This window comes from Haliotis asinina, chromosome 5 (assembly GCF_037392515.1).
Source record: "Haliotis asinina isolate JCU_RB_2024 chromosome 5, JCU_Hal_asi_v2, whole genome shotgun sequence".
NCBI lineage: Eukaryota > Metazoa > Mollusca > Gastropoda > Lepetellida > Haliotidae > Haliotis > Haliotis asinina.
The window spans coordinates 4,223,709-4,356,902 of record NC_090284.1 but is presented as its reverse complement, the minus strand read 5'-3'; the positions used below and the strand labels follow the sequence as shown (position 1 = coordinate 4,356,902).

At 40.3% G+C, this 133,194-nt stretch overlaps 1 protein-coding gene across 1 annotated transcript; it reads left to right on the top strand.

Annotated features, from left to right (window-relative positions):
• Positions 1–39,393: 39,393 nt before the first annotated feature.
• LOC137284612 (neuronal acetylcholine receptor subunit alpha-2-like) lies at positions 39,394–109,198 on the top strand. Its single transcript, XM_067816493.1, has 8 exons — positions 39,394–40,159; positions 60,942–61,021; positions 78,982–79,181; positions 83,595–83,704; positions 86,127–86,581; positions 94,525–94,611; positions 102,684–102,799; positions 105,650–109,198. Exons 2-8 carry the CDS (start codon positions 60,970–60,972, stop codon positions 106,094–106,096), a joined length of 1,467 nt encoding a protein of 488 aa, XP_067672594.1. The 5' UTR covers positions 39,394–40,159; positions 60,942–60,969; the 3' UTR covers positions 106,097–109,198.
• Positions 109,199–133,194: the final 23,996 nt, after the last annotated feature.

Here is a 133,194-nt window from a genome sequence, read left to right as displayed (position 1 = left end):
TATCTGCTGTTTCGTACCACACTTCACTTTACCCTACATCTGCGGTACCTATCAGACTGCTTTATCTGATATTTGCAGTTTCCCACTCTTCACTTTACCCAATATCTGTGGGTTCATAAAGCATTTCGCTAAACATGATATCTGTGGGCCCATACCGGACTTCGCTAAACATGATATCTGTGGGTTCATAAAGCACTTCGCTAAACATGATATCTGTGGTCCCATACCGGACTTCGCTAAACGTGATATTTGTGGGTTCATACAACATTTTGCTTTACTTGATATCTGCCTGTTCCATTACATTTATCCGATTTCTCAGCCATTGGCACGTTTTCATTATCCGTCCCAATAAACACAACACAACTCATAACATACCCAGTGGAACATCACATATCCCACAATACAATATCACTCGTGTCACACCATGCCATAGAATATCACACATGTCAGCCTTTATACATGTTACTCATGTCGCACAATACAGTATCACTCATGTCACATACTACAATATCACTGATATCACACTAAACAACCTCACGCATGTCACAATACGATATCATTTATGTCACACAATACAATATCACTCAGTTCACGCAATTCTTGTTGCACAGTGCATAACACAGTGTGCACAGTACAATAGAACTCACAATGTCACATACTTACGGGACACCGCATCACATATAGTACACTTTATTATAACGCAATGAAAAACATAAAGTTAAAACTACATGTACACTATCACACAGTACAATAATGTACAATACAATTACACATATACAATGTTACGTATGGCATACGCTATCACTCAAGATCACACACATAACATTATACAATCGCAACGTCTTCTTAAGATTCATTGTAACACATTAAATGCAATACTTTAACAAATAAATATGCCTGTCTGTTCATGCAACAAACCACACACCCTACTAAACATGGTAACCCTACTGTTTCTCACTGTCGATGGTCTCACAAAACTCTCCACGAGCTCTTTCCACATCACATATCGCCCTTTGAGTGATTTCAGTATCACCGTATGACCCATCAGCTGTTTCGTTTCACACAGTGAGCCTATCAAAGGATTCCCCATCACACAGTACAGTAATCAGCATACCTTTGTCACACATGACACTCGTTTTAAATGTACAAATACATATGACGTACATCTCCCCAGTATAACAAGACTTCCCATGCCGATTCGTGACACCATTGGACACAGGTTGGGCGCCAATCTTCTCTAAACTAAACATGATGTCTTATACTGCACTGTAAAGCAAGATATCCCCTGTGCTATACTTCCATGTTCCTCAAGACATCTTACTCTACTTGCAATATTTTTAAATGTATTCAAAACAGTGTGCGTTACGCTATTATTTGCCTAAGCCACCTTCATTTTGACAGTAGACAGATTAGTGCATGCTGTCATACATCACAAGTCATCCTGTCACTAACATCACTCCCAATCAGATACTACGATGTGCCTCAAAACGCCCTGCTCTGTGCTTAACTGTATCATGATACACCTTTTGTGTACTGTCCGTACTGAAGACACCCTGCGCTATACTATCATGTGACGCAACTCACCCTGTTCTGGATGGACACAACTCACCCTGTTCTGGATGGACATGACTTACCCTGTCCTCAGGGGACACGACTCACCCTGTCCTGTTTGGACACGACTCACCCTGTCCTCCATGGACACGATTCACCATGTCCTGGATGGACATGTCCTATCCTATGTTCTTGTGCATGTCAGTAGGAACACTATACCACTGTCTTACACTTGCCAAAGGCCATGATATTGCTGAGTGTGTATAATACTTGCAAAACAGTTATTAAATGGTGCTACATGTCCTCCATGTATTTGTCATTTCTTCGTCCTGTATTACAGATGAAACCTGCTGAGTCAGACAGCTTACCCGACGTTGTTGAAGGGGTGGTTAGGATCATAGCTCGACGGTCTGGATCACTGCTCATTGGAAAGTCCACTGGATTGTCTGGTCCTTTCTTGAGCATTTAAAGACTGCCTTCATGTAACAGGAGCATTCGTGAGGGTTTTTACGAAAAAGCAACCAAACAAACAAAAAAAACCAAAATATATAAAACAAAAACACACACGTACATACACGCACACTGGTGTGTTGTCTTGTTATCACACAATATATCTGAGTGTAGTATACTGCCGTAGAATAGCAGTCGGACGTATCTGACCCTCTGAAGGATTTGGATACATAGTACAATCAACGTTGAACCGGGCCTAGATTTTCGAAGCTCTCTTAGCGTTAAAGTAGTCGTAAGTGGCATGCGTTAGTATTAACTTGAACTATCTTAACGCTAAGAGAGCTTCGAAAATCTAGGCCCAGGAAAATCCAATAGACCAAAGTGCAAGGTATTAAAACAAGTACGTCACAGGAAGAAATGAGAAAGGACCAGCTGTCCAACAAGTTACAGAGTGAACAGAGAAACAGTGTGCCAAAACATTAAATAGTGAAACCAGACACTACACGAACACGTTACAGAGTGAAACAAGTGCAGTATACCAAAGTATGATTATGTGAAACCAGACACGCCCACTATACCAACACGTCACAGAGTGAAAACGTGCACATTAGACAGACATTTCTTGAATAGCAGGACTTACACAGAACCTCTAAACGATCTAAACGAAACCATCATCCCTCTTCTTGATGGTTCGTACAATAGCATGAGCATGTGTTTGTCAATCAAACAATCAATTTAGAATCAAAATGATCAATTTATGTTCATAAATAGGCCTAGGTCAAATGTCCCTAACGCACCATTTATATAAATGATGGAGGTTAGGGACGTTTGACCTATTTTTGACAATAGTCGCTTGTCTTATGAGAAGTGTGAAACCGCTCACCCCATCTGTCTCGCGGCGGACGAGACTTCAGCACGACACTTCCACATGATCGAGCGCATGTTGGAAAGCCTGAGTCTCAAGCAGAGCCGAAGTGTCACGGTGGTATTGGTCAAGGTGTTTATGTGTTGGCCAGACCACGCAGACTGGGGATTCTGATACATATTAGCTTTGACACTAATGCCAATTACACGTGCTTTTCTATCAAAGGGGATGCGGAACTTTAGAGTCACTTACAGGGGACTTTCCAGCAAGTCAATACCATTCACTTAGTTGAACAAGAAAACCCACATGATCTGTATTCTTACACAGTCTTTGTTGTTCTACATAGTTCTTGGTTGTGCAACATAGAAATGATCAAAATCCATCCTTTCAGTTCTGCAGATATTAGCGTGGCATACGTTTTCTTGATCAAAGGTTTAATTAGGGTTATAACAATGATCAAGACTAAAGCATCCCACAGATTTTTGATAGACTTGTCGTGGATGTTTCCAAATATAATATCTGATGCAGTTCGATAAAGTATCATATATTCCTAATACATACTGTGCTGCAAATGATTGTTTAACTGTATTCTGTCACTATTTATTAAACGTTTTCCATGTAGTTATTTTTGATAGGCTTTCTACACACAGAAGAGTGAAGAAATATTGCAACATGAAAGTGAACTCTTTCGAAAATGTTGGTCTTTCATTCTAAAACAAATGAGTTGAAACAATCGCACTTGTATACTGTGCTCGATAAAGGTCGCTGTAAAAGATGTCACGGTTCGCTGCGGAAGGAACGCAATGGGTGATTCAGGGTTTAGGCGTTCGCTACTTTGGTGAATCCATCGCCACCGTGATAGTGTTGGCAAACCTACAGCCATGAACATGTCAAACCTGAGTTCGAAACCACAACATGTCACAGCGAATTCGGTCCCTTGTAAATATGTTTAAGGTCCTAGGGTAGAGTTCACATAAACTTGTATCTTACCAGGATGTGTGGAAGGAGGTGGCTGTGTATGTTATAATCACTAATCAAGAGAGGAGAAGGTTCGCCAGGAGGAAGGGATAGGCACGTGGCACATAAGGAACTAGGCGCGATGGGCGAGCTGGCCAGGCTAGTGATCCAGCGAGGTTGAGGTGTCGGGATTGAGCCCACCTGTGACCGGGCGTAAAAACCTTGGAGTCAATTTTACGTGTTGTCACAACCCCTAGTGTGCAGTACACAACACTGTGCACTTAAAAGAACACACTAATCCGTTGGTATATGACCAGATGGTGGCCACACGAATACGTGCAAACATCAAGTTGCGGGTACAGCAACGTGCAGTGAACTTGGACAAAGTACTGTGACCATATGTCCCAGTCCACCCAGCTGTGAATTGGGTACCTCGTTAGGATGAGAGAGCCACGATAAACTCGGTGCGCCTAGTGGCAGCATGAGTTGAATACTCCCCACGGAGTTGAGATTGATAATACGATGTGAGACGGACATCCAATGATCGAGGGAAACGAATACCAGCGCCTTGAGTCAGTAATAGTTGCATGGGTATGTGCGCTATGGGAATATCCAACAATGATAAAATAGGTAAGTCGTCCAATTTGCAGGACTACCAGAATCAGATGTTCCTAGGTTCAGTTCGCCTTGTCATGATTGCACATAACATGACACCAGTGATGTTACTAATATCCCTCCCAGAGTGGTATGAACCCAACTCCCTCACTCACTCACGCACCGTCGGCGATGATTTATAACATGTTGTAAAGTCAGTCAGCAGAGTTGGAGAAATCAATATGTTAACCCCAACCTCACACCACAGACGAATGCAGATGATGTTGAGTCTATGCGGCTGACTGTAGACATTATGTAAACACTATTGCAGTTTAAAGACAAATGGTTCAAGACGAGAGACACCTGTAAATGCCCAGTATCCAGAATTTGACTGTGTGTAATTCACAGGTGTTATGAAAGAGATGTGAAGGACGTAGATGCAGTTCATATGCCAAACATGAATAAATGTGTTAAGTACATAAGTCACTGATGTAGGGTGGTAGGATATGAATTAATGCTGTATACGTCACAGGTCTGAGGAGGTTGGGTACAGAACTTAATGCTGTACATACATCACAGATGTGAGGTGGTTGGATGTAGAGGTTAATATACATACCTAACACATATGAGAAGGTTGGATTTGGAGGTTAATGCTGTACATATATCACAGGTGTAAGGAGGTTGGATATGATATTTATTGTTGTACATACGTCACAGCTTTGCGAAGGTTGCATGTTGAGGTTAATATTCTACATACGTCACAGCTTTAAGGAGGTTGGGTGTGGAGATTAATGTTGTAGGTACGTCACAGTTGTGGGGAGGTGAGATATGCAGGTTAATGTACATACGTCACAGTTGTGGGGAGGTGAGATATGCAGGTTAATGTCCATACGTCACAGTTGTGGGGAGGTGAGATATGCAGGTTAATGTACATACGTCACAGTTGTGGGGAGGTGGGATATGCAGGTTAATGTACATACGTCACAGTTGTGGGGAGGTGAGATATGCAGGTTAATGTACATACGTCACAGGTGTGGGCAGGTGAGATATGCAGGTTAATGTACATACGTCACAGTTGTGGGGAGGTGAGATATGCAGGTTAATGTACATACGTCACAGTTGTGGGGAGGTGAGATACGCAGGTTAATGTCCATACGTCACAGTTGTGGGGAGGTGAGATATGCAGGTTAATGTACATACGTCACAGTTGTGGGGAGGTGGGATATGCAGGTTAATGTACATACGTCACAGTTGTGGGGAGGTGAGATATGCAGGTTAATGTACATACGTCACAGGTGTGGGCAGGTGAGATATGCAGGTTAATGTACATACGTCACAGTTGTGGGGAGGTGAGATATGCAGGTTAATGTACATACGTCACAGGTGTGGGCAGGTGAGATATGCAGGTTAATGTACATACGTCACAGTTGTGGGGAGGTGGGATATGCAGGTTAATGTACATACGTCACAGGTGTGGGGAGGTGAGATATGCAGGTTAATGTACATACGTCACAGTTGTGAGGAGGTGAGATATGCAGGTTAATGTACATACGTCACAGGTGTGAGGAAGTTGGATACATGGGTTGATGTACTAAAATCACAGGTGAATAGAGGTTCGATATGAAGGTCATTATCGTACATAAATCACAGATGTAATGAGGCTGGATATGAAGATTTGAGGATGGGAGGACTTGTACATGGTACTTGTAACTTGTGAATCACTGATATGAAGAAGTGGGTAATGGAAGATAATCACAGTTGCAAATATAAAATGTCAACTCCCGAGAACAAACGATCTCGATTTTCCCGAGGAATGTAACAGACTCCAATGGGCGTAAAAGACAAAATACAAAGCCGTGGAAAGTATATGAGTGGATCAGTGAAGATGAGTAATGACACCACGTGTTCACAGACGTGGAGAGAGGAAGCTATGGAAGTCAATATGCTACATACATCACTGTTATAGGAGGGCGACGATGGAGGTTAATGCAGTATAGACACCGCAGTTGTAAGGACGGGAGGATATGGAGGTCAATGTAGCATTTATATATGTTCTGAACAGGATCCTGCTAATTATGTCGATAAGTCGTTCTCGAGCGACCGGGAGGCTCATTTTGGCAGGTGGCTGGTGTCAGTAAAACGATTTAGTGTTCTGTATCGTAGTGCAGTTGGCCATTATAGCGGATACTTTATAAAGCAGGGAGCAAGCACTGCAGCTCATTCGTATATACAGAAGATCTTAAACATGACGATACATGCTTCATGCAGTGGGTAGTATTGGGTCAAGACACACGATGCCTGTCCATGAGATGTTAGTGCTTCTCGATGTGCGTGTGATGTAGACTCCACTGCAGTGTCATTGGTCATGAATGATGGATCTGTGACGTCACCCTCCTCGCCGGCCCATCCATATTCTAGTCTCGATGTGTGAGGAAGATGACAGCCAACGACAACGCAGCTCGTGTCCTTACCGACGCCTGCACTCTACTCTCTACACTCAGACAGCATGTGTTAATGTTTTATGATACGATATCATGGTAAATAGGTTGGATTGGTGTTGTTTCCGAGCGCCAGGTGTAACTGGGGAGGGGTTACGTAAGGAGCGTTCTTTGTACCTGTTTAGGTCACGTGACTCTGCGGCCGCTCCTTGTCTCCCGGCCAGAACCAAGCTGGACACCTTCCCTCCACGCCTCTCTGTGTAGCCCCAATCATCAGCAAACTAGATTAAGAGACAATTAAAGCACCTCCCATCCCGCCTGTGTCGGGTAGTCACGAATACATACGACCTTCTCAGCGTTAATAATTAACTAAAGTAGTCTGCACCCTGACTGACTCGTCTTTGCCACGTGCGGGCACGTTAATTACACATAGAAAGACCTTCAATTAAAGAAATACATATTAGTAATGAATTAATGATCTGCTTCAGTCACGGTTGGTATAGGTGAGAGAATACCATTCAGAGTTACCCCCCTTTGATAATTCTCCCGTGGATCAATTACTGTTTCCTAATGTCGGTTCTCAGACAAGCCATCTCTGTGACAACTCTCTGACATATGAAAACAGAGGTTCTGAATTGGCCAATGATCGTTTCGTGTGGATCCTCGTCACAGCTCATGCCACTCCTTATCCAGTTCACAACCCTTCTGTGACTGAACATGAGCCAACGCTGCCAATAGGTAATATGTAAGGTGGTATACGTATAAAGATCACCATGAAACAAAAACAAACCTAAAAAGGTTTGTATTGTCAGCTGAGAAAGCACATCATTGCATATTTCAGTTCACATGTAATAGAATTCTCACACAAACATCACACAAGCACAACTGAAGGTTCACCTGCTCTATATGTTCTGCACTAGATCTACTTCAATGTAGGATGAGGTTTTGCTCAAGCTTTCTCTCCGGCAATACCAAAATGTCAGCCTCCAGAAAAATACAAAAAAAAACAAGCTGTAGAACGACTTTGCCATCGGCTAATGTTTTCATTGTAGCGAAAAGAAATTGTTGTGCTTCAAATGTGCCACTGCGTAGTTTTACGAGATGCTTGTGCTCAAAAGAATCCTGTAATGCCCCTCAACACCAGTGCATATTGTGTGCAGGTTCCCTCATAAGTGCCTCGTCGGTGACTCTGGATGTGCCAACATCCCTATACATTTATCTGTCATTCTTGCCATTAGTTACATGTAACACAACGACCCAGATCATGTTTATCGTCATCTGTACAACCACGAGTCAGAGCTCTTTGATGCCCTTATAAACATCAATCGTCATCATGTCCACAGGTCTTCAACAGTCTGGTCAATGCGCATCGAAATCGCTACCATCAGGACATACTCGTGTATCGCGATCCCATCAATGATTGTCCTGACTGCCGCTAACACTGGACAATGCTGTACAGCCATCTCATCAATTCGTATCGCCATCGCCGCTAGCAGTAGACAGTAATGGACAACATCCACTGGCCAGTCAAATCATCTTTCCTTACACAAGAAGCTGTACTGGACCAAATCTGCGAATGCAATCCTGCAAAAGTCACGGCCCTTGCTTATCGATATTAACAGAATTTATGCAATATATCTGTCTTTTCGTATGATCACCACTGCTGCCGAAAGAAATATTTGTGCTAAAGGTGATCCCCATCACTGCCACATTTCAAGTTATTTGCACAAAGTGCAAGCCAATGTACATTGCCATTCCTCCCACTAGAAGATATTGCACAACGAACAAGCCAGTGCTTATAATGCTCACTGCCAACAGAAATAACATTTGTGGGCCGATCTAACTAATGTTTATTGTCATTACCGCCCTTAGAAGCAGGTGTTATACAAAGACCAAGCTACGCCACAAACCATTACACTCCTCCAATTTAAATAAATGGATTCCAAATGGCTGTTGGCGATAAACTGTCTCCACCTTCAATTCCAGTAGATAATTAATAATTGTCAAGTAGAGTTTCGAAGGCGAAACACAGAAAACGGCTATTTTGACTAGGCTATGCTCACGTCTTTGTACAAGACGGTATTTATAATATGTACACGCTATTATCACTTTATATGATACGAACTGTGATACTAAACGTTTGTACCTATCGGTCTAGAGGGTGCGGCTCATATCCATTTTCAAACAGGTATTCCACTGGAAGGTCATGCTGCACTGCATAGGTCATACCATTTGTGTGTGTGTGAAGGATACTTCCGGTAGAGGAGGGCACGCTCATCTATTTCGTGAACACCTGGTGTCATCACCGTTTTTAGTGATCCTTTCTGATGTTTTTAATCACAAGTCGGTATTGTATACAGAATGTGATCTGTTTATATTGGAACGCATAGGTGCAACGTTCCGAGGACACAGACTACATATATGATACGTTAATATACATAAGTTACAATATAATCGTGGGTATCGTGACTTGCTTAGTTTGTACTCTTGTTGGATATAGTTTATACAAACGTTATATTTACACTAAAATGATAAGTGTATTATTACGTTTGAATTTACATTTTTGGTAACATTGGTTTTATCTGGCCCTTTCATTACTTGCATGGCATATTGGGATTGTTCCAAATTGTCAAACTTAAAACACTACGTAAATTCGTTTTCAGCAAAACTGCAGAACTGTCCCCTCAGTGTTTCATATCATGGCGAGTAACTGTCTGGCGGTTTACAGCGAGGGAGAAATCGTTAGCATCAACAGAATCGAGTGATTTCTCAGATTTTAATCGTGATGGTTGACGTAAAGTTTCGCAATTTCGCTTCAAATTTACGTTAACTGTCTTTTCACAAAATACACTTTCAAATGGCCAGTGAAGTCCTGACTCAGAATCGAGAAGCAATAGTGTTGCGTCATTGTTATTCTTAGAATCACATTGCATACAATCGAAACCTAAGTTGACTTTTTGCTCTCTTATTTTGTGTTCTACACCTCTCACCGTCTGCAAACCTTCCCATCCCCTGTTTTGATATGCTGATTTAACCCTCAACAAATATTACTAGTTTTTAATTGAAGGTAGTTACATTAGAACCTCTTCAGTCATGGTGGAAAGCCAATAAGTAAAGATTTTGGCGCTACTTTCAGGCTTGTAAATTCACGTCAAAATATGAGTTGGTGGCTGAACGTCAAACAAATACGTCATTATTTATAAAGACACAGGCCATATAAAATGATATATGATAGTCTGCGAGGCCATTTCCTCCATTTGTGATTCTTTGCATATGTGTCACTATCTTGCAAACTAACTTTCCATATCGGAGGGAATATACTCCCAGATGCTGACGTTTTCATCTAATCTATAAAAGAGGCCGATTGCCACATGTGAAAGTTTACATTGTCTCTCATAACTCTCATCGTGTCATCCGTGAAGCCGACGTTTTCACATAATGCTGACGGAGAGACTGACTGTCATCGTTTATTTCTCTCGTCTGTGTATCCGAAAGTCGGTAAACCCAGGCTTAAAACCCCCAGGCTGAAATCTTCCATCCGAATGTCTCGATCAATCCACTGATAACGTGAGATCTGAAACTGTGTTTTTCTTTTAAGTAACTGCACTATGTTGCCACACACATGTCTGAACCATCTGTGAAACACTGTCGAATCTGTGAATGTCACATGCTGAGAAGTTTATACGTTATAATCGTACTGTGATTGCAACCTTAAACCATTAAGACCCAGCATATGGATTATGGCCTAATTAATTTGGAATGTTTTGGACGTTGGAACAAGACATTGGAAGCGACTCACAATGTGTAAAATTGGTCGACCAAGGCCCTTATTCTCGAAATATTCGTAGCTCTAAGAATTCTTAACTTTGATCGAAGCCAATGTGTTAAGAATGAGCTTAAGAAATTCGTGGGGCTACGAACGTCTCGAGCATAGCTAGCCACCTGTCAGTGAAGAGCTCGTTTAAAAACACTTCCTCAACTATGCCTAAGTGAGGTTCTCCAAGACATCGTTCACGTCATTCGTCCATGTCTACCATCCGTCAAACCCACCATCAAATCTCAGTTGTCAAAGATGTTATGGTTGTTGCAGTGGTGTTTACTGTGATTGTAGTTGTAATGGTGTAAAAAATGATGGTGTTGGCTTCGGAACGTCAGAACGCGGTCCACAGAGAATATCATTTTGTCTCGGTTATGTGTAAAGTTCGTTCCCTCTGAGTTGTTTCCCTTCCTTCAAAGACATGATTGAGGGAAGTTCATTACTGGGGCTTGACCTGTACTATGCGCAAACGCAGGCTGTAAATAAGCTTTTCATCTGCTGATCATGTGACATAAATCCACAACTGGCTTCCGCCTGGCGGCCAGCAATGAGCTCTGCTTATCTATAACACACCAGACAGATTCACCAATTACCCAGGGCAGTAAACACATGCCATTAATAACTCTCAAGACATGCGTCAGCATATGGCTGTCTTGGTTCATCATCCTTTTCATTATTTCACAACTGAGTCATATTAAACCTCTAAACAGCTCACTAACCGATCCTCTCTTGCATTAGATTGTACCATAACAAACAAACCCTACCATCACAAACATGTGCTATGACACATGAAAGATAAATTGATGAAGAATACTTGTTATACGTTTGCGAAATTGTAAGAGCTGTTAGACATGGTTTAGCAAGGTAGTTTATTTAGGTAACTGATGATAAACAGTAAAAAGTATTTTTATTTTACAAAATGAAAATTGAATATGTTTGCCCAAACTTTCCATACATGGCTTGTTACTACTTTGTAAGGTTCCGAATGAAGCTACAGCTGGCTTATGTTTAATCGTTATTGAAGACAAACCATACCGACTGGCATTTTCTTTCATCTGGAATGAATAATGATAATCGGAAATATGGATATTGATCTGTGATTTAGAAGGTCAGCCCTGAAAACATTAAATGAACGAACGTGGGAGTATCAAACATAATCCAAAGAAATACTATGTAGAGGATATTACACGAATGCTTGTTGGTGAAACCAATCTGAGCTGACGGATCACCAGGTAAACATGGAGGGGTTAACCAAACGAGCTCGATGGTCGTCAGTCGAATATATATCACTCAAAGTTTGCTGAGGCTAACAGCTTGGAGAGGTAATTGATCCACCTCTCTCTCTCTCTCCATCTATCTCTCTCTCCCTCCACCTACCTATCTCTCTCTCCATCTATCTCTCTCTCTCTGTCTCTCTCTCTCTGTGCTCGTGCGTGTCAACATTACGACTATTCCAATGAACAACAGTTGGTCGGCATGCGCTGCACATTGTCTACAAGCACCGTTGAACCAACAATCAATATCATGATGATGTCTCCGTATTCAATCTCAATAACGGGTACGTGATTATTGTGATGCGATCATAGTCTCTTACCGTTGTCTCCTACTCACTATCAGTGCATGGGTGGTTCAACTCTTCGGTAAGAACATTGCCGAGTTCGACAGTGTGAAATATAATTACGGGAAGGACAAAGCCGGTTAGCAACTCATTCCACGTGTGCCTATTCACAAAGGTTGACACTCTGTGCCGACATGTCTTTTGGCGGAGCACGATCAGCCCTGACACAATGATATGGTGCTTTTATTTCATTGAGAAGCCCAGTCCTGATTGCAGCAGCTCTTCGTGAACGTACACTTCCATAATGACATTCGTGTACCCGCCATCATGCCCCACTGTAGGCCATGGGTATTGTTCTTTCCGCCTTGCTGACGTCACTTGACAACAACTGAGGCGCCTCTATTGAACCACCTCCATGACGTTGGAATCCTGAAATCTTTTACGCCAAACGCGGGCACAACGGTCTGTAAAGCCGAGACATTATCTCTCTTCATCAGTGAAAAGTACGACCGCTTTGAGGCTGAGGAGGCATAAGTGCATTCAGTTGTTGCAATCGTCAGTAGCAAATGTTGTTGTACTCACTGATGATAATGTGCAACTATTCTGTCAGGATACATCTAAATACATGATTTCAAGCACTTCGTGCACATCGGAATGTGACTGCCTTTCTCTGTCCGTTCATCATGAAATTGAGGTCCTGTGAAGGTTACCCAATCGGGATATCTAAATTTTTATTTGATGGATTATTATTTGATATCATCAAGACTTGATCCTAAGCAAACTTTGAGATGTATAAAATAGTGTATTAAACTGGAGCTCATAAATAACTGGCAAAACAAATATTTGTGCATCATGCATGAGCGTTAAAGCATATAATGGTGCTCATAGTGCATGAGCTCAAAGGCACTAGATCAAAATATAGCGGTACATCAAACATGAACTCAAGAGTCACTAGGTCAAGAGATGTGGTGCTACAAATATAAAGAGGCACACCGAAAGTGGTGTTACAATTTGAGCTGAAAGGTCACTAGACCGGTGTAAAATGTTGTATCAATCATAAGCCCCAGTATCACTACACCTACCTAACATGTGGATCAAACGTTAGTTCATGGGTCAGCAGACGTACCTAATTGCGTGTATCAAACACGAGCTGCGAATCACCTCGGTTAGAAGTTCGTTACAGTTATGTCGAAGTATATACATTAATTCGCTCTTTATCGGAAGGGAAAAGACAGATTTGCCGTTCATGGCAGACGATGGGAGGAACCTAACTGCCCATATAACAATGGCAGTAAATGACGTCATTATACATTACGTGAACACTGAAGCCTGTTGAACGTCGCCCACGGTGTCTGCGTTACGTCAACATCGCCGAAGACCGCGGGAATAATTATTATCAACCACTTGCTTGGCTTGAACTTTTATTAACTGGCTTATCTGGAAAGCAAGGACGACTTTTTTACGAAGCATGTGATACAAATCATTACACCTACAGCTTTCGTTATTACATGGTGCAACATGCAATAATGTTATTAGTAACACGGTGGAGGTATTATAAGTCGTCATCAGTTCTAAAATGGTATACTAATGTAAATGAAGGTTAGCATAAACTATTCTTTTTAAGTTTTCTTTAGGAATGAATTTAACCATGATCCTCAATGTAAACCTTGCTTTTTTATTGTGGGTTTATTAAATAATATGCGATAGGTTAGGGCAAAGAATTAACCCTCCTGAATTTCCTATAACCGTTGAAAGTGTATTAAGTGCCAGTGACACCGCATGTACAAATGATGAACCATTGCTTTCCTTCCTAGGACGCCTGATTACCAGCAAAATGCGTGTTTATTTTCTGTGGGATTCAAGCATGACATGCAATCCTCACCAGATGTAATCGTAGTGTTGATCAAGGAGGATTCCCCAGACACAAGATGTTCATACTAGGCTGAATGAAACATAAGGCACAGAAACCCCAAACCCACACTGGTCTGTAACAAGCTGGATGCATCATTACCAGGCATATAGAAAGGGGGGAACCTCGACCAGAGGAAACCAATTAACCAACGCACACATGTCAGAAATGAAGGCATAAATTACTGGACGTGTAATATATATTACGAACTATAATCGACCTTGGAGCTCAGAAGTTGTCAATTACCTTAAAGGTCTAAAATTATTTGGAACTCATCCGATTAAACAAATAATATACAGTTGTGCAGGGCAGTTAAATCTGCACAGTATCTGTACAGAAGCGATCTGTAACTTCACCTGTAACCTTATCTCCCTCAAGAAAATATGCGTTCAAAAAGAAGCATACAATCTTTCGTCAAACTTGATATGTCGTAATGACTCAATCTTCTCTGTGATTGGTTGGAAATCGCGAGGGTAAGGTACAGGATGTTTATCAGGTGTAATATGTAAAAACCACATCCTCCCAGTGTTTGTGAGTGACTTTGACTTGAAGAATTTACCCTTTCAGGTAGTGAAGTGGTTCAGAGCCGTTTGGTGCAGAACGCTGTTGGGCGTGTTTCCCCTCTGTAATGAGGCGGGACGAAGGTGTGTAGGCATTGTTATTCTATTGTCTCGTTAAAGAGCAGGGCTCCGCAACCATGGAAATGATGTGACAGTTAATCGTATTCGTAATGAAAGAAAACAGGTAACGTTACCACAGCAATCTGTGGGTAAATATTCGGTTGCGTTTTACCTACATCGGCGAGTGTCCGGTATCCTTCCGGACCATTCGTTCTGATTGCGGAAGACTCAGATTTCTGCGTCGATCTCTTTACGCAGAGGGGCCGTAAATACCGCCACCTGTTGGCACATGTTGCTGTGATGAGGAGAAGAAATGTGTGTGATCTGGCTAAATGCCTCTAATTATCTGCCTTCATGCACGGGGTACAGGACTCGCCATCTGGGCTGCCTACTCGATCACTTCATGTACACGGCAATGAGCAGCCCTCAGTATGCGCTGGTTATAGTTGTGCAGATCAAGTCGAACTGGGGCAATAAGATGGAGCTAACTCATCCATATTACTTGCCAGACTGGCACTTGTGCATATCACAAGACCGAGTCTCAAATGAAGGATGGTGGTCCCGAGGATATACTGTTATTACCAGTTTTGTCACATATATCAGCGGCACGTTGGTAAATGGTATATTTACCATAGCAACAGGTAGATGATGTCTACGTTGTGGGTTTTACCTGCCAATCATCGTGAATTTCACCTGTCAGTCATACTCATACGTGCATATCATAATTGACAAATATATCACATGGAGAATTTATGCCATGAATATCAGCCGAATGCATATATATCACATCCAGAATGTATATACTTATTGGGTCAACTGAAAGAATTGCATAATGACATCAAAATTACTTGCTACATCCTTTTGTGATACATATGCGACCGTTCACAAATAGATGAACCGACTATATCTTGATATCTTTTAACCTCTAGATGTCATGTTTGCATATCACCTCAGTTTATATGATAAGAGGGATGGCTTTCATGCCTTTCATGGCTTTTCATATCTCAGCAGGTCCTATACCTTGAAGGTCCACATGCTACAACAATCAGATAAACTCGAACATGGTACTATTGTCTTTGCGTGTAGTTGCGTGTAACGATTGACACTGATGAATAAGTAGCCGCCTGAAATCATCACCAGTTGTTTGTGATTCCGACAGTCATGGTCATGATGTTACTAGTAGCTGGAGTCTTACAGTGGAATGCTTTGTGTTCTGGTTTCCTGTGATTATAGACAAGTTCGTGTCACATACATTTATATACAGTGCATGGTCTAGAAGGACCGTGTGCTATAATTAATGTGAACTATATAGTGACATACGCATGTATGAAATTACCATTGTATGGAATTACCAATACGGATAGCCACGGTTATGTCCTGGCCATCGTTAAGACAAGGACTTTAAGATCTATTTAGATAGTTAAACACAGTATTCACAACAATGGCCTTGCTTGTGTGTGGATACAGAAAGCACTTGATGTTTCCTATCCACAGACACGCATCTGTTCCATATAAGTTTGAGTGAGTGAGTATGGTTTACGCCGCTATTGGCAATATTCCAGCAATATCACAGCGGGGACACAAAAAATAGGCTTCACATATTATACCTATGTTGGGAGTCGATGTGACGAGGGAAAGAGGAGAGAGATGGAAAACATTTGACTGTAAATCCCACTTTCTATAGAACAATTTCACTTACCTATTCATTTCGATATATTGTTTTACACTGTGTTGTGTTGCTTTACTTATTAACATATTTCTTTGAAACATCATCAATACAGCATTTGGAAGTATTCCTATGTCATCTCTCGGTCTTGTAATAAATTGTCTTCTGTTTATTCATGGAGTCTTAAATAAGAGGTAGACGAGTTGTGTCAAGTATTGTACCCGCTGTATTGTGTGAGTTACAGTGTGCAAGAATAGCAAGAACAACCCTAATGTTCTCAACTAGCGGCCAAAATAACGCAACCAAAATAAAAACGGCAGTAAATTGTCAAAATAATAGTCAGACTGTTTGAAAAAAGCTCGAACACAATATGTCTATTCCCAGTGAACATTTGCACTTGCATTTCGTATTTTGTGAATAAAGCCGGGAATTGACACGAATAAAACGGAAACTGTGCACAAAGTTACCCGTATCAGATTAAGGTATAAAAGCTAACCAGGTTTATTCTCTTACATCATTTTAATCGATTGACAACCAGGAAAGTACCTCGTTTAACACAAGACCAGAGGGAGAGAACAATCGTTATGGAACAGATGAAACAGACACAAGAGCGGGATGCTGCAAATCAACCATCGGAAGACTTGTCACACGTCTACGACAGAACGTCAGTATTGCAGACAGGCTAAATAGTGATAGCCTGGAGACCTCTACCCAACACGAAGACCGGCATTTACGGGTGTTGCGCTTGAGGAACCGATGCCAACACCGACGTGCCAACATCGACGTGCCTGACTGAAACGAACCCGGACTCAGCCATACTGGCAGCAGCGAAACTGGCAAAGAGTGAACTTTGCTGACGAAAGCAAGTACCAGCTCTTCAAGATCTGTCCCCAAATGAGTACTGGTACGTCGTATTCGGAAACGTCAAAATCAGCCATTGACGACGAATGCTTTGGCAGCTGCTCAGCTCAAGGAATGGCGTCGGATCCCTAATCCCGACGTCAAAAGAAGCACCTACTCAGCTCGACGCGGGGTTTGGCCCATCAGTGATAGAGGTGGCCACATTGAACAATATGTGCTGCCCAGAAGCCCCTAGTCGATTCTGCATTGGTGATCGAATACTGGATAATGCACCCCAGTGTTACTTCGTGTGATCTTAGAGCACGAACTGCGTCGTTGTTTTCTTGTTATCCATTAAATACTGTTGCTGAATGATTGGCTTTTGTAATAAAACATTTCATGTTACTATAGTTACCTTTTTGTTTTAGACCAGAAGAATGTTTGGTGGCATTTCTTTTGGCGACTAGTTTAAATTTGTGTCACGTATATGTATATTGAATGCTTGTATGTTTGTACCTGGGTATGATACAACCTAGTTTGACATGGCTGGGGCACAAGATCAGTCATGCATAATCTGCCACGCCAGTATAAGTGCATATCACAAAGCTCATGCCCCTCTGGCTTTATGAGAATGTCACAGAGGCGAAGGCTGATGTGTTGGAATTACTTGTAAATATTTGTAGTGTATGCTTCACCTGGCAAGCCGTATTTCAAAAGAACTTAGCTTGTTGTACCATCTATATTACCTGCCATACAGATTATGGTGCTTTCAGAACTAAGCATGAAACATGAACCAGTTGTAGGAAAGCATGAATGCATTCAGAGTAGCATCTTAGGTTCAACATGATACCGAAATACATTGTATGTTTACATGTTCGCGATGCGTGTAGGAGTTCTGAGAAGGATCTGATGCAATCCGTGTGGAATGAAGGCAAAGAGGCCTATTTGATATACTCCACGAAGCATGTTTCCTGGATCTACGTCTTGCACGGGGCATATCCGAAGGACTGTACAGATACGAAAACATTCACAGATCAATCTGATACTGTCCATTAAGCGTGCTCGTATATACGGAAACGTATCTACTGCGCTCCAAATGTCAAGTTGCAAAGATAGATCACGTACTTTCTTAAAAGATAATATATAATAATATAATTACTTTCTTTAACAGGGTAGTGTAAGACGCTTCACTTGCGCGAATACACCTGTGTCATACTTTGTACGGAAATGCCTACAGGCATATGTTTATTTTATAATGAACATAAATGAATGCAAGCGGACCTAAATCAAAATGTCTGAATGTATATGTCTGAATTCACTCGTATGCCCATGCCATACATTGTACATTATAACAAACACATGCCTATGTCACACTTTATTGCTATGGATACATTGAAAACCAATAGTATGACATAAGTAGGTACAAATACATTCATAGATATTCATTTTTAAATGATTCATGTTTTTGCTGTGATGTCAAGACGATTATCCATAGCAACTGCGTTTCAGTGTTTTAACTCTTCAATCATATCACTTGCTCTCACGGCACTGAGTTGAATATATAATCTAAGTATATATTAGAACACAAATATACATGTCTCACAACTCTTTTAAGCTCCCATACTGTTCAGTGCTTAATGGTGATTGAGAAGTGACATCTTACATTTATATTGCTGCAATGTGAAGCTCCGACAAGATAAGGCTTTAACGCGGGTCCTGCTGGCGGTTAGGGAAATCTACGCCCATAAGCGTACAAGTGAAAAATGTGGACGTTCCTACATTTTTTTACGAGAGTGTATTCTAGAAATGACTTCTGTCTCATTCCTGAGAAAAACTCTTGAGAATATGCCTGAAGCATGAATAAGTACAAAATATTTTGTGACATATTTGATCGCGTCGAGACATGTGTCATGAAACAGGTGTTTTTCATTCAGAGCCAATGCTGTTTACGACATGTCAGCGTTAAAACATCTTGGCTACAACCCATCCAAGTTAACAAACCAAAGACATGCATACCAGAAACGATCGCCTCAGCGCCTAGACTGACAGTGACAGTGAAGAGCATTCTGCAGTGAATTGACTTCAGCCATGACGCGATACCCTTGTATAATCTCCTTCCAGAGGTAGGCAATTCCCTGGTGATTATAACCAGGCATAGGCCCCACTTTCAGTGACACAACACTTTGGAAACCTCTCCAATCGAGCTGATCGCGTCGGCTTTCTAAACGCCATGGTCTTGAAGTCAATATATTACCACACAATGCAACTTACTTTGTTAAGTTGCCCTCCAAGGAATTTAATGATGCTACAACTCAAATCGGCTGTCGAGGCTTAAACTCCTCACAGCGGCTCTACAGCATAACTGAGGTATGCCTTGAGAGTTGATAATCATTTTTGTTTTTTTGAAATCTGAGCGCGGTACAAGTGGGCTAAGCGTGTGCCATTAACACCAAGTTGTTATTTGGTTTGCCTAAACTAGTCCTCTTCACAGAGGTATGGCTGCTTGGAGCTCAGAATGCCAGCTCTCTGAAAGGCTTTGTGAATAGGTACACTATCTTTTTTCATTATTTCATTTGGAACTGGAGAAGGAATTAAGGAGAATGTTTTCATTAGCGCAACACCCAACACAGAACGTCATGGAGGGTCTTGATTGTTAATTATGGTACAGTTGTGTATCTAATACTGAACAATGATAATACAAAAGGAGATTAAAAACAAAGAAATGTTTAAAGTGGACTAGAATGCAACAGCTATTTGATACATCATAGGTGACATCTGAGTCATCCCTGAGTATCTCACAACTAGAGACGTGCACGTGTCCCAAGGAGGAGAATGAGGGTCGCATTTTCACACTCAGTAATAAGAGGCGTGACGACTGAATTGTGTGTAGTTCTGTTTGTCCGTCAGTGTGCAAAAGCGTATGAATACGAGTCATACAATTCATACCGCCGCATAACTATGAAGCAATGCTTGTTACCTATTCGTTTCAATGGTATTTGAAGTAATGTTATAAACCCTTTATAACCATTTACATGAAATAATGCGTGATATGCATCCTTCAGTTAATCCTTCAGTTAATCCATCAATTAATCCTTTATGCTGCTATCGAATGCACAATTGCTGATGCGGTGTACAGAAACTTTCATTCACTGTACAACAACATGAATCATCCCTTAAAGCACTGTGTGGAATGATGCGTGTTGTTCACTCCTTATAATAGTAGATGATGAAGGAATGCTTGTTGTACATACCTTACAACAGTGTGTGAAATAAATGAACGGAAAGAGACAACGTATATCTTCTGTGTACAACTACAATGTTTGAAGACAGGTGCTCTCCGCCCTACGTAAAACATTATAATTCCTTCCTGACCGACCCTGTGAATCATCCAACACTTACATGACTTTCTTAAAGATTAACGGTGCAATAACACGGGTATGGAATTAAGTTTGTTTGATATTTAATCTTTACAAACATTCCCTCAGGTGTTTTGGGGTTCAAATAGACATACTTCTTCCTTGATGCATACGATACAACGCCCTGAAAGGCGGAGGGTACGCAGATAACCATTTCTCTGTTTCATGCCACGCACATCCGAATCGAGGAAGTGCGAGTTGCCTCATAACGTTAACGTATCAAGTTAAAAGTTACAATAAAACGCCTTGTTGGTTTTAATGAAGGTAACAGGTAATAGTTTATCGGTGTGAATTGCCAAATAAGAACATTTATATATTTTTTAGAATAAAAAGAACGTTTCCTGTCTGTTGAAGGTAACAGACAAAACGTCAGTTATGCCTGAAGATACGGACAATGCTTCCTCTGTTACATAGCCTTGAGATAAGTCCAAAATGGTTAAAGCACCACTTTCTACAGACGATACTTTGTCTGTGATAAAAATCATACTTCATCTTTGCTGATGAACGCATGCGATAAGGTTTTTGGGGAAAACGCACTTTAAGTCGCTCAGCGTTTCTTCCCAACTCCGACTGCATCTGCAATCATCTGACCAATCGGTTGAGAAAAATACTGTACATCAACAAATGCGGTTATGTTGTTACACTCACTCATTATAGCTGAACTCTTATGGGCGATATTATGTGCATGCACTCTGTGCTGGACCGACAATTGTTATAGCTGAGCGGGAAGAGTTAATCATTACCAATGCGAAAATGCCGAAGACTTCCCATTATTGGCCATGCGTAGCTTTGTAAATCTTCATTAATAATAATATGATGACGAAAATGATCCTACCACAATGTGTAATAGATATCGTGAAATATTGCAATCACATTCCACAATGCAGTTGTGTTTGTTGATGACAAGTGCTTTGTGGTTATTTCGCAGGACCATTTAGAGTTTGTTCTGAAGAATCTGTGTTGTGCGTTACCAAAACCTGTGTAAGGTACCAAATCTTTAGTGACTATTGTCGTAGACGCTGAAGTCTGTGGAACCGAAGACTGTGAAATGACTGTTCCTGATGACAGTGACATGCGTGCGACTGGTGGCTGTGCAGTGTCAGCCATATGTGCAGTGCCTGTAGCCCAAGCTTGAGTAGTGAATGTGAACGGTTACTGAATATTGTATGCTGCTGAAAACTTTATATTGCTTTTTACCGAAGACTACTCCCATTCATCCACTCTATGCATTGGCTACACTCGATGGGTGCGGTCATTGTTCCATGCTCTTGCACTCCTACTAAATGTCTTCACATCTGTTTTTTCTGACATACCTCGGTTGCGACTGCACTTGTCACAATTTGTCATTGACTTTTGTACTTGCCTTATCATAACGAGACTGTTGAACCATAGAAGTGTCTTAATTGTTCCTTTGAGGTAAACTATTTGATCCAAGAATGGTTACTGTTTGTCTTCATGATATGGGCCAATGGACGATATCTTTCTGTTTCCTGCTCACCAGGGTGTAGACTACCTTTTCTCTGACCCACAGTCAGTCGAGATCAAGGCACAGCAATAAAGAAGAAAGGAGCCTTTCTGTTGTGAGATATGTCTACTGCTATCAAAAGTCAAGGCGATAAGGTGTGGTGAACCAACATAAGTTCTTTTAAACACGGTTGAGTCTTTTCTTGTATTCGCATTGGTAAAGAGGCATTCGGTAATTGAAGTTAGGACAGCGAATGTGACAGCATAGCATTGTACAGCGTGCATTGAGGAAGACCTTGTTTGGACAGTGGCCATAAAGATTGGTGTTGCATCTTCAAGTATTCCGACTGTAGAGTCTTTTCGACGGACACTCCGTGCAGGGAAAGAATGGCCGTGGTGTTTGGAAATACAAATCTTTGTGGCTATTAGACTATATAAAATGTGGTCTTTTGTTTCCCAGGAAGTCGATATTCTTCAAGATACAGATACTGTTTCATAAGCTGAAAGTGTATCACGGCACAACAGGAGACACTCTAAAACGGATTTGCCGCACAGGTAGGTGTAACAACGAATGTCAAGAGCAGTGAAATATCCTAAAACAGATATCTCATGGAATATGTATAAGTATTCTTTTGCGTTGATACAGTTCATATACACACTACAAATGAATACATTTCTCCCAACTTCGGGTAGGTATGTTTCGTGTGGGATCTGAAAATCTTTCAGTAAACTGAAGTAACAAAACCTTTTCCATATTTATATAAAATCCATAAAAACAGGACCATTGTATAGCTGCCACTGCATCATGGTCAGGGCGTTCTACGTACACGTTTTAAGTGAAATCCAAATGAGATGGAAGGTATTTCTCAGTTGTTTACAGATTTGTAACAGGGTTCACCAGACCGCTGAGATGACTCAGAACTGCCACTGTTACAAAACCAATATACCTACAAAGCAGAAAGCATTAATAGAATAGTAACGTCTGTCGTGCTATTCAATCTATGCACAATTCACGCCGTGAGAGGACCTTCAAATGTTTGGTGTCTGTGTTATAATAGCCGTATACAAAACCCCACAAAGAGCAAGTCAAATGACTAATCGGCCCACTGCTCGCCTGTAATGGTAACATTTCCAACCTGCCTTTCACGATACGCTTCACAGACAGATTATTGCCATTTTTCCATTCGATGTATTTCCAAGTGATATCATGTTTGCTTTCTATGACAGCGTGGAGAGGATGGGTCGATATATTGAACAAGTGCAAGGCTCATCGCCAGGTCGACAAACTAATATTAATGGTCTGCTCAAAGTTAAGATCGCACATATCACTTTGTGTGGTCATACGTTACTTCGGTCATACATACTTTAGAAAGAGGTCTAAGGATTAACCGTCCATCCACCCTCTCTGCCACTACCTCCATCGGTGTGTGTGTGTGTGTGTGTGTGTGTGTATCTCTATCTGTCACACACGAGAACAATTCCTGTAAAACGATTTTATGTATTTCCTTATATCTCTTTAAAAGACGCTGGAACAGACAGACAGACAGACAGACAAACAAACGGGTATACAGACATAGAGACTGAATTTCCATCGGCTAACACATGCTGCGTTCTTTTCATGGGTCTGTGAGTTTCAAACAGTTGTGGTTTGTTGGTACCTGTTCCTACAGCCTGTTAGTTCCAGACTACGAAACATTCAGTGTGTTTTCCAGGGGATTCTTAGTCAATAACATCGAAACCACTTCAGACACTCCGCGCTTGTTCAAACACAAACAATGAATGGAATCAAGTACTTTATGATATTAAACCGAATCAATCAGAATAATAATGGTTCGCAGAGACTGATCGGCCATCACATCCATATGTACCAACACATTTACTGAGCGTTGCACGAGCAAACTATACGATGTGTTTTGGCGATAGGTTCTACGGGCACAAACATTCCTCCGAAGCAGATTTGACTTGAGCTGTTATATATACTATCCAAAAACGAAACGTGTAGACGTGAAATCTGTTGCGAAAATGTGGTTTCAAACATATATACCTCGTCCATAAATAGATTGTAGTGCATAAAACTTTACACCAGTTTAGAAGAAGCTAATGCATATACAACCAAGTGGATACTTGTAGATAACGGAGACGCTGAGCGTGGTGGTGATGTCCGGTTTCCTGGCTCTCAGACCACGCTCTTTCACCATGTTCCATATAGTAAAATACTAAAAGCATCTGAAGAGCAGGCACCTTGGCTGCTGTGCTCACACCCGTGGCAACTTTATTCCCCGGTCTGCCTGTACGGTGACGGTCATTTGACATTCCTGTTTGTTTGCAACGAGCTGCAAGCCATTATATCTTCCTCAGCCTAACATTCAGATGCCTGGCAACAGAAGAATGTGTATCTCCAAGATGTATTCTTTCAATGGCGATGGTCCGTGTCGCAGAGTCAAGACGTGCTTTGACCTTGAAACGCCTTCAAAACCTTATGCCAGTTTCTGAATGTAATCTGGATTTTCATTAGACAGTGAATGATCTTTTTGCTGCATAATTTCAAATGGAAGGTGGTTTCTGTTGCGTTATGGTGATGCCTTTCTAATCCTTGTTAGAAATCTCATCAAAATCAACATTTTCGGGTAAAATCGATTTTTATATATGCAATTGTGCAAAATCATGTTATCAACACTTTTAATACATATTTTGAAGATGGTTTGAACATAATAGCCATTTAACAGATTTTTAAAAAAAATACCAATCGTATATGCGTTTCTTTTGGGGGATAGTATATATTGCGATCCTTGGTATTAGCTTCTATATTAATCTCATTTTGAAAAGTGTATCTGTTCACATGCAGAGATTTCAGCATTAACTTTACAAAACTCACGTATTTGTGCTTGTGCTTTCTCTGCCTAACCGCTTTTCAGTCTTCGTATGTAGTGTGCTATACAAATATGGGTGATACAAAGTAATATGAACATATACATACATTTCAAAAGGGTTTTGCAACAATACAAATCACACATACCTACACACATACATAAGCCGATGGACACACCCTCTTTAACGCACTTAAGGCAATATCGCTGGACAAGCACGACTATGGCTGTCTATACTGAGAGCTTACATATATAATATGTATCCGCTATAATATGTATTACTATCGTACTACGTTCACACGGATATGACATTCTGTCACTGTTGTACGTATGTACATAATGGGCGCTTATATACATATATTTACGTTGACAAACGGGTTCATCCAGGCATAACTGCAAGGGTGGAGGATGAAACGGGCCGACGATTGGGAATGCTCAACAGGTTATTTATATCCCAAACAGTATCCTTGCGCTGATTAGATTGTTTCAATAATTCCTGCCGGCCAATTACCTATCCCACCGTTAGCATCTGACATAGAATTCAAAGCCCAAGCCATTTGTTTCTTGTTCACAATGAATACAAACAAAGCCACTCCTATACAAGAGTTACATCTGAACGCATGGAACAAGACATCAAACCATGGATTCATCCATATTTCTTTCTCTCTTAGGAGTTTTAAGAAACATGTTTTAAACATGTTGTATACATGTCAAATATTTTCCAGTTGTGATTTGCTTTAAAATTCTCTGTCAGTTTATAGGGTGATAATGAATGCTTTGTTGTTGGAATATTGAACGCGTGAACCGCATGAATCAGTGAAGTGTTGTAGGAATGACCGGTTCATTCAGGTTGATCCAGTTTTGTGGGCGGCGGATGATCTAATGTTTTAGTAAGGTTCTCTCCAATCCATTTCGTAAACGGTCGTAAAACTTTGTACATTAAGCGGTTGTGTGTGTATCGGTAAGTAGCCAATTTGTCACCTCTCATAAAATGGACTGGACTAGATTGTAAAGATGTGTGAAGAGATTATTGTTTGCAATCACTCGTACAGTTGAATAACTTATTGACACATACATATGGCTTTATCATAGATCGTTGGTTTACCTGCAGCCTTATAAAGCTTGTAAGTCTCGCGAGGCGTTGCTTCCGGTACTAAGCTATTCAAGGTCCAGTCCCAGTTCCAAATTGCGCGACCGCCAAATTTGACTTTACGGACCAAGTGTACGAGCTGGATAACAATCGTAATAGTTGGATCATTGGTGAATAGTTAGATCAGAAATTTGATATTCCTGTATGATTATCTGCCTGCTCCTTGCTGTCAAATGACATTTCGAAAACGTATGAAGCGTTGTTTGTCAAGTACTGTGGTCTACCGAAGTAACATGACCTACTTACTGGCTCAATTGGGTTAAAATTTCAGTGTGATATTGACCACCGTGTTCAAGCACAGATGAGAAGGTGACCGACAATACTGATGAATTTGGGGGTTCGGTCTACAGGGGAGGTGATTGTCAAGTCGCATGATGCCTCTAATTTATACCTCAAACTTGAACCGTTGTTTTAAAGCTAATATATGAAACGTGTTCGTACAATGCACATCAAACACAATTCAACACCTCAGTACACTCTTTTCAAGCAACATATAATATGTTGTGAATAAATGTGTATCCTGGTAACATTTCGCGTTCAGTATCAGTGAGAGGGAATTGGGAGCTTGCCGAAATAGCCTGTAGTCTATTAAAACATCGAACTGTCGTAGCAATGACCGGCTCGGACATGATGACCAAGCCCTAGAAGAAGTGAAGAGTATCATGAAGTTGCCGTGCAAGATCCAACCATAGAGATTCATCTGCCTTCCCGGGGACCTGTAAAGTGTTACAGTGACTGAGTGAGTTTAGTTTTGCACCACACTCAATGGCGGTCTGTAAATAATCGAGTCTGAATCAGACAATCCAGTGATAAACAGACTCAACATCGATCTACCCAATTGCATGTACCAAGTCAGCGAGCCTAACCATCCCATTCCGTTAGTCGTTAGGACAAGCGTGTGTTATTGGAAATGAAATCTATCCACAAAGTGTTGTAGAGATGTCCAGTGTGTAAAGTGCTGTAGCGATGGCCATTCAGTTAAGTGTTAGAGCGATCACCAGTGAGTAGTGTTGTAGCGATGACCAGCGAGTAGCGTTGTAGCGATGACCAATGAGATACGTGTTGTAGCGATGGCCAGTGAGTAGTGTTGTAGCGATGACCAATGACATCAAGAAGTATGTGTTGCTGTGACGGTAACACAATTTATCATGTAGGCCGATATGAGAACATCTGGGTTGTAAACAGTGAACTGATGTTGCACTGCACTGCTCATATACGGCTTCTAAGTATACGTGGTGGGGATAAGAGAGTTCGGTGCTCTGCCCTATCACCCAAATTAATTTTGTTCAAGAATTAACGTGTTTTTTACCTTCCAAGTGATACACATCTGCAGTTCGAGCGAACATTACGGATTAAGAAGCTGTACGGTGTAAGTCAAAGTAGGCTTAACTTAGATACTAAATCGTACATTAATTAGCAAAAATAAATTACTGACTCATTCGTTATGTTTATGGGCGTCTTTAAGAACTGTATAAGATTTGATGGTTGATTAGACAGTCGGTATCAGATTTACTTTATATGAGACTCTTCATTTTACCGAATCCTCGAAGGTTTTGGTTCCTTTTGATTTTCTTCCACATTAACACTGAGCGTAGGGAAATACATTTTTCCAGCAATATGTTAAATTTTGAAATTATCGATGGGTGAGTCTTTATTAACTACACGGCTAAACTGCTTCACGAAACTATCAACAGGAAGGGTCTGATGATTGTATATCACAGCCATGTGCAATAAAAATCGGGTGCCTGTTAATGGAATTATTTTGTAAAAGGAGACCACTGTTCTGCACGTAAATTGATACTGTAACAGTCAGCGTGAATTGACATGTAACTACTCAAATACTATGTCTGGAAAATTTACTGCCTCGGGGACTGTTTTATTGAGGTTTTGATAATGTTTATGCATAACGTACAAACAATAGGTTTTCACCATAGTCTGGCAAAGCGTTATTCTCAAAGTAGCAAAACAGATTCATACTGACGTTCCTGCTGGTCGGGAGTTAAACATATTTTATGCATACGAGTAGGTATAGAATTCGCCAAATACAATCCACTGAACAGCTGGAATAATATAATCCAGACACATTTTAACTTGACGTTAAATCTCCGTAGGCTGGAGCAGGCCCTGAACATTCTCCCCACACAGGCCAGGAGAGACCAATTCTGACTTTAGAAGGAATGGCCAGAACAAAACCTTAAGCATATGTATACATCTCCCCTAGACGAATAGATTCGAACATAAGGCTTAACAATATGTGACTTCAGAAGTGTAACCAGGAAGCAGATGCGAGTGTGTGTACAGTCCTATAATTTCTAAATGTTACAACTTTTGAGGCACAATCAAACTTGATTTTTAAGAGACTCACACACCGAATGCCTAAATTTCGGGCATGGTTACAACATTCAAACTATGAGTAAATAATGTGGTGGACATATGGACTTCAGACTTCACACATAGGTGATATCTGATACTATTCTCAAATTCTACGTTTCCTACACGTGGCCGTGTTCTCTTTGTGATAATTGCCTTGGCTGTGAATGTGTTTGTGACGGTGTAACCGATGTTGCAGAATACACACACCTCAAATGCCTCAAGCCACCATATTTTATTCACGAATACATTCTCATTATATATTAGTAATCTTGCTACTGAAATAGCGTTTGTAAGAGAATTCTTTTGATCATTTTCCGTCATGTGTGTTCACACATAAGCTATCACCCTCAATCTTACGGTTTAACCCCAGGGAACCAGAAGCTTTTTCAATATAGCAATTATATTTATGTTATCTTGGGTTAAGAACTTATTTATATGGACTGCATGCTTGCATATCATATACATAGGTGCCTTACATCACCTTTACAATTCACCTTATGGGAAATTGCTCTTTTGGGCTGGATGTTGTGTGTGAGGATGGATTTCATGGCAAACAGACACTTTCACACTGAAAGGATAAATATGTGCTCTTTCCCTGGCTGTATTTAAGCATTACATCATTGTAGTAGCTCGATCTCCCTCCTTAGAAACGTAGTAGACGAGTGCGTTGTGTGCATGGCGCTGTTGTCGAGATCGCAGGTAATGTCCCACCATGGAGAAAGTGCCGCATTGCATGATCGCTATTATTCCCACATCCATGTTTCAGAAACTCAGTATTCCAATAATCTATTCAATGCCGGGTCAATGTCACTGTAGAAGGTAATGAAACGTAAGTGATCAATATACAACATCATAAAAAATCATTTCTGATTAAACTGAACATTGCACACACAGCTGACAGTATCGGGGTGCGCTGCACTATATCCGGGAAGCAGTGAGGGGTAGCTTAGTGGTGGGACCGCCGGTTTGACATTATAATGAACTCGGGGAGCTCATTTGCAGTGTTGCATGCCTTAAAATTGCTTTGTCGCTAACGTGGTTTTAAATCAAAATCTCCCAAGTGGGACAGTGCAGAATAACTCTTTTTAAATCTAAATATAAAGCATCAACGCTTGAGAATAATCACTTTCTAATATCTGCCGAGAAACATTCCATTGGGTTTGAATATTTAAATAGTAGTGTGAAATTGTATGAACGGATGACTTAAAATCAGTTGAGATATATGTGCACATTCTCGTTGATCATCTCATTTTGGTGCCGGATCACACTTAACTGCCCATGGATTTTGACCCGTTTTTGCTTGTGACTGAAAACGAAACCATTCGATGGTGACGATTTTTTAAAAGGTGTCATAATGGCGTGGACCTTAAGTTTTCATTTTCCGCTATTTATCCCTCTAACATATATAATATCTGTACATTTTTTGGTCAGATCCGTGTTTGCAGAGTACTTTCCTTTCTCAGTTTCTGAGGAGGGGAGACATGTTTGGGAGATGAATGGAACAGTTGTTTGACCCAGGACAGATAGAGGATACAATTCTTAATAGTTTAAGATTCAGGTTAAACACACTTTCCGATTAAACTCACGGAGGTGAATGCTGAGATCGAGAGCATATGGAAATTAGATCGGGAATACATGTCAGGTTAATTCTTGTGGACTGATCCACGGCGATGACGTCATCTGATCAGCATCAATATGTCGGCAGCGTATTCAGCAATATGGAAATTAATTAAAGCAGAATCGACTTATGGACTTCGGTTTATTTTATGCGTACAGTCTGACGTTTCAGTTGCAGTTTGATGAAAGTGTTGGCACATGTTCCAAACGCACCATTGAAAGAGCAAGAGGTTGAGATGCAGTTTAGGGTTAAGTCGTTACCCGAACGTGAATGCACTATTATGCCTGTGCTGGAACGGTGGTGTAAAGTGTAGGCATAAACACGCAGAACAGGTGGTGGGGTATATAACATTGGCCTTTGTCCCCGATGGCAAAACGTAAGTAATGCGATCTGAGCAGTGTCAGTTGTTACTCAATGGATTAGTTCAATGGATTGATTTCTCACAACGAACCATACATTGTGGTATACGAGAAAAATATCTTCACATGAGGATAATTTGTATTTAACAGGATGTTGGTTATGTACTGTACCCATTCTTGGCGACGCAGATAATTTGCATAAAAGCTTGAATAAACATATAACTAACAGATGATAAACAGAGACTCAGCACATACACACATACACAAACATACACATATACAGACACACATACAAATACACATATATGCATACATATACACGCATACGCACAAACACATACACCCATACACACGTGCACATACACCCATACACACGTGCACATACATACATACATACACACATACACATACACCCACATACACATACGCACACATACACACATAGACACACATATACACGCATACACACATACACACATATACATCCACACATCCACACATTCAGGCATACACGCATACACACATATGCAAACACATGCACATACATAGACATATACACATACAAACATGCACACATACACACACATACACATATACACATACAAGCATGCACACATAAACACATACACATGCACATTCATTCATTCATTTATAGTTTATAATGATAAAGGACCTTTGTATATTTTCATCAAACGTCTATTCCACCCCCGAGCACTAGAAGAATGACCTATTTTGGTGTGGATCGCATGACCTCATGTGCCCATTTTAGTTTGTGAAATCCCAGTGGATGAGGTGACATATTGAGCCATCTTCTCTATCACGTGCTGAATGACGTATGCAGTGAGGTATTTCGACAAACCTTGTTGATCTTCTGTCGTGGCCTTAAATAACAGAAAATAGTAACAGACGATATCTAGAGGTGACGTGACAGTAACCGCGGACCGCTTGCCCGTATTTGACATTTTTTTCTTGTTGGCCTTATTTTTCCTGGTGATGCAATAGATTGGGGGTGAGGGGGGTGAGGGGGAAGTGGGGGACATTTTTACATGTTAACACGGGTGCTGAGGAAAGATGGCAAAATAGGAAATACAAAAAGAAAATGTTTTTGGTACTTTGAAAGAGTGTTTATGACTATAAATAATTAATGATTTCTAGGTTTTTTTTGTTAAAATCACAATATTGTTTGAAATACCTTCGCAACACACATCAGTGGTTGCGGGTTGAGATGGAACTGTGTTCAATCTAAACACAATATTTACTCAGGTCTCTGTCCTGCCCATTGTGCTGTTTGATACGTTAATGTTTTATGACCCACTGGGAATCATCGGAATTTAGTTAATTCTTGGTAAATTAGATTCCACTAATAGGAGTGGATCTGGCAATGGTAAATTTGAATAATAAACGAAGCCCTCTGTAATTTGCCCCAGCGTTAGCCATTTCTGTCAATTTGCCAACAGAAATTTCACCACTTTTATTATTAGATACATACAGAAGCCATAGCGCCGCATTCCATTTTCATTGCTTGAACTTAATATGTCGTTGCTTTGCGGAGCCGCTAACGTTTGCGTTTCCATCCAATCCATGTTGTATTTCACTCTATCCTTTTTAAGTAAACACGCAAGTTAACTTTGCTCTTAGTATCATTTGTTGGGAGCATGTGAGATGGTCTGAATTGATTATATATAAATAATGTGACGTTAAGTGCATCTCGAGATTACTGGCTTTGCGATATTGTTAATACCATTTGATACAGGTTAACTATGAAGTACAAGCTCTACTGGTTCACTTGAAGGTGTATCTTAATACTGTGTTGTTACTGCCGTACGCATCTGGTCTGTATCATGTGAATGGTGTCATGTTGTTTATAACAGACACATTAATGTTCCCGCGTTCTGGCGAGGATGTAACTTGTACGTGGATGATACGCCATTTGAGTTTACTCATTATTCCTATGATTACTCCCTTACTGAACTTTCACGGGACATATGGTTTTAAGAATGAGGCCTGAGAATCCCAGAAGGTGATGATCATATCCTCCAGCTAGGCGTGGTGTTATGGGTCATGCAACACAGTAATAATATTCCTGCTGCCGCATTCAGGGCCAATTCTTAACAACCTTTCACCAAGAGTGTACCTGGCAAATTGAACCGTACGATATCATACGCAGAATATGTTATTTTGTAATGTTCTGTAAACATTCTGCATACATATTTGACCCTGATATCCAGTAATAATCTACGGTGACTATATATATATATATATATCTGTATATCGTTGGCACCGCCTTCAGCAGAAGTTCATTCCCATACACTAATAGTTGAATTTAGTTCAGAAAAGACATTTACATATGCCAGTATCATATTCTAATACTATAAATGCGGTATGTGTGTGTGTGTGTGGGGGGGGGGGGGTGTATGTATCGTGTAAGGACGTCAAGATGTTTGTGATCCTCAGCAGTAAAGAATGTCATGATCCTGGAGTCCTTGAGCTAACCGAGGATCTGTTAAAAGCTACCTATATACCATCTCACTAACACACGGCGCGACAAGGTACATAGTGGACGAGTATTTGGTGGAGTTAATAGGGCTTTGTACACATTCGCCAGATCTGTAGCATTAGCACACGGTATTGCCACATGGTACTGACATGCAGTACTGTCACAAGGCACTGGCATATGGTACTGACCCACAGTACTGGCACAGTAATGACAGACGGTTTGGTCGCACAGTACAGGTAAACGATGGTGACACAATGGTACTGGTACACAGTACAAAAGGTAATTTCACGCAGTACCGGTAAACGATAGTGACAATGTGCTGACACGGTACTTGTTCACCGTTAGAATGCAATACACGCACCTGCATTAAACTGCACATCAGGGAACATGCATAAAGCAACAGCCGATATACAGCACTACATATGTTGTCTGTTGTTTAAACGAAGTCATCAACAGAGCTGTATGTAAATGTGAATGTCCGATCTGGTTGCCACCACGAACATATTATGGGACATTAGTTGAGGGAAACCTGATGGTGAAGCATGAGGCACGCAGGGAGAGATGACGAGGAAGACAAATATTTGAGATGATAATGTGAAAGCGTGTTACGCACACGTGTTTAGAAGATGAATTCTTGTGGCACTGCTTTCAAATTGATAGGCCGCTGCTTCCAGTGTATTTAACCTTTGACCTGTAATGGCGTCTGTACAAGGAGCTGAAGTGTATATGAAACTGACTGTGTACAGGAGTTGATGTGAACCCCCTACTTGTATTCAACGGGATGAATTCATTCTGCTAAAAGTTACTCTGTGCAAGGAGTTTAATTAAACAATATGAGTCCGAAAGGGGGTTGAAGTTCTGCCCTGAAAACATGTGAACAAATGAGAGTCGCATCATTTACAGACCGCCGCCACAGAGCTGGAATATTGCTAAGTGCGGCTTTAAACAACAAACCATCCAGCCTGTGAACAAAGGATCTAGGCAGTACACTGAAAAAATGTGGAATTGGTATGGCGTTGAAAGGGGTTGAAATTATGCCTTGAAAACCAAGCGGTTGAATTACGCGATTAAAGACTTAGTACTTCTGTAAAGTAGTTGCTGGAGTAAGGACATAAGGAGTACCCATATCCGACACTCTCGTGCAAAACCTAAAGTGGAGGTCCAAAAAGTACTCGAGTGCAAGAGGTCGACTTTATGCCTGGAAATGAACAATTTTGTCAAGGATTTAAATAATGATCTGACACACAAGCGTGTGCTAGTGATTGAAGGAATGCACCAAACAGAACATGTTTGATATGAGAAACGCAGTGCCCTGAAACGTACCTGTGTGGTAGGGGTGAGGTTATGTCCTGAAAAGTACGTGTGTGGAAGGTGTTAGGTTATGCCCTGAAAATTACTTTTGTTGAACTGGTGATATAATGCCCCGAAAATGACCTGTGATGTAGGGGTGAGGTTATGCCCTGAAAAGTACCTATGTGGTAGGAGTGAGGTTACGCCCTGACAAGTACGTGTGGAAATGACGCCATGCCTTGAAAAACACCTGTGTGGTAAAATTCAGGGTATGCCCTGAAAAATACCTGTGTGGAAAGGTTGAGGCGAAGTCCTGAAAAGTACCTGCTTAGACGATTCAGTCATGAAAGGAAATGAACACTGAGAAACAAACACGAGTAATGCCCTAATAATACACGATCAAGTAAGAGCGGAAAATTTATTGATTTAAACATATTTATTCAAGAGTATAGATTGGGTACACGTTATTCCAATGTAGTGAAACCATCTCCTGTTTACAGTGATTTATAGTGAAACATACTATATGCACGGGGATAGAAAGCTATATACAAAAAGAGAATAAGACATTTAAATAAAAGTAACACCTTGGATACATTAATTATTTACACTCATTACACTTATTATTTATTACTTGAAAAGAACCAGCCAACTAATGTAGAACAGGCCCGACGTTGGTGATAATATGAAAGGGATATGTTTAAAGGGTTAAGATCGCTTTAGGGTAGGCAGCATAATTTGGAAATCCGTACAGAAGGTGTTGATTATAACTTGGCGTGGATGCATGGTTGGAAGGTGACTTAGGTTAAGACTTGATGCTGTTCTGTGTGCAGCAGACGACTATAACGACGTATTTTCCAGTGTTGTGTTGACATTCCTTGCCTGATTGGTGAGGTTTAAGGAATCATAACATCGCATCATGATGAACAGAGAACACTGTGATATTGCATCAGTATGTTATACTTGGGGTAACATATTACAGTCTTGCATACTAGAGATTAGCGTACTGCGATATCTAGTCCATTATTTGAGCACAGAATACGATCCAGTATGCTACCGCAGTATGTATAGCTTAAAGCGACTACGCCAACATCTGATCAGTCCTGCAAGTATACGTGTGTAGCCTGCTTATGTACTCATTAAAATTGTGAAGTTTACTGCGGTTCTCTTTACTTAAATATAAACTGCTAGATGAGCTGCACGAGCTCCAATAGGATGTGTTGTATGATAATGTTTGCCATACTTTCTTGTGATTCTTCATTCTTCAAAGATGACCCTTGTTCCCAAGTGCGCTGTGGTATTTCCCCTATTCATTGTTCTGATACGGTATGGCCTGCAGTATGACCGACTAGTGTGGTAATGCCTGACGTGCTATAGTGTCCTGTGACCACCCACAACAAGAGGTGCTATGATGTCTCACACGGTAAGAATTATGTAATGAGAGAGTTCCGCCGTGATTCAGGGGCCGGCCTACAACGGTCTACAAAGAGATACTGCGGTGGTAATAATAACAATGATAATTTCTCCCCAGCGCAAGATTGCACACATGAGTGTTGAAAGCGCATGATATATTATTACTTCAGTCAACGGAGCAGTGTGCATTTAAATTGCATTGGGAGATCCCAGGGGAGTCGAGCAACGAGCTGTTGTACGGCGGTACTGGGACATGGCTGCATTGTCAGGGAGGCCGCCATAGCCGTACAATGACACTGCGGCGCCAGGGATAAACGGATACAGTGTCTGGGATTGGACGATGCAGGCCCTAGGATGCAGGTTACAGCAGGGGATGGTCGGTAATATAATGATGCAATACGATACTGGGTGTTGATACTGATTTAGGGATAAAATCAGTTTTAGGGAGATGCAAGAATATATCTTTTGAGTTTGAATGATATATCACTTTATCTGCACAAGTGTAGACCATCGGTCCATGGTACAACGCTGGTGTAGGTAAGATAAATAAATAAATCACTCAATATCAAACAAGGATGCATCATCAACCATACTTGAATGAATCATTTTGTATAGCTGTAATTCCATACAATTGTATATTTACATGTTGCAAAATGTTATTCTGGAGTGTATTCCATGGTATATAATTAGCACATTTCAGGTTTGTGGCCATGTGCAGAGATCAGGTCACAAATTAGGTGACGTTAAGTCACGTTGGTCACGGACTGTTCGTGGATCGGTGACCGTGTTCGGCAGCTTGACTCATGAGCGTTTCTAGGTCTTCAGTCTTACCTCACAACGAAGCACACGCGACATATGTGGTCTAACCTAAGGCAAATTTGCTCAAAGCTGCCTCTGTTCACAATGTGACGGATGCGTCATATGACTATAATCTTCTTGCACCTTACAGGCAGCTTGGGTTTATATGGGTAATAATGTCTTGGCGCTTTGAGCATTATTGTATTACAAAGTCAAGATTACATTAACTTAGAAACGTCTAAATTTAATTTCAGTAAAACAGTTTTGATATTCTAAAATATCGTTGGTATTACATGCGGTGGTTATAAAACCCACATTCGGCATCAGAACAAGATATTAGCATCCGTAGCGTGTTGTCACAACGTCAACATCTGTATCAACGTCGCAACATCTGCAGCCACTACGCTACATGATCCGGACTATGAACTCCAAATGTTACATTGGGATTTTTCGGTGTTATTCCACGGAAGTCAGTGCATCAAACTTGTAATTTTATTTTCATAACGTCACCTTTGAAATATCAACCCCAAGATCGCTGAGTGACATCGAACCGTTTGAAGTTCACAGACACTAGATCATATGGATTTTTGCTTCTCAAGGCGGTGCTCAAGCGGGAAGGTGAAGCACACAACCTTCACACACAACCTATGTCACCTATTTTCACCAGTATTGGCCGACTTTTCTCCAGTATCACTTCCATGAGATTTTACTGTTGTTCAATTTCAGCTGTGAAGTTTAACCGCATTTAGAAGACACCACAGGCTATGTAGAAGTCCAGTGTTTGCTTAATTGACAAATACACCCATATGATCTACTTACAGCTACTCGATCCGTCGTCTAATGAAATAGTAATGTTTCAAGCTAAGAGTTATAGCGCAGTACATGTACACTGTCCCACTGCCATAGGGCGGGAGACTGTATGATGAAGAAAGCAATTTGGTTTGGCAACTCAGCCTATCAGGACTGTGTGTTCAGCTGTACGCATGTGTACCTAATCTTTGTGTAGAGCAACGACACCCACTATAGAAAATTTCATTATCAGCATGATTATGCTATAACAACATCACACAAATTCACAATATTTTCAGTTTACTGCCGACGTCTTGGCGGCAAATTTATCCCAGGATAAATTCATATTCATGAAACAGTATTTCGTACGACTCCTCCAGCACCGTGAGTCATGGTGCGATAGTGATAAAACCGGCCGTTAAAATGGTTAGCGTATCCTGGTGGACGGATCGCACCCATCACATACACACCCCTGTGTAGTTGTTTATTTGAGAAAACAAAGTACATATCAAAATCGAGAGCAGAATCGAATGTTTTAATGTCACGGATGCATCATGACCTCTACGTCTAGAATAAAATGTTTTGGAAGTTACGTTGAGGAATCAAATACACTAACCTTGTTCAAACATTTTATCCTAAACAGTTTTGTGAGGCCAAGGGTTGGAGCTGTTGAAATATTGCTCGACATGCAGGAACGTGAATATTGGAAAATTGGAGTCTTCTTTCATGCCATACAGTCCCGTGAAACGTTTTCGGTTACTCTGGATATTAAAACATGAAACATCCGAGCCGATTCCACTAGTCTAATTTCGTTTCCATTGAGAAGGATAAATATGAGGAAGATAATTGGCTATTTGGTCGGTATTGAACGATCATCGATATACCTGAAATTTAATTTAAACACCTTGCCAAATTCCATTGTTTTTATTTTTGACAATCCGTGTAGAACATTTTTAAAACCCATTGCGTGTATATTTTCATGTATAGATGTGAATATATCACATTGCTAATACATGCACATGTATAAATATAAATATACACCATTAGTGGTACATCTTCTGTGCTGATATAAAGAGCATTGCTAGCACTCTTCACGAACAGATATGGACAGAATACATTGCTACTGAGTTAAATACACTAAATGTTTAGTACATCCCGCTCTACGCGCGCGCGCGCGCTGTCGACTGTCACCCGTGTCCTAACAGAGCATGAATGACTTTGTTCTCAAGGTTCTACGCCAACTCATAGACTATTGGTTTGTCCTCTCCAGATCCTGTGCCATATCGTGAGCGATGAGCATCAAGGATGATCTCCTGCACTCAGTGAGCAATGACCCCACTCATTCATTGTCCCTTGAAGATTAGATGATTCAACTAACTCTAGGTTGGGATATGATACGAGGAAATCAGAAAACGAAATCCTTGGGCATCCCCGACATGAAAGCAACACTGGTGACAATGTGTCTCCACCCGCCCTCGTGTTTATATTAAAAACGCCAGTGCCTTAGGAACGTTCCTATTTGCATCTCTGCAACATATTCCGTGACGAAGCTATTCTTCCACAGTATACTGTGACATCACAAGCGTCTGTTCATCACGTCTGAGCGTCTGTTCATCACGTCATTGTAGATTTCCTTGGGTGAAACCTGACCCATTTGTAATATTAACATTCAATATCTGCGAGAAGAGAAATAAACGTGCAATTAATGTTATGTTTTTTGAGGAAATGATTCGTCTATTTATGTCATCTCTAGGTCAGGAACTGTCATCAAAATCAACATCTTAACTGTCGAATGTGTATACATCATGCAGAGTGTATGTCCTCATATCTACATCACTAGATCCATTGATGTTTGTATGTATATACTCTCTCATTCATCCCCACTTAGCCTTATCTAGAGGTACTCACATTGAGAGGTTAGGGTAGGAAAGAAGGTACGCCTCCCCTGGCAATCAAGCAAGTGTCCAGCGTTCACGTTTCACAACCGGGCAAAATATTGTTGCAGGAAAGAAAAATGTTTTTACAATATACGCTGAAGTGGGGAGGTAAATGTATGCATGTGCGTCTGTTTACCGTGTGGTCTGGAAGCACTGCACAGAGGCCTACTGCTACCTGCCCCTACACGTGGGTTCTAGAGCCAGGAATATAGTTCTGCATGAGACTAGGCACACTCGGAGAGGGAGTGCACAGTGGACGGACGTCTAGAGCAGGTCGATTAACGCCACCACCACCGCCTGCAGTGTATCAGATATTCCCAAATTACGTGATTAATTAGCAAACAAGCCCTCAGATCAGCCGAATTCAACGATCTAGCACCGTAAGGCTGTAACCCTCCGCTTGCATGGCGGTCGGAAATAGAGGTGTGAGCTAGTCGGCGCGGGACAGGTGCCTGTGCTGAGTGTGTAGAAGGAACGAGCGACTCCATCGCTACTCCTCACAGGTCATTTCATCGCTATTATACTGCCGTGGAAGGTTTCTATCTGTTTTAAAAAATTAATGAAGTTCTTATCAGGACAAGCAGCAGTTTGAGACTGCGCACAAGTGGCTTCCGATGCTCGCAGTGGCAAGAGGCAAGGAGTGAGTACAGGCCAGTACATGGTAGATCCGTGGTGACTCGCCCGCTGCCTGTCTGCCAGCCTGCATGCCAACCGATACTTATGACTGGAAAACTTCGCTGACAACTTGGAATCTTTGTACCTGGGATACATGAGCTAAAAGCAGTGGTGTGAGCAGCCTAGGAAGACAAGACGCCAACAGGGTGAGAGTTGGAGAGTCCGTCTGATGGCATGTTGTCGTCAGTACCAGGGACATGACGGTTGTCTCAGACTGGAGCTCCACTGTGACCACGTGCTACTCAGTCAAGGTAAGCACACCATTGCCTTCCTACCGCTACCTTTTAAAGTAATCCCTGGTGTGTGCACTTTAACATCTGGCGGCTTCGTGTGCTGACCAGTAGGAGCTGCCAATGATTCATAACGACTGAGCAGAAACATATTGTTTCACATTAACATACAATTTTACTTTCGACAACTATGACTAGACTACAACCTACTCCAGTTACTCTGATTATCGATTATGTGATTTTGCTCTAAGATGCGTTTTATGTGTTTCCTCGTTGAAAATAAAACAAATTTAGTCTCTCCGTTATTAATTTCTTTGAGGCAGTCCCATGGGATCGGTTTAAAGCAGTTCATTGCCAGCAGCGAGAAGGTGCTACACCTGGCAGTGTGGCGATATGCGTATTGATCACTTACTCCCCACCGCCACCACCTCCCCTCCCCGCCCGCCCGCCCGGCCGGCCGGCCTCCCGACTCTACCTCTAGCATCGCCAATAGTTAGCTTTATTCCAGTTACCCAATCTCTCGCCTCTTTGTTTAGCTTTGTTACATTGCAGATCGCTCATGTCTCCATGGCCTTTTTCAATATACAAATGTGTCCGTGAATGGAGAGGGCTACTGGTTCCAGGTACAGATTTGATTTCCATGTACCTACTCTCGCGGCTTTATGAGGGGAATGATATGAAAGCCATGAGAGCGAGGCAAAGCTTTATCGGAGATGGCAGTTCGCCTGTTATGCGTCAGTTTGAACGATAGAAACTCGCACAGCCGAGTCGTGCTCAGTAAAGCTAATGTGTTAGTTTGATTGTATCAGTTCTAATGACGAGAAAACTTCGTGTGACAAAACATGAAGTGGTAATCCCGATCTCATTTTTTTTCTGATATCGGCCATGTACGGCGTATTTCCCTGATGATTAAATGTATACAACACCAACTGGAACTGCGTCTCTCATCTAGTGCAGTGTTGTGGAAATATGGACAGTGAACCACCACTCGCCGATGCAGTGTGGAGACCTGGCACCATATATCTGCGTCAAGTGGAACTCTGCAGCAGAAGCAGTATCTGCAGACTCCGCTCTGTAATTAGACTTGGACACGCTGAAGCATGCCAACCAACCTTTCTTAATTGCATATAAAATAAACTATGGGAAAGAGTTTAAAATCCTATATCATTGTGCATAACACTGATAAATTCGACTTAGTCTACACTCATTAATTTTCACTGTAGTTTATAGGCATTCCATTGTCCATCCATCAAGCATGTGACATTAAACATAATGCAATAGTTATTCATGTGTGAAGTTACAGTGAAAAGCTGATAAAGCTACAGTTTGATGACAAATAGAAATGTTTGATAGGTCAACCGAATGCCGATACGAGCCACATGCTCCTTCTCGGACCATCAACCTGTATTTACTCGTCATTATATTTCAACAATTGCACAGAATCCGAGACAAAAACCTCAAAGTATGTTTCAATGCCAAAGTTATTTTCTGTGATTTTGGTTCTAATAACGAGCATATAGTATTGTTTCAAATCAATACCAACTGCAGAAAAGCTTTTGTAACACTTAATGGAGAAGTATAGTGCAATTTAGGGCACAATATATCTGATGTAACGTAATGTGACCGCCTCTGTATTGGAAAACCAATTCCACTTGACATGTGAGCATATTGCATTATATTTCCATCAAAATGCATTTGCTAGAACACAATACTGTAACATTAACAGTAAAAGGCACAAAACACATGGTATTACATAACATAGTGCATGAGGACACGCTTTACATTCTATGACACAATTCTGTTTATCTTTCTATAGGAGAACATGTTTCATGTTTTGCAATGAACTTGCCTCTACAAGAACACAGAAAACATAATGGGACACTTAGTAAGACTCCCAAGTTCGCTGACATGAAACAGGAAGACATATGTAATGTGACTCAAGAAACAGGACTAGGTAATGGTATTATTACTGTAGGGTGACGTCATGCAGCTAAATGTGCATCATGCATATATATCAATAACACGATGTTCCTGACATCATGCATCCGGTGAGACAATGCATATCCCATCATACAGTCATAATAGGAATAGGAATGTACACGACGTCATACAGTCATATAAATGACACAATGTACAGGAGGACATTATACAACCATAATCATGACTTGGGGTTTAGGACATCACACAGTCAGAACAATAACACAATGTACAGGACATCACACAGTCAGAACAATAACACAATGTACAGGACATCACACAGTCAGAACAATAACACAATGTACAGGACATCACACAGTCAGAACAATAACACAATGTACAGGACATCACACAGTCAGAACAATAACACAATGTACAGGACATCACACAGTCATAACAATAACACAATGTACAGGACATCACACAGTCAGAACAATAACACAATGTACAGGACATCACACAGTCATAACAATAACACAATGTACAGGACATCACACAGTCAGAACAATAACACAATGTACAGGACATCACACAGTCATAACAATGACAAAATATACAGGACACCACAAAGTCGTAACAATGACACAATGTACAGGACATCACACAGTCATAACACTGAGACAGTGTTCAGAACATCACACGGTCATAACAACGACACAATGTACAGGACATCACACAGTCATAACAATGACACAGTATGCAGGACGTCACACAGTCACAACAATGACAAAATATACAGGACACCACACAGTCGTAACAATGACAAAATATACAGGACATCACACAGTCATAACATTGAGACAGTTTTCAGGACATCACACAGTCATAACAATGACATAATATACAGGACATCACACAGTCATAACAATGACACAATGTACAGGACATCACACAGTCATAACAATGAGACAGTGTGCAGGACGTCACACAGTCATAACAATGAGACAGTGTTCAGGACATTACACAATCATACCAATTACACAATGTACAGGACATCACACAGTCATAAAAATGACACAGTGTACAGGACATCACACAGTCATAACAACGACACAATGACATCACATAGTCATAAGAATGACACTGTGTACAGGACATCACACAGTCATAACAATGACACAGTGTACATGACATCACACAGTCATAAGAATGACACAATGTACATACTACCGTAACAATAACACAATGTACAGGACATAATGCAGAGATATCAGTGACACAGTATACATGACATCATACTGTCATAACAATGACACTGTGTACATGACATCACACAGTCATAACAATGACAAAATATACAGGACATCACACAGTCATAAGAATGATACAATGTACAGGACATTACACAGTCATAAAAACGACTCCATGTACAGGACATCATACTATCGTAACAATGTACATTGAAAATAACAGAAGAGCGCTTAGCCAGTCCGAAAACGACATTTATGTTTGAAGTAAGATAAACATATATGTCTGAACAATTAAACAATACACTTATGCAAAACAATAAACTAATATACTGTATACAAACACAACACACACAACAGATATAACCCACTATACACGATACACAAGCATCACAAATCATCACACTGACGTGTATGTATAAACGGTATTTATGCAGAAAGCATAAACCAGAAGCACAGAGGAAATAATGTATTACATATCCCATGGACAGTGCATATTATTGAACCACGCAATATTGCAACGAACTGCACATGAACTTTTACTTTTTGTTAACTGAGGATGCAGAATCTGTAAATAATTCCCTTGTATCCTGTAAAGAGGTAAATATATACTTCATTTTCACAGATGGCCCCACAATTTGAAACAGTTCACATTTAGTTGTCCGATGTAATTCCCTGTATTGTAATGTACCATGCGTTCCCGTTAATGTTAGGTAAACATTAGATTGACAAGTCCCGGCATGTATTTGTTGTTGGGTGACCTTTTAGCGAATGTTCGATCTCATGAGTATGCATTCGTGATTCATCAACACATAATTGCCAGAATCTGCTGCAGTGGGGTCACTCTGAGTTTACTTGAGTTGTCTTTTGATTTGTAGTTTTGTCTGTAGATTACATATTAAGATACAAAACATTACATTAATTTACACTCTATAAATACAGGCTGTACATTAGTCAGCATGCTATAATGTATAAACTAGATGTATGACAGTGGTCTGATCTTTTAAATAAATAAACTCTGTATTAGTTGCACCACAGTAGCAGTAATTTATACCTAAATTAACACGGCGCTATAGATTGATAAACGCTATGCTATATATGTCATAACGTCACACCCTATTAATGAATAGGCACCATACTGTATATATAGCTGTGGGCATCTCCTATAAATGAATAAGAGCCATTATTTATATATCACAATAAAGAGTATACAACACCCAATAAATGAGTGTACAATGTACTTGATGTATCACAGTGGTACATAAAATGTACTTGAATAGACACTAGCATATAGGTGTATCACAGCAGCCAACTACCTATACATAGATAGTATACTTGATATGTACCACAGTAGGCAACACCCAACACATAGATAGTATACTTGATATGTACCACAGTAGGCAACACCCAACACATAGATAGTATACTTGATATGTACCACAGTAGGCAACACCCAACACATAGATAGTATACTTGATATAAGACAAGCATATGCATGACAAGATGTATATTGTACAAGGCGACGCTTTTGGGCTACTTCTTGCCACTTCTTCAGGTGATTAAAGACAGGCGTACAAAGCATATGCATGTACATATGGCGTGCGTGCGTGCGTGTGTGTGTGCCAGAATTGCAGGAAGACAGAGACATGTGTGCACATGTAAGTAAAAGGTCGCAATATATTTGGTAACATTTTATGAAGGATTCAGATCCAGAAAATTTGAAAGTAAAATAAAGAAGAAATACTTGTAATACATAAGGTGCACTTCCAGTAGCACACGACGAATATGATGTAATGTAGCAGATGTTACAAGCAGAATGGCATTACATATGACACTGTGTTGCAGGTGTAAATACTGCTGAAGCAATTCAGTAAAAGACAAAACTGTGGAGGCCGATTATTGTGAAGTACGTCATCAACCGTTCCAGAAGGAATCTTGATTTAACATTCCGCACCAGTGTACACACAATACGTTTTATCCGTCGTCTTTAATGTATTCATGAACAGAATTGGTATTGTTCACTTCGAAATGACAGCAAATCTATGTCGTATTCTTACTTCAAAATACCACTGTCTAGGGAATTGTATTGAAATGTAATTAACAGTTTAGAGTAGAACTCGCTCAATTTAGATGTTTTTGCACATCATTTACTTACTGAAGCTGGACGGTATGATGTTATAAATAGACATGATAGATTATGTTTACAGAACGATGAAGGTTACAGTGAGAATGGATACCACCTTCTCCTCATTTGTTCCCAATTCAAACAACTCCGCTTGAGCTATTTTCCTAAATTCAAATTCGATTTTTAACGTATTAATAGTGTAGCTACCTTTATTTATCATGTCAAACATCTAAGATGTTCGAATTATGGATTTATACTGTACACAATATTATTTGAGTTGCACAATTTCACCTCTGTAGATGTATTCTATATTTCTACTTTATAGTGTGAATTTAATACGTTTTATCTTTTGAATAATAAACAATTATCTTCGAAACAAGGGCAGAATCAGTACGTAGTTAAATGATTGAAAAGGGACAATAATGTGTAGACCATGCTAGTATGCTCTAAAATCATAGCTTTATAACTTCGTACAACGTTGTGGTATATGGGGCGGATTGCACAGTTTTGATGTCATACATAGTTACATATTATAAATGGTATATGCTACAACACCACAGTGTGATCGCATTCTCTTTGCAGACAGAAGACAACACACCAGTCTTGTGCACGTTTTCATGAGCGAAATGCTAGTTCCACAAGCACATAACGTTACGTCGTCCGCGTGTACAAAGGGTGTGTAGCAAATGAAATAACATAATAAAGTTACTTACTGCACGCTAATGAAAGACACATGGTGCATGAAATAGCATCATAAATTACCTGGGGCACATCTACACTGGAGACGAAAAACATGCAGCAACACAATAAAATTTCATTTCTTAATATACCCTGGACGCAAGTACATGTTGCAACAAAATAGAACTACCTCCTGCACGACTGTTTAAGACATATGGTACATGAAACTCAATGAAATGATGGTGTGCACGTCTGTTCTGGAAGCAAGGTTGTTGCCAGTCGCAGTAAATGTCTTCTGCCTGTATCTAGAGCATAACAGAAGGAGTATGTTACTACATATGGGCATTGACTTTATTATGTTCGACACAAATTAGTGTCCCCCTGGACTCGGTGTAACTCGCTCTAGTGTCACCATGTGCATAATGATTCACAATACAGTGTCCATATGGACATGAAGTAACAGAACAGAATGACCTTATGGTCCTTATGGAAGACAGTCTCTTAAGACACAAAGTAACGAAATACAGTGTCTTAGGGGTACATATTCTGCGTTATAGTGCTGCCATGAAAAATGGTTCACATCACAACTTTATCGAGTACTAAGTCAGCCATACCAGTACAATATGTATACAATACGATATACAGATAGCAAAATACATGATATAGTGCAGTATAATACAAAATACAATATATAATGTTCCAGTGTGAGGTGTGAAGTTAGAACACAATACAGGGACCCAATATAGTACAATGGAACAGTATATATAACATAAAACTAGTGGAGTAAAACACAAACTGTGCAACATTTGACATGTCGCTCTGTTGTACACCATAACAGAAGCTCTGTGTTCTACACTGATGCAAAAAAAATGGCCGTTGCGATGCCCAATGCACAATATATCAACCAGTAAAGGACATGTTAAAACACTCAATATAACTCAACCAGTAAAAAACATGTTAAAACTCACAGTATAACTCCTTGTACTAACATATGAACGGAGAACAAACTTATGATATAATGACTCTTACACAACACATATCCTGGCAGCAAAGTAAAGAAGTACGACAAAATAACGCATCAGAGCAGCTCTATAAACAACACGCAAAAATGCCCGACAAAGCATAATAAAACGGCCTCGTGTATTGTATACAAAAAGACAGCTTGGCAAGATGGTAATGAGAAGATGAGCTACAAACTATGACAATATCCTGTGTTTTGCGAAACCCTATGACGTGTTCTGTATGAGTTGACATAAGGTAACTCATTTCTATAATTAGACTTACACGAAGTACACATTTTTGTGCCGTGTGTCATTCTCTTCCTCGGCGATAGAATCATTCTGTAATCAATATGATCATTTCCATAATGTTATCAACGTATCGCTGGCGGCATTGTGTGAGAAGGTTTATGCCTCAACTAGTGTAATATTAATAACTCTGTATTGATCCTTGAGGCGGGGAATGTACCTCTCATTGATCCACACATTCTACAATGAATTTCTAATGGTGCTACAGATACTGGTACACTATGGTAGTTTTGCATAAAAAGGCATGTGATTGTGTCATACTAAATCTTCCCTAGTGTAGCGATTAAAGGCTTCTCAGCTTGGTGGAAGGCGTCGTCTAGGCCGAAATATCGTAACTCCTAAAATGTTACCATTACACTGATCGCTCGACATCAAACTGTAGGTGTAACTTCCTTCTAACAATCGATTATATAAATACCAGCACTAAGTCGCTGCCAAGAAGATGTACTCGCGGCTGTATGAAATATTCATTCCAACGCGTACCTAACATTAAATATGCAGAATATCTTGACGCTCGATTCAGTATTCAGAGGTAGTCTTACACCTCACCGAGTATACACGGACGTTCTTCCACTGTAGTAAAATATTCAGGAATATGCTCACACGAAATTAACTATGCAAACACTGTACCAAATATGCAGGTTTATGCTAACTCTGATATTCCATCAGTATGCAGTGATATTCGACAAGTGTATTGAATATGCACCGATTTAACAACACTGAAACTTTATTGCTGTTGTATAGAAGTGGCGTTACATGTACATATTTCTGCCATAAATAATAGCTTCTAGTAGCAGGTTTTCAGCGCGTTTGTGATGGATAGAAGCTTCAAGTGACAGTTGTTTCTCCTCCGTAATGTAAATATTTACCAGCTACTAGTGATAATTATTCTACATGTGTTACATAAATGATAGTTGTAAGTGGCATGTTACATTAAGGGTTGCATAAATAATAGCTATGAAATTTAACGACAATTGTTTCTCATGTGTAACATAAGTAATAGTTTAGGCTTACAAATTGCTGCAGGTATAATGAATGACAGCTTTGACATTTTGTTTGCTTGTTTAACACTATCAGCTACGAGTGACTTACTTTTAGCATGAACACGAGTGAGTATTGTTCCTCCTGTGTGACATGAATGAAAGCTTTGACTTTGAGTTGTTATTCATGTGTAACATGCAGTTTTAGAGTTAAACGTTTGAATCATGATTCAAAGGTGATACAGATCAGTGTATACGATACATACATGGTATATATACTTGACACATCACACATTTGATACCCATTTGGTAGATAATACAGTTCATGCATGTGTGGTAAAACGTGACGTAAATGATACATGTGTGGTAGATGCGTGACGTAAATGATACATGTGTGGTAGATGCGTGACGTAAATGGCACACGTGTGGTAAGTGCGTGACGTAAATGATACATGTGTGGTAGATGCGTGACGTAAATGATTCATGAGTTGTGGCTACGTTACGGATATAAATGTACCCACAGTTGCTCGGGTATTACATGTGACAGTGTTTACTACTTAATCATGCGTGTGATCTTCTGCGTATGCTCATTATATCAACCCGTGGTTGACTTGATCCAAACTATCAAGCAGTGCAGTTAGGGTCTAATGTATCGAACAATATGTTTTAATTCCTACAGCAGTGAGTGTTCAACGTATGTGTCCTCTTTGAATACGTAACTGGTCTTAAGGTTTGAGGCAGTATAATTGTCCAGGGTTGTGTTATTCAAGTCTCTGTTATGGAAGTAACCACCTGTTTTGTATCTATGAGAATAGATAAGCTACAAACGTGATGTCGTCAAAACATTTAACGAGTCCTTCCGCAGTGTATGCAGATCGCTGATTAAAACACAAGACTGATAGGCAGACGAATGGCGGCTATTTAGGTCTCTCGGGTGACTCGAGCCTTGGCTTCGTATACTCACGCTCCTGCCCACCACAACACAATGGATCGCATCCGCCTTCTCTGTTAATCCCCCTCACTGATGTTACAGGAGAGAATATTTCGCTTTCTTTTATTTCTCATTACAAAGAAAACATTTGCCAATGAATATCGACACAAGCATCTTTCCCAATCTCTGTTGGCTATCATCCATTACCAGGATTAGTCGTGCCTTCACAACGTTTCACAACACTGTTCTGTGAAGCGTAATGGATTTTGTGTCGTTTCAAATTTAATCTTCTAACAAGCGTGTTTGATGTAAGGTAATAGTGCAGGACACGTTCATTGCATTCCGAGGAGTGACAAATAGAGGAAAGTGCATGATGGGGCGCTGACGCAACGCCCATATATATATCCTTCAGGGAATTGCTGGGGTTTGGAAGTGCCCATCTTGTCCACGTTGTTACAGCTAATGCAGATCCCGGAGCAAGAGCGCTTCTAACACAGCCGTTGACTCGCTCGTATAAATGGGCAGTAAAGAAGAACAAATGTCGGTTTCATAGGTGCAAATTGATACACCCGTCTCTCTCTTCAAGGTTACATATATCCCACTGACCCGTATTATGTTTTAGTCGAATTTAACAAATCTTCATTCGTGTTAATGAGAAACACACACAGCACTGTTGCGTATAATTCTCATAATGCAGAGATAGCGCTTCACTGTGCATTTTGCTGTAACCTGACCTTACGTAGATCACTTAACCTGACGAGACAATTTACCTTGCAATATACGGCGGGGCCTGTGCTTGAGGAGTAATACAGCTGTAAAACACGAATATCTTAAACCAGTAATCAATTTTAATAAGGTGATTGGTTTGTGGTGTTAATTTCAATATTGAGTACATGTGCAGTATTTCTGAGATGGAAATTATGATCCGCCACTAACTTCTCCGGGGATAACTGCTTGGTGTTATTTATCTTGCAAGTTGTGTATTCGTCTCGATGTAGCAATTACTGTGGGTGTGCTTTAGTCTCCTTTAATGATTATTGTTTTCTTTGCACCAGTCTAAGGTGAACACGAGTTTGTTTAACATGGGCGTATTAACAACTTATAGTGTGAAACATATAGACGAGGAAACTGTCCCTGTTATTGAATATGTTGTAGTTCTGTTTTTCCACATAGATAAAACAATTAAGCAATATGGATGGACATTCAAGTTCATCAACATCCAAGCTTCTGTGTGCCAGCAATTAGGCGAATCTTCCTCGAGTTATTCTTGGATTGTAGATTGGCGAGTGTGCGGTCGGAGGGTCTGTCGGCTGTGTGTGAGGGGAGGGGGAGTGAGAGTGGGGGATGCAATTGGCTTACCACTAAAACAATGTGTCAGCTCATCAGACTCACGCCGCAGGAGACACTAGCACCAGAGTAGCGCGCGCTACTTCGCGCCTCCACTCAGCTTCTCACTGATAAATTCTAAGGTCAAGGTCATGAGAAATCTTCGAAATGCTAAAACCTGCATGCCATCAAATTATATTAGCTTCCAAACGCACATTTCCAATCATTTGCACTGATGCCTTGTGATATTCCGGAAGGTTTTTGCCGCCGCTTCACGGCTATCGGTTTATCTCGTCCACACTGGCAAAATCGGCGGTCGCCCCAGAACGTGCAATGTACTCTTGCTAATGATACATGTGTACCTCTTTATAGACACGTTTAAACGTTCATCTCCATCGTACACGGTTCACTGAGTTGTAATGTAATTTCTCTTATCTTTGTCCATCGATTCTGTTGACACGTAGGCAAATATGGTATTGTTTTTCACGAAGTGTTGAATTGTCCTTTCTCATTCTTGAGCACAAGTCTCGCCAGCTTGGTATCACGATAGCACTCTAGTGTAACCATCTCTGTACATGTACCGACAAGGATGTTTTCAACTTATAAATCCCCATAGGGCACGTGTACGCCCACCGGCAACACGCTTCAGTATGTTCGTTAATGTAAGTCTTGTGGCGGCATGTCTCACTGGGAGGATACCGATAGACAGTGTGTCTCGCTTGAATTGCTAGTGAAAACTGTCATAGAGCATTAGGAACCAGATACCTCAATGTACTAACCGTACATCTCGCAATACCAGTATATGGTTTGCGAAATCCCATTGGTACGCTTCGCGAAACCATCGCTTTGTTGCAGAGATTCCATTTGTTCTAGGACCCTGGAGTAAAGACAGCCATTCATTACACCTAGCAAGGCCTGTCTAAACCAACGGACAAACCCTATGTAAAACTGCACACGCACCCACTTGTACACCTTGAAACCCTTCTTTAAAGCTACAGAGCACCCAACAGTGCATTTGAAAACGCCAGAATAAAGTTACAGAGGACTCAACAGTTCACCTGACGACACCAGTGTAAAGTACAAAGCACCCATCAGTTGACCTGACAATACTACCAGTACACCCTTCTTTAAAGCTACATGTCACCCAACAGTTCATCTGACAACGCCATGGTAGAGGTTCAGAGCATCCACCAGTTCACCTGACAACACTATTGTAAAGTTACAGAGCGCCCACCCACCAGTGCATGGCAACACCAGTTTAAAGTTACAGAGCGCCCACCAACTTTTCTGTTCGCCTCGCAATCGCGATATGAAACGAGGAATACCCACTGGTACACATGGTAAGGTAGTTTAAAGGTACCGACACTCCACTTGTTCACCTCCTCGCAACCCTAGTGTAACCTACCGACAATCCACTTGTTCACCTCCTCGCAACCCTAGTGTAACCTACCGACAATCCACTTGTTCACCTCCTCGCAACCCTAGTGTAACCTACCGACAATCCACTTGTTCACCTCCTCGCAACCCTAGTGTAACCTACCGACAATCCACTTGTTCACCTCCTCGCAACCCTAGTGTAACCTACCGACAATCCACAAGTAAACCTGACAACCCCAGAGTGAAGCCACCGACAGTCCACAAATAAACCTGGCAACTCTAGTGTAAAGCCACTAACGGTCCACAAGTAAACCTGGCAACCCTAGTGTAAAGTCACAGACACTCCACAATTAAATGTGGCAACCTCTGTATAAAGCCACCGATAATCCACAAGTAAACCTGGCAACTGTAGTTTAAAACTACTGACAATCCACAAGCAAATCCATTTAGACTAGTTTAAAACTACAGACAATCCACTTATTTACGTCCCTGCAACACGCTTCAAACTGAACACAACCCGTCATGACAGACAAGTCTTTAGTGCATTTCTCAATTCCAGTATACATCCAAGAGAACCCATTGGTGCAATTCACAATCCCACTTTAAACCTACAGATATCCCTCAGTAGACCTTGCACATCACTTCTCAAGTGCGAACCAACAAGCAGAATGCCCGACCGGTACACCTCACACTATCATGAACCTGCAAGTTACTGCACACCAACCGTGTTAAAAACCTTTCACATAGATTTCTTCACGTATGTAGGACCACTGCCACAATGAAAACCACCAAATATCCCACTAGCGGATCGACCCATTGGCTGTAACATAAGTATTGAGTTTTGTTTTGACGAGATCAGACCATATTGATTATCGATGAGAAGATTGGTGTGTGCAGCGACCAAGTCTCCGCGTAGCAAGGAATCGGAGTGATACCCAGCATGCCATGGGTACTGACTGAAAGATAATGCATTTATTACTTCATTCAAACTTGAATACAATAAGACGGTGCGGACATGACTAAGAGTAATGAGGCTCTTACCCACCAGTGTTCTCAAAACATGTTTATCATCCTTCGCAAGATCGTTTTTTAACTCGTATCTCTTACATATGCTAACTGCCGAAAGAAACCATACAGATGATAAATGATCAGTGCAATAATCGAGGACAGGTTTTTCATAACGCCGTGTGCACGAAAGAACGAGTTGACGTGTACACAGTGCATTGTAATTTTAGTGCATTGAATGAAACCTAAGCTGATTCTGACACATCGGATAAATGAAAAGTGAATTTGTCCTTTGTATGTTGAAATGTTTTCACAAGCTGACACGTAACATTACCATATAACTACAATAAGCATAAGAACTAACAAATAATATATCAGAGCAGCTCATGAAAAGTTGCAAAGAAGCAACAAATATGAATTAGAAACAACAAGGTAATCAAGATGCGCAGTGATAAAAGTAACATGATTACATCACAAAGCTTCATAAAAGGAAGACAGCGACTTAACCACAAAGCCATCGGAACCGCCACACGAGCACAAAACTCGAGTTGAACACTGCATGCAGTGACCCTTAGACAAAACATTACATGACCTAGAACCCTCCCGTTGCCAATAGTAACTTTGTTGCAAATTCGTTTCCTTGCACTCCGACCGTGTGATGTGTCAACTCTCGTCATACTTTCGGGGCGTTCTGTGCACTAGGTGATTATGTCTGGTATTCTTTGGCGTGTTTTTCATTAGATTATTGGCCTATTGGACCATTGCCCTTTTCAGTCAGAACAAAGCGTTTGTTGCAGCACGTGCAAACCTGGAAATCATGTGCAGACACCATCATTCGATTAGAAGCAATGATAGCCTCGTCGGGGATGTTGTCGTCGAATGCGTTGAAGATCACTGAGATTTTGGATGGAACTACTTAGACAGATAGTGTTCCTAATGGAAACCTTATCTACTTATGTGGTGTAGATGTTGGTGTTGTTCTGGTCATAGGCCTCCAACAAACAACGACTGATTTTCATCACAATTAGCGATACGTTTCAGTTATGTTTTTTCTGAGAAGAAGATTTAAACTCTCCATTTAATTGAATTAATTCAGGGTACAATCAAACAAATCAATTTTCAATTCTTTCTGAAAACTTAAACCGCTTGGAGTGACATACCCCGTAGTAATCTTTCGCTCATTTGCCTGAGTGCTTTTAAGATTAAGGAAATTTGGAACAGTGCCTACAATGATCACGATGGTGGCAGATCGAGTTCTCCATTACCATCGGTCATTATCAGTCGTACGAACACACCTTTTCACCATTATCGTTGAGAAGATATCTGTATGTGTTTTTGAAATAAATTTTGAAAAAATATATTTTTTATTCTTTTTAGGAACAAATGAGTAAATAATGCAGCCCTTGTTTTTATTATTGTTTCATGATGATGATGACTCATGTGGGCTGCGTCAGTTGCTGTGTTGAATGTTGGTAAGAACATTGGGAGAGCTAACAACGCTTTATGGCATAATTTCTCATTAACGTTGTAATGTGCGTCTGTGAAAGAAAAAACAGTGCTGAGTAAAGAACCATTGGGACGGTTACGAGTGGTCTTAAAGATAAAGTTTTCAAAAGTGAAAAGAGTGACGAATTTTCTTAGATCTTTTAGACATACATGTGCCGACTCTTGTCATACAAGGACTGGTTTCAGGACGGAGAATAAAATTGTTGGAGATAGGATTTGGAAGTCACTAATTCATCACGCACAGTCATTTCAAATGGAAAGAAGAGTGGAAAAGTTAATACTAAACCAAAATCTAAGGCATCAAGTGTGTCGGAGAAACAATATATTTTCATGGAAACATGAGTACAAAATGGTTTTGAGGAAAAGATCACTGCATTCTTCCATAAACATAATGAAAAAAACCCTCAACGAATCAATGAATCGAAAGTTATCGGCACCAGCGTAATGCTAGCTCATGGGTTCTCAACTCCATGACTGAGAAACTCTACGGCACACTATTCAAAGTTTTCATGTTAGGAATCGTACTTCTGTCGTTGGGTTGTTATTGAACCCGTATCTGGCCTGATTGGCTGAAATCAAATTAGTATCAGTTATTTCCAGCCTGACTGGGCAACTCCTTCCCCTTGCCACCTGTCCTTATCTTAACCCATTACTATCGTCTAGTATTTTTATGCAGCAAATATATTGCCATGCGTTCTTAAACTTCTTAGCAGTGTCGACAGCTTCAAAACCTTATCAGCAATTAAACTAAATCTTTGCATGGATGATCTGTGCAATGTGTTTCTCATGCTTGTTTAAATTGTCTCCATTAGAAGTTAAAACGAGTTTCCATGGCAAACATATCAAAAAAGCTATATTTGGAAACTAGCTCGCTAGTGTTTATAAAGCTGTTCTGGGCGATTCAGTGTACACTGGAAATCATTATATTAACGAATGAATAATTCTCACTGTTTGTCAGTGGTATTGAACTGCTGCGCTGCTATAAATCCCAACTCGTTTTTGAAATATCGAGGTAGTATTTTACCCGTAAAACATATTTTAATGTCATTTAGCTGATGGTCGTAAATGAAAGAGGTATTTTACGCGATTCGTGTACACTTACATTCAATGTTTTCTGGATCCAGTCCAACTGTTTTGGCCTTCGTTTAAACAAATATATACTCGTGATATTGTCAAAAGTGTACACTCGACATTTGCAACGAAAATGAAAAGGGTTTTATCATTTGTATTTACGACTCCCTCTTAGCCAGTGCATTTTCGCCTATGCTGGGAACACCTGGTGTCCACGCTAAACACATGCGGATTCGAGTTTTTAACTGTGATGTGTGAATGTTTCGGCATTGTTCATGCCTTGTTTTGTTTGTGATCGTATACATGTATCAGCTATACGATTCCAGTGACACTTTGTTATGATAAAGATTTGGTGAGAACTTAGATTTGAAGATAATGACTGTATATTTCCCATAAGGAAAACATGTACAGTAATAGCTTTGTTCAGAAACGGCATACTTTAGGTTCCAAACATCCGGTTTCTTTGCGAAAATCCCAAACTGCGCATAAACAGTTTTAAAAAGTGTCACTTAGCGTGGGACCCACAGTCATACTCAGTCGGGCTTATGGTGCTGTTATCTGTAGAGGATTTGTCTGACATCTCTGCAGTCATCGACCCAACTCCAGACATATATTAGTGTTTGAGCATCTCCAGACAAGATGTTTGGTACAAATATCTCAGGAAAAATCTAAGAAATTCCCGGATATTCACGCCTCAGTACCTGTTACCTAATTATTATTGTAGACTATGACGCAATAGTAACTGTTGTTGGGGAAAGCAATCAGTGACACCTGTCTGGAAATATTTACTTTGGAGCTGCAGCCATGGTCGACAGCTGTCATCTATCGCTTTCTACAGCAACAACGTCATTACTGACACGTCACTTGTGATAATCAGCACAGGAACAAAAACATGAAGAATGATTTATAGTATAACCATAGTTAGCTCCAGGTATATCGATGGTTTGATATTGTTCAGTAGCCGTCATATGGCTAATTCCATTCCCCTGATTTACCTATCTGAAGTTGAAATGAAATCAGATGGCCTCGTGTATTTCACATTTTCGTGTGTGCATTATATTTCACTGTGGCAAAAAATAGTTAACTATCTCTGTAGAGCAACATCCCGACAATTCTAACCTCTGGGGTCAATATGTGATAACCTATGAGGACAGGTTGAGTATCCTCTTTATACCACAATTTCAAAGACATTAGATTGTACATTCAAGGTCTTAGGAAGTTTTAGAAAAGTTGTGGATGGAAGTTCACAGTTTGACCTATCAGTGACGTCCCGTGCATTTCACTAGTCTCCATTTGGGTAGAGCGGTGCTTATGCAGTTGATCACTTGATTGCCTGTCCCAGACTCGATTATTTACAGACTCGTCACCGTCACCGTACAGCTGGTATATTTCTGAGTACGGCGTGAAACTAAACTCACTCACTCTATCACACGCTCCATAAAATAGGTTCAGGTGAGCAACGGACAAGTGTTTATGACAGATGCCACTGGCAAAGAAACCATTTTACGAACACCTCGTACCATCGCCTTCTTCATTCATAAACAAATGTTCATGATGAAGTAGGAATCGTGTTGACGATTCTGATTTAGTGGAGAACGATGAACAGTGCCGTTGTTTTCTTGATATGTATAAATACATACCATAGATGCAACATATGGCGTACACGTAGGCAGAACGTACTAAAGACATGACGCATTACCGATAAAATGCAATCTTTATACCGATATCATATTTGATCTTTGTACGTTTAAAACATGAAATGGTGTCTTTGGCAAATTTTAGCTGTGTGTTATCGACACCCTGTATGAAGTACTGTCACTGCTATCATTATGAAATCTGTCCGATTGCTACCGTTAATTGTGAATGCACTGTGTGACGAGTCGGCGTTGTAAACAGTTCCTCCTGGAAACCCCCGTAGCAAGTTATCTGCAGCATGACATGCGTATATGTGTCTTGCACTGAGGACATTTGATAATTGAAATATAAGACGTCAACGCCGGGGATCGGGGTATTGATTGTCGTGGAAACAGAGTCCATAGGGAGTAAAAGGCGAAATAGTTGTGAAAGGTGTATGACTTGATGACTGAGAATCTGTGATGAGATTGAATGTTCGCGACAAGACTATAGCTGTCCTGTCCCACCGGAAGTATTGGCCTCCCACATTATTTGCATAAAGATGTAAGTGTTTGTTGCGTTTCGCCATGCAGAGCTATTCTGTCATCCTTCCTCTTATTGTAGACCATTAGGTAATGGACCAACATCCCCGTGACACGACGGAACATTCACTGATGTTCTCGAATCTCTGCTGGTTTTCATTTACGCCTGTTAATTACTACTGCAGACATTCTGTCTGTAAATGCCGAAAACTGTGTGTGCTAGTAGAGGGCAGAGTTTATGTCTTCTCCCAGACAGGAAGGCTAGAATATGTTTTTGGAGAACTAAGATTTAACGAGAGACTTAATCAAGTAACTTTAAACTTGTAAAGAAAATAATTTGCAAGACTATTTTCTTAATGTGGTAAACACTTTCTTAAATGTTGTACATAAAACGCGAATCCATTGAGGAATGCAAAACATTTGTTACCGTAAAGTTTAAATATAAGTACATTTCAAGTACCAGTTTCACAAGAGATGAAAATCGAATGATATTTAGTTTAGTAAAGAACCATCTTAAGTGACAATAATGACCTGGGGCTTGTGCACTGCTGTTTAGATATGTTCTTGTGTGGGAGGTGAAGTAACTTCCTTGCTACGCTATTCAGTAGATGGTTGTCCGTTAGTCATCATTCTGCAGTGCATGATACTACAGTTTAGCTACAGGTGCGCCATGTGTTAGGCTTTTGAATCGTAAACGTTACGTTCAATTCACTTCAGCACTTTGAAGGTTCTGTAAAGTGCCCAGTGCAGCATATGTTTGAATTGGGAATCAGGTATGATGAATTCATACTAAGCTCTCTTACAGTCCATATGGCAGTTACTTGAGCAGACAGTCTCAACAAACATGTTAAGGTTGCAGAAATTCACTGCAAAAAGATGATCACAAAAGGTACATGCTAACATAAGCCCTACCATGCTGAAATATGTCCTACCATGCTGACATATGCCCTACCATGCTGACATATGCCCTAGTATACTAGGCTGGGGGTAATGAACATGACATGTACCAAGTCTACATATCATTGTAACGATGTCGTGACAGTTTAGTCACAGATAATGGGATGATAATTCTAGTGCTGTCTATTATTCTTTTTTTAAACCAAACATTGTTTTGTTAAAGAGTATTCATTCATAATAAAGGTATGTAAAAATATACAAAATATACAAATGTACAGATACTGCTTGGAATTTGCATAACCTGTAGCCCTTTTCAATCTCTTAGTTACTATCATACCATTTCATATATTGGCCACATAACCAATTATCGTTGTGAAGAACCATTATTGACAGCTGCCATACTTACTGTGACCACGAGGAACCACTGTAGATCACCTGGCATCTTATTTATGTGTTGTAGGTAGGGTGCCTTGATGGAAGTATGCTAAACTTGTATACTGTTAACATGATGTGTGATAATGAGCACCTGTCTTCTAAAATTTTCTGTTTACATGAAGTGTGATGATGGACGCGTGTCATCTAATATATGCTGCTAACATGCATAGTGGGGATGGACACCTGTCTTCTCATATATTCAGTTTAGATAAATGGGATGGAAAACATACCTCTCTGATATTCGCAGATGCGCAGATGTGGTGATGAATAACTGTCGTCTAGTATGTACTGATTATCTGTAATGTGATGATCGACAAGCACCAAGTGGGCATGGTGATATGATCAATTACAACGTTTTGAAAATTCAACTTATTGGCATATGAAAACATTACTATGCTTTATAACTATGCATGACCATTGGCATATGGAAATAATAATATGCTTTATACCTATTCAAGCACTTTGTCATTTGGAAATAATATGCTTTATAACTATTTAAACACAACGGCTTAAGGAAATATTAATATTCTTTATGCCTATTCAAGCCCATTAGCATGTGGAAATATACTGAGTCAAAAATGAAACTTCACAAAATGTAATTTTTTAAAATAATGAATGATTTTTCTCTGATGATACATCTGTGTATCCGAATTGGCATCCCTATCTTTCAACTCTAGAAAAACGTTAGCAAAACCCACTCAAACCCACCCATTCGTCGTGCAAATGACGTTAGTGCCAAATCAGGTTTTGCAGTCGATCACGTGATCTTCGCATCGCAGTTTTCTTCATTTGCACGTGTTTGCATTGGCCTCAGGAATCGAAAAAAACCCCACACTTTTAAACCACAGTTCTGACGGTACTTTCAATGCCACGATTGTCAAATGTGCAACGTGAACGTACTGTTAGCTTGTTGCAAGCGGGAAGATAAGTTATTGACGTCGCAAGAGCAATGGGATGCAGCCGTCGTAATGTGTATGAATTGCGAGGTTGTCCACAACAAACTGGCACCACTTCTGATCGCCCAAGGTCGGGTCGTCCACGTGTGACGTCAAGAGCAGAAGGACCCATGAAGGTCCCGGGGTAGAATAGGCCTTCAGCAACCCATGCTTGCCATAAAAGACGACTGTGCTTGTCGTAAGAGGCGACTAACGGGATCGGGTGGTCAGGCTCGCTGACTTGGTTGACGCATGTCATCGGTTCCCAATTGCGCAGATCGATGCTCATGTTGTTGATCACTGGATTGTCTGGTCCAGACTCGATTATTTACAGACTGTCGCCGTATAGCTGTAATATTGCTGAGTGTGGCGTAAAACTAAACTCACTCACTCAAGAGCAGAAGACCGTTAAATCGTCCTACGTCACCTACGTGACAGAATACACGAACCAGCGCTGAGGTGTTTAAAGGTCGACTGTCCTCACAGACCATTCGAAATCGGTTGCGGGCTGCCAAACTCCATTCCAATTTTTATTCTTGTGACTTGACATTCTGTATACCCATGTTTTGGAACGGCGGTGTAGCCTAATGGAACTGATGGTGGCACTGTCAGTGTATCGCGTACTTCAAACACATCTTAGCAATGAAATAATAACAATGTAACCATCTTACCATTTCTTGGTCTTTTATAGTGCCCCGAAGAAAGAACGTGAATTTCTTTTTTGACTCAGTATAATATGTTTTATAACTATTTTAGCACATTGGCATGGAAATAGTAATATTCTTTATACCTATGCACTTGGCTTTGATAAGACAGCATTGGTCTTGTTAAAAGGTGACTATCATTTTGGATGCTTAAAATATTGATAGTTAAACTGACATTAACACATTTCTGTATGTTGTCCTTGCAGGTATATGTGAAAACGTGTTTTGGTGGACATGTTGCTGGGATTGCTGCTGCCAGTGCTTGCGGGACTCAGCGTTGTTCAAGGTACAAAGAGACTCTCTTCTCTAACCTCTATGAAACATGACAAAACTGTAGTCTCATAACTTTTCTCAATCATTATTTTACATCGGTCTCATACCGTTTGCATTTGCAAGACTGATGCATGCGTCATAGAAAGGGTAACTGTCTTCATCTTTCCAAATTGTCTGAGGAGGCTTAATAAGGACAAAGCAGTCAAAGCGAGGCCTAATGATCCAGTATGTGACATTTTCTGTCAGCAATTGACCTGTTGTCGGTAGTGAACTTCCCACCATCAGCTGAATCGATTGTCATATTGTTTGGTCCTTCATCACGAATCTTAGGGGATTTCCGACGACCATCTTTTTCATAAACACTGGCGATTGTAATTATTTGTCGTTAATGCCATGTGTTAGAGCCATATATATCAGTGTAACAAAATGTTTTTCAGAGAAGAACTAGGGTTCAATTTGTTGCGGTATAACAGGAGACATAAGCGCTGCGTTGGCACTATATCCATTTATTTTGCCCTAAGTTTGGCGCCCTTTAAATACTGTCTCATATAAACCAATTTGGCAAAGATGTGTTAAGATAACTGGGCACTTCTATAGCAATGTTGAACAGTTAATCACGATACAATTTTAGCCAGACAATGTAAAAGTAAAAATAAACGAAGGTATTATCTTTGCTAGTTTTTTCCCTTAAATATCTTGTGTATGTAGGCTTTCGTTACTTTACTGGGTGCATTGTTGAGTGACTCTTGTAAACTGACTTTCCTTTGAAACATGTGCTTAACTCTCTCATTGTTTTGCTTTTACTCGCCTAACACCTGACACACATGTACGTTGTCATTGCCTATTGTGTAAAGTCGCTTGCAGTAGCTGTTTTTATAGAGGGATCAATTGTGGTCAATTAACAGAACCGCAATGAAAAAGTAATGTGTGTATGAGCAGACTGTATGGACCCGATATAAAAATATACCATTTGATGATGGTATTAACAATGTTAACCTCACAAGGTCGTAGTTTTTGTAGAGGTGCTATAGATAATGAATAAGCACTTACTATGTGTTCACGTGTAACGTATACCTACTTTGTACTGGATTCAGAAACGCCAGATCCATGACATCAATACAACCAGAGAAGTATATTCTGGGTCCAATTTGTGATCCTCGGAGTAAACCATGATCATTAATGCAGTTAGTGAAGGGCTTTCTCTGCATCCTTTGAAATTAGATATGCAAGTAGATAAAATACCATGTGTATTTTCACTATATTGGTGTATTTTGTCAGACATGATCCAAATTCAATCAACCAGGTAAAACATTCCTAGATCCAGGAGACATTTGTTACAAAACGTGGTTACCATAGACACAGCTACTCGTCGACCTTCAGGGGTTTAAGACAAGTTATAAAAAATGTAAGAAATGTCATCTACAGTTATCTGGGAACACAATATGTGGTATGCTCATCGAAAACATGTAGCTGTGTGTCTATGACTGTGTGTCTATAAATCGGGATTTCTGCTTGTATTCTCAAAGCACGGTACTTTGGCTTAGAACTTAAACTCAAACGCCAGGTATACTGATGAGCTAATAGCATTCACTAACCAATAAACAGTTCGTTCTCAACAACTAGCTTATTCGGATAATCGTATGTTTATATCTTTGGATAACGATTCAGACTGCCAACTACTATCGACGACGCTGACTGTCTTCAGTGTTCCCATATGTCGAGCGGTATTCCGCCCGCTACAACCGTTTGTATTCGCATTTCCAAACATTTCAACCCAAAATGCACTTTTCAACAAGAAACACATGAATATACAGGACATAATTCAGCAACCAGTGCCTGTCGTAAGAGACGATTAACGACCAATCATGCGGTCAGGTTTGCTGACAATCATGGTCGATGCATATACGGACATTGCAGTAGCTCAAGTACATGTATTTGCTAATAAAGGTAAATCACTGAATTGTCTGAGCTAGATGTGCTTATTTTCAGACAGGTTTTGATAGAGGTTTGTCATAGAAATGGTAAGGGTTTGTAGCTTCCAGTATCATGTAAATCAACGTTTGTATTTGTCACAGAAACCTTATAATGGTCGTGTTAATCACCGCCTAATCCTACTGTTCACTTGTTTGGGAGTGGTCGATTAATGGCCAGGAAACATTTTGTACACATTGAGCCAAGTCATCAGCGGCTTTCCTTCAAATGGCACGAAAGTCTGTTAGCCAGTATGGAAGAATGGGTTTGAAGTCTTAACAGAGTGATTTGATAGTGATCGGTTGTAGGTCAGATGATTAACTGGAATCGCTTGGCGGTCAGTCTAATAGAACGTTATACCATCATTCTAATCACAAGGATATCTGATCCTTCCTTATGTTGCATAATCAAGTTGATACACTCAGACTTAGATCTATATCATTGTGATTACTGGGAATACGAGGCTTCACTGTGTTATAGTTTTTCTCCACATTGTGTTTTTTTCTGCCATCATGGCTGTCAAATGATGAAAAATGTTCCAAGTGATTCCATGCCATTAGACTGACAAGACAATCAATTTAAACCCAGAACAAATAAACCACGCCCATTAGTGAACTTCTTTGACATTTTCTAATCTCGTGTTGTATTGTTGTGTTGAGCAAAGTTACTAACTTCGCATGGTTCTCGATAGTTTATTTTGTGTTAATGGATAAAGAACCAACCTGTAAATGTATGTTTGCTGATTTACAAATGTATCAGAACTGCATGACGAACGGAAACTGTTTTTACGTTTATAGGTATCTAAACGCAAATAGATATTGATTTTTTATTATGATCATGAAAGCATTATGCCATATTTATATCATAGTTCTTCCAAGTATTGGAAGCGGAATGGTACTGTGTGTTTCAGCCGAATATTTGTATGGCTAAATAACGGACCTACGACTAGTGTCGGTAGGAATATTTAGTTTTTGGTTCTGAATTTTACAAGGACAGAAATAGGATGCTGCTAAACGCCATGTTGGTCGAACTTTGGTTATGAATTAACTTTCTTGTCAAAGGCACCTTGAAAATTTGCTATTATCTCACTGTCTAAACATTGGTAGAAATGATTGAGTGATATTCATTGGGCAAAGTTTCAGGATCACTGAACGCGTACGGCACTTATTCAGTAATAGTTATTATTGGTACAAATATTAAATGTGCGATGTATGGATGTTTCCTCTCTGAGCATGAATTCATGCCCTAATGTCATTTATGTCTTGTTATCACCGTAGAATATGACCTTTGGCCTCTGGATATTTTGGAAAAGAAAATATGTCCCAGAAGCTGATCGCGTTAGGCGACTAAACTGGATTTGTCAAAACCACTAAGGCTTGAGACGCTCTTCGTGGTTTGGTCTATGGTTTGCCTGGTCCAGAATCGACTATATACAGGCCGATATGATGCCGTTACATATTGCTTGTGGTGGCGGGAAACAACGTTGACTAACTCCTCCCGTTTAATAGTTTATTGGCACTTAGTGCTTTCGCTGAGGTCCAACCTCCAATTGTTTTATCTATAAATGGAACCAGTGAATAATCATCTTATCATCGGACATAATAATATCCATTGGTCACCGGGCTGACACCCGGTGTTTCCGACGAGGTTAAACATGAGCTGTTCAGTAGGTAGCACACATTTCACACCAACAGCGTTCAGTGCCTTAGTCATACAGCAGCACCCTATCAGTGCGATATACAGCTTGACAAGCACATGTCCAAAGAACACCTACAATACAGGCTTTATTGGTTTCGAAAGCATCTGAAGTTATATTAAGTTTACATTACGTTTGCTATGTACAGGTGCAGATGTTTTGCTACTTATACTGATAGAGAAAAACGTTATCAAGTGTGTTGAATCTGCAGCTCAGTCGTGAGATTTATAACGTCTCCTCCAAACCAACGGTATACTTGTAAACTCAGTTTATCAAGCTCAGTTTATCAAGTGCATATATTCAATATTTACTGTTAATTTGTTAGACATTTGGGTGATTTTGCTATCCAGGCAAGTTTTTGTTATGCTACACACTGTTACACACCATCCTTATATTATAATTATACTTTATCAACTTTATCAATTTCATTAATATGTATATTTAATACATCAGGCACCCATAGTCTTAATGTCGTTTACGTTTCTTGTTTTAATGGCAACAACCTCTCAGGACATGGGTGGTACACAATTATACATGTCAATATTTATGCATTATTAAAGTAATTCACTAAAGTAAAGTAGACTATTTAATTTGATCTCGATGTTTTAACTGATGTTAATATAGTTGCATTGTGTATTTGACGATGATCAAAGCAATTCGTGTAAGTAATTAAAAAGCTTATACAATAAAGTGATAGGAATGTAGTACATTTTATGATGATTGTCCTCACTGACATAACGTGCAATTCACTAAAGTATAGAAACGTAATTATATAAATAACTAACATTCAAACTGGAACGGCACCTTCCAACCCCAGTAGCGAACTAGACAATATTGTTATTTTGTTGGGCAGCAAAAGGGAACGCAACTCTGACTTTTTGTCAAGTTCTTAAATAGAAGACATAAATATAAACATTTACATTTATGAGATTTCATTTTTTTCGAAACTTGCATTTCTTTTGCTGTTCAGTATATATCACACCGGGGGTCTGCGGTGGCACTGGATCTGTTACAATGTAACTTGGCGTCTCCTTGTCAGTGTGACCTATTGTATGTGTACAGACCATGTTCCAGAGATGGTTATCCGTGCTATCTAGGGTTCGGTGCTATCTAGGGTTTGGTGAAAAAGTCTCGATTACTTAGATTCAGCCGTGACAGTGTTTGGCATGAGAGATGGCGTGACAATTTTGTTGTAGGCACGGTTTCTCTGTACATTCACGTGAAAACCAGTATGTACATACGTCTTACATTTTTTTTCGTTCTTGCAATATTTCAGCTGAAATAACTTATGCTTCATAAAAATGTAAACGTGTTACATCGGAACTGTTTTAAGTCCCACGTCTATAAATATTCATGAAACGGTAGCTTGTCATGCAAAGGTTTCTATATTAACAAAATGGTAAAGCATCTGTAATATTCACTTTTACTTGAACATTTGCTATCATAGAATACAAAAATAATAGCGTGAAATATTCGTGAAATTCCAAATGTCACTGACGGGATTTGCCAGCGTAACATTAACATTACAGCATTATCAACACGTGTTGTAAAATAAAACGACATCAAAGTGAACTGTGCGAATGTTGTTTATTTGTTTTGACAGGGAATAGCTATGTGCGGCTAATTATGTTAAAGATCTTAGTCCATCTTCATTAGGTGATATGTCACAAAAGACGTTATAAAAAGATCTGCTGCCCAAATCCTTACTCAATGTGCTAACGTGTTATCTTTGATATGCCTTCATGGGTATTCGCATATCCAGATTATGGATCTATGTTACTCTTGATAACCTACTTGGTGTGGACAGCGTAAGATTGTAAACATCGCCGAGTTAGACTGAGGATACAGTCATATTCCATGGATTGGTTGGGCACTGTAACAGTATGTTGCACTAACTGCAATATATTAGGCCTTCTGCAATAGGCTGCACCCACTACAATATGTTAGGCCTACTGCAATATGTTGCACCCACTACAATATGTTAGGCCTACTGCAATATGTTGCACCCACTACAACATGTTAGGCCTACTGCAATAGGCTGCACCCACTACAATATGTTAGGCCTACTGCAATATGTTGCACCCACTACAATATGTTAGGCCTACTGCAATAGGCTGCACCCACTACAATATGTTAGGCCTACTGCAATATGTTGCACCCACTACAATATGTTAGACCTACTGCAATATGCTGCACCCACTACAATATGTTAGGCCTACTGCAATATGCTGCACCCACTACAATATGTTAGGCCTACTGCAATATGATGCATCCACTACAATATAATAGGCCTACTGCAATATGTTGCACCCACTACAATATGTTAGGCCTACTGCAATGTGCTGCACCCACTACAATATGTTAGGCCTACTGCAATATGTTACACCCACTACAATATGTTAGGCCTACTGCAATGTGCTGCACCCACTACAATATGTTAGGCCTACTGCAATATGTTGCACCCACTGCAATATGTTAGGCCTACTGCAATATGCTGCACCCACTACAATATATTAGGCCTACTGCAATATGTTGCACCCACTGCAATATGTTAGGCCTACTGCAATATGCTGCGCCACTACAATATGTTAGGCCTACTGCAATAGGCTGCACCCACTACAATATGTTAGGCCTACTGCAATATGCTGCACCCACCACAGTATGCTAGGCCTACTGCAATATGTTGCACCCACTACAATATGTTAGACCTACTGCAATATGCTGCACCCACTACAATATGTTAGGCCTACTGCAATATGCTGCACCAACTACAATACGTTACACCTACTGCAATATGCTGCTCCTGCTGCAATTTGTTGGACCCACTACAATATATTAGGACTACTGCAATATGCTGCACCCACTTCAATACGTTACGCCTACTGCAATATGTTGCTCCTACTGCAATATGCTGCACCCATTGTCAGTCGTTGTGGACGAAATTGATCGTATATATTAAGACGAGAAAGTCTTGATGTATTTGGGTAGCCATGTGGTTAAAGCGATCGCTAGTTATCCGGTCCAGGTTCGATTCCATACAGCAGTATTTAAGAAACCGATTTAAAAATTCAGCCGCATTAATATTTTGGATGCACTCAGTGAAGAGTTTGGAATATGCACTAGTATATTCCAAAAATGATACGATCAAAGCTTCAAAGAAACAAAATGGTATTGACTCCGTCAGAATTTGCGTGGGAGATAATTACTGTACAAAGGGGCATCTGTGTTCCAGAGCAATCTGTCAGAGGAACCGCTTGAACAACGCCGCTTGTTACGTGATGAGCTCGACTCCGACATGTTTTTTTCTAAACTGTCATATAATGGCAAAATGCCAGACGTACATTATGATTACGTGACACGATGACAGCCATATTGATTTGCCAACTTGACTCATCCATCGACAGTTATCTACCTACATACAATCAGACACATTCTTGTTATCTGTATCTGTTGATGCATTTGTTGATTTAGTTTCCTACCATGACAAATGCCTGTTACGCGTTGTCACGCGTGACATATGTATATTCTGAGGCGAATAATAAATCATGAGCATACAACTAGACCCACGATACATGTCAAACTACGCGAAACAAAAAAAATCGTTTTATCATCACCTTTGTAACATACGTCAGATTTATCAGATGATGCATTTCCTCTATTTATTTTTGCAAATAAAATGTATCTGTCCGTACATTTGGTCTACCATAAATAACCCATCAGTTCGTCAATGCATGTGTAACTTTTTCATCCTCCTCTGGTACATTAAGCCATTGATGACCTTTAAACCTACAACAACAGTCACAGTGGTCAGACAGAAAGTGGATGTGATGACCGACTAGCAGCATATGACTTGATACACGGATAGCCTGTTTGAGTGCCGGTCTCCTGGAAGTGTGACCGTTCATTTCACAGACCCATTTATTTTCGTGGTAGTTACATTACACCGTCGCTCCCAAGTCGATGCAACAATTATGTCATCAATGACTGACTGTTAGCGTGTTGAAATCTCTATTGGAAATTATTTATGATTTAATCTATAATAGCCTTAAATTCAGATGAGCCGCAGAGCCTTGCGGGTGTGATTTTTACAAGACATTACATTTCTGCAACCATCCATTATTTACCGCAAGGTATTAATTCAGTCATTGCTTTCTAGTCATCAACGCAGCGCCAAACTAATTAAACACGTGACTTATTGACGGGCTTTCTCAGGTTATCTGATCACACAAATTAATATCAAATTCAACATGTAAATGCATGATCAGCGGATGTTGGACGGATCCACGGAGGACATAAATAACAGGGATATGTATGGCATGTTGTAACACTGGAAATATTGTTTGGAAATTTGCTAAACATGTTCTGCCCAGAGCCAACAGAGCCATGTTTGTTTTGTGTCAGTCGTGACAGCCGAGCCAGAACACAATGTGACAGGTGCCTAATTGTGTTAGTGTTAAGATGTGGTGTATTCCACGAGGACTAGAGGGAAGCATATTATACCTGACATGAGATGATGAGACATATTTAATCCACGTAAAGAGTACAAAGCAGCCGTATTAGAAGCATCCCTATCAACAAACACTTAGCATCTCATGGCTTGCCCGAGGACCACTTCACACACTGGACAACGCTAATGAAGAACAGGCTGTGAGTCTCTTCTCCATCTCTGGCTGACGTCCTCCAACAATTCTTTCTCTTGCCTTCTGCTGTCGCCACCACCACCACCGCTACTACTCCTCTTCCTCCTCCTCCTCCTACTCCTCATCCTCCTCCTCCTACTACTTCAACTACTACTACTACTACTACTACTACTGCTACTGCTCTTGTTACTACTATGACTATTCCCTCTATTACTTTTTGCTACCTACATAGCTGTTGGATTCTGACCCTCTTTGGCCACAATGTGAACCCAAGGTAAAGCTATGAGTGACATTATTAATGCAATCTCTCTATTACCTAGATATTGTGTCTGGTGCATAAAAAGTGTCTATTATCGCAAATACAGATACCTTAGAGTAACTTACCCATCTAACAGATCACGCTGCACATACAAGGCAGTGCCACGTACTGCTAGCTCTGTATATAAAGTTTGTGTCTCTCAGGTGGAGAGTATTCACTGCCCCCAGAGGCAATTCGGCTGCGCGACGGAACCATAATATGCTTGGTATTCCAACGAAAACAAAACAGCGATCTTTGCTCCCATAAATGGAAACTGTAAGGCCTTAAGTAAGATTTAGATGAAAGCCCAAGAGGTACTTGGTATTCTGTGTACTTTTTATCCTGGACCTATCATACAGAGTACTAATTGCATTTGGAACACAAGACGGGAAACTGGAGAGATGCAGCGCCTTTCGTCGCCAGGGAGAAACTCCAGCAAAAACTAGTCGCCCGATCACGTGACAGGTTGCCGCTATTATTGCGTTTACTAAGTGAATAATAGCCAGTACTAATTTGATAGTTTGCTACCAGGAGAATACTTCCTCCGGAGCCGTTGAACAAATTGCTAGTGCTTAACCCAAGGAGCAGAAATGCGCGGGCCCGTGTTACGGTGGCAGGGCACGCCAGCCCTCATCAAGACTTCACTCACTGAAGATCCATTAAACCTCTTTTCCTCAACACTTTGTATCTCCCTGCGACTTCTCGGCTTCCCCATTTCGCACCAAACCGACTGTCGCCATCCTGCTGACTCACATACCATCCGTTTCCGTCGTCCTCCTCAACTGGGGTCCCTCAGGCCGTCACAGCAGTGGTCGTAGTCACGTGTTGTCGGCCCCGATAGCGCGTCATCAAGACATCCCTCTGAACACTGTTTGATTCAAACTGCAGATACGCCCAATGCGTGTACATTGTATAATGACACCACACATAAATAAATGTACACAGTGTATACACAATGACATTAAACATGTTTGTCTGTCTGTCTGACTGTCTGACTATATGTATGTATGTATGTATGTATGTATGTATGTATGTATGTATGTATGTATGTATGTATGTATGTGTGTGTGTGTGTGTGTGTGTATGTATGTATGTACGTGCGTGCGTGCGTGTTTATGTATGTATGTATGTATTTATGTATTTATGTATGTATGTATGTATGTATGTATGTATGTATGTATGTATGTATGTATGTATGTATGTATGCATGTATGTATGTATGTGTTTCTGTGTGTATACGTGTGTGTTTGTGCATTGTGAATGTGTGTTAGTGTGTGCACATGTGTGTATGTATGTGTGGGTTGTTTTTGCGTGTTTGGTTGTTTGTGTGTGTCTGTGTATATAGAAACTGCTGATACCTCTGCAACTCTTACAAAACAGACGACACCTATCTTGTATACTTTGTATATTATTAGTATATAATTATTTCTGCGATGCAATCTACGTGCGCTATTTAACAACACGATCGATATGCACTGTAGCCTTAACAAAACACTATACGCAAGTACACGTGTCAAGAATAATACGGCATAAAATGGCATATATTTATATTGTATCGCCTATATGTCATTGAATGATATATTGCTATATATGTCTTTCAGACATTCTATCTCAGCGAATACGGTGCCCCTAAATACTGTTTACATGAATGGTTTGCCCACAACATAGAATTGAATACCATTGCTGTCAATAGTCAAACATTTAGCCATCAGTATGCTTGTACAGACAACTATCCCGTGACGTATAGAACTATCCCATGACATTTAGGTGTATATGTATACATCAAAATGGTTTGAAAATTAGGACACACTGGTATCTAATTCACGTTTATCATACCACAGAATGATAAACACTTATTGAATTCACATGTTTGGATTATTGAGGTGTGAGGTTTTTCAACTTGACGTAGCTGTAACAGTCAGCAGTTATATAGTTGACACTCGTCACGTGATCGAACATCGAGATATTAACATGAATCCAGGGAGTTGCACATATAACTTTGTTCGCTTTTTTCTCCATCAGCAGTTTGACACTATAGTCATTGATCACCTCGTTTTTCATTAGACGATGTGTCGTAAAGTCATTACCGGCGTTAGAACCTTAAGAACTGTTCTTGCAGAAGGTAAAAAAACCTGAGCGATGGAATATTCTATCCTGTAGCTTTGCTTTTTTAAATCGCTTAAATATCCAAAGCCTTTAAATATGGACATATCACACTGATAGTCGTACAGTTTGATATTCTGATATACACGTTGCAAGGAAGTACCCTAATGGGCAACTCTGAAAGCACAAACACACACTGCCTTCAAACGATTGGGGGAGTTTATAGGAAGGTGACATGTTAGATAATTGTTGCAAAGAGACAGTTTTTTTGTTTGATGTCTTGGATGGTATCAAGAATGGTCATTATACTGAAAGCGTATTCAGATACCATTTTAGTCATACCATTTGCCTAGAATTAAGGCATGTCATTATGTTGGATCAGTATATAGAGAGAAGAATGTCTGGACATAAGATATTGGGATTTCAGGTTGGATCAGTCTTGTTTGATCACTGACTGAAGAGTATATCGTACTGAAGTAGCGTTTGAGTAATGTATAATGTTCAACCAACGTTTTAAAAAATTGTCAGCGTAGACCCTTGTGGTAGGAAACTGTCGTGTTAGATATCAATGGTTTAAAACAATATCATGGGGTGGTTTAAAACAATATCATGAAGGACTAGTGTTTTAGTAAAAATATCTTGTTGATTTCTGCTACATATGTATACCATCCTGAACCAAGGCTGTATGAAGCACGTTTAATCAATGCTTTGAAATGATTTAATCCAGATCTAGTGTTGCAGGAAGACACAATATTTAATCACTTCTTTAAGTGAATAACATGATGGACCAGTGCTAAAAGAAGTCATCGTCATTATACACTGACATGTTTTGACCTGTGCTTTAATATTTACTTTTTAGAAAGAATATAATATATGCCTGGTGCTTCAAAGGCGAGATACATTTAGACAGGTGTTTGTAAAATGCATCCGATGGGTAGAAGTTTTACAGAAAGAAAACATACAAGGCCGGAGATTAAAACAAATCATGGTTACTGTTCACTATTTCATAAATTGGAGAGGAGATGATTTAATCATCACTGGTAAAAGAAGACATCATATATGGACAGTTTTTGTAGCGTAGGCGCTCTCTGTGATCACCGCTGAAAGAGGACTTTCTATTGGAAATGGTGTTTGTTGAAAAATGGGCATCAGTGTATGACCTTGTATTTCAGAGGAGCTGTAATGTTTCACGAACACATGCTGACATCACAATAACTCTGCTATGATTCGTTGGTTCGGGTTCGCTGCTTACATTTTCTTGTAACTATCTGTTAAGTTCTTGTGATAGCGAGTGTTTTAGTACAACAGTTCGACCTACTGGATCGGCAGAACAGTTGGACGTGTTGTTTGATCAGGGTTGCTGAAGACATTAATTTGATTCAGTGTTGTAGGAGATCTTCTTGCATCGGTGTTTTAAGAGGACACCACGTGGAGTCAGCTTTATGGAAGGACGTTATAGTGGACCAATCTTATATGAGGACATTATGTTACGTCGCCATGATAAAATGACATTAAGCTGAATCAGCGTTAATATGACCACGGTATTACAGCGGTGTAATAAAAGGACGTTACATTAGGTCAGTGTTTAACGAGATCATTATATTACATCACAGGAATAAAAGGATATTGCATTGGGTCAATATCCAATGAGACAATTGTATTCCATCACCGTAAGAAAGGATAAAATCAGGGCTGTTTAATGCGAATTTTCCATTTCCATTCTGACAACAGGGTGCTTTTGTAGGTCAGTGTTGGATGGAGATAATATATCACTACATCACCTTACAATGGTAATGATATTAATAATCATCAATATTAATATCAGGGCGTGGTTTTATGAACGCGATGGCTCTTCATGGCAGAGTTATATTGTGCTCATGATAAAAACAAGGTATTCCCACAACTGTCAACTGCTGATTTTGTTGTTGATGAGGCTGTACTGTTCGACGGTACAGAAACGAGTGTCAGCCGAGAAAGCGTCATGTCAAAACGGCACACATGCAAGGAGAGCCACTGAACAAGCTTGTGGTGTGGAGTAGGGCATCCCTGCACAGTGATTCGCTTGGATGAAGTCGTCGAGTCTGAGAATTCAAACAGAAGCGTTCAGTTTGCTTCTCAAACCACTCATATCCCACCGTCATTTTGTGATTTTACGTTAAAATGTACATGTGAGGTATAGATTCTGTAATGAATGTATGAGACTGTCCGACACCTTCTGTGTGGATGCCCAGCATTGGCACAAATATAGTATCTTAAGAGACATTGTCATGCAAAATGACTATGAAAGAAATCTTTGGAATAGGCTCAGATACAGTCTCATACCTATAAATGCAACAATCTTGTTCTTTTTGATGAAGGGAATGAATCTATTCATATCATTGAGTGCTCTGTTCCTTTTAACATTAATATGACATACACAAATATGCCGACTGTCATCAAACTTTCCGGTGCCCATGGTTTGGTACCTCCTGATGTCTTGACGCAGGTGTCTTGTACCAAGGTTCTCGACCCGGAGCTGCAGTGATGGGGAGTAGGCATATTCTCCGGATTGGGAGGGGGAGGGCGGGGGGTGGGGTTCATCTAGGCAGTCCGTACTGAAAGAAGTCCCGTTCACTTTCTGAGCTGCGTGTAGAAGTAGGTCAAGGGCCCTGAACGAGAATCGTCCGAACTCTCTCTGTTGCATTTAGTTTAATCTGTTAAACATAATACTACTAATAAAAGTACACTATGTCAGCGTGTTAGGGAACCTCTTAATGACATTATCAAAAAAGGCGTTGTATTGGATCAGTGTTCGGTTGGAACAATACACAATTACATTATATCGTAATAAAAGGCGTAAGTGTGGATCAAAGTAAACTTTATGAATCTGCGATATCATTACAGGGACAGAACGATGATCTGGAATAGTGTAACAGTGATTAGTATGTGCGATCAGTAAAACTGAAAGACAGCATTCAACATCAGTTTAAAATTGAAATATTCTAAGGCTATTCGGGGTTTGTGTTAAGTGAGAACATTCAGTATTCTTTCGCAACACCCTTATATTCAGGCACCATGATGAGTCAGTGGTAAATAGGAAGATAGTTTTCAATCAATGTGATGAATGGACGTTAAGCGATGTGTTAATGGAGACCATTTTTTGGTCTGCGTTTGAGATGTTTAAAGAATGCCAGGTCAGCAGCAAGGGTGATATATACCCAGGTCACTTCACAGTTCAGTGCAGCAGCATGTTAGGCCACTTTTGAGAGGAACATCAGTTACCAAAAGGACGTAACATTAGTTACGCGACTTTAAAAGCTGTTCTGTAATTCTGACAATGTTGTTTGCTACAATGCAATAAGCCCGGTAGATTCTTGAAACCAGATTTAGGCTTGACATGTCTCTTTCGAGTGTCAGTACTCAGACAAACGTCTTTCTTCGGTGAGCGAGCTGTCTAAGGCGCCAGACTAGTAATTCGGCGTGGCTGGAGGTGCCGGGATCGAGCCCACCTGTGATCGGGTGTAAGAAACATTGGAGTCAACTTTGTGTACAGACTCTTTCCGCATTGTCACAACCCCTAGTGTGCAGTACACAGCCCTGTGCACTTAAAAGAACACACGAATCTGTTGGTATATGACCAGATGGTGGCCACACGAATACGTGCAAGCACCTGGTAGCGGGCACAGCAACGTGCAGTGAGCTTGGACAGCGAAGTACAGCGACTGTGTGACCCAGTCCACTTAGCTGTGAATGGGTACCTCGTAAGGCAGGGAAAGTTACATTAACTCGGTGCGCCTAGTAGGCTGCGAGAGGTGTATGGTCCGCAGAGAAGTGAGGTTGAAAATACGATGTACAGTTGTGATGGACATCCAATGACGGGAGGACAAACAAAGCACCCTTGAGCAGTTGAACTGGCGAGCTGGATATCGGCGCTAAGATTGTTATTTTTTGTTCAATAAGATATGCTGGTGCACTGAATCAACACGTTGCGGTATTGCACTCACATGTGTGTAGTACCAATGTTGTTTAATCCAGTGATATAATAGCTTCGCGACACTGCAGGACTGAAGCAGTCATGTACTGAATGAAACAACTGCAATACATAGACATGACCGTGACTATAGCAAATTTGTCCTGCTTAAATTACCTATCTTTCTTTGTGTGTATGATAGGGCGTCAATGCAATATTATTGCATTGCAGACTTACAATGAACAATGTTTCGATTTTGTTTAAACACGCTAAAAAGAACCAGTACGATAATATTCTATGGCGGTATTAAATTAATTCATGGCAGTATCATAGTACTACTGACGTGCCTCTGCCTTTTGTTAGAACAGCTTGACTGGGGAGTTGGAGGGCCTGTTTATCGATTCGAAACCCGTCTCTTTGATCTACCATCAACTTATTTAAGCGCAGTTTGCTTCACCTTTGTGAAATAATGAATCATAATTTGACATTGAAAGCCAACCAGACGAGGCATTTCATTAATGTTACCGTTGCGAAGTGAGGGAATATTGTCGTGCACATTTGACCTCCAATCGTTGCCCGTAATTAAGAGTTTCCAAATGCACTGTGCTGCTAATGAACGTCATAAACATTTTACTTGACGTTTTAATTATTTGTGTCACAGCAGTAAAGCGAATGTTCTTAAAACGTGCTGGGTTGCCACAAGCAATTTAGGCGTATATCTTGGGACCAGAGTGGTACTTTGGCATTTCCATACCCCCTGCCTTGGTGAAATATTCTGGGATGGTTAGACGAAACGTATCGACTTCGAACAGATTTATGTTATGTGTACCCGAACAGGCTCTGAGATATAGAGACTGTGACGATATGACGTCACTTTGTAAACTTGTTCTCAAGGGCCATACGTCAGATATGACATGACCAATTCGGGCATATTCCGCCCAAGGGCATAATGAGTCTGAGAAATGTCAGATGGAAATCGAATGTCCAATTTAGGCATGCTGAATCTCTCATGAATTATGCCACATTTGGCTATACGGATGGTCTGACATGGCCTATAAAATATGCCAGATTTTCAGTGTAAGGAATACGCCCACATTTGGTAGCTTGCTAAATTATGATTAACTGTTACAATATTTTTGGTCAATGAAATATCCGATAAAGCCATATCTATGTTTTGCACGGATTCTCTGTTGTATCAAATTTGATATGCCACTTATATTTTGTTCGCCACAACCTTGCTTAACCGTGATTAATTTTGCCACATTTTGGATGTACAAAGTCCCTAACATAGCATATAGAATTTGCCACATTTTTCTACACCAGGTCTATGTTATGCGTGATGGATTATGTCCCCCTGGGATGTACAGATTCTCTGTTATTTGCGATGAATATTCCCCGTTTGCAATACTTTGCGTCCCTGTTACGTCAGGCGCAATGGGTTGGGTTTCGCTTTCTGCAGCCAGAGAAACCAGGGACAGATTAGTTACAATGTTTATGTTGTCGGTTTAAAACAGAGCATTGCACCTTCGGATGAAGACTCCTCTGTTGTAATTGACACGAGTTTACAAATACATGTTATGTCTCTTCTGAACAACATCTTAATTACTTTTAATTCTCTTTGAACGAAATTACTGAATTAAGAATTAATGGGTCCCCCGTTGATTATTTTGAAGAACAAAGGCGTATGCTAACATTGAGAAAAAAATCGATAAAATATCCTGGCACGAAGCAATGGTTTCCGGTGGACGTTTATCTCCCGGGGGTACAGCGGCAAACAGCCCAAATCGTTGTTGCAACTCGAATGAGCATGAGCCCGTTTATCATTTGCTTTTTTAAGGACCATGTTCTCTTGGTCAATTCCGTGGGAGACGTCCACGAATATAGTGGCGTCTGGGAAATCCAGTGACAACACCGTCATTGTTATTGTTACTGCACTGGAAGTGGTGCCTGGATCTTTACAAGGCAATCCAATACATATGCAATAGCTTCTCTCTTTCATTACTTATAATTTGATTACGAGCTGCTGCGAAAGGAAAACATTAGTCTGTCAAACCAAGAAATTCTACCTAACGGACAAGTATTCACGGTGAAACTTTGAATCAAAATTTCTAATTCTGCTATCGCGTGTTAAAGGAACATATACCCCATTCATCACGCGTTACGTTAGCATATATACCACGAACTGCATGAAAAGTGAATGTTCACCAGGTCCGTACAATACTGTGTGGTATCCATGCTATATACATGTGTCACGTGGATACAGTCACACAGCACTATGTCAGATATATACAACTATACATAATACACTGCCACCATATATAATGGGAGGTATATACAAAGCTTGCTGATTTCACTTGACTACATCCGGGTAATGTGACTGGGATATATTCTCCACATTGCCTCGATAACCATCCTGTCTATTACATCACAAGTGTGTTCATGTACTGATAGCTAAAAATAGTCATAATGCCATTCCATGTTAGTTTAGTATTCAAATCATGCAAATAAGTCTCGGAGTACTCGCTCAAAATACGTTCTGAAATGTACTGGAACTGTTTCAAACGTACAACAGCGAATGATATTCTGAACAGATCTGTGTTTTAAACAGAACTGATGCAACGGAGCTATCCATGCTCATTTGCTGAGTAATGTGCTCGTATACATGTTGGCCACATTCTCTCCAGGTTTACGTTTCATGATATTAAGGTCAAATGCCACTGACAAAATAGATCTATGTGGTACTGACGTCATCATCTGCAGCTGCATGTACCAACATTACAGTAAATTATTACCTCTGCAACGGATCATTCTTCTTTAATAGTGATATGTTCTGAGACCTAAACGTGATATATTATAGTTCTTGTGCTGTAATTATGACATACAGGGTTGCTTAACTTTTGACAATCAATATATACTTATGACATATATAACGGAACTCGGTTAAAGCGGACATAACTGCATGTGTTTGGTAATCAGTGTAAGTGGTGTTGTGAAGCTCTGGTATCTGTGCAGATGCATTAAAGTACGGATTTCAACTTATATTATTCCTTTGCGATGCGCATGCTTGTATCAACCATTTTACTCCCTTGTAAGAGTGCCAAAAAACGTTGCATAGAAATCCATAGGTTAGCGCTACATTAAGTATATATTGTATTATCCGGTACATTCCATGTATTTATTTGATTCGCCTTTGGGCATAACTGATAATGTAATTCTATTGGTTTTGGAACTGCTATATACAAATATCAGTCATTCCTGTACAAGGATTGTTTTTGAGGTTACATTGATGCATGTCTTCTTTTTTTTTCTCTGGCAGCCCAAATTGACATACATCCGTCAGATGAGGACAGACTCATAAAGATTCTCCTGTCTCGATACAAGCGCCGTGGAAAATACGGGCGTCCGGTGAAACATTTCAATGACACCGTCAAAATTGAATTTAACATCCAACTAATTCAAATTATGGACCTTGATGAGAGAAATCAAGTGCTTACGCTCAACGTCTGGGATAGATACGTGAGTGTCACTATGATAGCTATGCATTCGTCTATTGCAGTTTTTATTCTTTGTTTTTAAATCCCCCATACCTTCACCTGTCTGTTCTAACTGTAAGGATCTTCTTTTATATTTGCCATCATTTTAATGCATATAAAAGTTTTAAATTACCAAGAGGTTTGAACGCTGAAAAAGGTATCTGTATGTTGCAATTATTATATTATATATGCCTTTGCTTTTCAGCCTTACACAAGCCTTTGGTACCTTTGTGTTTCAATTACGAACAAATACTTGAGTGTTATATAATACCATGGCAGATGTGTACAGATGTTTTGGTACTAACTTAACATAGATATTCTCGCGTCTTGACTATAGGACTTAGAGGCATGCCAACGTTTACACGTAGATAACCGCATAATTACCACCATGGTTCCATTATAAGCTCAAACATGCAGGATCCCGTCAATATATGCATTTCTTAATACATAATATGGCACGTTCCCCTGAGTTTCAGCAATAACACATACCTGTGTTCCGTCTATAATAGATTACATGCAGTCTTTGAGTTTCAACAGTAACAAATACAAGTGTTCCACCAGTAAACAGTGACACACATTCCCTTGAGTTTCAACAATAACAAATACAAGAGTTCCACTAATAAACAATGTCACACATCCCATTGAGTTTCAACAATAACAAATGCAAGTCGTCCATCAGTAAACAATGACACACATCCCCTTCAGTTTCAACAACAGTATGTGCATGAATACAATCATGTTCTATCTAAATATTCTAAATATTCACACACCTTCCCAACAGTTTCAACAATAACATATGCTTGTGTTCTATCTATAACCAATTACATACATTCCCGTGAGTTTCAACACTAAATTATACCTGATAGGCACCCTCATGAACATTCACACACCTTCTCTTTATTTTCAACAATAATAGTATGCTTGTGTTCTATCTATAAGTAAATACATGCATCCCTTGAATTTCAACAATAACATATACGCGTGTTCCATCCACGAACAATTACATGCATTCCTTGAGTTCAACAGTAACATATACCTACATTCGTACGCGTGTTCCATCCACGAACAATTACATGCATTCCTTGAGTTCAACAGTAACATATACCTACATTCGTACGCGTGTTCCATGCATCAACAATTACATGCATTCCTTGAGTTCAACAGTAACATATACCTACATTCGTACGCGTGTTCCATGCATCAACAATTACATGCATTCCTTGAATTCAACAGTAACATATACCTACATTCGTACGCGTGTTCCATGCATCAACAATTACATGCATTCCTTGAGTTCAACAGTAACATATACCTACATTCGTACGCGTGTTCCATGCATCAACAATTACATGCATTCCTTGAGTTCAACAGTAACATATACCTACATTCGTACGCGTGTTCCATGCATCAACAATTACATGCATTCCTTGAGTTCAACAGTAACATATACCTACATTCGTACGCGTGTTCCATGCATCAACAATTACATGCATTCCTTGAGTTCAACAGTAACATATACCTACATTCGTACGCGTGTTCCATGCATCAACAATTACATGCATTCCTTGAGTTCAACAGTAACATATACCTACATTCGTACGCGTGTTCCATGCATCAACAATTACATGCATTCCTTGAGTTCAACAGTAACATATACCTACATTCGTACGCGTGTTCCATGCATCAACAATTACATGCATTCCTTGAGTTCAACAGTAACATATACCTACATTCGTACGCGTGTTCCATGCATCAACAATTACACACATAACCTAGTGTTTCAACAATGACAGATACACGCGAACGTTTGTGTTAAACCTGTGCCCAATTGCAAACCCTTCAATTTTAAAGTAAGTTATAATCGTTTGTGAGATATTTATAACAACATGCAAATATCCCTCTGTTCAACCTACAAACAGTTTCATTCGTACCCTTGTGTTTTAAAGTTAACAGTTACAAACGTGCCTGTCTTTTGCAACGCGAGAAAATACCTACGTGCCCGTTTTAAACAGCCTGATGTTATTGCTAGACAGACCTGTATGATTGTTCAGTGTTAAAACAGTCAACAGTTTCGTGACTAACACGTTGTGAACTAGAAACAATTACGCCAGTGTTCTTCATGTTATAGCTACCCATTGAGTTATGAAGTTATTAAATGGAGAGCATGTACATTTAGTGGAGCCCATTCTTCGTGTACGTCGTCATATTAAAGGTATTATCAGCCACTCATTCACGTAATATTGTTAGTTCATGGACCGGGGTGAGCTTTGGTCATTAGGAGATGCTAGCAGTCTTCATCTCCCGCCCGACTTCCTTGCCTCGTTGACACTTTGCACTGATGGTCATATCCATGGCTTTCTCCAGTCACTTCAAATCATCTCCCTCAGATGCTTCACGGCTCTCAATAGCTTAGCTCGTAAAGGTGTTAGTGTTCCTGAAATATGAAGAAAGCGTTATTGGCCAAGCTTGGGCATGATACAGGCCAGAAAAGTCTGTTCAAAACCATTTGACAATTCAATTAAACGGTGAATATTGATCGGGTTTCCTTCAACATTTTGTATTAAATACGACAAAGAATGTTAATACATCTAGTTGTTATACTGGTGGGTTTTCTTTCTCCACTGTACAAGTTCTGTTTTGAACGAAGCAATGTGGGAAGACCAAAACAGGAAAAAGAAGTATATGACTTGAAAAGCAAGAAAGAAAACAAGAAGAGCAATTCAAAAGAGATAATTACCACAGATAGCGAATTAAAATGAAACCGCAACAGTTTAGCGCTGTAGATTGTATTTTACATCGGCTTACAGAAAAAAACAAAAAAAAACAACCCCAAAACGTTTAATATCGTGATGAAGCTCATTTTGGTAGTAAAGTTCGAGTTGACACAGGTCCTAAATTGTTCCTGTCTTCCTAAAACCCCTAGCATGGACACAGTGCTTACAACCCAATGACCATGAACAGGATATCCCAGGATTCGAACCTATGATCGACGGATCCTTGTTCGGGTGTGGGAGTAACTCAACAGAAGCAATTATTATTACAAACCACTGTAACTCCTGGAAGACAGGACGGTGTAATGAGATGTGTAAAGTGATTGGGAATGTGATCTGAAAGCGAAGACATGTTGGATAGTACAAAGGAAACACATTTTAGCGGCATTGTGTACGGGGAATGAGTACAGACTAAGCACTAAGTTTTCTGCAAAGGTAGAATCTCAAACAAGTTTGATTACATCTTCTTAGAAATTCATATATCAACTCAGTGCAGGGAGAAGACCCGAAACGATGCTAGTCGTAATCGTAGATAATCCCATGATAATACACAGCACAGCGAGATAATACTCAGTTTGCTGTAACAAAACACAGTACGATGTGATAGTACACAGTACGATGTGATACTAATCAGCACGGAGTAATAAAAAAATAATAAATAATGTGATAATACAGAGCACGATATGATAATGCACAATACGGTGTGATGGTACACACTACGGCGTAATAATACAGACACCGTACGGTGTGATAATACACAGTACAACTTGATAATACAAAGTACGGCGTGATAACACACAGTAAGTTGTGATAATGCATAGTGCGATGTGATGATACACAGTACGGGTGTGGTTATACACAACACGGTGTGACAATACACAACACGGTGTGACAATACACAGCACGGTGTGACAATACACAGCACGGTATGACAGTACACAGCACGGTGTCACAATACACAGCACGGTATGACAGTACACAGCACGGTGTCACAATACACAGCACGGTATGACAGTACACAGCACGGTGTGACAATACACAGCACGGTGAGATAAGGATCGTACTCAGTATGGACGTGAATTAACTAACGACTGATCGTAGGAAAGCGAAGGAAGAAATACACATTCCTACGCGGCCCATTCCTCTATAGTTCCATGAAACCGGCAGTTGCCTATAGATTTGCAAGTCCTAGAGTAAAACCGAAGTTAAAGATTTTTCCGCCAAACCGTCAACACTTTCTGCATCACCAGGGTTGGAGTATTTTAACTACTACCAAAATGGATCCTTGTAACATGGCGTACCAGTGCATTTCGATATATCTCACATACAAACCGTTGTAAAAACTGACAAAGGAATAGCATTGGAGGCAGTGGATGGTGAACCAATAAATCGCATTGGTTTTGTAACAACTTCTACAGAAAACATCATGAAATGAACAAGATGTATATATTCCCACGACGTAAACCACATAGTTGCCATTCCTTCATCTACGCTTGGTTCTTCTATACTCTGAAGGGTTCAGTTGAAACGATATGTTTGTGAAACACTTATCGGATAGCTTAGTATAATAATTATGTGTATCAGATGGTATGCTATATTTATACTTTGGTTTTTATTCTTTTCAGAACTGGTATGACGAGTATTTGAAATGGAATCCCGCGGAATGGGGAGGCGTGAACAAAGTGAGAATACCACCAAGTAAAATCTGGACCCCTGACATTCGACTCTACAACTAGTAGGTGTACAGGAATTCATACTCACAGAAGTTTAGTCAGTGGTGTACGAACACTAACATCTTAAATGTTTAACCAAAGACACCTCCTGTGGTTTGAAATGCATGTGTTCAGACCAAATGTTTATGGTTTGAAATAATTGTAGTTTGGCTCAATTTGTAAATCAGGTAATTTATTGCAAAGTGGCTTCTCTGACAGAACGAGCCAGCACTGCAATGTAATGGCTAATAACAGCAGGTCTGTCATTTTCGTAACTCTACCGGTCTCTTTGCGGAGATTTTGTCTTTTGAATTTTGATTACCACTTGCACTAACGAACAACAAATCTCCTGATTTGTGCAGAGCTACTTTTGTGCATAGGAAATCTGTATGTGTTTGCTGGTGCAAATGGACCCGTGACGCTTGCCTACTCACTTGTAATTAGAAAGCGTATTCATATAGTAATGAACAGAAACGGAATCCTAAAACAATAAAAACAAATGCCCTACAACCCAGAGAAATCATTTCCGCTTGGTGTTCTCAAACCGCCGGACCATGCCCTAACGTCATGAGGCCAAGGTCATTTTATAGCTTGCCCTTGCATAGGATCAAGTTCGTGAAACAGTACGCATGTGATGTGTTCCGAGTACATCGTCCGATACCCTTAACTGATAGTCATATAAACGAGTTTAGGATAAGGCAGCTGTCAGACGTCACTGCCCCGCTATCCTCTGTTACAGTAGCGACCAGAAGATACCCTGACTCAAGAGAAGACGGTAACAACGTATTTGATACGCTTCGTTGATAATTATTGCTACGCTTTGCGTCTGAATCAATAAACTGATCATCCATATATATCTTTGACACTTACAAATACCGTAATGCTACACTAAACTGTTTGAATACTACACTGATAATCTCGCAAGTGACACTACACTATAACGAACGATTTTATAACGTCATATTCATTTTCCAATTTTGCCCCTAGCAAACATGTAGTCAAGAACAACTTTGAATCTATAATACACAGGTAACGAATTTCCCTCACCTGCATGTTGTCAAAATATAATGTATTAAAAAGGCTGGTGTGTGAAGTATTTCTTCATTTCCCCCGTCTAATCACAAGATACATGAATCAATCAGCGGAATAATTTGATAATTGGAGGGATAGATTAATTCGTTTAGTTTCTGCTTCAAGTCAAGATAATCAGATTACTGATAAAAGTGAACAACATGAGTAATTTGAACACAACAGCGTATCTCTGCTGCCGAAAAAAGTAGATAAAAAATTGTGCAGAGCGCCCATAACTATGTGTTGTGTGTTTGAAGCCGAATGCTGCTTTACACCATGTGCGCTACAAGATCACGTGGTGTGTAATACCAGCTGGGCGACATTCCCGAAAGAATTCTACAGTTACAGTCACATGTGTATTACTGAATAACATGGTAAGGTAGGACGTTGTGATTTGAAATTTAAAACTAATATAAAGGCGATTGGGCGTTAGATTATTTAACTCATTTGGGAATCGAACCTGTCGTTTAGGCTGCATGAACGATGCCTTTTAAGAATTGCCTACCTCGCCACTGCCCTTGTTTTACATTATTTCAAGCGAACTGTCTCTCTATTGAAGTATCGTTTCGCCGGTGGTTACACGCATGAAGATGTGAGTTAGAACTGGTCTTCAGTCACCCATGCGACTGATGGTGTCGAGTGGTCAGGCTTGCTGACTTGGTTGACACATGTTATCGTATCCCAATCGTGTTGTTGTTGATCTGTGGATTGTCTGGTCCAGACTCGATTATTTACAGATCGCAGTAATACAGCTGGAATGTTGCTGAGTGCGACGTTGAGCAACAAACCAGCCAACATTAGTGGTTCACTTAAATGTGATGCTGATCCACACTCGTATATTGACCATGGTACAAACCACACTGTTCATGTGACACTCCATACTGAACATGATACACCACGTACCGACCGTAATACACCCCAAGACTTCATTTTGAACGTCGCCACGAAATACACACACTCTCGGGAAACCTACAAAAAAACTCTCCATATTGCTGTAATATTGTTGAGAACTTCGTTAAATAACCGACCAAACAATCAACTGCAAACAACCAACGTACATAAACCGTAAAAACCTTGGATAAACAGTTGCATATAATAGGCATCAGTTCGACAAAAACCGCAGAAGGAATAAAACTCCCTCTAACAAACGACAAAATGCAATGAATGATGCTGAACATGAGCAATTAATCATGTCTGTATACCTTTGATTTGTTACATCAGAACACTTCTCTAAGAGAAATAGAAAATTGAGATGTATGTTGGAACCATTTAGAAACGGTACACCTTTAGTCATATCATTAGGCATTTATTGTATATGTCATTGCACTTCAGTCTCATGTATATCCCACTAAAAGACATTCTGCTCTGCTTCAGTGCCGACGAGAGACTGGAGGAACACAGGGATGCCTTGTGCCAAATAGAAAATACAGGCCTAGTTATATGGTTACCTCAAGCTGTTTATAAAAGCTCGTGTGAAATTGATGTATCAGCATTTCCGTTTGACATACAGAACTGCCATTTAAAGTTTGGTTCGTGGACATATGATCAATCTAAAGTGGATCTTGAACTACTGGGTAAAAAGAAGGAGATAGACCTGTCTGAATATGTAGTGTCCAATGCATGGAACATACTGTCAGCTCCGGCCAAGAGAAACGAGGTGTCCTACTCGTGTTGTCCAGAGCAATACGTCGACCTGACCTTCCGCCTCATCTTCCAGCGTCGTTCAGTGCTGTACAACTATATTCTCATCCTCCCATGTATCCTGCTCACCTCGCTCACACTCGTGCTCTTCTGGATCCCGCCTGAGTCTCCAGCCAAGTTAATGTTGGGTAGGTACCAACTCATCTCAGGTTAATGTTGGGTAGGTACCAACACATGTTAAATTAATGCTGGGTAGGTACCAACAAATATTAAGTTAATGTTGAGTAGGTACCAACACATGTCAAATTAATGTCGGATAGGTACCAACACAAGCCACATTAATATTGGGTAGGCCCCAACACATGTCAATTAATGTTGGATAGATACTGACACATGCGAAGTTAATGTTGGGTAGGTACCAACATGTGTCAAATTAAAGTTGGGTAGGTACCAACACGTGCCAAGTTAATGTTGCGTAGGTACTGACAAATGCCAAGTTAATGTTGGTTAGGTACTGACACATGCGAAGTTAATATTGGGCAGGTACCAACATGTACCAACTTAATGTTGGGTAGGTACCAACACGTGCCAAGTTAATGTTGGGTAGGTACTGACACGTGTCAAGTTAATGTTGGGTAGGTACCAACATGTGCCAAATTAATGTTGGGTAGGTACCAACACGTGCCAAGTTAATGTTGGGTAGGTACTGACACGTGTCAAGTTAATGTTGGTTAGGTACCAACATGTGCCAAATTAATGTTGGGAAGGTACCACCACGTGCCAAGTTAATGTTGGGAAGGTACTATCATGAGCCAAATTAATGATGGATAGGTAATAACATATTCCAAGTTCATGTTGGGTAGGTACTGACACGTGCCAAGATAATAGTGGGTAGGTACCAACACATACCGAGTTAATGTTGGGTATGTACCTTCACATGCTACCTTGTATGTATGTATGGGTATGTACCTTCACATGGCATGTTGGAAGGGCTCTTGACATAGTGTGTATTGTGTGTGGTTGACACGGGTCAGAAATGTGTATGTAATATGCAGTGGGTCTGTAGCACATCATGAGTTGTCATCTTAGATTCTTTGTGGTGGTATATTCACATGCTATATATATATATATATATATATATATATATATATATATATATATATGTGTGTGTGTGTGTGTGTGTATATATCATGCCGTTGTATATGAACCGGCATGATATATTATATATATATATATATCATGCCGGTTCATATACAAGGTGTGTTTGTGCCATCATTCTGCCATCATTCTGACTTACCGCTATGTATTCAAAAGGCATGTACAGCATAAGGGTCACCTGATCTGATCTGATCTGATCCTAATTTGCCTCTTACTTTAAGGGCCACCTTTACGGTTTGCCAATTTTTAAACTACTACATGTTCAACTTATAATCTATTGCACATGCATATTTCATCTGGCTGGCTCAGGTCGGAGTACCGTATCAGAGCTAGATGTTTCACATGTTCTTCAGCGTGCTCACTGTAAAAGGTTTCAAATGCCATGCATGCCGATAACGTGTTCAGGTATCTGAACATTGGGTTCGAAAAAAATCTAATAGCTTATTGCCCAACTAGCACAGACTCGCTCACATTCCCGATCATGTTGATGTTTGATTGGTTACTAGCAATGTGCTTACTGGAAGGAAAATATCCCTATTGAAAATTAAAGACTACAGTGAAAGGCCATGCGGGTTATGCCATATTTCTCCGGTGACACACTTCCAACGTACCCTATGGAACCATGGTCTGTTAAAGATGAAACTGAAAAGATAGTGAACCGAGGTTTGATTAAATATCTATACCCGTCTCTAGTCATGGGTGCAAGGGTAATGTCATGATAGATAAGCACCACTGAAATACTTTGAACACTTTGAAACATTATTATGAAAATGATCAGATATCCTCGAATAGCTGACATTAGGCTTTTTACCTGACAGGTGTTCCACTGGCTAAACCTATATGTTTCGGTTTTTAAATGAAACTTTTAGTAAGAGCAAGCTGCTGACACAAAATACCTAAATATGTTTGTAATATTGCATGCATTGGTGTTATCCCTAACAGGGAATTGTTGAAATGAACAAATTCTGGGTGTCAGTCATATAGACATTTTGAATCCTTTTATATAACTTCAAAACTGAAAATGTCCCTTATCCTGCTCTGACCTTTGTGAATCTGTTACTCAATATGTACCTTACCATCTGACGTGTGTTTTCGTTTCTGTACGTTGGTGTTTGTAATATCGTACACAACCCTTATGATATTGTTGCAGGTCAATCGTTGTCTTAATTTCTAAATGAAAGCGTCATCTGTAACTAATGTTGTGGAGGCTTACTGATTCTGTTACCCATGGCTATTCATATATTTATGTGTGATGTGAAGTTTTACACACTGAAATGTTAACCTGACTACAACGGAACCATTGTAGTTTATGTGCTAACGCCGAGGGTACTTCTTGTCTGTTGACACCAACTGTACATGTTGTACGTTGATGTTGATATGCCTGTTGATATACCAGTCTACCGTTACATGTCAGCACCATGCCATGCTAGGCATAGCATTCCCACCTATCTGATAACAAATATGTGGAAGGATTACTACAGTAGGTGAAAAGGTGTCAGCTGTTGTGGGTTTCGCATGTTTTTACCAATATTCCAAAACTAGCACAAGAACGGGACATCAGATGTCACGTGGTATGTGTCATTAAAGTATGAGTATTAAAGTATGTTAAACATGAACTACGTCACAGGTACTTACCCATGGAATCTTGTGATTGTCAAAACCCATGGGCACTGTTACGGTACTGTCAGTGTTGGCAACATCATGGGAAGAACCGTGATTCGAACCCATTATACAAATAAATTGTTGTGCGAAAATGAATCCAGGCTATTGAAACAGCTGGGTCATTTGTGACCCTGGAACAATTATCATACTTCATGTCAGCAATGCACTCAATGGTCTGTTGACTACATTTTTAAATCATCTATCTATAACATAGATAATGGTCCTCCGAGTACTTGACGCAATACTGTCAGTACGTGTTAATGGACGCGGATGGTGTTGGATGACCCTTCCCCATGTTGGTTATTAGACATGTTGGATATCCGAAAAAATATGTTGTGAAACAGATTGGAACAGGTTTTCTCTTCACAGAAATTAATTATGTGACCGATAATATACCCTATCTTTGAAATCCCCTCAACCCGGAACATTACATCATGGACATCTAAACATTCATGCACATAAGGACCATCCCTACATCGACTCACACTCCCCACCCCCTACTGTTCAACCATCACCAGACCTTCTGTGACGCTCCCTTCTACAGATATGCACACTGATACAGCTGCACCTACTTTGCTTCAATTCGTTATTGAACCAACAAGCTGATGACGAAGTAAAAGTGCTTTGATGAGCCGTGCATCGTGTATATGAATCAAATATAATACTGATGATATGCACACGTGCAAGTGGTGTACTCCTGTAATTTGTTTTTATTCATACATAAACTTTTATTACATAATTAGATTATTAAGGTTACCGGTTATGAAACACGCATCTCAAACCACGAAGATATGCTCTATATTAGCCGCATGACCTCACACACGTTCTTTATTGCTAATATTATTAATGCATAGTATTACACGACAGACTGGGCTAAAAACCTTTTAAAGATTGTTGCTCTGAAGCTTAAAATATTATCCTGCTCTCTACACAATAATTATTGTGACTTCCAAAAGGTTTCATAGAAAATGAAAGACTTCATCTCCAGAGAATAAACAGTCTGAAAAGAGTTCTGATTGGCGTAAAATGTAGGATAAGAATTAAAACTAATTAAATGGAATGTTGAAGATTAATGTTGACTAAAATAGATAAGCATGGTCTGTATTACAGTACCTGTAGCTCTTAGAGTTACGTTTGGCTTCCTTTACCCTTGTTCCTAGACATGTCAGAACCCCTACAACACGTCAGCATGTACACGAACCTGACAATCAAGTGATGTAACAACCGACCCAGTTAAACGTTTAATTCGTTTTAATTTTTTAAACATAATTCAGAAAATATATTCTAACTCAAAGAATGTTTGAGTGCATAAGTTTTAAATATTGACTCCGTCCACATGTACGTTCTCATTTTTCAGAAAGGGTTATTGGTTACTGTTAAGCTGAACCACAGCGTAAGTCCTTTAAAGAATCAAATCATACAATGATTAACTGACGTAATAAAGACAGTCATTAAAACGTGTCTGTGAAAGCATATCTCAGAGGTTAGATTTTAAGGAGATATATATTTTGTCGGTGGGTGTCGGTGTCGGTGTCGGTGTTATGTGGGTGTCGAAACGACGTTACATAAGACGTTAAGTAAATATCATGCAAAGGAAAAGTGAAGGTCTGAAAATTATGCAGTTGAGCAAGAAACAGATACTGCGATTTAACACATAAGTTAAAGGAGTGGTTTCAATTGTCAACACGATCACTCACATCAATATCAGAACAGCTTCACGCATACATAACAATAATAAAACAGAAAACAAACTTGTGTGCAGTTTTCAGATATTGCAGTATTAATATATTTTTCCAACAATCAAATCAACAGATTTAACTTGTGTTTGTATAGGTTCATTCAGATCGCCAGGTTTACTCTGAAGTGAGGTGTCTACCTAAATATTTCGGCGTATAGGATGGTTTTTAGAAATGTCAGGCAAAGGATATCAATGAGATTCCATGTCGTTTAAAATTGGTACAGATTTTTAAAACTCGGTTTACGAATTTCGGTTGAATGTTAAGAACAAAAATATAAGATAAAGAACGTGTTTCTGAAATGTTCTCTTAACTGAATTGTCGGTCGGGTGAAATACAGAAGAAATGAAGCGAAAGAAGAAGTGCTATCAGAATGACAAGTGCAGGTCTTACTTGTTGACTTATTTTCAAGCCTTTTTTTATAACTAAATTTAATTAGCAGACACGACAGGAAGAAAAGAAAATCTTTCCAACAGTATTCCTCATTTGCGAATCTTTGGGCTGGCGTGGCAGCAGACCACCGACTTAAAAAACACTTAAGAACATTACGACCAGAACCTATCTCAAGATACCTCATATTGTCTTACATTCAAAACTTTGTGCTTTTAGACAAAACAAATCATTTAATACAGATTAGTTTTTCTGCAAGACACTGTCAGTGAGAAGCAGTATTTTCTATCTGTGGTTTTGTGAAGGATAAAAATACAAGTGTTCTGAAATGATCGGCTATTTCCACATACATGTTCCCGCCGTGACATCTGTCTAAGCCATGGCCCTTTAGGAAAGCTCGTTTGCTGGTGAACTGAAGCCTAAATCTGACATGCGTGTTGTCCTAGTATGGTCATCAATGATTTACAGTGTAGGCAGTGCCCAAACGCGGGCGACCTTCACATGGTAATTGCTGGAAGCTGCTGGGACGACATTGTTATTGTCTACAAAGAACGATAACTCGCACAACTTTGGGACGTCGCTCTCTATTTAAATCATACTGAACATTTAGAGGTGTTATACGAAGGACGAACGGTTTCGAGAAATGTAAACTGGAGTATGAAGTATCTAGGTCCGTGGGGATTATTATCATTGACATATCCAAGAAGTGGAGTTGGACTCCCTCTCCCGACAGGCACTAAGATAGCTGATGCGAGTTACCAATGCTTGATTAGTCTAGGCACCCCTACAGTTTGCCGCCCGAAATAGAGACGTGAACGTGAAGAGGGCTAGCATCTATAGCAGCTCATCCAGTCGCGGAGATGGAGGCAGCTTGTTCCGTCTTTCATCTAGTCGTCTGCAGTATTGCAGCAAGATACTGCCGCCCGGTCATGTTAAACCTATCTGTTGAGTTCGGCTATAAATAAATCATATGTCGTCATCCAACCCCGATTAAAACAAGCACGTTTTAAGCTAGTGATAAGATTGCACAGGCAAACGCTAAATAATGAATTAGTGTGGAAGATATGGCCGGTAAGCGGCTTCTCTGTCTATTGGAGTTGGAGACAGCTAAACGCGATAGCTTGCAGGAGTTATGAGGTACACATCCTCCCGACACGGCATCAACACTCACTAATTGTCTCTTATAGAAATACACAGAACCTTAACGTGGGTGCTAGCAGCGGGGTTCCTCAAATCTACCGCCTCAATCGCATCGGGAAAATATCCACATAATCGCATCAAGACATGAGGAAACTATTTTCCACAACCTCATCAGAAAGTCATTCTCAGTCGCATAAGGAAACTAGTTTCTAATAGCGAGTCTTACTTTCCAATCAGGACACTCTTTTCCATAAAATCACCAGAAGGTCATTCTCACAGTCAAGTCACGAAACTATTTTCCTAAATTCAGACTCACTTTCCAGTCAGGAAACTAATTTCCACAGCATCATCAGAAAGTAATACTCACACAACCCCATAAGAATGTCAGTCTCACTTTCGATTGAAGAAACTTTTCTTACAACCGTATTATAATTATTATTATTAAATGATTATAATTAGCACATAAACATACAAAGAACATGTATATATTCCCACTTTCACCTCAGTTACTCGTGTATTCTGCTTCTGTCATCCTCAGACTGTATCAATCCAATACTCCTCTCCCGTTCGTTTCTTCCCCAATACAAGAGTCTATATCATCTATTTTTGTAGTTTCATCAATATACCATATTCTCCATTTTTAACTAACTAACTAACTGACATTTACTGTAACTAGCAGTACATTCTGTAACCCTCAGTCTCCGATGCCAGTATACTCCGATCTACAACTCCTTGTATCTGCATCAACATGCAGCAGCTCATTGCAACCCTTCACCCATCTCACGTCTGCCAGTGTGTTTCACACTATTACCCCTGATGTCACTATTGCTCCAGTATTATGAAGATATTCCCATGTGAACTGTTGCCTCCCATTTTCCAGTACTGTCAATGTAATTCCATGTACAGCCTAATACGTCTCCCATTTACTTGTACTATATTCCCCTCTGTATATTCTCTATATCCGACAGTTAACACGTTAATCCTCTACGTCTCATTTTGTAGTACTAACCCCCTCATAGCCTTTCTTGTTACCCATGTGTTTGTACTGGGAATACTGTACGTGAATGTATCATTATGTCACGCATTTACTTGTATTATCACTATCTACCCCTGTAGAACCCTGTGGAAGGTCATAGCTTATCATCGAAATGTTCTCAACTCTAATCATGCATTTCTCCCCATTATCATTAGATTTACTGTTTTCACTATAACGGTTTCACAGTTTTAGTGCTATGAATATATTCCCCTCTTACAGTCCTCTGTGTCTCCCATTTGCTAGTATCATGAATATATTCCACAGCGTGTAACTCTCCAATACCCCTCCATCAACATGTTGCAACTCTACCCCCCCCCCATGTCTTCATGTACTAGCGCGATCAATGCGTTCCCCTTTACAGACCCTAAAACACTTAAGCATTTCTTTTTCACCCATATCCTACCATCAACACATATTTCAAACTTTATTTCCGCTACATCTGTATCAATTTATTCCCATTCTATACCCTTTATATCGACTATGTCAACATATCACGAAAACCTATTCTTTTCCTACCATATTCCGCCATGAATATTTCATGTTCCTATATTATTCACTATTTGTAAAGTAATTTTTGAAGCAATGTTTCTTTACTTCGCTAATGGTTAAAGAGTGGCAACTTTGTTCATATACTTACACTTGTATTGTAAAATATCTGGTTTCTGTACCTGTATACTGTTATGTACTATTCAACAGTAGCTCTAGTTGTAATCTCCCACGTCGGTTTGAGAAGTAAGTATTTTTTAATGTCCAGCAAGATCTTGTAGGGCGCTTGTGTGAGCGATCTTTATCTGTACCATTGTCTTGTGACTGTGTCCTGCAGAACATTAATCTTCGAGTGGAAGTAATTGACTGGTGCAAGGGGTCTTTATTCTGACTTGCATAATGTTATTACTGTGGAACAGCGCTGGGCCATGCGTCGTGTCGAGGTGTCAGTGTACAATTAGCCGGACATTGCTTCATCGACTAGGTCAAAATTATTCTGATACAAATCCATTTTTCTCGACAGGAATCAATATCTTTGTGGCATTTTTCCTGCTGCTTCTTCTGATGGAATCCAGCTTGCCCCCTGCCGCTGCCTCTGTGCCCCTCCTAGGTGAGTCAACAATTTTATCTTTCACAAATGTCGTCAACTGCATGTGTGTAAAGTGAAACAACACTACCCGTCCCATGAAGGTGCGCTAAAAGTTTCAATTTTTCAAAATGTCGGAAACTGCATATATGTGTATAGTTACACAACACACGTATTCATCTTGACTGAGTCTACATTTCTTATGTCCTAGAATATCTCCTCCGCATATGTGTATAGTCACACAACACCTCTGTGTTAACTCATCGTGTGAGTAAACAGGGACACGCCTTTTCCATATTTCACGCCATCTACGTATGTGTATTGTAACATAATTCACTTGTAACGCTTTTCATTTGGATGATATACAGTTTCGTATTTCACGAAAAGGTTGCCATTAACTGTGTCTATGTGCTACACAATTCACCTATACCGCTTTGTATTTCGATGATTGACAGTGTCATATTTCACGAAAAACTCGCCATCCACTGTGTGGTATTTGGTTACACTTCTCACCTGGTGTATTGTGATGGTAACCTGTTTCATTTGTTCCGAAATGCTGTCATCTCCACATGTTTGCCTAGTCATCATCTAGTATCCTCATTTGCATATGGCAATTTCATTACACAGACTTGGCCCTTTGTGAGGAATCTCTGTGCACACAACATGCTACTGCGATTGTATGTTGACTCATTTGTTTATGAAGGGTCTCTCGAAGGATAGGCTTCCATTATCCTTGAATTTGATCAATTTGTATTGCCCGTTCAGTTCAGTTTAGAACTGTTATTGAGAACTGGTGAATTATTAATAACTTCACCAGCACAACAAGCTTTCGGTACCTGATTAAACTGTAAAAAAGCAGTTATGTCAGTACTGAAGGTGAACACTATTAGTCTATGAGTGCAGACGCCATAAATTCACCGTGGATCTTAGTGATATATATATATATATATATATATATATATATATGATCCTTACAAGGCAAATGTTTGTTTAGAATTAAGCTCAGTCAGGAGATTCTTTTCATATTCATGTGTATGGGGTCAATGAACATTTTGCTGCCATAATTAGACTGACGCCAGTCAATATATCAAAAATGCGATCAGTGTATATACTGAGAGAATACATGGTTGCTTTTTTAATTTGAATTATTGAGAATTGGAATTTGTGACCAACGTTAACACATACGCTAGGAGACATCGCTCGTCCTTACCACTATGGCACTCCTAGATCCACTCTCACCGGATAAGACAACAGCATGTGGAGACGTTCTTCTTCTACCCGAGGTGACACCGTTCTACCACATCCAACTGAAAGCCATCTGCCCCGTGTTGGAAGGTTTAACAGTGTTACAGCTGAGCTAACGATCGGGTTCTTTTCGATTTTGTAAAGTTATTATCATTTTGTTATCCCCACCACACGTCAGCCATGAGAAGAGCAAGTTCTTATTGGCATTTAGAACCTTTCCCTGGAGCTGTTTATGTCTTTCCTTGGAAACAAGATTGAAGTAAAGTAATGAAGAGATAGGCTTTGAACGAAAGTTACAGAGAAATGTAAGACTGGGGTTTTCACGTAAGTAAACATAAGTATCACTACTGAGGCTTGCATCGATTAATAAGTAAGTTACAAAGGTCAAGACATAATGTCGAAACCTGTTAGTGTCAGTGATGTAAAGTTCAATGTCATAATCAAGGTCATTTGCATGTAAAATGTCATTCAAATGTACTCTCATGGAAATTCATTATATCCCACGTCCAAGATCGATTTTGTTATTTTGTAAGATTAATTTTTTGACCATGCGACTAAATAAAACTGTAGACCTGCAGGCTCAGATACGTTTTGAATTGAAGGCATGTGTAACAATATAAAAATTCAAAATAGCCCAGATCCGGTGTTCCATAAGTAAGATTTGTCAGATTTGTCAGATTTGTCAGATTTGTCAGATTTCTTGCAACTGATCCAGTATAATCGTTGAACAGCATAGGTATAATATGTCTCTTTTACTTGTGCTTAACATTTGTTATGTGATGTGTGTATCACGAGGGCAAGCTATGCTTTCATTTGTCCCGAATACAAGTTGTCATCACTATCAGATAAATAAATCATGAGATGTGCGTGTTTGTGGATACATGTTATATCACAGAAAAGTTTTCTATTGCTGTTATTTAGGTCAAGGTGGTTTCGACGCATAAACAAAACTGTACAACTACAGTTTCGTGTGTGCGTCGACCTTCTAATGACTTCTGGAGATGATTTTTGAAAAAGGTCCCTGATACTTCTTGCACCAACCGAAAGAACATGGTTTTAATAACTGTTATCATTGCTTGAGACAAGTATCTGGGGATGATAACCTGTGATCAATATCTGTCAAGTTAGATCAGAAATAGCAAAGTATGAATTTAATTACTATTCAGATATTAGAACACCTTCAGTATTGATTCAAATATCGAATGTCAACGGCTTGATATGTATTGTTAATTCATATATGGCTGATTCCAAATGGCTGAGGTTTTTTGAAAACCTGACAGCTTTGAAGATGTGTTATGACTCATCCCACTAAAATGTTTCATTTCGGTGTTTTCATATTGGTTTAACAAAAGAGTATTTTATCTAGGTCTTTGCTGAAGCAGTGCAATTAAAAAATGAAATTAACATGACAACCTAAAACAGATTGACAAATGGATTTTGACTTCTTTACTATCACGAGTCGAGGTCCCTTTACTGGTGATAGAACCTTTTTCAAGCAGGTGCTGATGTGTTGCTAGGAAATGGTTACATAGCTCTCAGACTGTATATACAAAGAGATTAACCAAACCATCATCCAGGGTAGCACATGATGACACGGGATGAAGGCTAGTACACCACATTATCGCTGTTTGACAAGTAACATCCTCCAATAGCCTCCTATTCTCTCAAGTATCGCTGAGTCCTTGGCAGTGACTTATGCAAGGTTATTAAATTTGCATATGTCTCACAGACAGCTGCAGGCGTAGGTTCATACTGAGCAGCCACACATGCTGTATTTGGTATACGTTGTACAGTGTGTTCTAAGCTCCAGCAAGACTAGTCCAGGTTCAGATTCAATAGTCCGAAATTGTATCAGAGCGTCTTGCTCTAGGTTGGGAAGACCCCATGGCAGCATGCTACGCCATCTTGCCCAGTGTTTGCTGTTTTGTCAACAATATCTAGCGTTCCCTCGGGCCCCATTGTCGACTGCTTTCTAAAGTGATGAGTCACATTTTAAATTGGCAATGCCGATAAAAGTGCAATTTTGTTTAAACAAAAGAATTGGAGTTAGGTTGTTCAAATGTATCAAAACTGACCCTGTAGCGATACATTTTGCATGTATTATAGTTTCAAGAATTATATTTTATGCATTCGGCACCTGTGCGTATTCGAGCTTAGTCAATCTGCGATGTCTTTAATCTTGGGCTGTTTGCCAGTTGTTTACGACATCGTGTCATATCTTAGCAATGGTGCTCCGATAGTCAACTTCTTGAGATGTCTCAACGTCAGGTGTAATGAGACGTCATGCTTACGCTGATGGCTGGCATCACATACAGCCGAATGTTGGAGTAATGTTCAGCTGATTGTTGGCGTGTTGTTAAGCTGAATATTGGAATAATTTTTACCTGATTTTTGGCGTTATGTTAGGCTGATTGTTGGCGTCAGTTTCGCTTGATTGTTGGTGCCATGTTTATCTGAATGTTGGCGTCATGTTAAGCTTCATGTTTGCATCATGTTCAGTAGATTGTTAAGGTCGAGTTCTGTGTCAGCATCGTGATGTGCCGTCTGTTCCTGTCATGGCGTGTTGTCTGACAACGGCAATGTGTTAAAGCATCAAGCATGGTGTGTGTCAGGTTCATGCTATGGTGATTGTCAATGTCTGTATGGCTGTCACATTTTCTGCCATGGTATTGTTCTCTGTCAACGTCATGGGACGTCTTTTAGGACGCGTTAGGTGATATTTAATTGCGTCTTTTAAACAACGTTACGATGTGCTCTTTAGCACCCTGCCAGGAAGTATGGACGTGTGGCTAATTTTGCACTATAGTCGTTCTCGATATGCGATATTAATATAGTCTTACAAAGTCTTACAGCCTGCTCTAGGACATGTCATATAGTTTCAAGACGACATGAGGAGTTATCCTCAGTGTTTTCTTTGGGTCTGGTAGGAAGATAGTCAGGAGCATGCATGGGAGGTCATTTCTGCCCGTGTAACACCAACTGTCATTCGTCTTGCCTTCTTTTTGTTGGTCGTGGGGATACCTCTTTAATCATTAAGGTGAAAATTGGCATGACTAATATGAACAATATTGTGTATTAGCTGATTTGAACACGACCGTCACGGTGTTTTTGTATATAGAATCGTTACCCAGTGTGACTCCAATCTTATGTATCTAATGCTACAACCGTACTAACATTGTAATACGTGCTTATGATCGCATCGATAGCCTCTGTGAAGGTGCTGGCAATCCAGGTCTGATGCTTAACATGCAGCTGTGGAATCAATACGTAAAATATCAGGGGAGCAATATTCAGAGATTTAGGCATGTCTCACTGGGTTTTCTTTGTGTCGAAGGTAATCGTTTTTATTGCAACTCGAAGACAGGTATTTCAATATCTGAATGTATTAGGGTGTAAAAATATAACAAATATTCAGGTGAGCTACAGAGGCAGATAATATTTTCAGGTAATCAGAACATAATTGCGGCCGAATTGCTAGGTATTATAAGATTTCATTACAAGTTCAATAGGAAATCTAAGCTTGAGTGAAGCATCATTAGCCACCATGTCACTGCGGTCATTTCAACGTGGTTATCAATATTAGCTGTTCAAACCGTTCAGATCACACCCTGTTCGGTAGCGCTAGATTTATCTGAAACTCGGTAACAAGGTGTGATTGAAGACATGCATGTGTAATTTGATGAGGAAGTCAATAGTCTATTGAGACTGACACTTTGCATATGTCTACTTCAGTACGATGAACAAGTGTGAAGCATAATATCAAGTAAGGGTGCTGAAACTACCTCAATTTCCAATAGAGTTACATACCTTGGGTGTACAGGTTCCTCTGATGCAGGGTTCAGATCCCTGTTATTGCCCTGATTATGTATTACCCAGGCCTAAGTGAGTTGTGATTGTATGTCCACAGCGATGTGTTGATATAACACAAACCAGTAACTTCTTATGAAGTACACCAGGAATTGTGTAATTAAAGCCTCCTGCTATTGAATTTTGGATTGCATCTTTTGAATTGAAACAGTTTAAATTCCTGACGAGAGTAGGGAAGGTTTCGGCAGCAGAACACATATTCTAGGTCTGTTTTTAATTTTTTTGTGAATCAAAAAGTTCTAAACTAGTGCTTTTGGTTCTCGAGAGTTGCTTTGAATTTTTGTTTTAATATCAGTCTGACCTACTGTTTTCTTGACGAAATTTATAACACCAAGTATCCTATACCATAAATGCCTTTTGAGATTTATTTTAAAACAGAGGCTTCAAAATGAACCTGGGGTGCGGTGCTGTAAATGCAGCAAATATCAAGCGTTCACTGTATGCAGGCATCCTATGACAACACTGTTAGATACAAGGCGCCCTTTGTGTATGGTCCTAATTCATGCTGTAGCATGGTCATCATAATATGAACGTGTCTATTTACAATGTCCTTCTACACCTTTCTATTCATTCAGCCTTCAATATGGCCTGGATATTACATGCACCTTAGGCGCAAACACACATTCATTTCAAAATATGGTCTGGATTCACACGCACACACGCACACACACACACACACACACACACGCACACGCTTGTGCGCGCTTGCGCGCATGTATACATGACTTCTTTGAGTGGTATGTTTAGAAGTTTGTGAGTCAGATAAGGTCAAACTTCATGGATGAATAAAGAAGTTACTTATCCATAAAGTTGGTTCTTGTTGTGTATATGGTCTTACTGCGCATGCTTTCAGACTGTTTCGACTGCATGTAGATTCGTGTACGCTTTGTAATGAGGAGGCTTGATGTACGATTTTTGATAACACGATCTCGACACTTTCTCTTTGATGTATCTCATCACGTGGCCGTAATATACAGCTTTCAGATACACAGACACGCGATAACATGATCATTAAATATGCAGATATCTGCCGGAGTCTGAGGTTTGTTTAACTCATAGGTTGTGTACTGGCTCTTTGCAACACTTTATTGATTTCTTAAATGGGCAATACCAATAAGAGCAGTGTACTGGTATTCAAAACACTAGTTATTCATTGTATGAAATGTGAAACGTTTGAAACACACATGCTTTCCTGTGACAAAGGAAAACGATTTCCGTGCATATTTACGTCATTCCGTTGATTTAAAAAATCACATATGCGACCTCGTATTGAAAACCAATCTATGCGTCTTCCTTTCCTAATTATAACTAACATACCCGTTAGTATCCTGGTTAGTACTGGTCTTCAGCAACTCATGCTTGTCGTACGCGGCGACTAACAGGATCGGGTGCTCAGACTCGCAGGCGTGGTTGATACGTGTCATCGTATCCCAAGTGCGTAGATCTATGCTCATGCGGTTGATCACAGGATTGTCTAGGCCATACTGGTTTATTTGCAGACCCCCAGACTGAATTATTTGTAGACCCCTCTCCCCAACCCCCAACCCCCGACCCCACTGCCCAACCCCACCTCCCAACCCCCATGTAACTAGAATAGAAGTCCGGTGTAAATCTAAACTCACTCACTTACTCACTATCACTAACATATATAAATTTGAAAGTCTCTGGTAACCATAGAAACCCGATTGCACTTGTGGACATTTATTGTAGCATGGATCGGGTTTTCTTCACACCTGTCGTAGTGTTACGTCTCGCACAGGTGAGCTTCAGCTACTATTTTTCCACAGGTCACATTCGTGTAATAGGATAATGTGCAAATTGTTTGTCATTGCGCTATATGTGTGGATACCGATTACCCCCCAAGAGGAATATTAGGTTGTCCTCCGTGACATAACGCGGAACATTCTAGCAGTGTCGGCAGTATTGAAATCATCCCTTAAGTAATGAAAGAGAGGCAATGTCATCATCGTCCTCTATCGAAGATATCGTTCCATTGGCATATAGTGCTGAAGAAGGCTAAACGATTCGTGTTGGAAATTATGGAAAACGAAGCGACTAGTTCTGCTGGATTTGGCACCTGCCACCATGTCGCTAAAGTAGATAGCAGAGCCGCCTAAGTATGTACTTAGTACAGGCCACAGACTTCATTTCCGTAACTCGTCTTCACCAGACTAACGTTGCTTTATGTAGCTCACCTGTGTAACATGTAAATATATTCTGCTGACCACTGTAAATAAATTTACAACTACTTGAAGCTCACCTGACGACAGGAAAGGGTAGTGTTAGGTCACGTGACATATAACATATGCTCACTTACCAGACATGTGTTAGTAAGTTTACAACCACTTGTAGCTCACCTGGTCACAGGAACGGACAATTTTATCTCTCCCTCACAACACTTCCATAGTCGTACCCTGGCTCTGCTGTGCGTGCATGGGTATATGCACCTGTGTATATGTAGATTCTCAGTACACCTAGATATATGTAGAATTACAGTACGCCTGGATATATGTAGATTCAAAGTACACCTGTATATATTTAGATTCTCGATACACCTGTATATCTGTTGATTCACAATACACATGCATATATGTAGATTCAAAATACACCTGTGTATATCTAGAATCTCAATACAACTGTATACATGTAGATTAAAAAATACACCTGTATGTGTGTAGATTCTCAATACACCTGGATATATCTAGATTCTGAATGCACCTGTATAATGTAGATTTTCGGTTCACCTGTGCATATATAGATTCTCGATACACGTGTATATATGTAGATTCTCAATACACCCGTACATACGTAGATACTATGACTAAAAGGGTGTCTTTTTGGATCACGATATGTCAGTCGACGTTAAACTTTATGTACTACGTGTCTTCTTCTCGTCATCTAACTTGGCTGAACACACCTGAACTTGTGAATATGTTTTGGCTTGACCTTGTGTATTTCTAACTGAAAATGCTGTTTGTACACAGGTACGTACTACTGTCTAAACATGATCCTCATCACTCTATCATCGTTCCTTAACGCCTTCGTCGTCAACATGGCTTTCTACGGTCCTCGCAGGCAAGTGCCGGACATTCTTAGAACGGTAAGTAGTCGGTGTATTTTCCGGGGCATTACTTCCTGTAAATAGATCATTTCTTTCTTGAAATGTGACATGTGCAGTTAATACAAATTGAAAGAGAAGCAACAGTTTATAACTAAAGTGGGTAGGTGATAGCCAAAGTAGTCTTTTGGGATTATCCGTACTTGCAATAAATGTAACTTCTCATGCCTATTGGTGATGTTCACCTGTAAGTGTTCTGATATATGAATTTTATGTTGACTGTAAGTGCTATTGGTACATTAATACTTCTACTTGATGTGTTCTGTGTGATACTCGCATTGCTGATGATGATTATGATGACATTAGATTATAAGTATGAGTAGAGCACAAGGGAGCACTGGAGTACATAAGTAGAATGGTTATTGGTGTTGTCTCGCCTCCAGCCAAGGCTATATGAGTATTTTATGATGCAAGTAGGACATGTGTGATGTAACAAGGATAGGTATAGATACTACAACAGTAGTTGTGGAGAATGGGTGAGGTGCTTGTATGAGAGCATTGAAGTTTAAATACTGCACCAGGTAGGTCTGCTGGAACAAGATAGGTATTGGATGTAGTCACAGGTTATTGTACACATAGGGTTGATGGTCACTTTAACATAGTGAAAGGCAATACCTTGTTTGAAACCATTAAGTTAACCATAAGTTTACCTGCATGATTTTGTTCTAGTTTGCAGTCATCTTGCTTGTAGAATTTGCCCAAATTGAAAAATCATTAGAAGTGTTCGTGAAAGGTAGGAGTGTCCCCTAATTTAGCTCATACTGATTGCCTTTGCCCTAGCCCTCAATGTTTCATTTTGTAGTATCAATTTCCACCATAGCTTAAGCATGTGATGTTTCTTCCAGTAAAGATAATATATATCTACAGATATATATCTACAGATATCTATCTATCTATCTATCTATCTATCTATCTATCTATCTATCTATCTATCTATCTATCTATCTATCTCCCTCTCTCTCTCTCTCTCTCTCTCTCTATATATATATATATATACTTTGAAGTGGATATGGAAAGATATGTCCTTTTACTCATAACCAAACCTTTAATGAAACAATATGCTGTATCCTGTAGCTTCCAGCCAGATAGATTTGCCCTCAAGTACACAGATAGATATGTCCTATAATGTGCAACCAATGTCTTGCAGTATAGAGCTATGTGTTGCCCCTAGCCTACAGAGAAATTAGTCTTCGGGTTTGCTATGAAATAGAGTTGTCCGTTTGTTGGCCTCACGTCAGTAACTAGTCGATAATTCTTCTGATCTCTATCATAAAGACATCCAGATTAGTTGCAATATATTCATTTATACGATGGATTGAATGTAGATAGTATTTATATTCAGATAAACAGTCGAGGTAAGGAGAGTAAACATTATTAGTTCCCAGGAAACTCGATTCACGTTTAAATGTGTACACTTACTGGAATTAGCAAAACGGCAGTTAACCTTGCTTGCTTCCAGTAAGTCTTTGCACGGTTTGTTTTTTCTGTATATTGTATTCGTATACAATATAATACAAGACAGGGCTATCTTTTTTACGAGCACCTAGTGTCATCAAGCTGTGAACTGAAACTGATTTTTCTGTTGTGACATTATTTTCCAAGGATTCTGTGGCGTTTACATTATAAACTGGGTATTATTTTACGTTGACGTAATATACTTTGAATTATGCAGTGTTGGGGTTGTGTATCTTATCTTCCATGGCGTATACATTTGGTATTCTGTGATGGTGACTTTACATACAGATATACTGGATCTTCTGTGTCGTTGACACTATATACTGGATATTCTTTGGCGTTGACACTATATACTGGATATTCTTTGGCGTTGACACTATATACTGGATATTCTTTGGCGTTGACACTATATACTGGATATTCTTGGGCGTTGACACTATATACTGGATATTCTTTGGCGTTGACACTATATACTGGATATTCTTGGGCGTTGACACTATATACTGGGTATTCTTTGGCGTTGACACTATATACTGGATATTCTTGGGCGTTGACACTATATACTGGGTATTCTTGGGCGTTGACACTATATACTGGATATTCTTTGGCGTTGACACTATATACTGGGTATTCTTTGGCGTTGACACTATATACTGGGTATTCTTGGGCGTTGACACTATATACTGGATATTCTTTGGCGTTGACACTATATACTGGGTATTCTTTGGCGTTGACACTATATACTGGATATTCTTGGGCGTTGACACTATATACTGGGTATTCTTGGGCGTTGACACTATATACTGGATATTCTTTGGCGTTGACACTATATACTGGGTATTCTTTGGCGTTGACACTATATACTGGGTATTCTTGGGCGTTGACACTATATACTGGATATTCTTGGGCGTTGACACTATATACTGGATATTCTTTGGCGTTGACACTATATACTGGGTATTCTTGGGCGTTGACACTATATACTGGGTATTCTTGGGCGTTGACACTATATACTGGGTATTCTTTGGCGTTGACACTATATACTGGGTATTCTTGGGCGTTGACACTATATACTGGGTATTCTTGGGCGTTGACACTATATACTGGATATTCTTGGGCGTTGACACTATATACTGGGTATTCTTGGGCGTTGACACTATATACTGGATATTCTTGGGCGTTGACACTATATACTGGGTATTCTTTGTATTCATTGTATGTTGATATAACGTTGTCCAAGTAATTATTGATCACGAAGTAAAGGTAATTTATCCTGCTGTCTTTCCTAAAAAGTATAAATAAGAGATAATGTGACAATCAAAAACAAAATGAAGTCTACAACATATCTAAATTCCCTGATGTTGATTTCTTTTGCAGATTATCTTTAGTTTCTTCGGGAGAATTCTATGCATGGACAATTTAGTGCAGCCGTACTTGGACGCGGCGAAAGCCCGGCGTTTCCAGTCGGCGGACACTCATCCGTTCGTAGGTGTGAACGGTGACAGCACGAACTGGGGCTCGAAGGAGCCGAGCGTCCCTACTGACTTACTTTTACATTCACGACAGTGCTCGAATGATGACGAGTCAGTGCAACAACTGTCCCTTATAGACTATCACCTATCGGAAGTGATGGAGTTCTTGCGCAGCTACCGCGATCGGCTTGCTGACAAAGACCGCAAGGACAAGATCGGCAAGGAATGGAAGGCAGTGGGGCTGGTCTTTGACAGAATATTTTTCATAATCTACTTAACTACAATAGTCGTATCCATGTGCGTCCTTCTGCCTATCATCACGCTCAGCCATGTCAACAGAGTGCCCAAATAGTACCCATTGTCTCTTCTCTCACAACCTGAAAATCACAGTCGTCACAGCATCACACACGCACACACATTGACAAAACACATTCACATGTGAGAAAATATATACACATGCACGCACGCACGAGCGCACACATACACAAATACACATAATCTCATTATGAAGCTTCATTGGGTTGCTATTCACACTGAAGCCTTTATTTAGTAATAAATGATTATATATCGAAAGGTACATTGACTATTCCCTTTACTACGAAGATATAACATTAGCATGTAAACACAGTGTGCCCGATATAACAGTAGCAGGGAGACAACGTCTTGTGTTTCGGTGGAGCAGCACAATATATGAACTCTACCCGAAAAAACAGCGAAGTGATAGGAATGCTTGAAATGAACTTGGTAAACGATAGGAGGCATGTGCCGAAATTGCTATCACGTTGATCATACACAATTTCCAAATGTCTGAAGGAACATCAATGTGCTGGAGACGTTCGCGGTCAGGAGACAGCGCGAGTTGTCAGCACATCATACATGATCACTGCCCATCGACGTCAGCATCCCCATCCTAAACATCTACGCCGTCAGGTCTGCATGAACGTCATCGACCGCCTCACTGCTGAGTAACATTTCCGATCTAGAGCTGCACATTGCAACATTACGTCAAGTGAACTTTACCTGTTTCACGTTGTTAATTGTTGAGATTGTGTTGTGAGTATTCGCCTGATTGTCTTGCCGTCTGTTTTACAAAGACGTCTATTGGTTGCGCTGGTCTAGCACTGTATGAAGAATAGTCAAGAGAACTGGATACACCGTTCACCCACAAGTATATATGCACGACTATCAAGGCTGTCATGATAATGACTGCCAACATGGTGACAAAACATGTAAAACACTACCCGTTCCTTAGGAATAGTAAAACTCGTTCAAAATGAGAATTACTTAATTTTCCGAATAATGTATGCTTCAGATAATCTACCCTTCTCAATGCACATCGAATGATTGCCGTTTATCTTTGTATAAGCTGTTTCCATGACTATGTCCCTTGTAGCGCTATGGCCATATGATTGTGGGCAATCTTTCCGCTGTCGGTTATAGATAGACATGCGCCCTGCGCAGTAGGACCGTTCGTAGCTTTAGATACAAGTACTCGCTCGTGTATCAGTTTGATGTAGGGATAAGATTTGCAGTAGAAATACAGTATTCAATATATTTTTGTACTTCGCTGCTGGCACCTTCACAAGCAGTTTTACTATAGAGAATGTTTGGCCAATGTTAGCTGTGATACCCTGAGGGGAACGTGGAACTATTGCATACTGACTAAACAACACTGGCAGGTTACACACTGTCTCCCCTGTATAGAGACATAGCACATGAACTTTATTCCTTTCCATTTATCTTTTCTTGTTAATGTTGTTCCAAATAATTTGTGAAAATATATGTAAGATAGGTTTTTGGTCGCTAAATGTTCCAAATTTACAAAAACCTGATCTGAATAATGTGTATAGGCTTACCGGGTTAGAAAACGTATGTTTTTGTAGATTCCTCACTCTAAGGCTGACATCCTCTCCGCCGTCGGCTGTGCAGTATAGCCCATTATAAAGTGGCCTCGTCTTGGTCTATTGGACAGTACTCAAAACTGTGTGGGCGTGGTCTGTCCGTCTTCTGGGCAATATCGTTGTCTGAGCAAGATATGCTCTATGTCTACTGTTGGTAGAATGTTCTAAGCATGGCATCGCTATGTCAGTTTACTGTTGGTACCACCTTCTGAACATGACGTGCTCCGTGTCAGTTCACTGTTGGTACCACCCTCTGAACATGACGTGCACCATGTCAGTTTACTGTTGGTACCACCTTCTGAACATGACGTGCCCTGTGTCAGTTTACTGTTGGTACCACCCTCTGAGCAAGACGTGCCCTGTGTCAGTTTACTGTTGGCACCACCTTCTGAGCAAGACGTGCCCTGTGTCAGTTTACTGTTGGCACCACCTTCTGAGCAAGACGTGCCCTGTGTCAGTTTACTGTTGGTACCACCTTCTGAGCATGACGTGCACCATGTCAGTTTACTGTTGGTACCACCTTCTGAGCATGACGTGCCCTGTGTCAGTTTACTGTTGGTACCACCTTCTGAGCAAGACGTGCCCTGTGTCAGTTTACTGTTGGCACCACCTTCTGAGCATGACGTGCCCTGTGTCAGTTTACTGTTGGTACCACATTCTGAGCAAGACGTGCCCTGTGTCAGTTTACTGTTGGTACCACATTCTGAGCAAGACGTGCACTGTATATGTTTATTGGGTACTGCTGTTGTATCCCGAACTGCTTTATATAATCTACTCACGACGTCAGTTGAAACTAGTAAATCTGTTCACAACAATGGCAGACTTGTCTGTAGATGTGTTCCAGCTTTATGCAGAGTGTGGAAATTGTACAGTTCCGTATTCCATAGCAATATATATGTCAGCTGAAGTGGTTCCACTGTTGCAGCTTGTGTAGCTTCACCATAGAACTAACTGTTGTCTTTTCATATTATATATAGCTGCGGATAATATAAGACTCTCGCATATCACTGTGTCCCAAAGAACAGCCAAACGTAGATGATATTAGCTAACACAATTCCAAAACGATAACAATACCACTTGTTCAAATATGAACTATATATACGAGGTGGGAGGAGCTTATGGTGGGACCTTGGCACACATCGCTCATTCCTGGGCTAGTGTGCTTTCACTTCACGTCAACCTGACATGTACCCGGATGTGGTACACTGAACCGTGAAGTGTGGGGTGGCTTGGTTGAGAAAGGTGATTAATGATGATGCTTCGAAGGGGAAAGGGTGTATAACAACCTCAACGAAATGTATCTGTTATCAATTGTACTAGTCATAGAATTTGGACGTCATATTGGTGCGCCTGAGACCACTAACTCGGAGCGTGTCTCTGTAGGACTGCGTGACATATTCCTAAAAGTCACGTAGAACACTGCACTGGCTAAGGCCGCTGTCTTGTGGCCACTGTGACACACAGGGGAGGTCACCGACATACATCGGGGTAAACATAAGATATCACTGTGGATGCATCACAATGTTTTGTATATAAATGCTCGTTTTATACATGTGTGTTGCTTTTTGTTGTGCATTGTCACCAGATGGATCTGCAACGTGGATGTCTCGGCTTGACGTCATCGGGCAGCTGAGATAACACACCCAGCGATCTCTGTACCTGTACACAAACATTGAGTAAAACCCGCATCACCATACTTAAAGCCTCGTTCAAGAACAGTATTCAAGCTCTGTGATTTGTTTATTTCAAAATATATGCCACACACGAAGCTTGGCTTTGGAAACTGAGATCCGCCATCAGTGCATGTGAACCACTGAATGTAATAGTTCGCAGTCACTCTTTATTACACCTATACTCACTTAACACATTACCATCAAACGGTGAATATAACATATGCAAATAACCAATCGGTTTTAACAGAATTACTTATCTGTTAGAGATCGGATTAAAACGGTTCGTTAATATGTTTGGCCACACACTACATAACACAACAATGCCTGATTCGTAATTGATAAAACCGGGTGCATTCTCACATGGCAAAATGTGTATCCATATTTGTCCATATATGTCCATATATGTCCATATATGTCCATATATGTCCATATTTGTGTATACATATGAAGTATATCCTCACATGATGTAACATAATTAGGAAACGTATAACATGTGTAAGTAGACAGTGTATTATTTGCGGGTCGACAGCGTAACAATTGTCGAACATGTCACGTGTGAACGTATTAGGTGAACTTGTGGACTGACAGTGTGACAGTGCGGCACTGTAACAGTGTGACAGTGTGACACTGTGACAGTTCAACGTATTCCGGTAGAAGTCAAACCTACTGAGACAGTGCTCGGTTAAAGACTGGAACACATCTGCATATACACCGCGTAATATCTAGGGTCTTGGTTTACATGAAAGCTTCGAAAACCTGCCGGTAGTCATGAGGTTCACATGCAAAGTCATGTTTGCGACAAAGGCAAGAACACGTGTTAATGAAATACTATCAAATGTTGTTGGTGATAAGGTGAGAGATCTGCCCATCCGTTGACAACCTCCACACACAGTCACCCAAAGGCTTGTCAGTTGTCCACCGGAGTTATCGATGGCACACGATACTATCTCAGATGTGGAAAGCATACTTCGGTAATAATGAAATAGAGAATATATTTACATTTCATTAGAAACAAAAAGAGGCCAGTAAAACGACTTCATGTGTTTGGTAGTTTCCAGTTAGACAATTGACCTTTAAGTGTACATTGTGAGAGGTGCAAACAACTGGACCGGATTTGTTCACCATTTCATGAGTCCATGGTATCATGAATATTTCATAGTGAACCATGCTTTCTGAAGAGTTACTGTATTATTATAAAAATGTTATTACGCTTTTCCAGAGGTTGACACCACAGGTGCAGGTGTGTTCATGTAATTAATTCTGTAACAAAACACCTAAAACTTCACCTTGCAGGTTACCAATTTTTCAGATAACTGATTTTAAATATTTACCTTATGATACCCTTGCAAAACCTGTAGGTGTACACACGCATTATTAACATACAGATACATTTATGTACATGTACATATATTGACATGTGGACTCAGTGAGGAGTTATATACAGGCTGTATAGATATGCTCCTGTGAAATAAAATAGCAGATACCAGCGATCATAAATACTTCTTTCGTCTTAAAGAGTTTGATAATTCTGCAATAATGTGGGGAAAAGCATATCAATCTTTATACTTATCTGATATGGGGAAAAGTATTTATTTACTTGAGGTCATTTATTAAATAATCTGTACAAAGACCTCAGAAGACCTGAAGGTGTATGACAAGGAACGGTATGACAGTATGGTTGCGACTGGTTCCCTCCTCCATTCCTAAAACAACCAAAAAGTATACACTTGCAAGGTGGGTCTCAAAATTACACGTCAACAAAACGTGTTTAGGCTAGAGTGGTAGAAACACGTAAGGTCCTTAGTATACTTATGATAGCAGAATCAGACACATCTCAGGTGAGCAACCATTTCTGTTTTCAATTTTAATACTATGAAACATGGCAGAGGCGGATTACGTTTTGGGGATTAGATGCCTGACTCTGAGAGTGTTAGTTGGAATCCCGGATGAGACTTTACTGCGAAAGTGTAATTCCAAAGATAACCTGTGTTACATCTGACCACCTTCTACAGTGGCATTGTATAGTCATAACAATGACGTTTCGAAATTGTGTCGAGTTGAGTTCGAAATTGTGCTTTCGAATTCAAAACGCACATCTACACACACATCCTACATGGATATCCACGTCCACGTCCACGTCCACGTCCACGTCCACATTACCATCCACATCCACGTCCATGTTCACGTCCACATTGCCATCCACGTCCACGTCCACGTCCACGTCCACGTGCACATCCGTGTCTCCTGTCCTCCCACTTCCAATTTCCATTCCCCTTCCACCCCATCCCTCTCCTGTTCTTCCTCTCCTGTATGTTTATCCGCTACACTGCTCTCTTCGTGCAGGTGTGCATATAAACATCTGTCTATATTCCTTGATTGCATTATGTAATGTTTCCCCGATCTACTCGTTACGTGTACAGAACCATATTGGCTATTGTTGTGGTACCGGTTGTCTCCATTACATTGTAGATTTCCCCCAGGAGTCCCGCCCTGCCGTGTGTCCCTTGTATGTCTCCGCGGTCCGTGGGTGCACCCGGCACGTGCTTCAGTGGGTGTGACGCACGCTCATGCCAGCTCATATCCCCTGGGAGCTAGCCCGTTAATGAATCATAGTAGATTTCTCAGTCATATTACATTTAGGTCAGAGGTATGCACTAAGATTGAAGTGAAACTATCAACCAGTTACGCGATAGAGATCTACGTTATCGGCTTATGTCTCATCATGAAAAGTCAATGCCGTGTACTTTGTCTTAATAACTGGGTATAGAACAAACACCTGGAACAGACCCTCTCCACTGGTCACAACTTGGAACCTAACCTCCGGGTACTAGTTCCAGTTTCAGGTTTTACATCCAGTGGTTTACTATTCACTGACAACGTTCAACTAGCTACGATAGAAGTTAAATACAAGCGATAAAATATTCCCACATTCATAATAAACTTGTATGAAAAGCTGTGCTAATCCACTGTGGTATTGTAACAATATGTCCATAGTCCACTTTGAATCAATGATGATTATACATGGTTTTTCCGAATCCTGGTGGCTCTTGGTACTGCAACATCTACTGCGACCCGCTATCCTGTCTTACGTTGCTCTAACTGACCATGACGTACAACAATTTTCCAGCCTGTAGTCGGTTACAATTTATCATGTTTGGAGCCTTCCGGATCCTTACAGGTTTGAAACGAACATCCACCAGACTAGCACAAACTTGTCTCACTGTGTCATTACTACCAACAAGAGTCCGGGCATTATTGTCCTGTATGGAGCCGGTCGACTGTAGCAATTCTGGAGCCGGCCACCAGTCGGGGTCTGGAGTCGGCCTTCAAGATTCCATTCCCATTGCCGCCACGCTCCGGCAGTTCCCCGTGCGCTATTGACTCACCGGTCCATCCTATCACAAGCTGAGCCACTCTGCATTATTAAACTATTATGGAAGCACAAACAATGCTTGATTCAAAGTCACACGGTTATGTAGTGGTTATTAATGCCAGTTTGAGTTTCGCGGAGCAATTGGAGATGCACATTTAGTCAATATTTGTTTGAGTGGCGCTAGTAGGCTTGACAATACTCGGCCACCTCGAGTGAATCTGGCCTGCCGTGCCAGCGAGGAACCTAGCGCACACAACAAGTTTTAATTAGGAAAAAGTTGTAAATGTAAATGCGAGTTGATTATGGGACAATACCTGGAGACGTGTTTTGTAGAGGTTTCCCTGTGCATTGACGCCGTCAAATAGACTTGTATCTGTTATCAATATTTGTCCAGAGAATATTCAAATGCCTGTAAAATGTGATTTCGATGTACATGTAATAAATATGACTTTATGATGAATATCAATATTTATGATACTGTATCATTCAGTAATTGTTTTGTTGCAGTTTGGTTCCGCCGTACCGACATAATCCACATATTAGAGTCTACAGAGCACAGATGAATGCCGAAATGATTTTCAGAGCTAAATGGAAATCGCAGAAAATTGAGATCAAAGACACCACTGTTGGTTTCATTACTGTCAATGTGTGTACTGGCGGACGAGTGGCATCGTCCATGTCATCGTTGAAATTATTCTGAGAGTGAGTGTAGAGATGATTGAGACTTGTTGCTCCTAGTTCCTGATAATTCTCATGTGTATACAAGACTTGCGGATATGATATGTACTTGTTTTTCGCGAGGACCTATTCTGAGAACGCTCCGTGACTCAGTGGTTGGGGTAATAGGTGTTGCAGTGTTGCGTAAACAGCCTCGCGCGCCTCCCCATTGCTACCCCCTGCAGAGCCGCTATGCGCATCAACATTCAGGAGGGAAATGCTTCTTGAAGCCTTACAAAAACAATCTACAAAGCATCAAGAATAGGTTTCCCTACATGTGTCCTATAGCTCAAGTGTTACAACACAAGTGATGCTCGTACACACACAGGTCGCTCCTACATCCAAACACATGAGCTGTCGAGATCACAACGTTCACAATATACCTTGAGTGGAAAAAAACAAAAAGACAAAACAAAAGTAAAACGAAGCCAGTGGGGTCATCCGCTTGACAGGTGTAGTCGCTATCGCACCATTACACCCCTTCTGTAATTCGTTCCCATAGTCTCTTCAAATTCCTCTCCTCTATACTCCTCATCACTGTTCTCTCTCTAGTTAGATACTCTTGCATCCGTCTTTCGGTTGCTCTTCACTGCGTAAACACTTCTCTCCTCACAAACTTCTCCAACTCTCTTCTCTACTTACGCCTTATTCCGACACCTCTGTGTCCTACACTCCAGAATCCTCATTAGGATCTCCTAATACCTCACTCCAATACCCTGTGTCCTCCACCTCTTGCAACTCACTTTGACGACCCTGTGCTCTCCTATCCTTACCCCTCACTAAAACACCCCTACTTCTCTCTTTGCTCCTTTCAACACCCGGATGTCCTTCATTTATTACTCTACCTTAAGACCATAAGTCTGTGACACATACCCCGAAACAAATATACCCAATGCAGACCATACAGATCTAAAATCTTTGGCAAGTCTAGATTAGCACAAGTCTCTTTAAAAATGTTAACTTCAGAGCCTAGATGTTTGTATATACTTCTCTGTATACACTTCACTAAAACACATATGCGCTGTTCTTTCCCCACGACTCTGAAACTCGTCTCTGCCCTCCATTCCCCATGTCTCACTCTAACACTTCCATAATTATCTCTTTTTCGCGCGTGTCGCTCTCTATCATTCACCCCACGCCAATTTCTTCCCACCTCTATTTTCTTTTTCACCAGTGGTCCTCAATCCATTGATTCTGCGCACTCGACTCCCTCGCCCACCTCTCTAAAGCTACTAAACGCTATTACAATTATACCACTCACCCGTGCACTTTTCATATCGATACTTCTTGTTATTATAATATTCGCCTCTACGCTAATCACTGCTGCATTGTTGACTCTACATTAATGGCTTCTACTTCAATCACACTTACACCACGCTCTCCTTGCTGCTTGTGCATACACCACTCGCACTACTCTCTACCGCCACTGCTTTCTGCTGCAGTGTCAGCCCTTACACCACTCTCTCCTGTGTTGCTTGCTCCTTCATTACTCCCACCAACTCGACCACCTCTCTCTCCTACCTTTTCTGCACTGCATGGTGCTACTCTACTCTCTCCTTCACTGCTTGCTGCTACACTACTCTCCTTTAAACTACTCCCCTTTCACTACTTGTTGCTACACTGCTCGCCCTTACACAACGATCTCTTAGTCCACTCTCACAATAACTGTTCGCCCATGCACTACTTCCACCAGCTCGCCATTACACTGGTCACTTCTTCCTTCCCTATTACATTTCTGGCTGCTAACATACTCTCTCCTTCACTGCTTGATGCTACTCTACTCGCCCTTCACTACCCACTCCTTCAATTCATGCTCCTACTCTCCTTGCATTACACGGTCATACACGATTCAGTCACACTACAATATTCCCTGTAACACCGCTCCCTTTCTACAGTCCCTGCTGCTTACTTCTCACACTTAAATCTCTTTTATGCCACACTTCTTACAAATCACCACTCTCAATAAACATGAAGAACATAGCCATTTCTACACCCATTAGAAATATCTATTGACAACACTGCCCCTTGTATGTATTAAAAACATGCGGTTATGGGTAGCTCTCTTTGTGTGGTAATGAAGGTGAATTGTTCACTTGAGCAATGAAACACAACCGGAAACACTTCGACAGGTAAAAACTAATAAACACATGGGGCAAATGTTATTCTCACTCATGCGTCCGATGTATAACTTTGCCCAGTGGATACATCTACCATGACGTGTTTTGAATACTGGGTTGCTGTTCCGTGTTGTCCACCTGTACCCTATGACAAGTCGTTTAAGGCTCATTCCCACATTTCTTCCCCTACAGTAATCACTCCCCACCTCCAGCTGCAACAATACTCACTAATATGCGTCATGAACCTTTTGTACTCGTTCCTCCACTACATATTCACAACTTGCGCTCACAGACCTCGCAACTAAACACTCAATAACATTTACTGCCCTGGAATCTATATCGTCAGGTAACTCAGACTGAAATCCAGCCCTTTCTCTCTGACTGCCTTCAAGTTGTGCAACAACAACAGTGCAGTGTTGAGTGAGCACCTGGGCATACCCGTCACGCCACATTCTGCGCGACAACGTGATATTCATATATTATTTTTTGGAATGATATGTGACAAGACCCACATGGTGTAGCTATCACACAATCTGGGTGCAGTACAGTGCCATGCCTTCACTCATGGCAACAACATTCTGTCAGCGGTTCCCACAGTGACTCTGTCTGTTGCCACGACCTAAGCACCACGCACACAGACATTTGTGCTACAATGAACAAACAATGACACTTGGCGACATATTCGATTCCTGCTTAAAAACTTTACCCTACTTGTTTGACGAGGCTGTGTTTACGCCCACTAAACGGCAATGCTGCAAGCCAGTCTGACATGCTACAGGACCCGTGTAAAAGTCATCAAGAAAGGTTCCTCACGCAGTATGACCTCAACAGAGCAATCCTTCAGTCTTCCTGTCGGAACAGAGTGGCCATCTTAAACACTACATGCATTAACTGTGAACAGATAATCGTAAAGAATATACGGGCAGTTGTTTCCATCGTAATGCGATTTACTCATTACGAGTGACAGATGGTTCACAATTCCGCTATCTGTGTCGGTTGTTCTATTCATCAGTCATTGTTACAGAAGCAGATAACACGTGAGATGTCACCCATTCGCAGACACCTAAAGTAAGCCAAGGGCTGTGATGGCATACCAGTGCAGACCGTTACGCCATCAACAATGAAAGCAGACTGTGCAGCTCTACCACTTCTCGGCACAATGTCATTATGCTTCAGGTTAGTTGAGGGCAATCAGAAAAAGGACATATTGCATCCTACAGGGACATAGCTATAGTGGAAATTACACGTATGCATTGCAAAAAAAAGCAAATTAATGATAAACCCTTACATGCTGAATCTAACACTCTGCTACGTTCCCACCGAGAAATGTTAACTTTGCAACGTACACCGACTTAGAACAAGAGGCTTCATGAAGCAAAACGAGGCACCTTTACGTATATTGAATTATCATTCCCACCAACTGGTAGAAGAGTGGGATGCCACAGCTTAGCGTATTTTTTTTACTTGATGAAGTGTTGTGTTTGTCGAGTGGTTTACGTGCTAGCTCGTCACTACAAGGATCAAGCTTCTGCTACACAGAAGGTTGAATGTGTGAAGACAAATTCTGGTGTTCCAGCTGATCCATATTCCTGGCATTCTGCGTAAATAAACGTCAATCATCCTGTAGATGCAATCCTTAATCAGTAATAATCTCAGGCTTTTGATCTTTAATCCATAAGTCCTCATTCTCCTAACCTCAGGTTTCAAAACCAGTCTCCTAAATATCTTAACAATATCTTTTCTATCTTCCAATCAGAGATTCCTCCAATTAGCCCTTTCCCAGGCCAGAAACGTCTCACATATTCCGAATGCTTCAATATTTCAAGCGTCACTTACTTAAAGATCAACAACGTAAACAGCGCTATATCCAGGATAAACTGCTCTGCAGCGCTTGAGAATATGACGTAAAGTTAGTTGTATGTTTCACAGAGAATGAGTCCAAATCATGGTTTGATCTCAGGTGCAGCGGGAGTACAGTCCACAAGTTAGGTCCAGCAATTTGGAAACAACGGTTGGTGATGGGACCGGGTTTTAGCGCAGGTGCCTGAAGGAGAACCTGGTGAGATGAACGAGTGTATCTGACAGGTTGATATCTGGTTATCATGCTGGAGAGATACTGACGGTCTTGATCATGATTGTGAAGACACTTGTACTTTGGTTCCACGTCAGTGTTGTCTCAACGGAAATAACATCCAAATTTCCTGACCTAATAGTATCGTCAACAGCCACACACGTTTCCCTAGCATTGACACTCCCTATGGACTCCCTCCCAGATCTCCCTGTTGCCATCTCAGCAACATGTACATTCGTCTTGCAACATCACGTAACTTACAAGCATCTTCCAAAGTTCAGCATATCAAGGTCCCCATAACCAGATCTACATCCACACACATCTCCTTAGTTGCCCCTTATATTTTATGCGTTTCCAACTCTACTTCTTGCCAGTCTCTCACATCTGCCTCGCCGGAGTTAAAGCAACATCTGACTACAAACGTCCTTCATCTCATTGCAAGTCTCCTGCATCTCACATGAACTTTCCCACATCTCACATCACACTTAGATCCTCACCGGAATCGCTTAACTCGAACACCCACTCTGACCAAAACACACATCTCACTAGAAGCCTCTTTCACCTCACAGGAAGCCTGTCACTTCTCACAAGAAGTATCCCAAAGCATACATCTCACTAGAAACCTCACTAGAAATTTCTCACAAGATGCATCCAGCATCTCACTAGAAGCCTCCCATTTCTCACATGATGTCTCCAGCATCTTACACTATATCTTCACTATACCCCTCAAACTTTACATTCACATCTAGTAAAAACAGAAAACTCACTAGAAGCTTAACTAGAAGCCTCACAAGAAGCACCACATAACTCATTTGATGCCTCCAACACCCCTGATCACCCTCGAATCTCCCCATCACTGTCCATACCTCCCAGGTGCCCTTCCAGAAAAATCTCCCGACAACACCATGCAACGTCCCAACAGGCTCAAACGTTTCCGTAGCAACATACACTTCTTACTATCTGCCTTACACATCTTCCTGTAACATCAGTATCAACGTAGCAAGCCTACGTCTTTCCGCAACATCTACATCTCGGTATTCGATCAACCATCTCCAGGAAACACCACGCCCTTTGAAAGCAAATCGACTGTTTAACATTGACCGCTTCCCCAGAAACAACTGCATCTCCATAGCAACGTCCGACATCTACGCAGCACACCCCACACCTCCTTATCAAAACCGCACTCATCCTTTGTTGACTTACACGTGTTCATAGCAACACCCTAATTCCCCTTATCTCGTGATGGGGTCATCTAAGCAACATTCTCGTGTCCTTATAGCTAGAAACCTGCAACACGTCTCAAGCAAGATGCATATATCTCCCTATAATACCCAAGAACCCTTAACTGCATCACGCATCCCACAAGAATTACCAGACACTTGCCAGCAACACCCTTTTCATCTTCCCAGAAGCCTCTCTGGCAACTTCCCACATCTCCGCAGTGTCTCATCACATCTCCCTAGCAACACTACTACATCTACTGAGTTCCGTCCACATCACAGATGCAGCAATATGCCATATTCCCATGCAGCCTCCCACGGGAGACCATTAACCTCCCATCACACCCCCCCTCGTGTGCCACAGCCTAGTACCAGCGAGTTCCACAAGGTGGAATCCACAGGAAAAATAACACTAATCAGGATAAAATTGTCTGCTAAAACATCTTTAATTTCCAGAGACACCGGATCCAACATTCTAGCGCATGTTATATTTGTTTTAACTTGTTTTCAGACATGTAAGTATGGAATGTGCGCCAGAGAGACATATGTGGAAGAGATCTGTAAACACAAACGTTAACGTATGTTGCTGATGCTTGCTAATCCTGGCAAGTGGAGAAAACAAACTTAAAGTGCATACTTGTGTTCAGCTGAACATACGGCATAGCTAGTCCAAGGGAGGCAATCCACGACGTTTTAAAGGAACGTCTCGTCGCCGGTGCTTGAACAGCTATCTATAATACATAGTCTGCCAAGGCTAGTAACATTTGATACAAATTTACGGACTTGTTTATTGCTTTCAATTCACACAATATATTTAGAGAAGTTTATTGCGAGTCAAATACTGTTTTTAAAAGCGTATCACCAGTCCGTCGGCTGTCGGGTAGATCAAATTTTCCCCAGATAAGATATCGGAAAATGTTACTCCACCAGTTGATTCGCAAGTGTACTGACCCCACTGACCAGTAGCAACTTGACCACTGAATCTAAGTGACCTTTAACGACCAGCAATACTTGCAGCAAACCTAAGCCGAATACTCACGAGAGATTTTCAGTCGTTCATTACAAATGAAAAGCAGCTCAAGAGAACATTTTTGTGAAGCTGTTTTCTTTAAGTTGGTTGTCAGTCTGTATGACCTTCCATTAAACATTTTTCAATTGTTTCAAGTAAGAAAACCCATAATTCTTGCTTGTCGAATTCTACTGTCGCATTCTAGTCGGCTGATTGGAAAACATTCGGAGGAATTTTAGATTTTTTTTTCCGTCTAAAGATTATCTGATTATGTTGCCATTTGTACAATGCTGATGAAGCTTCCAGTTTTTGTAACCATCATCCTGCAGTTTAACATACCCGCGTTTTATTTTCTGCAGCGACACATTATTTTATTATTTATAATTCCACAGTATAAACCAATTCACGTTTCATTTTATTTATCATATTTTCATTTGTGTTATGGTAATACAAAATGTCTCCTCTTCCTCAAGCTGGTACGTACAAAATTGATTATTTTGTAGCAGTGCAAACATACGCACCGTTGCAGACTGGAAAAAAAATCATGGACTGAGAAAAAATAATGCATAAGCGAATAACACGAAAATACTTACTCCAGTGAGAGATAAATGTTTGATGGATGGTGACCCTCTGAACGAATCAGGAAGAGCACGTGATGTGTCGGAGATCTAGGTCGAATACGTGTGTGAGAGAAATAGATTGGATCTGCCATTTGAGTGTCAGCATCAACGCTCCTGTGGTACCGAAGATGAACTTGATGATGTTGCTGGGCACTAGCAGACAATTTCAGCCACAGGAGGTCATCTTGAACGTACGGTTACACCTGGCACTGACGTATTTAGTGCGTAGGAGATTACAAACAGAGATAAAACGTCACATAGATTTTCAAGTGTTGGTACATGTCAAACATTTGACGTCAGAGACGTCTTAAGAAAGAAATAATTATCTTTAATATTTCATCTTTGAAACACCAATAAAAAAGAACATTATGGCATTTATCTGCTGACAGTAGATGCATTGTTACAAAACGAGTGTGAATATTGGTATATGTTGTAATGCAACAGAACGGCTTAATTTAACCCAAGAAATCAGTAGAACCTGATTAGGTGGTAGGAAAGCGTCTAGAAAATATACAAATATATATGATAATGTGTCTCCTCGTAAACCCAAACATAGGACCACAGACACCCACCAACCCCAACCCCCAACCCCACCCCCACCCAAAAAAAGGAAAATGAAAAAGGACTGCCATACATATTTGGTGAAATCCTCAAGCACTGGTATAGTGGTGACAAATTATAACCCAAATTGAGTCGAACCATGATTCAAACTCACCACCGTAGGGGTGAACGCAAGTGTGCAAAACTAAGCCGTTGTAGATTGGGCAACATGTTTCATCAGTTATTACTGAAATAAAATAGGTGTCACCATGGTTACTTTAATTGTGGCAGATGTTTGAAAGTCGACACTATTGCTAATTTTTGTCACAGTGAAGAGAACTCACGGTAATCCGTTCATGTTTCAAAGTGCTGTATCCTAAATGGAAGCAAACAACAATTGAACCAAGAAATATCTGACTGAATCAGCCACTTGTCAGGACCTTCTCTCAAAAAATCCTATAGTTGTAGTGGACGTTGTCAAACATTGCCAGTTGTGAAATCGACTTTGTAATAAATCGTATGATAATTAATTCCAGAAATAGTTGACTATACGGAAGAGCGTAATAAAACAAGTCATAAAAACACAGCTATGTTGCGAAAGGGTTGAAACTAATTTATTAGCCATTTCGCGGAATGACTGATTCGTTGGTCTGACTCGGATCATACACCCTGTTGTCATAGTTTCAACGTTCTGTTTAAAAGACTTCAAAAAGCGTTTCTTTTAATCTGAGTTTGCCACCAGCAGCCTGCAGGTCAACGTAACCTCCCTTGGGGGAAGTAATGGCTGACGTCGCTAGTGACAAGAAAGCCATTGCCATCTGTCATATTGGACAGGGACAGCCTGCTTCAAAGCTTCCTTTAACTCATTGTTTCTGGTGTTAGAACGATGTACAGTGGTCCCGGAACCCGGGCCTCTGTAGCTCTTGCTGTAAATAGTGTGGTGGTGGTCATGTGCTGGGTTTGGTTGCGGAACTGGTGTTGTCCAAGGGGCCCGTCTTCGACGAGCGAAGCCGATGCTACATTTTTTAAAGTTGGCCTGGACGTAGTTGAATGTTATTTGCACTCAGCTGTTGGTCCTGGTGGAGGAGGATTATCTCTTCTTTGCGATGTGTTGTGTGATTATAGCTTCACTGACGATACTCTGTCGTTTTAGGTGTATACTCAAGCTCATGCTCGAAATGTTGATTTATAAGGAGGTTATTTAAAATGAGGTAACCGTTTTTATTTCAACACGCATGTACATGTGTCCGTGTGAGTGTGCATGTGCGTGTGTATGTGTGTGTGTGTGTGTGTGTGTGTGTGTGTGTGAGAGAGAGAGAGAGAGAGAGAGAGAGAGAGAGAGCGAGAGAGAGAGACTCATTCGGACAGTTGGCTATTTTATAGCTCGGGCACATTATGTATCACGATAGATCACTAAGGCAGAGCATACCCCGAACAGGCACAGTATACCCACATGTGTTATCCCTTTAATACATTGCACCAGGCACGTTAACACCAACTGCAACAACATTGTCGTGTCACGCAACTGCAAATGTTAAACCATGTTCCTTCCGTTATCCGATTGCAGTGACTATTTGGTTGTCATATGCGACATATTCAGGTTTGTAAGAATCGTTGTTCAGTCTATAAATGCTGTCGTGTATCCTCTGACATAGTATACGCTACATATTGCTCTGTTTCATTTGCACAGAGATTGTAGAAAACAAGTATGGACATTACAAAGTCAGTTAATGCATGCCATTAACCCTAGATCGTCAGACCACACCAGCTAACAATCATCTTTGGTTATCTGTCAGTGGAAAAGCGGTTTCATCGGATAACACCATTTACTGATGGTATTAAACATTGCTTTGAGAGAAAATAGATACACGGCAGTGTGTCATTTGACTTGCCAAGTGCAGAAAGGATTGAAAGGTTTCAACTGCGAAATATACACACATACTGCCTTGCTAGAAATCATAATAATTTTGTCATTAATTTCAGTACCTAGGGCAGGTGATGATAGGCTCATATTGTAAATATATGTTTCATCACAGAGAGATTGTGAATAATCTGTACGACTTGATGAGATTATTTCTCAGTCTCCTTCACTTTTGACTATTTTACGTGACAAGCATGGTAAACATGAAATTGAAGTATGGCATCACTTTCAAGTGGTACGTAATTAAACGTTTAAGTATAACGTTATTTGATTGACATAAGATGGTTATTTTGTCATCATTCATGATTTAGTGCTGAAGTGCAAAAGGATATTATTGTATATTCCTGGGTCTTATGCGGCGCTTCACAAAGGGAAGCAACTCTGGGTATCTAAAGCGTCTCCGCTGTCGTGCGTCGTCTTGTACCTCTAGATATACATTAGCAAAATCCATATATAAAAAGTATTAAAAAATAAGATAGATGATCACTTATGATGGATCGGAAATATTTCATTTTGTGAAAACGCAGCTGGAATTAGTTTTCTTTATCAGATGGGAAAAATGTGTACGAGAGCAACAAATATTTACTTCAGTAAGCGTGATTTATGAGGCCTCTTAACCATATATCTATCACTGGCTGATGAATCTTTCTCGTTGCATGTAGTATGTTGACAGTAGGCAGTACCCCTAGGCATATTCATTTGCATTTGGTTTTTACAGAAGAAGATAAAACATTACAGATGCTTAAATTTTGTAAAACTTTGAACACTCGTATTGCTGATGTTTTGCTTCTACTAATCGAGTCAAACTTGTTTACTATCGGGCGAGTACTGTCTCTTCGTTTCCTTATAATTCATTTCACCCATTAACTTAATCTTAGAGTGTCTTCAAAGAATGATAGTCGTCAAGCTGACTTTCATTATCTCTTATGGAAACAATTACGATGTTTCTTCCCATGCTTCCCGTGACACAACATCGACACTTCAAAAAAATTACCCCGTAATCCCAAGCAGCCCATGTATCTAATCAAGGTTTTCTACTACAGGAAAAAGAACACAGAAAAAAGAATGCGTGTTTGCAAGTTTTGAAATTAGCTTATTTTATCACCGACACTTTGCCAGCTGTAAGGAAATGAGGAAAATGACTTTTTATTTATTTCAATCTTCGAATGAACAAACGTCTCATTGCACCGAGATGACCCGCCATTGTACATGTTCATGTCATGTTTGTGAATAGTGACAACACTGCTACTGTTCGTGTATTTGTATGTCGACCATTACACAGCGTATGCAGCAAACAATATCTCAGAACATTCGGGTCAAATAGAGAACTGCTTCACCAATAGGACTTGGTATACGTGTGAATGTACAATGCCAAGACCAACAATAAGAAACAACCATATAGTCTCTACATATGAATGCACCGTGCATGTATGGACATTAACAAACACCCCTGTTGCCGCTACAGATGAGTGTACAATGCATCGTAATAAAACAAGAAACAACCTACATATGAATGTACCATGCATGAGCGTACAATCAGAACCAACCTTCTTGTATGTATATATGAATGTATAATGCACGTATGTACAATTATAAACAGCCTTATTGCCACTACACATGAATGTGCCATGCATGAACTAATGATAGGGATACGGCCTTACTGAAGTCGGGAAGGCCAAGTGAAATGTGATCGTCATATGATAATAGTTTGATGATATTCGAATGTTTTTATCGAGTCACACCAGTGCCAGTAGATTGGTTGACCAGATTTGTAGCTGCATCCTTGATTTTGTCATTTGTTTATTCCCGTTGGGAACTGTCCTAGAAAGTCCTCGAACAAGGCAAACACAAAACGTCACAGCGTCGACCTAAGGGCCCGTACCCACCCTTTGTAATAAGTGACTTCTGGGAATTCAAGTGATGTATATCTTCAAATATGGAAGGTGACACGGACGTTGAAAGAGAACGTGAAATGAAGACGTCGTTTAAATTAACAAAGAAAATGGACTAAAGGTGGTAAAGAGAAAATGGAAGGGCATATGAAAGAGGAATTCAATCAACATTAAAAGTGACACGAAGAAGGAATATTTGGCAACATATAGGGTACCATAAAGTTGACATTGAAGGACACACATAGGGTGCCATAAAGTTGGCATTGAGGTCAACGTACAGGGTGCCATAAAGCTGGCACTGAAGGCGACGTACAGGGTGCCATAAAGCTGGCATTGAAGGCAATATACAGGGTGCCATAAAGCTGGCATTGAAGGCAACACAGAGGGTGCCATAAAGCTGGCATTGAAGGCAACACAGAGGTTGCCATAAAGTTGACATTGAAGGCAACACAGAGGGTGGCATAAAGCAGGCATTGAAAGCAACACACAGGGTGCCTTAAAGTTGGCATTGAAGGCAACACAGAGGGTGGCATAAAGCTGGCACTGAAGGCAACATACGGGGTGTCATAAAGTTGACTTTGAAGGAAATATTGAAGTAAATTTATACCCGACACAGATGGTGACGCAAAGGTGACATTGAAGGTATCCATGGACGATAACACAAAGATGACATGGGAAGTGACACCGAAGTGAAATTGAAGGTAACGAAATGGGGTTATAGAGGATGATATGAAGTGCCGTGCAGAGTGAGTTTAGTTTTAGACCGCACTCTGCAATATTCCAGCTACATGGCGGCGGTCTGTAAATAGTCGAGTCTGGACTAGTGCTGTGCAGATGAACGGAAGGCGACATGAAGGTGACGTAAGATGTCTCGAATGTAAAAAGACTCGAATGTAACATAGAAGTTTTACTAATTGTGCAGACACATGCCAAAGGTTTGCCGTATCCATGCGAATACAGTAACAATATGACGTGTTGTGTTCGTCCAACAATACTGACTATGACCCATGATAATTATTGCAACGTTAAATTGTCGTGCTGCGTTGAAGGAGGCCTGCTGAAACGAAGACAGTGCATTGTGTGTGTTCTGGAAACAAACACAATATACTTTCGACTGGAATGATAGCAGAGATACCTTTGACGCCTCCAACCGCTTTCATTCCTTTGAAAATTCCAGTTCAATATCCGGTCATATATCCGACATTCTGTTGATGTCTACCGTAAGTAGTTTTGATTTAATCATTAACTATAGAACATGTGCAGATATCAGCCGCTGCATGTGCTTTGAAATGGGAAGCGTCATTTGGCGTTTTCTAGGCCATAAGAGGAAATTAGGAAACAAAATATGATTTGGAAAGATACCGACGCCTGTAAGATTAGATTTACTTCTTGGAAAAGATTTCCTCAAAAATCGTAAACACCTGAATATCGGAGGGTTTGTCGCTTTGGAAAGGTTATCCGTGCGTGGTAAACTACATTAGAGACCAGCAGGGCCCATTGCAGTCAGCTTCAGTTGTTAGGTTTTAACGTGGAACTCCCGTTGTTCATCGCTGGATACCTTTCCACAGTATACAGTACCATTTATTTCAACGGGTAAAGGTTAATGTGGACGGCCGCATTCGAATCTGTTTGCTGTAACTGTCATGGCTGATGTGTTCCAGACAGAAAGGTGTTCTGATAACATGTTGGACGATTTCAAAGAATTTAATTCAAACTCTGGAAAGCAATGTACCTTCATTGTCTTTGCTATGTCAGACATTGTTCTTAATTGTGTACACATTCGTCAACCTTTCTCTCTGATCGATAAAAGAAGGCTTGGTCCTGAGGTAAAATACAGTTACAGTAGAAGCTGATCTTACTGCTTGTAGGAGACACTAGTGTCTTGAGGAGAGCACATACCGGGACTGGCGTGTGGTACACACAACTGAAAACAAAATTTTGTTTCGGTGTGTTCTCGATGCATGTGTATTTTTGTCTGTTTGTAAAGAACAAAATAGCAATAAAAATACATAGATAAAAACACGGGACATCGGAATGTAGACATGAGTATTTCACCGAGTCTAGATGCGTATATTTTAAGAGTTTTGTTTCTCAAAAGGTCCATTTCAATTGCATGTTTCGAGTTAGGTCATTCTGTTGTCATTGTATCATATGACGTCATAAATGTCATCAAGTCAGTATTAACGAGTAGTTCATGTATTTCATGTACCTGTTTGTGTTCACGTGGCGATTGAAAATGCAATGGTAACGTTTTGTTATTAAGAGTCCCTGGTTTTGTGAATGCCATAGAATATTCCCTCTCAGGAATTTCATGTGGATCTGATAGCGCTACCCAATAAATGTGCGCGTTGATTGGAGTACGAACCCTCTTAAGAGCGGCAGAACGTCGGAACCTGTCTGCACTCTTTCAACATGAATACGATGACAATCGATGCACATTAAATATTCCTTTGCACAAAGAGGTACCACTTGACATTACGCCGTTGGGTCCAGTGGTTGAGATGATCCAAGGTAACATTTGTGCGCCATAGCTGTAACGTAGCATAGGTCGTGAGTCAAATGACTTGCCATGGTATCTTCCGTCATTTAACGCATAGCCGGTATATAGCTGGAGTACTGCTTTCTGCCACTTTTAACAATATGTTTCACTGGTGCGTATAAGAGCGTATACGTGGCCACTAAGACAGTGGCACTTTGCATATGTCTAAATTTACTGGAAATCATACAACAGACGAGATATTATTTCATATCCATATTCCATACGGCAGTCCTCATATCAATCTGAAATAAAAAGGAATGTGATACTGTGCTTCACTGAGTTCGTTCTGAAACTGTGTAATGCGTGGGGATTCACGAAGGGATATAAACTAATAAAATAAGATATACGTGGAAGTCTCCCGACATTAATTTTAGATTTATATTGTGATATTAAATAACATGTCATTGTAAATATCATATTATTTCATTACTTTAACAGCTGTTCGCGCTCACGGCACGGAGAGTCATGGGTGACAGCCAGCTTTCATATCTGTCAGCGATCTTGAGGTGTCTATTATGAAAAAGCTTGAGTTGTCAAATAAACCATGAGCATAATGTTTGCAATATGCTGATATGGTTAGATACATAATATAACTATAAAACTGGTTTACTGAAACCATAACAGAACATATCTATTGTCTCTAACTATATTTTAGAAACGAAACAATATAAAATAGTGAGTCCCTTATACTTGCTGCATTATACGTGCGCCGTGAAGAATACATTTAGCAATGTCTGAAATAAATATTGCATTAATTCGCTGATTCAGGCCCTCAACCTGGGTTTGACACAAACAGTAAGAGTACTCAATGATTTTGTTTTTGTCAAATGGACGCTATCAATTATGTCAAGTGGAAAATAAATATACACCTGCATTGAAAAGTCTTGACTCCTCTAGAAAATACCTGTTCTTGCAGAAATCAATAGTATCCCCGATTCGTACCTGTAATCACAAACTCCCCATAGAAACGTGCATGTAATGAGTTCGACGCCAAAATAGAATACGTCCGTTGTGCAGGTCCGCTGTGATTGCAGATGAAGTGCATTACGTTGTGAGAGAGACGTATTTACATTCGGACGGAATCCAATACATTAGGTAAATATTTAAGTCAGCCCTGAATATGTACTTACAGGTGCCTAATGCAATGACAAACACAAAATGAAGTACGACAATAATTATTAAAACGTTCCAAAATAGCTTTTAATTCTGTCTATTGAAACGATAAGGGTTTATTTGTCATTTTTATTTACATGCCATAAGGTATTAATCAACCATATTTTCATATCATCACTCAAATTGTTTCTCAAAACGAGACATATACAGGCGCGTGTGTCAATAGTAACAGTGTGGTTCCATGCTTGGGACGTTTCGCTGCGAAGCGATACATTGACTTCATTTTGCCGCTGTCAAAAAGGACAATACAGGACAATGCTGAAAGTGGGGTATAATCACGCAGGGTTAACGATGTACGTGTGGTGTTACGATTTTCATTTGTTGGCATGAGAGGTTATCACACGTAACGAATTTTAAAATTCCGACGTGGAAAGAAATAAATTCATTGGCTTTTAAAGTTAACTAAAAAAAGTCTGATTGATATCGATACTGGTGGATGCCGTTACATCTGGTGGATGTCGTTACATCTGGTGGATGCCGTTACATCTGGTGGATGCCGTTACATCTGGTGGATGTCGTTATAGCTTGTGGACGTAGTTGTGTACCTTTCCTTCTCGCGCACGCTCTACGATTTCATACGCATACAGGCTTATGGTGTGTTTGAGTCTTGGGTATGACAGATTGAGTTGCCTAGTTTAGCAACATTCCAATGTGATTAGATTATAACCATTTTTCTTCTTCTACGATTTGATATAATTACATAATTTCTCGTTGAACTGTCAGAAATAGCTTTATGTCTTTGCTGACACGCACTGACATAAAGCAAAAATAATCGCTATATGTCCTTGCTAAACAGCCTTATTGCATCCACCCTGTGCCAAACATATACATCTGGCACAATCAAGAGGATTCCGTGTTACATTTTTTTCACTCTCTGAGACTCCTAAATAAAAAAACCCAAAAACAACAAAACTTTTTATGATTTCTCTTGTGCCAATATGCAACAGAGTACAATAGTACGTCTATCAAATAAGTGTTTGATCAACGTGTTATACTAATTATGAACAACGAATATTAGACGCGTATGTCTACCCAATCTCAATATACGTAAGCATTCAATTTGTGGTATTAATAAGGCTTGCTTCGATCATTGAGGAATTGAGGCCTGCAGACTCAGACTATAGACACTGTTGCGGGTTATTGAGGCCTGCAGACTCAGACTATAGACACTGTTGCGGGTTATTGAGGCCTGCAGACTCAGACTATAGACACTGTTGTGGGTTTTGTTGATCATTAATTATTTCCGAAGTGTCAGAGTAAGAAACATATCCCTGGTCCGTTGCTTTTCGTCAGCACGGAGTCCAGGTTCATGGCCGGGAAGGCGAAAATCGTCACGCTTTCTGGTTCAATGGACGTAGCCTTCGCGGTTCTTGTACTTATAATTTCTCACAAATATTCATGTTCAGATGTACTTGCACAACCACTGTTTTCACGTTATATGCATTTCTGCAGTGCACGGAGACATACTTATCAAGATGTGTTCACTTCAAAATATTTCAGAGACAATTTTACCAGGTTGTGAGCTGGTTTCAATCAAACTTTAGGGAAACCTTTTCAAATGCTTCAATAACGTTTCTAAAACGATGGTGTGTAGAAGGTTGTATTTTGTTTTTTTTGATAAAATTTTAATAACGTTTCAAAATAATCTTCAAAACGTTTTAAAAACATTATGAAGTTTTCATGAACCATTTCCTTGAGAAACCAATAGGAAGTGTTTTATTAACGTTTTGTGTTAGCTGGGAAAGAATGTTTTGAAATGAAATCTGTGTACTCATGAATTATGCTTAGTGACTGTTGTAATGTTTTGGTAATTAAATACAAACCCCACGTACCACAACAATGTTTTGAAAAGAAATCTACTCCCGACATGGATTATGATTCCCGGCACCGTATCTTCAGCTTTGGCGATTCCCCACTACTTCCTTGCAAATTAGCTCTCCCGAGAAATCTCAAAAATAAGAGTTAGCCTTCCCGGTCCGACACCGGAATCCAAGACTGTGTACATTGCTCAATGCATACAGGTGAGACACACGTGTTCTTATTTGTGGCATCATCACGATGACATTTTGAAAAAAATATGATATTTATGTCATTCTTTCAGACATACCTGCACATAAAAGATAAATGAAACATCTTCCTGTAGCACAAAACAAGGCGGAGTTCATTTTGTCTATTGGGAGAATTATCTGGGAAAGAAAATTGATTCTGATAAATGACGAACGCTCTGTAGTTTTGTTGCCAATTTGATTCGAATGTTTAAGCATAAAAACGTCCTTTTAAGAAACACAAAACTTTAATGCAAGAGAATAATCAGGTTTGATTAACTGCCGAAATAAATTCGACTCTGAAAATAAATGACGACATCAGGTGTTCAAAGAAAATGTACGCATGTCCAGCCCTACCGGTAACAGGGGACACTCATATAATTTGCACAACAAAATAAGTGTTTTTCTGTAGTCTAACGCCTAACGGTCGTCCTACTACTATAAGACGGCCTTCTTAAAGCAGTGAGGTATTGACCAAACGACCCAGTGCCATGCCTGTGCGTCTGCCGGTTTGGTTTAAAGATCATGCAAAGAGGAACACTTTAAAATATCTGTTCGTGGTACGGTTCGGACAAAATCCTTTAAATCATTGTCAAGGCAGAAGGACACCAGATGTTCACGGAAAGGTTAACGCGCCTTTCCACACCAGTGCAACCTACCCAAAGCAATTGTTCAAACACTAGAATCACTGATTATACACACAATTGCACGGCACAGTTATACATTCCCGCCCCTTTGAAAGTTGAGTCGAAGTCGTTCATTAATATCACTAGCCGTATATTTTGAGATTTGCCATCATGTTTTATCGAAACATTTGTGTACTACATTTCAAAGGGAGTAGAATTAGAATAATACATACTCATATACATAACATTATTTTAAAGCGAGTCAAACTTGCGAAACAGTGATAACCGATTTGCTACAATTTGTCAAATTTTATTTTACTCGACAAGGCCAACTAAGTATGAATCTCCCAGTAGCGAACTTGAATGAGTCTGTGTCACTCCTTTTGCAACACCTGACCAAGTTCAACCGACCTCTCGCTATCCAGACTAGCACTTGTTCACTCGGGGAGAGGCCGGCTTTGACATTCAGTAGACGTAGCATTTCTGGGTGTGAATAGTAATGGTCTGTGCCTGCTGAACATGACGAACATTCTGAAGGACAAAACGTCAACCCCTCGAAGTCCAATGAGAATTCCTTGCACAATATGACATGGGGCTAACTCAGAGCTAGCTCAGATCTATCATGTCAGGTCGCTTGTCTCATTGGCTTGAGGTTAATCGTAGACATCGCCCACCCAGGAAGCCCAATGGGACTAATCCGAAAACATGACATGGGAGAAGTGCCGATTGTCCCAGCTTCAAATGGAACGATTTGATAGGAGTGGCACAACAGGTAGCATCAGAGCACACAGAGCAACATGCAGATGTGTTCTTCTCGTATGACCCGTACTTCGTACTCCAGAAACTGGAAAAGAGGATAGCAATCTGATTGCCCGTCTGAGCTCGATTTCGTAGAGCTTGGTTTCGGATAAATCGATAATGTACTTTTGTAGTTCACCTGGGACGCGTTGAATGGGGGTCGATCGTCAACGTGAGGTCTGTTTGTAACTATCCCACGGTGTGTCAAGGCTGTAAAACATTGAGCATACAGGACACTGTATGCGGACTCACCTGACAATTTCATGCCACTAGCTCCCGGAAGCCTCACGCTTGTCCACTCCGCACTGCTAGTCCACAGACAAACGATGAGTCAATGGCAGTCAGAGACTAATTTAAATTGTTCGTCAATTTCTAAACAGAATTAAGACCCATGAATGCGCAAAAGAAGGACGAGTTATGACATATGGTTTTTGGACATAAACAATTTGGAATGTGATGCATGTGAAACCAAACTAAATACGCTTTATGGTTCAACTTCTTTATTATACAAGGTCACTAACCCTATGTGACATTGTATAATAAAGAAGTTGAACCATAAAGCATATTTAGTTTGATTCCACCAACTTCTAAATGCCTTTGAAACAACTTAAGTGATGCATGTGGTCAAATTGAACGAATAAAGAAGGAATGTAGTAAACTGTTTAGTTGTCTTGTCACTGTCGTCGAATACATTTGGTTGGGATTTAGAGAATAGAGTAATAGGTGGATTTTGGTTGTGGGCTTGGTTATGGCTCATTTCTGTACATTTGGTCCTTTACAGCTGTGACTGATTGATAGGAATAACACACATTACCTGCTTGGGTTACACCAACCCATTGCAGCCATCAGTTTATCTGCCAAGCTTCCTATATTTGCATTCTTACCACTGCTGCCATATAGCTGGAATATTGCTGAACGCGGCGAAAAAACTAAACTTAGTCATTCTTACCCAACACTATGTGTAAGCCGGTGTAGACCTTGACGAAGATAGTTGACAGTTTTGATCATGCGCTTTAACATGCAATAACGCACCCTTTCCATTATCACCTGCTCTCCCCACTTTCAATACCTGCCTCGTATCCTCAACCCTACTACCAGCAATCCCTCTTTCGTTACCAACCGCGCATCATATAACCGCATACAATGCGATTCAAGCTTCTGTCACCACCCACTCGGCAAACCGAACAATGAACCGCCTTCCTTTCGTCCCCAAAC

What these genes read in the sequence shown, in the direction of transcription:
- LOC137284612 (XM_067816493.1), top strand. Translation starts at nt 60,970, where the DNA reads ATGTTGCTGGGATTGCTGCTGCCAGTGCTTGCGGGACTCAGCGTTGTT. An exon ending in TCAACGTCTGGGATAGATAC is followed by an intron (nt 79,182 to 83,594) that starts GTGAGTGTCACT and finishes TATTCTTTTCAG; the next exon opens with AACTGGTATGACGAGTATTT. An exon ending in GACATTCGACTCTACAACTA is followed by an intron (nt 83,705 to 86,126) that starts GTAGGTGTACAG and finishes GCTCTGCTTCAG; the next exon opens with TGCCGACGAGAGACTGGAGG.